Source organism: Mustela putorius, unplaced genomic scaffold (genome assembly GCF_011764305.1).
Source record: "Mustela putorius furo isolate JIRA1106 unplaced genomic scaffold, ASM1176430v1.1 tig00003898_pilon_pilon_pilon, whole genome shotgun sequence".
NCBI classification, from domain to species: domain Eukaryota; kingdom Metazoa; phylum Chordata; class Mammalia; order Carnivora; family Mustelidae; genus Mustela; species Mustela putorius.
The window spans coordinates 16964333-17098996 of NW_025422047.1; the positions used below are offsets into that span (position 1 = coordinate 16964333).

The 134664-nt window shown below is 42.4% G+C and overlaps 1 protein-coding gene and 2 long non-coding RNA genes across 5 annotated transcripts; 2 read left to right on the forward strand and 1 right to left on the reverse strand.

The window, feature by feature from the left end:
- Positions 1 to 10869: 10869 nt before the first annotated feature.
- LOC101687608 (aromatase) lies at positions 10870 to 114457 on the reverse strand. Of its 2 annotated transcripts, none has more exons than XM_004755439.3 (10): positions 114233 to 114457; positions 42917 to 43099; positions 37085 to 37235; positions 27864 to 28018; positions 23370 to 23546; positions 20852 to 20966; positions 16266 to 16380; positions 15692 to 15854; positions 12742 to 12983; positions 10870 to 11556 (listed from the first exon to the last, which is right to left on the reverse strand). In XM_004755439.3, exons 2-10 carry the CDS (start codon positions 43059 to 43061, stop codon positions 11308 to 11310), a joined length of 1512 nt encoding a protein of 503 aa, XP_004755496.1. In that variant the 5' UTR covers positions 43062 to 43099; positions 114233 to 114457; the 3' UTR covers positions 10870 to 11307. The 2 variants fall into 2 exon arrangements, with proteins under 2 accessions (XP_004755496.1, XP_004755498.1); XM_004755441.3 differs by lacking the exon at positions 114233 to 114457 and adding an exon at positions 56020 to 56730.
- Positions 32222 to 78590, forward strand: LOC123388317. Its single transcript, XR_006602876.1, has 3 exons — positions 32222 to 32324; positions 78040 to 78107; positions 78296 to 78590. It is a non-coding gene; the product is annotated as an uncharacterized LOC123388317 (long non-coding RNA).
- On the forward strand, positions 83226 to 114292 carry LOC106006089. 2 transcript variants are annotated; one of them, XR_001179966.2, is made up of 4 exons: positions 106857 to 107130; positions 107221 to 107318; positions 112329 to 112742; positions 113069 to 114292. It is a non-coding gene; the product is annotated as an uncharacterized LOC106006089 (long non-coding RNA). The 2 variants fall into 2 exon arrangements; XR_001179965.2 differs by lacking the exons at positions 106857 to 107130; positions 107221 to 107318 and adding an exon at positions 83226 to 84227.
- Positions 114458 to 134664: the final 20207 nt, after the last annotated feature.

Below are 134664 nucleotides of genomic sequence, written 5' to 3' on the forward strand. Positions count from 1 at the left end.
TCCATGGTGTACATGTTCCCACCGAGGCCAATCTCAAGCCACCAACTTGGTGTTTACTGGCTCACGAAATTCCTAAAAACTCAACATTGACCTTTCTGAAGTCAAATGAACCAGACTCGGCATACTCCTGCTCAAACCCAGCTTCCTACTGCGGCCCTGTGGTCCAGCTTGGTCTGCTGTCATAACAAAATACAAGACTGGATGTGTTAAAAAGCAGAAATCAATTTTCTCCATGTTCTGGAGGCTAGCAGTCCCAGATCAAGGTCTGGCCAAGTCAGTCCCTGGTGAAGACTTTCTTCCTGACTTATGGACAGCTGTCTTTTCACTGTGTCCTTATGTATTTACAAGGTACTCACTAAGCCCACCATGTTGGAGCCCTAACCTGATGGCTTCAATTAACCTAATTACTTCTGTAAAGGTTCTGTCTCCAAATACAGTTACACCAGGGTTAGGCCTTCAGTACACGAATTTGGGGCCGTAGCATAAGCCTACCTCGTCACCCTGTTTCATGCTCCCTCTGATTATGGCACTGCTGCTACACTGCCTGCAAGCCCTCAAGTACTCAACTTTCATCCCAAGTTGACCTTCTCATTAGCTATTCCTTCTATCTAGAACTTTCTATTCCAGATCTTGACTAGTTACTCTTTGGTCTTAATGTCAGTATCTCAGAGAAGCCTCACCTGACCATCTAACACTAAAATAGAACCCCCTCCTACATCATATCTCATCACTCAGTTTATTTCCTTCACTCTCCTTACATCATCTGAAATCATCTTGCTTATTATCTGTCAACTTACTTATTGTCTGTTTCAACATATAAGCTGCAAGGGAATAGGCACTTAGAACAGGGCCTGCTCATGGCATGTTTGTTGAAGAATGAAGTTAAGAATAGGGCAAGAGTTAATTGTTTTTATTGCAAGATGGAAATGATAAGCATTAGGGAAAAGCTTGACTCTGGAGGTTTATAACATTGGTTTCAGAATTCTTTTCCTTTTAAGTTGGCGTAGTTCTATTTTGATGTGGAGACAAATGTAGATAGACTTCTTAAGACAAAACAGGGACGAGTCTTTTCTTCAAAATGAACTATTTGAGGAGTACCTGGGTGTCTCAGTCGGTTAGGTCTCTAACTCTTGATTTTGGCTCAGGTCAGTGATGTGAGATCAAGCCCCACCACCAGCTCTATGATCAGGGGGGAGTCTGCTTGAAATTCTCTCTCCCTCTCCTTCATCCCTCCCCCCCGCAAGCTTGCTCTCTTTCTCTCTCTCTCTCTCTCTCTCTCTCAAATAATAAATAAATCTTAAAAAAATAAAATGAACTGTTTGAAAGACCACTGAGCCAGGAAGAAGGAGGAGGAAGAAAAAGACACAGTTGACCTGTTCTTTTTCTAAGGGTGTAACACAGGAGAATAAAAACCTTCTTGTGTGATTGATGCTTCTCAGACTTCAACGTGCAACCAAATCCCCAGTGTTGCAGCTTGAGGATCTAGCTAATGCAGATTTGGACTGAGCAGGTCTGAGTGGGGCCCGAGGGTCTCCATCTTAACAGGCTCCAGGTGCTGTCGTGGCTGCTCAGTAGACCATGCTCGGACATGCTTTGCCTAGCTGGGCACCATAGTTACCTGAGAGAAATGCAGAAATCTTAGGCTCTGCCCAGGTCAATGTAGTCAGGATCCACAGTGTAATAGAATCTCAGGTCACTGAGATGTAAATTCAAGTTTAGGAAACACTGCTCTAGAAAGTATGAACTGCCAGGCAGGTCCTGAGGGACTATATGGATTGAATGATGACCTCCCCACGCCCTACCCTAAAACATATGTCAACACCCAAATCCCTGGATCTTGTGAATATGACCATCTTTTGGGGGGGGGGAAGTGTGTGTGTGGGGTTTCTTTGCAGGTGCAATTAAGGATATCTTAAAATGAGATTATCCTGGATTACCTGGTGTGCAGGTAATCCATGTGCAATCACATGATGTGTCCTTACAAGAGAGGCAGGGGGAGACTTCAGACAGACTGAGGAGGATAAGGCAACATGACCACAGAGACAGAGATTAGAGTGATGAGGCCATAAGCCAAGGAGGCCAAGAAGAAACTGGAAAGGCAGTGGAGTCTCTCTTAGAACATCTGAGGAGCACCGCCCGGCCGACACCTTAATTTCAGCCTCTGGCCTTCAGAAGCATGAGAGAGTCTATTTCTGAGGTTTTTAAGCCTCCCAGCTATGGGTAGTTATGGCCTTCCAAGGAAACTGGCTCAGTGAGGAAGGGTGACCCCTCACTGAGGCAAGAGCTTGAGGTGTAAATGGGGAGTGGGCAACTCAGCTCCCCCAGTGCTGAATAAAATGGTCCATGAAGCCCCTGAACCTGTGGCTTGTGCCCAGAGCAATTTGGGAAGGTGACTGGGGATTATAAAAGGAAAGGAAAGAGGTAACAGAGGTTCCGAAAGCACAAAGAATTGTGGAAGGAGGATCTGTAGAAGAAGAAGAAAAAGAAGGATGAAAAGCAAATACAGACCAGATTCGCTGGAAGAGAACAGCAGTCCTGGGCCAGGAATCAGGGTGGGGGTTCCCTGAGCACAGTCCTCAGTGCACCTGAGACAGGAGGCAGGGCAGTGAAAGGACTATCAGGAGAACCCATGTGGCAGGCTCTGCCAAAGATCTATGAGAAGCCAGGATGCAGGCTACTGAATTAGAGAGGACTACCACTACTACTGAATTCTACGATGGAGAAGAGGGGATAATCACATTGAAATATGATGAAATGTGCTTTTTTGGAAATGACTTAGAGCTTTAAATATGCACAGTGTTACCTCTCCTGATAACCAGTGGGCATCACATGCAATCATTAAGCACAAAAATACCGTATATTCACTATCCTTATGAATTGGGACTGATTGTGGAGCTAAGGGAGGTTCTTCTGGAAGATGGCCTCTTTGAAGCTGTGTGTTCAGGGGACCAGCTTTTTGGCTCCAATTATAAAATGTTCAACTCCTGGAGTGCCTCGGTGGCTCAGTGGGTTAAAGCCTCTGCCTTCAGCTCAGGTCATGATCCCAGGGTCCTGGGATCGAGCCCTGCGTTGGGCCCTCTGCTCGGTGGGGAGCCTGTTTCCTCCTCTCTCTCTGCCTGCTTCTCTGCCTACTTGTGACCTCCGTCTGTCAAATAAATAAATAAAGTCTTTATAAAAAAAAGAAAAAGGAAAATGTTCAACTCCTTACCAACCCATAGACTTGTGGAACTTCAAGTTATAAGAGGGGTGTCAAGGTCTATCTTGTCCCAACTCCCTAATGAGCAGGAACTCTCTCCCTAGAAGCCCTGACTGGGACTCCTGGGTGGCTCAGTTGGTTAAGCAGCTGCCTTCGGCCTAGAAGCCCTGACCAAGAAGTGTACCAGCTCCCCTGGTTTGCCCATGGTTTTTTTTTTGTTGTTGTTGTTGTTGTTGTTGTTTATCTTTTAAAGTTTATTTTATTTAAGTGAGGGAGAGAGAGAGAGAGCACAAGCAGGGAGGAGGGGCAGAATGAGAGGGAGGAGCAGACCCCTTGCTGAGCAGGGAGACTGATGCAGGACTTGATCCCAGGACCTTGGCGTCATGACCTGAGCAGAAGGCAGAGGCTTAACCAACGGAACCACCTAGGTGCCCTCTTTTTCTTTTTTTATATGTATAGCCAGTTCATTCCCTGACTCAGCCTGGGTCAGTGGCTCATTTTAGAAGGTGTACATATGATACCAATTATTTTTGTGAATCTAGTCGAACTTGATTTTCTCAGTGACTCAAATATTCTTTCACCAATGTTCTATCCACCAAAAATGTATTGAGTTCATGCTATGTGCCAGACACTAAGATGACTAAAACATGAATGGCTAGAGAAAATATATTGATTAATTTACTTTGACTCCTTCATATAGCCAAATAGATATAACTGGTTTGATCTATCATTGCCTGGTGGTTGGAGAGATCAGACAGAGTCCCAAGACACTGTTTTTGGATTTATTTCTATAGTAATCTGGGTGGTGGAGCTCAGATAAGGGCAAAGATTCATCAGTATTCTAAGGACATTATTTTCTGCCACCCTTCTCCCCAATTTTAATAACTATGCCAATGAAAACTTACAGGCTTTACATTTAAATTTATATTTGATTTTACAAAGGACCAAATCCCACTTTTAGTCAGTGTAGCATACAGGGAAAAAAATCATAGATTTTGGGATAAATCAGAGGCTCAAATTTCTAGGTAAGAAAGTGTGGGCAAGTTACTCTTTGAGAATCAGTTTTATCACCTGCAAAATGGGGAATAATCTCTTGCATGATTATTGTGAGGTTTAAATGAGATAAGCTGGACATGCAAGTGCTTGAAGATGGAGAGCAATTGCTTGTGACAACTTAATGATTTTTTTCTTTTTTTTTTCAACTTAATGATTTATAACATTTCCTTCTTCTCCACACTTGCCTCAGAGACCACACACAAAGATGTGTCAGGCACTCCTGCATTATCACGAGCAAAGAGTTCATTTTTCTTTGTGTGTTTTTGATTGTTTCATGAGTTTCACGAACAGTAAAAGCACCAAGCTGCATTTGGGGAGGGTGGTAAGCATGCCAGAGAGAGCATTAATTTCAGGAGGGAAGGGAGGTACTTTGATCTTAGTGATCCATTAGTTTGAGTATAAAACCAAGGCTACTCAGAGAAAAGGATTTGCTTCAGTATATGTATTGGTTTGCCTACAAGTTCAAATAGGGCATAAAGTGATAATCTGTGAGTGAAAAGTGGTCCATGAACACATTTCATGCCCTTGCAGCAGTAAGTCAGGGCTACATACAGGCATATTAGTGTTTGGGACTTGTATTCTGCAGTTGATATTCAATGAGTGCCCAAATCGTCCCTTCAACAGCCAAATTGCATGTCTGACCTGCGAGTGAAATTGCCTTACCCACTCAGTTTATTAGAGCCTAGATATAAAGGGGGAAATGGTGTTATGTTTATGAAGCAAAATAACAAGTTTGAATGAAGGCATTGAAAATGACTGTAGAAGTCCTCTGGTGAAATCTGCATTTACAGATGGTCCACCGAGGTTCAGATTGGAGAGAGGACACTGCAGTCATGTTTGGAAGATGGCCAGCTAGGAAGAGAAGTTGGGCTGGTGAGGTCAGACTCAGACTCAGGGATCCCTGGGAGGAATTCTAGATGTGGTCCTTACTGTGTGACATTGGACAAACCACTTGACCTCCCCAGGCTTCAATTTCCTCATCAGTGAAATGGAGACTTCTCACCTTCCTCACAGGGTGGTTGGATGGGAAGGGGGCACCAAAAAAATGATGGATGTGAAAGGGATTGATGTTAGAGACTTAAGCCATGGGCCCAGTCCAGCCCAAGGATGACTAATCTGGCTGGCACTGTGTTTTGTGAACATTGAACTTGAATGCCTTTGGGTGAGAATGCTTCTTTTTTCATACAAGCTCTATTTACAGCTGGCCTGATCGTCTGATTTATGTTACCTGCCTGGCTCCTCTAGACATTCTGATTCAGGACCCTTAACAACTTAGAGACTACTGTGTAGGTAAAGCCAGCTTCCTGTGTGTGTGAAGTAGGTGCTATCATTTCAAGGGGTTCTCAAAGGCACTGCCTCCTTTTCCCTCCTCTCCTTCCACAAGCCCAGCTTGTTGTTGCCTATAATGCTTTGGGGAAATCCTCTGGACAAACAAAAACCTATGTTGGAAGGGAGGATAACATTTCAAGCCTTAGCTTTGCTTTATCATTTATAATTTAGGTAGATCTAAAAACCAGAGGAGAGGGGTGCCTCCTTGGCTCATGTGGTGGGAATACATGACTGTTGATCTCAGGGTTGTGAGTTTAAGTCCCACATTAAATGTAGTGATTATTTAAAAATAAAATCTTAAAGAAAACGATTGGTTAAAAGCAGACTTAAAAATTTTTTTGAGAACAGGTTTTGATAAGAGAACTTGAGACACTCACCATGTGTGTTGGGGATGTGCGGGTATGAGAGGGAAACTCTAGCAAGCAGGTAGCAAAGGGGTATACGTGGCTGGATAGGTGGGTGACTTTTTCTGGAAATGAGGATAATACTTGCGTCATAGTATTGCTGGGAGAATTAAGTGAGAATGTAAAGAACTTAGTAGAATAAGAAAGTAAATGCAGTCATTCTTGTTTTCTTGGTCTGAAAGAAGAAACACACTTTCACAATAACGTGGAGTGGGAAGGAGGCAAAGGGGTATTGTGCTCAGCTACTTATCCATCTGAGCTCAAATAGGCTAGCAGAGGAAGCTTGTATGCACTGTGTCTGGTTGGGTTTCCTCCATGCCAAACACATAACAGTTTGGAAGTAATGAAAGATTGAATAGTTCATTCATATCTGGAATCCTTGCCAAATGTAGAATTTCCTTAACAGCTGTCCACCATAGTCGGCTTCTTAGCCTTTTCCAATTTAACCAAAATAGAGATGATTTTGTGGCCATCATAAGGTCCAGTTTGCCTACTATGTGTTTATAGTAAATTACAATTTTTTTTTCTTCCGCTCTCTTTTTTTACACAGTATTGTAGCTGAAAGGAATTGAAATTGTGCAAAACTAGAAATGTTCCTAGTGGTTGGGGAATAGCCTGATGGAACCTGATAATTTCCTCTTGAGGGAGATGTTGACATCCACATGTTAGATCCCCTACCTTATACTAAGAGAAATTTTATAGCGCTTTCCCATGGACTATCTCTTTTTGAGAAAGATTCTCCAAACATACCTGTGTGTGGGGTGGGTAAGGCGGAATCATCCAGATTTTATGGATGAAGAAACTGATGTATTTCCTGTGTCAGATTCCTTGGGTAAGGAGGCAAGGAATGACAAGTCTCAAAAGGGGGTTGCCTAACATAATAAGATGGGAGAGCTGGGAAACTGACTGTTCTTCTCAGCCTTCCAGCAGTGAGTCCTGTGGCAAAGAAGCAGCTCAATGAAGGGGCCAGGGGCTTTGGAAGGAGTGGTGGAGTTGAGGGCAAGTCTCCCAAACTCCCTGGGTTTCTGTTCTCATGGATACAATGTGGGGCTTTCTGGAGCAATCATACTAATGTGAGAGTCGTCATGAAGCTTAAAATGGGAAATGGATGTAGAAGCATCTGGCACATCTTCTGCCCTCTCTACTGCATGTGAAAATGTTTGAGGGTGTCATGAGTCAACATAACTGCTGAGCATCATCATTATTGTGCCTATGCTTATTGAGAAGTTGTCCTGTACCAGACACTGTCCTAACAACTTCACATGAATCATCTCTTATAAGCCTTACAGCAACCTTCTGAAGTAATTATTATCCCCATTGGATTGATGAGAAGACTGAGGTATGGAGAGATTGAACAGCTTGCCCAACTATACATGTAAGAAAAGGCTGAGCCTAGATTTGAGGCTTTATTGCCTCCTTATTTAGGAGGTCATAGAGCTGAAAGGGATTTTAAAAACCACTTGGACCACAGGCTCAACCTCTAGGTCTTTTAATTTCAGATCTTCATCATAAGAAATATTTTACTAATATAGTAATCCATGCTATCCATGTGGGATGCCCAAGACCCACAGTGGATGCCTGAAACCAGATAGTACCAAACCCTATACATAGTTTTCTTCCTGTACAGACATCTCTATGATAAAGTTTAACTTTTAAATTAAGCACAGTAAAAGATTAACAACAATAGCTAGTAATAAAAGAGAACAATTTTAACAATAGATTGTTGTATGAGTTGTATGAAAGTGGTTTCACTCTTTCTCAAAAGATCTTACTATACTGTATGAACCCTTCTTCTTGTGATGGTGTGAGATGATAAAATGCCGGCATGGTGAGCAGAAGTGAGGTGAGTGATGCAGGCACTGTGACACAGTGTTAGGCTACTGTTGACCTTCTCATAGTACTTGCAAAGGATCATCTTCTCCCTCATTGCTGTTGACCATGGGTCTCTGAAATGGCACAGAGTGAAACCATGGATAAAGGGGGACTACTGTAAATTAAAATACTGAAGTTTGTGAAATGTTTGCATTTGGTTATAATAAGAGTGGATTCAAGGTTATTCTTATAGTAATTTTTATAATTATATTCTTACAATAATTCCCATTTGTTTTATGCTTTAAAATGCTTTCTTGATAAAAGAAGAAGGGCAGAGTATACCTAATGGGCTAGACTTGGACCAGGTTGATTTGTGTGAATGCATCCTGTTTGGTTGAGCTGGTGGAAAGAGGGTATGGCCATTGGCTCCCTAGACATAGGTCAACATCTGCAAAGAGCTGCAGAAAAGAAATGAGGGCGTTCACTCAGGTAAGCCCTATCTGATGAGCCCTGGAGAGTTCAGCCTTTGACTTTGCTTTTCGTGAGCTAAGTCCAACTAAAGTATCACAAATTCCATGTCATTCATTACTTTGACGGAATTTAATTGAGCATATCCTTCTGCAAGTATGAGTGAAAGATTCAGTCACAGAGTCCAGATGATACTGGAGGCTGAGGAGGATTCAGCTTGTATTCTTTCTAGTGGGCCAATGCCATATACTTATGAGAATATTAGCACCATGATTAGCCAAAGGTGCTATTTAGAAATAAAAGTGACAACTTCCAACTGAATTTCTCAATATGTGGGATGTTCCGTATGGCATTATTTTCTCCTTGGATGAGAAAAAAGTGGGGTGTCAATGAAGGCAGAGGGAGCAGTGTCCAGTATACCTGAAGATAGGAGAGCACAACTGTCTTTATGATTTCACCACAATAGAGTCTTTATATATGCATTTCACTGACAATTTCTTTGAAAACTGGTGAAAGTTGAATCCACAGCACATTCAAGATGATAATTAAGTACATAACAATGAGGCAAAATTCTGAAAACAGGATTTTCAAATATATGTTGATCAACCTAATGAAAAATCAATGATACTCCCAATTCCTTAAGCAAAGCCTGTACAAACATATGAGGGTTGTTAGTACAGACCAAGCAGAATGAAAAGTTGAATGACTACCAGGATAATTTGATTTTGGGAGTCTTCTTGGGTCATTCAAACCAATACTTTCCCTCTTACTATCATTCTCTTGTCCCCCACCCCCATACCTAGCTTTTCCCCAGCATACTTTTGTATCTACAATATCTCTATATAACTATATAAACCTTCCATTTGAGTTTGACTGTGTAGACATTGGCCTTAGCTACATGCCTACATACAAAATACAGTAGATGTTCCAAGGAAACTGGATGGGTAAAGTATACTGTCTGAAGTCTCTTTTCCTCTACCCTGCAGCTCCAGCTAGAGGCCAAGTAAAGTGTGTGTTTATAGTCATGAAGTGAATTAACTTGGGTACATTAACTATAGAATCCTGGCCTTTCTTACTGGAGCCTGAATTATTTGGATGCTTGTCCAGACCTGACTATGGACATATCCAGGTATACAGGTATATTTCTGTGTATGTTTAAGCCATATAAATGATCCATATTGTTCCAAGTTCAAATATTTCCTTCTTTACTAAGACCTATCCTTTAGGTGTAGGGTTAGGTTGTGTACCTGAGACCTTTCTTGTTTCTTGAGAAAGGCTTGTCCTTGAATTCTTAGAATACTTGCCTCCCCTTTACTTGTATTCTGAGGCCACTTAAATTATGTATAAGCAAGAGTGTGTGTTCAGTGATATCCTTCTTCCAGGGTAGATATACAGAATCAGAATGGGGGATTGGGATGGATTACAAAAGAAATAAAAGAGCTCCTACTCTCAGGGTTCTTATACTCTCATTTTATTCTTATCTGTTGTCCTATTACTAAACAGTAGGATGAAAAAAATATTCAAATGTTGAGATGGCACTTAACTCAATAGCAAACATTTACTTGTAAATGAGTTTACAATTTTTAAATGGCATTCAGTAGATACAATCATATTGGCTATTTAACACAAGTAAAGTATTTGGAAAATTAACTTGTCTACTTGATTCTCTTTATTTTTAAAAATTTTTATTATTTCCTTATTTATTTTAGAGTGAGAGCACACAAGAGTGGGGAGAGGGTAGAAGGAGAGGGAGAGAGGATATCTTAAGCAGGCTCCACACCCAGCATGGAGCCTGACACGTGGCTCGATCTCACAACCCTGAGATCATGACCTGAACCAAAACCGAGAGTCAGATGTTTAAATGACTGAGCCAGCCAAGGGGCCCCATACTTGATTCTCTTTAAAGAACTAATTTATAAGGTGTGCATTTTATCCGTGGCTATATATAATGATTCAATAAACTCAATAGCTGTTAAATCTCTAAAGTAACTATTAAATTCGAGGTAGCATAAAAGATGATTGCAAGACCTCTACCTTGACCATGTTCTCTACTGATTTGTTGCTGTTAACTTCGGAATCACGGAAAGAAAGAGAGGGGGAAACTGTTGAGGGAGAAAGAGGTTGGAATGGGCTTGAACCCACTAGGTTGTGGAATTAGATGTAGACGTAGAGGAGCTCTCCTCTCTCAAATCATTGGGGCCATTGTAAGAGTTCATAGATACCATTATTTAAAGTTATCTCTTGATTAGCACTAGTGGAGCTAATCAATGATGCAAACATGAAGAAAAGAATTTTTATTTGATTTGAAATGCATTGGGTGATTTTTCTTTTCCTATAGCAGATGTGTGGTCCTGATTATATTTTACTCAGGCTATTACTAAGTTACTTTATATTACCCAAATCTGTGTCTATTGTAGTGGAAGTGAGTGGCTGAGGATACATTGAGACCCTGGGAAAGGATAGTCCCCTATTTAACTTTTGCCACAGGCAAGTCACCTGTGGGTAATCAAGAGTAAATTGAATAATTCATAGGAAACATCAAATGTTGAATTTGTAAGCACTTCTCCAAAGAATATGAATGTCATGGAGCCTACCACTGAAAACTAAATCAAAATACTTTTATTCACATTAGCAGGTATGTTGGGTCCTAAGTACCTGGACATCAGCCTGGCCTTTCTAATGGACTTGAGTGTTTCTGCCCCAGACATTAAAGTGCTTTGGGGGCAGGCAGTAGAGATTTTGTGGGAAGGAGGATGTAAGTTTTGCTGATGACCTACTTTTTCCAAAGCATGTTTTGTGGGATTGACCATTTTCCCTATAAATTCTTGACCTTTATTTTCTCTGGAAGTCTTGTTCTCTGATTTGGAAAGAACAGGTGAGCAATGTCTCCTGACTTGCTGACAATCCATATGAGGTATGCCTATAAAATGGCACAGGCCACCAAATGTTCATTGTGAGGATGACACTACCTGGTGAAGACGGACGATTTTCATGTGAACTACTGATGAGAAATGCTCCAGAGTAGGTACTGATCAATTTTCTTTAGTGTTTGAGGCACTTTTCTGAATTTCTTGGGATAAAAACCATATCCAGCAAGTTGCTAGTTTCATCTGGGTGTAAGGACAAGCCATATGTTTTCCGTAAACTTTCAACACACTCTCCTTGCAATGTCTGCACGTGGAATCGTCTCAGAAGTGTAACCAGGACGACTTTCATCATCACCATGGCGATGTATTTTCCTGCACAGCTACGGGGCCCAAAACCAAAAGGCTGAAAATACCTGTAGGGAACCTATGAAAATGATCAGACAGTTAGCCAGAGTCATGTAGTCTCTCTTTGATTCACCCTGAAACCACCAATCGGTCAGAACGCTGTTATAGGGTCCAAACCATACTGTTCCTTCACTGAGATGCATGAGTGTAACTCAAATAAGTTCTTTTTTTATCCAGTGTGATCCACCCCATGATATATGCCCAACTTGGACAGTCCCTGCTTTTCACATTAATTTGCTGGGATAAAGCAATGCACATCATGTTATTATAACCAGTGTTAGCATACTCAACTAGGTCTGTGCGATAGCCACAGCTTTATTACTCTACTGCATTTCACCAAGGCAAAGATTGTTTTTTTGTGTGCAAAGGTGTTGACTCCTGGCCCATTAGTGTCAAGCATCCAAATATTTTTAGATATGCAAAAAATTAATGGGGACCAAATCTGTCTGTCTTGTTTACCATCTGTGTTTACATAGTACCTGGCACATAGTAAATGTTCAATAAATCTTTGTTGAACAGTTGTCAACATAGAATGGGTTGATCACATAGAAACAGAATGAATTAGAGAACTGGATTAATTGGGATCAGATTTATACATCATATGCAAATAGAAAAAGAGGAGGATGAGGGAAATATCTGGAAAATTTTGGTTAATAAACATCATTGCCTAAAATTTGACACAACTGAAGCAGAATCTATACTATATGAAGCTGAAGCTCTTCTAGGTACTGAATTCCATTTAGAATGGGAACTAGGGTTCATTGGGCCATTTGGCTAACCAAAGGCAGACTGTGAAAACTAAATCTTCGTCTCGTTTGATTTCCATCTGAAGCACAACTGGATTTTCCTTTGCTTAGGAAGTGCCAGAGTTGAATCTACATGGTTACAAAGGGACAAGTTGAAATGGGAAAGTAGGCTTGTTGGGTTAAACAACATTTGTCTCATGGCAGCCAAATTAAGGGCTGGACCTTTGACCCATTGTGTGGCCACCATGTGGATGCTTCTCAGAGCTGGAGACCCAGCATTGTTGGCTTGCGGACGGTAGTCTTGTCCTAAGCCAGAGGAAACATGTGCTTCTGGTGAGGCAATAGAGGGAAACAAGTAAATAGAATGAAATGTACATGGTGCAAACACAGAACCAGAGAGGATTTAACAGTTGACATTTTTAAGAGTGGCATGCTTGGGTTTAAGGAAGAGCTCTTACATTCTTTGCAAAGTTTTCAAGAGTAAATTCATTGGGCTTGGGGAAAAACTCGAGCCTATGCATTCTTCCAATATTCAGGATAATGTTAGTCCCCTTTTTCACTGGGTAGCCATCGATGACATCATCCTGTAAGGCTTTGCGCATGACTAAGTTCACAACAGGCTGGTACCGCATGCTCTCGTAGATAAAGTTCTCCACCACTTTTAATTTTTGCATATCATCAATCCTTACATCTCTTTCACCTGTGGGAACAGGTTAAACAGGACAAGGAGGTAACGGTAGTTACAATATGTGATGGGCATTAAAACTCCCATAGTTTCCACAGAAAAGTCAGCTCCTGGCTGAAAATATTTTTTTTCTAGATTCTAATGCAAACCAGCAACCTAGGTTGAGTATGTCATTTGGTTCACAGCATGTTTTATAAAAATTCAGACTTGAAGCTAATTACTATAAAACCTAGGAGATTTCATGGAAAAGTCTGGATTTCTAGAAAAATCAGAAAACCTGGGGATACTGGACCCACATCCCTGCATGGCAATGACGAGGTGACCTTGAGTGACCGATGAGCCCTTTAGAGGGGAATCCACCTGTGGTTTTATGCAGACCTACACAGTCTGCTTCAAACTTTTATCTGCCTGGCCTCTGTCTTCGAGTTTGGTATCCCCTTCTAAATTCTAGGGGACATTCACTCCTTCTCTAGTCAAAGTGAAATGGTGAATTAAATCCCTTTCAGTGAAATTTTCTCGTCTGGTCCCCTGTGCAGTCATCTGCCTGGAATGCATCACTGATAGTCCCTCCTTCCATCTCATCAAGTATGACCCATTGCAGTAGAGCGGCAAGAACCTCTCTCCCTATCAAAGCAAAACAGGAGCCTCAGCTAAACTCTAGATGTGCTAGGGTTGACAGATACTTTTACTGTTTCAGATTGGCCTGACACTGGTCAGAGAGGCTTGGATTACTCCCAGAACTGGCAAAGCCTCAGAGCATTCTTAAATGGGTCACCACTTTTGCAGAACCAAAATCAGCCCAGGGGCCTCAGTCAGCTTTGTCTTCTATACAACTATGCCATTCAGAAAAGTTCTCATTTGGTTAGAGAATTGTAACAGCCCTGCACTTTGCATACTACTTTTTTTTTTTTTTTTTTACACTCAAGGGTCTCATGGGGGTACATTTATCTGGGGTGGGGTGGATAGAAGTGAAGACGATAGAGAAGATAATGAGAGGCATTCCCTAGGAAGTAATTAGTATGTATGTGTATCTGGAGGGAGCATGAACACATGGACACATGGTTCAGCTGTTTTCCATCTTTGTAAAGGTTTGTTGAAGTGTCAGGGGGATATCACAGGGCGCAAACACTTTTCACCTCTCAAGGAAATTGTATTAAATGCTCATGGTTTCAAGAACAATTTTCACCTTGTTGCCTGAACTCCATCATTCTGTGGCTCTCTCTTCACTCCACTGGGCTTGCTTGTTAAGTTCTCTTTCTCCTGCCAGCCTGTGAGCCTTACAGGTATAGGAATAGCTCTGGCTTATTCACTGATTTCCCCCTGTGCCTGACCCAGAAACCATAATCTGACGGGGCACATGAGAAACCATTCTGGAATTTGGGGCTTGGATGTTATTCTGGCTTCCTGCTATCTGTCTTCCCAGGCACAGCAACACATCTGTAGATACCTTCTCTCACATATTTAACCCTTCTGTGAAATTTCCCCTTACTGTCAACTATTTTAAGTAACACTCGAATGGCTTTAAAAAGATGGTGCTGCTCTGCAACCAAGTAAGTCTTTTCACAGGGATTGTATAAGGTCAAGAGAGAAAGGTCTTTATCATTACTGATATCTCTTCATATGTCAGAAATGTGTTCCTAAAAAGATCATCTATATTGGGGAGCCTGGGTGGCTCAATCGGTTAAGCGTCTGACTCTTGATTTCGGCCCCTCATGATCCCAGGGCTGTGGGATCAAGTCCTGCATCAGAGCATCCTCAAATGGGTTACCACTCTTGCAGAATCAAAATCAGCCCAGGATCCTGAGGCAGCTCTTTCTCTCACTTCCTCTTCCCCTTCCCCCTTCCCACCAACCCCACCCACCCGTGTTCATGGTACCTGTGCTTGCTCTCTCTCATTTGCTCTCCCTCTTAAAAAAAAAAAAAAAGAAAAGAAAAAAAAAAGATTATCCACATGAAGGACATTCCAAATAAGGAATTCTGGTTTTGTTCCCCAGAAAGCAATTTCCTCTAAATATGACAGTGTTTGTATGGAAGGGAGTGGCAGCATGCAGAATGATGCTTAGGCAAAGGCAGAACAGAAAATGGTGTCAGGAAGAGCTGAGTAGGGACCTGCTCAGCTTGAGGGGGGAGAGGACTAGGGAAGAAGGGTCCAGCATTACTGGATTTGGGGGGAGAGGGAAACTGATCATTCTTTTGCCTTTGCTGTCATTCTCCCCTTGTCCTTCTGCCGCTGACTGGAAGTTTATTTGTAAACAGACTGCTTGAAACTCAGAAACACTGCTGTAGATGATAGCCAGTTCCCTGGAAGGACCCACAAAAGCATTTGGCCCTGGTAGGGTAGGCAGAACATTTAAGTGCATATTAAGGAAGGCCTTGAAGAATACACAGCAAAGTATTAACAGTAGTTCCCCCTGGGGAGTACAGATGAGGCTGGTGAAGAGAGTGGAAGGGGTCAGAGAATGTCACTTTCTGCTTTATACATCTCTGTGTTATTTAATTTTTTTGCAATGAGGATGCACTGTTTTTATAATGGAAAAAAAAAACACAGTAAGAATGGATTTGCGATCTATCTGGCATAACCAAGTGTGGCAAAATGACTACCTTTATTATTCTCTGGATGAATTAAAATAAAGATTTTTTGAAATCAGATTCTTAGGACATAAAAAGCCGAGGTTCAGAAGGAATTTTTTTCTAAGCTCTATTATTATTTGATCAGTTCTTACCAATAACAGTCTGGATTTCCTTCACTATTGCCTCTTCAACCTTAGGGTGCTTTGCAATGAGAAATAGCATGAAAAACACAGAGACAGACATGGTGTCTGGTGCTGCGACCAACATTTCCAGTATGCACTGGTTCACATTCTCTCTTGTCAGGTCACCACGTTTCTGAACAATTGGAAGAAGGGAGAAAAGTTAGAAAAGAAACTTAAAGCTTCCAAAAAGGAGGGGAAGGGACAGTTAGGATCAAAAACATCAGTAAAATGAGGTCATAAATATTACACCTCTGTAACTGACATTTTTCATAATAGTCTTCATGTGAAATCAGAAAAATTTAACCAATTATCTATATTTACTGTCTCTGGGCTCCCCCATTTTCATATTTTATACTGTGCAGACACAGTAGTTTTGATCTTAAAGGTCAGTCTGAGTGGGCTCTTTGAGTCATCATTATAGAAGTACTAGAGCAGATACTTAAAAGCAGAAGTATGCAACAATTACAAGAGGGGATCTTTACACAACCTGCACACAGTCGAGTACATATATTGTGTGGGAATTATGGTTAATCCAGGTCAATACCTCAGCAAAAATCAACTCAGTGGCAAAATCCATATAGTCTTCCAGTTTCTCCGCTGTGGAAATTCTATGTCTTTTTTCTTCTATCAGAATTTCCATGGCATCTTTCAAATCCTTGCTAAAAAAAAAAAAAAAAGAAAGAAAAAAAAAAGAAAATATAATCTATCTGCAGTCAGTTAAGACATCTAGAAAAACGAATTCATTTTTTTTAAAGATTTATTTTTTAATTTATTTGAGAAAGAGAGACCACGAGACATGGGAGGGTCAGAGGGAGAAGCAGACTTCCCACTGAGCAGGGAGCCTAATGAGGGACTCAGTCCCAGGACCCCAGGATCATGACCTGAGCTGAAGACAGTTGCTCAACAAGCTGAGCCACCCAGGCGCCCAAAAATAAATTCATTTGCCATTTGTTTAAATAAATTATCTGCTTTAATTGAAGCCTTTAGCATTCATGAATTACTGAATTTGAACTTAATTTTTCGCAAAGATCCTTAAATTACATTTTCATTACACTTCATCTGAAGGAACCAAATTTAGCTAAGATTTTAGGTACTGGTAGCAAAATGAAAGCTGTAACCTCTAGTTAAGGGTTAAAAGCTGGCACCAGAATGATAAATCCAATCAAGTTTTCTGATTTTTGATGGGTCCCGTACAGTGTCTAAGTTGAAGTGACCAAAGGCCAGTGCAGGTCTTTGGTGGGGGCATGCACTCACCAGTTTGCCCCAGGCACCTTCACTTCCTGTTGACTCATAACCACCCAGCCCATTTCTATTTGCCCAACTCTGGAAACAATTGAGTTTGAGATTTCCTGTTCTAGAAAGTGAACACAAGGGATCAAATATTATTCTTGATATTTACTCTTGTACCTTGCAGTTTCTGCCACATAGTAAACATGAAGTAGATATTTATTGATTGACTAGCTACAAGAGTATGTATATTATATGTGTTTTGATGGTGTGGTAAGGGGAAGAGCACCTTGGAAAGAGAGTCAGGTTCTAGTTCAGATTGTTCTCTTTCTATTGACCTACTTTACATCTCTCTCTCTTTTTTTAATTTTAGTTTTCTTCTTCTTCTTCTTTTTTTTAATTTATTTTTTATTTTCAGCATAACAGTATTCATTATTTTTGCACCACACCCAGTGTTCCGTGCAATCCGTGCCCTCTATAATATCTACCACCTGGTACCCCGACCTCCCACCTCCCGCCCCTTCAAAACCCTCAGATTGTTTTTCAGAGTCCATAGTCTCTCATGGTTCACCTCCCCTTCCAATTTCCCCAAACTCCCTTCTCCTCTCTAACTCCCCATGTCCTCCATACTATTTGTTATGCTCCATAAATAAGTGAAACCATATGATAATTGACTCTCTTTACTCCTACTTTACATCTCTTACATCTCTTTTAAAGTGAAGGGCTCAGCTCAATGAACAGTAAGTCCATCTTAAGATCTAGATTCTGCTACGCTTGCCTTTGTCTTAAACCGTATGTGTCCACCTGTAAGTGTAGTGTTTACCAATCTCAGGGCATGCTATTCTGCATTACCTTACATGTACAATAAATCTTTCTTTCAAAAATTTGCTGATATAGTCACCTGTACACCTTGTGGGTGGTGCTGACATAAATAACCTCTATGTTTACTCCAGCTCAGCAGGAACAGTAAGGGAACATTCTTTAAGATTCTTCCCACTTTTTGAAGTTTCTTTATGGGCATCTCAAGGAATTTTTTTTTTTAAGATTTTATTATTCATTTGTCAGAAAGAGAGCACAGGCACAAGCAGGGGGAGCGGCAGGCAGAGGGAGAAGCAGACTGCTCACTGAGCATGGAGCCCAAGATGAACTTGATCCCAGAACCCTGAGACCATGACCTGAGATGAAGGCAGACACTTAACCAACTGAGCCACCCAGGTGCCCCTTAAGAAAGGTATTTGAACATTTGAAGAGGTATTCTTCAGGCTAGTGTAGTAACTGTGTCATTCAAAATGAAGCTGCTATCTATTGTGTATCTCTGTAAGTATGCCTGTAGATACATACATACCTCCAGAAAGACACCAGGGATAAATTTACATTCATTCATTCATTCATTCATTCATTCATTCATCTACCAGTCCATTTACTCAGCGAATAGTGAAACTCTTACTTATAAGGGACAGATATTCACTCAGTTGGTGGGCTGTGAATGCTCATAGCATTCCTACCTGAGCCACGGCCCCTAAATTTAGGTTGAGGAGTTGTTGAAATGCTCTAAGACTATATAAATTCATGGAGAATTCCTTGATGGAACTTCAACCATTTCTGACCACCTACGTCCTCCCTGGGCCAGAATTGGGACCTATGAATGTCCATTGGCATTCTCCCTATTCAGGTTAGAAGCTGGTCTTACATAAATGTATGTGTCTGAATTTATATGCCCTTAAACACTGGGAGAATTGAGTTCATCGACAGTGTTCAGGAAACAGGAAATCTCCAACTTAACAAACACGTATTATAAGAATATATCTGTGAGTCTGTGGTTTGGAACTCTGAGCGTATTTTGCATCCAAACAGGTTGGTTAGGTTATCAGTCCAGGCCAGGAACACTTATTTAAGGTGTTCTGTGGCTAAAAAAACCCTTAAACTTGCCAGAATAAAAAGTAGAAAACAACACTGCTGCAATACTGGGAATTAAGACAGGCAGAAGTATAAAACTGAATAAATAGGGATGGCAGTAGTTGTCCCAGAATCCTTTCCATCAGTATATTCCTAAAAAGTATTGGCATGACAGAGAAAGACAACTAATATATGATCTCATTTATATGTGGACTCTTAAAACACAAAACCCTAGCTCAGAGATACAGAGAACAGATTGGTGGCTGCCAGAGGTGGAGGGGGATAAGGGTGGGCAAAATGGCTGAAGGGAGTCAAAAGGTAGAAACTTCTAGTTATAAAATAAGTCATGGAGACATGATGTACAGCATAGTGACTATAGTTAACAGTACTGTATTACAGATTTGAAAGTTGCTAAGAGTATAGATCTTAAAAGCTTTCATCACGAGAAGAAAGTTTAGTAGTGAGATATAATGGTGATCATTTCGCAATATTTAAAATTACTGACTCATGATGTTGTTTGTATACCTGAAAGTAATGTTTTATGTCAGTTATACTTTAATTTTTAAAAAATGGCTTTATTACAATGGGTATGGGTGGGAGAGAAGATTAAAAGATTTCTCTCTGTCTTTACTGCTCTAGGACATAGGATATATAGATTAGTGTACTAACAACCATTGACAAATATTATATACAGAGGGAATGTTGTGGAGCTAATTTCTATAGAAACCTAAGAGAAACCATTATATAGTTTCATGCAATAAGTTTCAACGGGCTTGCTGGCCAAAACCAAAGCCAAACTAATGACCAAGAAGCATAAAATGAGACTCTTCAAACCACTGACAAATTTGAACATATGGAAGTGATGAATCTTTTATCTCATTGATTCAAGTTACAATAAGCTCTGGTGAAAACTAAATGAAACATATAAAGACCCAAGTGTCCAAATCTCCTACTTAATATTCACCAACCACAGGAAAATATATAAAGCAACACCAAGTTGGCTTCCTTCCTGGAGACTAACATTATTAAATTTTCAAAATTACACAAACAGGATGAAGTTGGGTCTTCAAACAAGTTTGGGAACTTTTAGAGATGGAGAATTTAAAATCATCGGGGACATCTGGGAGAAGATATGAACAGAGGGAAGGAGAAAACCATCATCTTTAGTGCCTTCTATGTGCCATCCTCTGTGATAATTGCCCACATATAGGCTCTCATTGATCTATATCTCTATTCTGGAAGGTAGGTTATATTTTACTTTAAATAACTGCCCAAGGCCAATTTGTTACTAAGCAGTAGAGACAGGATATAAACCAGGTCTGTCTGCCTCTAAACCCCATAATCTCCTCACTGATGGTTAGAGGGGCAGTGTTTAGTGGCTCGCTCCTTACACTCTAGAAACCCATTCTTTAGCCTGAAGGCCCTTGGGCATTTGTCCAGTTTCTGTCTACACTTGTCTATAATCAAGGCAAAGCCATTTAATGACAGTTTCATATATATGACCAAAAAAAAAAAAAAAAAAGGAAATCACACATTTTGTTGAAGTCCATTATATTCATTATGAAAAAATTCTTTTGAGACTACTGTTAATTCCTAGAAGTTGAATTATGTTAAATTCATTCAGAAGCAACAGGGCTATAAAATGATTTTGTGTTTCCACTTTCCAGATATGAAAAGAGAATTTTTACAGATAGTGATGATAGGTTTAGCCAACCCATCTCTTCAACTGAAACTATACTGCCATGTCCTAATTCCAGACTTGGGGCTCTCAGACCACCCACTTGGCCCCCTTGTTAAAAAGCTGCCTGGGCCTCAGGCCTCCCTTACTCTGGTCTGGCCACTACGTGCAGCCAAATTGCTGTACAGTGTTTCATCAGCAACTTAATCCACAGCTCCCCTGTGGGTTCTGAAGAGCAGAAAGCTAGCCAAACAGGCCAACAATAGCAAAGACACAACCCAAAGTCAATCCAATCTCACTGATAAGTTTTCCAAACTTGTGTTACTTACACAGACTTTTCATACTTTTTGTATAGCCAAGAAATCTTAAAGAAGATGTCTGGTTTGAGAAGGAGAGCTTGCCATGCATCAAAATAACCCTGGATTTTAACCACGATGGCACTTTCTGGAAAAACAAAACAAAGAGCAGAGTAGTTGAGCAAAAATGTGAGCCCAAGAAAGTTACCTGAGAAGAGAAGTTCCCCTGTATAGTCTCTTGCCAGCCTCGGCTTTAGCTTTCAGCCATATGAGTGCCACTAGACAAACCAACATTAGCTTATTCTGCTTGACATCTAAATCAACCAAGCTAACCAGAGTTGGCAAGTTTTCAAGTTTGTGTTATAGACACAGCTAGAATCTCATGTCACCTCTTTGAGTCCAACACCTTCCTGGTTTTTTTTTTTGTTGTTGTTGTTGTTGTTGTTTGTTGTTGTTTTTGACTATGGGAAATAAGAGGGACACCAGTAATTACGGGTGTCATTGACCTCAATTCTGGCACCAGGGAGGGCAAAAAGCCACATCACTCTCCTGGTTACATCTTGGTCCAGAGTATAGAATTCATCTTAGTATCCTTTATCATGAGCCTCATGCATAGTCAACTCCTAATGAACATTCTTTAATTAAATTACATGTTTGGGGAAAGAAAACTCCTGCATTTTTCAAATTGTGCAAGAAGGAAGGGAACAGACGTTTCTTTTCAACTGCTAAATACCAGTCACCATGCAAAATGTTTTACAAAAGAGACCTCATTTAATCCTTACAATCTTGCTAGGGGAGTAATATAGTGTCATCACTTTTTCAGACCAATAAACTGGGAAGCTTGCCTAACACCATACAGCCAGTGTGGCAGGCGGCCCTTAGGCTAGAGCCCAGCCCTATCTGACCTCTGAGCAATGTTCTTTCCTCTTGCTACTCTGGCTCCCTCAGGCAAATTGAGAGTTTAACTAGGATAGGGTTCGGAGAAAGGAAATCAACAGAACTCTGCATGGGTTATGCAGATTCTTAACATCACAGCCTGCATGCCTAAGTTTACAGAGAGATTTACATCCTTCCTAAGAACCCAGGCCAGCCAGGAACCAGAAGAAGCAGGGACTAATAAAACACGAACTTGCCTGACCTTCGGAGAGCTGCATGTAGGACAGGTCAGCCGGGATTAGAGTTCCTGTCTGAAGGGGATGAAGCAATGGGTGTGACTAAAAATACTCAGAGTTGAATGGGGCGCCCATCCAAATGACAGTCAGGCGAGGTTTCTATGACTCTTGTGGGGAGTAAGTAAAGAGCAGGGGACATGAGGTAAGCAGAGCTGGAGAGGAGAAAAGGAGGCTTATAGCTTATCTGTTCTTCCAAATGTGGCCAGTGAGGCAGCAGGTGTTACAGCTCAGCTGCTTTGGGCCATTGTTAAAATGAGGCCCCATTCTCGTGCCGGAAGTGTTCTTCCCTCAGACTTGGATGTGGCTCCCGATCTCCCTTCACTGAGGCTGATGTCCAGGTGTCCTCCGTGTGCAATCCTTTCCTGACAACTCTCTCTGGGATAGCCACACCCACTCCCCCCACCCCATGCACCTCCTTCTTCACTTTCTATCCCCTTTCCCTGCTTCGTTTATTCTTCAGGGCACTTAGTTTTGCCTAATGTATTATGAGATATTTACTTGTCTCTGTTTATATTGCCACTGGGATGTGACCACCTTGAAGGCAAGGACTTTATCTGTCTTGTTCACTGTTCTGTCCCCAGAACCTAGAACAGTGCCTAGCATAAAACAGGCAATTAGCAAATATTTTTTGAATGAATGCATGAGTCAGCAAACATGCTAGAATTCAGGGGAAATTACATTAAGTTGGACAACAGCAGCATGGAATTAACCCAACTGATTAGTGTTTATTTTTTGGTGGTGATAGAGTTGCATGTATGTGTTTTAATATTTGTTTCTGTAGTATAGTGAAAGGAGTAGCTTTTTGAGTGGGACATTCTTACAAGAGTTGTTATAATGCTACATGATAAACTCCATATATAAAGCAACTTTTTTATAGTAGATACTAAACTAATAGTAGATCTTTTTATCATTTCCAACAGCATCAGCACTAGCACTATTATCGTACAGTCAAAATTTTCATTCTTAGTAGCTTTGAGGGAGGACTATATATGTATATTTATATATATATATGTATGTATATCTGTGCGTGTGTATGTGTGTGTGTGTGTGTGTGTGCATATGCCCACAAGAATGGTTGGAATTGGTTAAATATATCCATTTGATTGGTGGTAGGATATATTCATGGCCAAATGAACTGATCATATTTGTCAAGCTTTGACTGTGGGTAGAATCATATTTCCCAGAGCAATGAGGAGATGGTCCCTACTCACAGAAACTTATAAAGGAGCAAGGCAGACACTCTAGGGGGAAATAATCAGAAGAATACTTGGAGATGTTTGAATATGAGTGATGTAAAAAAGCAACATTATCTCTCCTTGAGTCTGTAATCCCCTCCATCCCCTTAGTCAATAAAGTGGAGCATGTCAGTTCTCACGTACCGTCCAAGGGGATCCCCAGGAAGAGAATGTTGGAGGTGTCCAGCATGATACGCCGCATGAGGGTCAGCACATCGATGTACCCCAATTCGTTGCTGACCTCCTCCAGCCTGTCCAGATGCGTGAGGATGGATCCAACACAAACGGTCACCATGCGCACAAGGCCCGGGCCGGACAAAGCTGAGGGAAACATGTCGGAGAGGGAGTCACATGAACTTAGGGACACACACAAATCAGCTTAGTATGGCCTTTTCTGTGTGGAGTTTCACCATACATGATTTTTTTAATTCAATAACTTAGCAGAAATTTTCATGTCTTTTTGAATACTTTTCTGCATTCTCCTAATTTTTTACAAACATGCATCACCTTTATGGGGAAAAGTGAATGAATGAATGAAAATCTTAAAATATTCAAAATTAAACTCTTCTTCATGTTATGGCAAATCACTTGTGAGACTACAAATGAAACATTTAGTACTTATCGTCATGAATCACACATAAGTGATTTTCCATATTTATTGTATATGTATTTCTCTAAAGAAGGTCTAGATTTGGCCAGGGAGATGTTTATATTTCAACAGGTGGCAGGGTATTGCTATCGAACTACTCAAACTGGCCCTTGACTATTTGATCTAAAGTGCTTCCTGTTTAATTGTGGTTTATGCAGCTCAAAACGCTAGTCTTAGAAATTACCAAAAGTGTTCTCTTATTTTTGGTTTCTCTTCAGACTACTTCTAGATTTGTTTTACTCAGCCAAGGTCATGACAACTAAGCAAATTTTTGTTTGTGTATCAGTCTTCCCAACTGGCTGGGAATTCTTGAAGTGCAGTGACAGCCTCCTATTAGCACTGTCCTTCAAGTCCACAGTACATGGTGGCCTTCAAATCCTATTTGTCAAATAGAGGAATGAACGAATAAAAGGATGGGTGAATAAATGAGTAAAGACAGAGTGAACTGGCTCTGCTCTAGGTCATCTGGGTAGCTAGTGGGTCATGGTGGTAGATGATCTGTCTAGAGAATTTAACTCTAATTAAAGCCCTCCTTTCTCCTATTTTTTTTTAAGTTTTCTTTAAGAGTCATCTCTCCTACTTATGTCTTTTATTATTCAGACTTACTGTTAAAGTCAGTTCTTGAAATGCAATGAAAAATCCTAGGAAAATTTATAGCCATAATTCTTTCTTAAAAAAAAAAAAATCAGTTGTACAATAGAACCCCCTGAAGGCAGACTTTGCAAATAAGAAAGGAAGCCTGGTGAGCAGTTCTAGAGTCCTAACATTTCTACTTATCTATAAAAAAGGAAGGTTGGGTTGGTAGCATACTTTCTGATTTTCATACTTTCTATCACATTCCCAGGTGGGATTCCTTTATGATTCTTTAATGATTCAGCCCTTTGTGCAGAAGGGTTGGCTTGGAATATAGGTGGTTTCCTCCTATACCAATGTATGACTTGCCTCTCTGTCCAAGAGCGGGAAGCCATGTTTCAACCATATAAGCAAAATGTAATATCATTGCTTATAGGCAGTGGCCTGATGTGGATATAATTTTAATTTTTAAAATGTGTGAAAAAGTACTGAATCTTATCCAGGTTAAAAAAAAAAAAAAAGTAGAGCAAGTAATCAACGTAATTCCTTCACTGTGGAGAACTCTTCCGGCAGTTTCAGGAAATACAGGCTATTTTTTGCCCCTCCACCTTCATCTCTCCAGGATGGGCCATTTGCCTAGGCTGCTCTTCATTCTCTGTCCATTGGTAAGCCCAGGGAATCAAAGCCTTCATTAATGTTACTACTTTAGATACCAAAATGTACCCCCAAATTTTTTTTCTTTTTTTTTTTATTACATTATGTTAGTCACCATACAGTACATTAGTGTTTGATGTAGTGTTCCATAAATCATTGTGTGCATATTATACCCAGTGCTCTATGCAGCCTGTGCCCTTCTTAATACCCACCACTGGGCTCACCCATCCCCACGTACTCCTGCCCTCTAAAACCCTCAGTTTGTTTCTCAGAGTACATAGTCTTTCATGGTTCAGCTCCCTCACCAATTTCCCCCACTTCTTTTTTCCCTTCCTTCTTCTAATGTCCTCCATACTATGCCTCATATTCCACAAATAAGTGAAACCAAATGATAATTAACTTTCTCTGCTTGACTTATTTCACTCAGTATAATCTCCTCCAGTCCCATACATGTTTATGTAAAAGTTGGGTATGCATCCTTTCTGATGGCTGAGTAATACTTCATTGTGTATATAGACCACATCTTCTTTATCCATTCGTCTGTTGAAGGGCATCTCGGCTCTTTCCACAGTTTGGCTATTGTGGCCATGGCTGCTATGAACATTGGGGAGCATATGGCCCTTTTTTTCACTACATCCGTATCTTTGGGGTAAATACCCAGTAGTGTAATTGCAGGGTCATAGGGTAACTCCAAATTTCTGCTATATCAGGAAAACTAATGAGAAACATAACTCTCAAGGGAGATTCAAGAAATGCCTGGGCGGCTTAGTCAGTTAAGCATATGGCTTCAACTCAGGTTATGATCTCAGGGTCCAGGAATGGAGCCCCACTTCAGGTTCCCTGCTCAGCGGGGAGTCAGCTTCTCCCTCTGCCTCTGCTTCTCACTCATGTTCTCATTCTCTCAAATAAATAAAATCTTTAAAAAAATGCTTGGGACTCTCATTGATTACTAAAAATGTCAGACACAGCAGGGAACTTTTAATAAGTAATTAGACTTCTACTTTTTTTTTTTAAAGACCTCTATTTTTGGCATTTAATATGGGTAGTTTTATAATGTTTTTATTAGAAAATCTGATCTTCTATATACAATGTTTATCTCAAAAAAGGTCACAAAGAGATGTTCATGTCATTCTGCTTAAAATCTTGAATGACTTACTGTAACTTTTGAGATGAACTCAGCTTGGTGCCTCCCCTAGGCCTCATGCCTACATGTGTCCATGACAGGCACAAGGGCCTACTTATGGACACACGGTGCTGTTCCACCCTTCTCTGTCTTGGAGTATCCTGTTCTTTCCTTCTGTGGAATGCATCCTTGTCAAACTTTCTTAATGTAGATAGCTTTTATCTTCTTTCAAAACTTATTGCAAGCATCTGCTCCTGAAAAAACCTCCCATGACCCTTCAGAATACTTTAGATGGCCCATTTTTTCTATGTCCTGTAGCACTCTGCACACACCTCTAGCATAATATATCACCTAGGATGATATTTGGTGATATGATATCTGCCCCTCCCCCTTTTATAAATTTCCTGAGGGCAAGGACCATGTCTTGACTATCATTGTATTCTGGGTACTCACTAAGTTTGTGGCAATTTGGTACAGCAGCACTAGGAGACTAATACAGTGGAGTCTATAGTAGAATTGTACTGAGCCTTGGTGATGGGCAACTCTGTAGAGAGAATCAATGCGCAGCTGTGTCAGGCATAGATTCTCCCAGTCCCAGTAGCCACATGGGAGGCATCCAGGTTCACTACAGAGGCTGGCTGGAGGGAAGAATGTTGCATGGTCAGGCCTAAGATCCATCTAGCCCCAGATTCTATCACTGACAGTGTTGACAGGGCATGATTATCTTCCTTGATATTGATTTCAAAGACTGGCTGTGTGTATTCCCCAGCTGCTTCATTTTCCAGTGAAATACAGTAAAGGATAGATAAGGAGCCTTGGGACCAAGTCCCTACTCATCTATTATTTGCTATGTTGCCTGAGTAAAAATCACAACCTCTCTAGAACTGTGTTTCCCCAACTATAAAATTCAGAACCTGGATGAGATGACATATATAGTCCTTCCTAGTTCTAAAATTCTCTAGTTTTATTCACAAATTGCTTTCTGTTAAAACATCTAGGACGTCAGTCAATGATTCAGTGAACACATTGTTTGGCTATATTTAAATCAAACATGTGACTGAAACATTAAATTCTTAATTGAAATGATCCTAAGTACAGAGCTGTAGCTCTTCTTCATGTCTGTGGAATTGCTTTATGTATCAACAGGAAGAATGGAGCTTGTGGTGGTTAAAAATGTAGGCACTGGGGACGCCTGGGTGGCTCAGTGGGTTAAAGCCTCTGCCTTTGGCTCAGGTCATGATCCCAGGGTCCTGGCATCGAGCCCCACATCAGGCTCTCTGCTCAGCAGGGAGCCTGCTTCCTCCTCTCTCTCTGCCTGCCTCTCTGCCTCCTTGTGATTTCTGTCTGTCAAATAAATAAATAAATCTTAAAAAAAAAATGTAGGCACTGGCATTGTCTTCTGGGCCACCATTTACTAATTTGGGGACCTTGGGTAAGTTATTTCAGCTTTCTTATGTGTAAAATGTAGGTGACAAGAGTATTTACCCCATGAGGTTGTTGTGGGATTAAAATATCAAGTACTTAGAATAGTGCCTACCATATCTTATTATTTCAACGTAAGTGATGCAGCAGAATTTAAGTTCCAGAAAAGGGGCTCATTTATAGATAAAAGAGCAGAAAGTCACCAGCATCTGATTACCTTTTGTAAAGAAAGGACGAATGGCTTTCCAGAGGGTTGGATTATTGTTAAATATGATGCCATTTTCATGCATTCCGATGCACTGCAATCCAAGTTTGCTGCCGAATCGAGAGCTATAGTGACTGTGCTTCATTACGTGGAACATACTTGAGGACCTACAGAGACAGCAAAACTTCGTGTTAATTTTGAAGGGTCCGGAGAGCTCATGATGATGATTTTGACTACCAGGTGGCTTTCTTAGTAAATGCATGTTGCTCTAAATGCAAAGCATTCGAGGGGTGCCAGTAGGTTAAGTGTCCAATGCTTGGTTTTGACTCAGGTCGTGATCTTGAGGTCCTGAGATTAAGCTCCAGGGTGGTTGGACTCTGTTCTCAGCACGAAGTCTGCTGGAAATTTTCTCCCTCTTTTTTTGCCTCCTCCCCTACTCACAGTCTCTCTCCCTTTCTCCAAAAATAAATAAATAAATCTTTTTTAAAAATGCAAGGCATACTAGTATTCATATTGAGTAGTGTTTGTGAGCATAAGAATATTCCTCTCCAGTTGAAATATTCCTAGTTACTAACTCCCTGTTTGAGTATCACCAAAGATAGAACACACACACACACACACACACACACACACACACACCATTCCTTATTCCTCCCCTTTTTTTCTAATTCCAAATCACAAAAATACTAGCCACGACTGGGGTAAGAGCTGCAAGGCCCTGAGTCCCAGAAGAGTCCAGCCCCATTCCAGACAGTTGCCACCCCCTGCAGGACTGAGTCTCAGAATCCAGAGTTCCTGGAATTGCTGAAGTTTTCTTCTGTTTGGAACAAGCAGTTCTTCCTCATACCACCTATCCTCAGAATCTCTCATCAGGCCTAGTCTCTCCGGTGGGTATCATTCTGGGCTTGAAGGAATCTCCTGGGCACTCATGAGTCTGGCTTTGCTGGCTAGGCTGGGCCTGGACGGCTCTCTGTGGTGGTGGCAGCAGTTATCTTGAGACTACATTCCATCCTGACTCATCAAGGTCTCCAGGGTCACAGAGTTCTGTCAGGATATAGGGCATGGTGAGGCATTGATAGCCCTTGAGGTAGCAACACTGGGACCTTGCCAACAGTCTTCCTTGAACTTCTCAGCTCCTCTCCACTGTTTTGCTTCCATCCCCTGCCATGCCCAGCTTTTAAGGCCTGGGAAGAACTAGGGGGCAGGAAGCAGCTCCTTCTGTTTCTCTCCTCCTCACCCTTTTCCTCCTCTATAGGAGCTACTTCCTGCCCCTCCACATCTCAGGGAGGCAATTTGGGCATGATGAGGCACTGAAAATTAGAAAATGTTATAAAATTCAAGCTGAAGAAGTTATAGGAGCCTGCACATGTGAGTAGAGTATTATATTCTTAGGACAGTGGTATAGAATTCTTCTGTAGGGGGAGACTGACTCGCTTTGCTGAGATGTTAAGACTGCTTAGGAGTTAGCCTATGGCATTAGAAGGATAAATGGGCAATTAAGTAATAATCAAAAGGATTGAAGACAAAATAATAATTATTCTCTTCAGGATAAATAATAGGTGGGTTTTTTGGAGGATGGGTGCAAGCAGCATGGAGAAGGAGAGGGTGGGGAGCTGAGATGAATGCTGTAGAGTGAAGATTTGTAGAGAGAGGACTCCTGGCTCAGTACTCAGCAAAAGAAGTCTGCTGTAATTTATGAAGTTGAGAATTATGGAGTAGATGGGATGAATTCATTTTTCACCTGCCAAGAGAAAAATTAAGAGATGTTACAGGTGACTGCATTTCCTGTGGCATGGGGCTTTGGCTGGAAAACAGGTTCATGCAGGGCCCAGAGGGAAGCAGGCTAACTGGACAAGGGCTGAATGATGGCTGAGGCCATGGATGTAATGGGTCAGGAAGCCAGAACTCCAAGATGGCATGTGTTAATAAGCTATGTGGCTAACCCTTCATAAGCTAAGCAAGATGGACACTACATGAAGGCAGGACAGTGTTTACTGGAGAATGGAGAAGATAACAGGACATGTGGTGCTTGTATGTCTATTGTTTTCATAAATGCCAATATCATATTGTAGGTGTAGACCCCACTTGGAAAAAAATCAAATGAGGTTATCTAAAGGGTATTGTAGAAAGTGGGCAGAGTGAGAACAAGAGGCAGACGAAACAGTGCAGAAGGGGTTGCAAACTGCCAGATCCCTAAATCCTCACCCACAGTGGTGCATGGTCATGCCTGAGTGAGTGAAGAAAGGGAGGTCACACGTCAGCCACTTCCTTTCAAGGCCCAGCCCTTCCATACAGAAGGCTGGAGCATGCCATCTCAGAGGCTTGGGGCCCTCCAACATCGCTGTGCTCCCGAGTGGACACTAGAAACACAGAGTACACAGAGGACTGCAGAGTTTGTGCTCAGAAAGTCTCATGTGTCGTCCTTGGCCTCCCTATGGTAACAAAGCCTGTCCCAAGCACATACATTACCCAGACTCCTCTGAGATGCATGGTGACAGGTTCTTTAGATCGTAAGGCCGATGTCCAAGTACTTATATGTGGACAAGATGGCCAAATGCAAATTACCCTTGGTAAACTGTAAGCATAAGCAGATTTACTTCCCTCCATATATATTTTCAGCCACTTCAACGAATTTCCACTCAAGTATATTCAAATGGATCACCATTTTTCTTGGAGATAGGGAGAAAATGGGAGGGAGAAGGGTTTGGGAATTAAAAAGAGGAGTCAGAATGGTGAGCAGAGGAGGAATAGAGGTTTTTGGCATGCAACCATGGGAGGTGTGAAGAAAGTGGAGGCAGGGAAAACTGTCAGGAGTCTGGCTTTTGGCCGTGTTAACAGTGCCAGAGCCCCTACCTGTGTATGCGCTGGTGGGGATTTCAGGCAAACCCCAAGTGACATAACTCTTAACCTTGGGGCTTAAGAACTAAACTACTCAGGTCTGCCAGCTAAATTCAAAGAGATCTCCCCAAGCTTTTTTTTCACCTGGGGATTATAAATTACTGCCTGTCTCTGAGACCAGAGTGGAGTTCAGAGAAAGAGATCACAAAATTAGAAAGGAACTAAACATTTGAGCAGAGGAATAGGAAGAAAACGGGCACATTATTGCAAGAAAGCAAAGTATATCTAAATGTCTCTCTGGTACTGCAAAGGAGGGAGAACCTGGGCAGTTTCTGGTGTGGGAGGGGTAGAAGGGGGAAAAAACCTAGCAGCATGGTGCTTAAATGTGCAAAGTCAAAATATATAAAATATCACCTGTGTTACATTTTAGACGCTGTTGCTATTTTTTTTTTCTATTTGGGTGACCTTAATATTTATACAAGTTTTCATGTGTTCATTGTGACTTCAGTTCTTCCTCTCCACTTTTCCACTGAAATTTTGTTTTTCAACTGCAAATTCTCCTACTATGGGACGTTTCTGAACACATAACCCTGAGAGATGGGAGTGGCCATTATAGTGTATGTACCTGGTTCCTACACTGGGCTGGAGTGGCCATATTACCACTTGCTCTTCCCTCTTAAAGTTGATACTTGGTTCCTAAAAGGATGACTTTGCCTTAATGAGGTTGTTCAGTTAGTGCTTGTGAAAACACATTCCTAAAGAAGGCATTCGGCCAAAGGAGCTGGGGGCTCTGGCTGAATCGATCAGTCTGTGGGCTAAGAATTAGCCAAATCCTCACATTTATGATGGTTCCGTAGTCCTATTTAAATTTTAAAAGAAAGACCCTGAAATAATGTCAATGTCAAAAAATGAAAACAATTATTTTATGAATAAATTATGTACTACATAATTTCTTTAAGGAAAGAAATTCTTATTTTCAAATCAAAACACTCTATTAAGTCAGATGTTCTCTCGATTCTGGATAATTTTCGTCAAATGATCCCTGTGTTTTGCACAAGTTTTTTCTCTCCCTAGTGACAAAACTAAAAACAAAAATCCAGATGCTTCTGTTTATATTCTAGGGAATTAATTTGACTGACAAATAGCTAAAACTTTGTCCTGTATATAAAAATCATGCTATGAGAGGGCTGAAAATCTTATGAATAGATTTCAGGACTTTAGGTTCTTTTACCTTTCCCTACCTTAGTCTATAATGACAACAGAAAGTAAGTGATTTGTACATTCTGTATTCACAAATTCATATCTAAAATTTTTAAGTGTTCAGAGGTAAAGCAGAACACTATTTTTTCTGGTCTGACCCCTAGAGCTTTTATATACTGCATTTAACCATTTTAGCCTGTCCATTTACTTTGAAAAATTACTAATCAGTTTTAAAAAAAAAAAAGAACAAGAGACTCCATCCAGACTTAAATCCTGCTAAAGGTGTAGTTACTAAAGAGCTAACTTCAGACATAAATGTGTTCTTTAGGGGGCGCCAACAACTCAGTTGATTTCTTCAAGTCGGAGGCTCAGACTTGGACTTGGCAAAGGACGAAGATAGAAGTGAGAGACCTTGAGGGAGAAGACTGGCTGCAGGTGAGCAATTTAAAACCAAGGTTTTGATCAAAGGTAGGCTGGCTTTATCTAACCAGAATAAATCAAGAAAGTGAAGAAAAGAAAGTTGGTAAAAGAACTAAGGACTCCAGCCCAGATCTCTCAGGACATTCTGGAAATAGTGGAGACCTCGCTCCAGCCTTGTGGGCTAGCCTGTAATACAAGTTAAGGGAGATGTTATACTGACTGGGAGAGTAAGGACTTCTTACCACTCAAGAGAGACCCCAGGCTCAGGAGGGGTAGTGGGTAGTGCAAACCGGATGGTAAATGAGGTCATTATCCTTCCTTCCTCTTTTCCCGCCCTCCTTCCCTCCCTCTCCCTCTCCCCCTCCCTCCATCCTTCCGTCCTTCTTTTCTTCCTCTTTCTCTCTTCTTCTTTTCTTTTCTCTCTTCCTTATTTGAATATAGTTGACACAGTGTTATGTTAGTTTCAGAAGTACAAGGTTGTCATTCAACCAGTTTATACATTATGCTGTGCTCACCACAAGCACAGCTGCTATCTGTCGCTATACAGTGCTATCACAAGACCTTTGACTGTATTCCTGTCCTGCACCTTTCATCCTTGTGACTTATTCATTCCATAAGTGGAAGCCTATATCCCCCTTCCCCCTTCATTATTCTTCTTTAAACATGACTAACGTCAAAAGACATTGTCAAAGATGGCAAACCTATTGTCTATTCAAAATGAAAAGTAGCCAGAGTAAGTTCTTAGGTATTGAGGAGGAAAAGCCACCTTCAGTTCTGAATTTAAAGGACTCACTTAGGGGCACCTGGCTGGCTCAGTTAGTGCAGCACAGGTCTCTTGATCTTTAGGTTGTGAGTTTGAGACCCGTGTTGGGTATAGAGGTTACTTAACAAGAAAATCTTCAAAAAAATTTTTAAAAATTTAAAAATACACTCTTTAAAAAAAAAAAAAAAAAGGACTCACGCTTCTGTGGCCAGGTTCAGAAATGATGAGTACTGAACATATGGAGGAGAAACTAATGGAATCATTGGTACCAAACAGTTAAAAACACTTGCCTGTGTAGACCTGTTTTGTGTTGAGACTCACAGTCTGTTGATCCCCTTGCCTTTCCCCTGTTCTTTGCCCCGCTAATATTCTCACTTATCCAGCTTAAATAGTGGAATCATGCAAGAGAAAAACAATTTTTAGAAAGGAGAGATCTGCCTGTAACTACCCTACCCAGTGATCACATTTAACATCCCTGATAGTGGGACAACCTTTTCTTGTCTCTTGATAGGATGCAGTATGAAGTGCCCAATATTGCCAAGGAGGTATCGTTACAGAAGTGTTTAACCTGAATGAAACTGAGCCTTAAGCCATAATTTCCAGTTTATAAAAAATACAGGGAATAGGGGAGTATGTTAAGTGACACCATAATGTAATGAGAGAAATTTGGAAATGCAGAACATCCCATAAGACAATTGACTTGGTCTCTTGAGAAGGTCAATGTCACGTGGGGCAGGGAATGAGAGAACTGCTCTTTCAGCTTTCCTATTCATTTGAACATTTTCTTAATAAAAAATTGGAAAAATATTTTATTGTCAATCATTAAAATCACTCTCTCTTCCCATGCATTCTCAACTCCCTTGACCCTCTCCTTACTTTGTCATAGTTGCCTGGTAAAAACTCACCCCTGGCTAAATCCAACTCTTAGCTTACTCTGGGTTTGCCCCTGACAGCTGAATATGCCTGGGGAAAAAACTGCACATGCACATGTACACACACACACACACACACACACAGGTCCCAGTTAAATTCAAGTGGACCCTTAGCACAGCTGGCAATTCTACATGTCCTCAAGTCCCTTCACTGTCACTATTCTAGATGACTATTACAGCCCGACTTCTCACTCCTCAAATACTCTACTTCCTCAGTCTCAGCTAAAGACTTTATTTCTTATTTTACTGAAGAAAAAGAAGAAACTAGAATCTCTGTAAGCTCCAACTATTAGGATCTGTGCTTGTATTTTCAAACTTCCCAAACTTACTGTGGGTGAACTTCCATGTCCCTATTCAAGACCAACTCTACTGTCACTTGGACCCCCTTGCCATCTCACCTAGCACACCCCTTTCTCTTCCATCAACAATTTTGCTTTGTAATCCATTGTTGCCATCTCAACACACACGTTGTAAATTCTCCTATCTTACAAAGGCTCCTTGGACCATACATCCTTTCTATTTCTTTGTCCCATTTCTCGGCTGCCTTTAAGACAAACTCCTTGGAACAGTTGTTTACACCTGCTGTCCTACTTCTGCCCCCAGCACTCTGGCCTGATCTTCCCGCCCCACCCGCCCAACCCCCTCCGTCCCCTGCCTGTGAAGTTCTGCAACCCCCACCGCTTTGGGACAATGCTGGTAGGGAAAGTTGGACCATAATCTCTACTCAGTTGTAATGACTGCAGATCTTAAACTTTTCAAAAGAAAAAACCTGGCAAAGTATTCAACTAAAAATAAAAAGCTTTCTGAGGTCCAGTGGGGTATTTTCAAGAGGCACGGGTAGTTCTGGAAGGGACCTGAAGAACAGGCAAGGGAAGGAGATGGGGACAAACATGTCCTATTCCCGCAGGAGCTCAGCCCTTAACAACAAAATTGAACGGTTCAGAGGCAATTAAGGAGAACACAAAGACTCCAACCAGTGAAGAGCCTGTGAGGACAGGATGAGGAGAGAACTGGGAGAGCTGGGGGAAGGGCAGGATGGGTTGTGTACTCATCTTGAGCATGAATCAGCATCTGAATTGGTCAGGGTCGCTAAGGTGATGTTCTTAATGAAGACAGGAGAGCAGTCTGATGCCACCCTGCACTGTCACTGAAGGATGCTACTTCAGGAATGGCTTTGGGCTTCCAGGATTGGGTCTTGTGATCCAAATGTGTAGTATGTGTTCTGGTTCTCTGGTTCTTTGTCACATTCTTGACTTCAGTTCTTATACTACCACCACTTGAGCTAGACTGAAGGGTAAGTTGATCAGGGGAAAGCACTCCAAGCCTGCTTAGCTGCTGCCCAACCCCAAGGCAAGCCCCCCCCCCCCCCCCCCCCCCCCCCCCCCCCCCCCCCCCCCCCCCCCCCCCCGTGCTGGCAGCTGCTTACCTATTCTCCTGCCTCAGGCTCTGCAGCACATTGGCATTACTTGGGGAGCTCTACAAATACCTGCTGCCCAGGTTCCACCCCCCACCCCACCCAGAGATTCTGAAAGCTGGGGTGTGCCCTGGGCACTGGGATGTTTAAAAGCTCCCTGGGCGACTTTAATGTGCAGCTTGGGTGAGAACCACCGCTTTGTGTCCTGAGCTATAGATTAAAAACCCTGCGGGTCACTTCACCTGTCTGCTGAGAAGGGCTGGAAGGCAACTAGCTATGCCGGTGGATGAAAGAACAAGGTCAAACATCCCAAGCCCTGAAGCCCTTGTGTCATCAGTCCCAGGACATTTTGAGACATTTTGAGGACATTTTGAGACATTTCGATACTGTGGGCCATTGCTAATGTAAAGTATTAATTTCTAAAACCTAAATCCTGGCTGACCAGAGTAGCCCAGAGAAGTAAACCCAAGGATAATTATTGGTCCCCACTTCCTTCTGTGTTATTTGGTTGAAAGAATTGACCTTTGAGATTACCATGGTATTTTATTAAATAATGCATGTAATCTTGGCTTGAAAGAAACCACTGTAGTTTCCAGAAATGCTTCACTTACTTCTGAGTAATAGTCTATATATCTGGACAAAAAAATTCTAATGGATCAGTAAAGCCCTAGTTTTACTGTCAGGGAATATAAAAACTTATCAATGACCCAGTGTTGGAGTATAACATTGTGAAATATCCAGTAAAGATAGCTGAAAGTCTAGTGAAATGTGCTCTCTATTTTCTATGATCAGTAAATAAGAAAACTAGTATTTCACAAAGCTAGATCTCTACAGTCAATTCCTATTAGATTAACCCTGGATGAAGTCAATCTGCTAAATTTATCCAGAAAATATAACAAATCATTTTTTAAAAATAGGAAATATTCCTGATTTATTTGAGGTCACTCAGCTGAGACACTGGCCCACAGTCACAAATAGAATAGGAGTATAAGAATGACATCTTTTTCTGGGCATCTGGTTGGCTCAGTGGGTTAAGGCCTCTGCCTTCGGCTCAGGTCATGATCCCAGGGTCCTGGGATCGAGCCCCACATCGGGCTCTCTGCTCAGCAGGGAGCCTGCTTCCTCCTCTCTCTCTCCCTGCCTCTCTGCCAACTTGCGATCTTTGTCAAAAAAAAAAAAAAAAAAAAAAAAGACATCTTTTTCTACTGTTTCCCCTTCTAGAGGTGCTCCAGAGCTTGCCATTAGAAGCACATTAGCAAATTGATGCAGATTCCTTTCTCTTGAGGGTTTGGTTTTCTTTTGTTTTAACTGCTCGCTTACAGCAATAAGACCAAAATCTTAGGAAAGCAGAAAAGATAATGCCTCTCCCTAAAGTATGTCTCATCAAACTCAAATTCTTTAGATTCTAAATTTCCATTCACTGCTCAGAGAAATTTCAAATAGTTTCCCAGCTTTCCAAGTTCTTTATCTATGTACCTTTGGGTTTAGGCAAAACTCAAGCATTCCATTTCTATATAGGATTAGATTTTTTTTTTTTTAACCTAGGAAGTAAAAACACAGCCTTAGCAACAAAAGCATCAAGATATCAAAATAAGTTTGTTTGTTACTTAATAGGAAAAACACAGCCTTGGTTTTAAAAATTTGTCTTTGATTATAAAAGACTCACTTGCTAATAATGAGTGTTTCCTCTCCACATATCCAGACTCTCATGAACTCTCCATACATCTTGTTGTAGTAGTTGCAGGCACTGCCGATGCCCATCCACAGAAACCTGCAGTGGGAGATGAGGGGCCCGATCCCCATACAATAGCCAGGACCTAGGAGAGTCATTAGAGCAGAGTCAGCATTATAGCAGACACCAAAAAAGAGCAACCGCTTTATGTTATTTCTGCTTGTGTTCTTTTATATCTGAAAGGTCTTTATATCTTCCAGTGTATATCTGTGAATTACTAAACAAACAAACAAACAAACAAGCTTAACATGAGAAAAAGAGTAGTTCAGTGTCCATACCACAGTAGTTCCATTTGGTCTCCATCATTTTGATCTGAATGAACCAGGGTAGGGGTCTGCTATTTTCTTGCCATGTTAAACAATGTCAGTGAGTTTTAAAATCAAGTCAGTCAGTCCATCTAGTTCCAAGCACGGAGACCAGGACTTGCAACAAGCTGACCGATCTGTTTGGCTGTCTAGTTTTGTGTGAAAACTTTCAATTTGAATGCCCACTAATGGAATGGGTGGGTTAAAATTAGATTGTAGTTTTGGTGTAAACTTTTTAACCATTCATTTTTTTAACCATTCTTTTTTTTTCCCCTTCAAAAAGGATTCCATTTGAGAGAAGAATCCTAAGCTAAATTTCATTATGCAAATAATACAGCTAAGCATTGAGGAATTAGTCAATGAGTCCAATTAGAGTCTGGACTAGAATTTGGTCCAGTGATGTGGTTTTACTCAAGAAAAGTGACTGTTCATGTCCTTGCTTACATTAAAAATGGAGAAATTTGCTATTACTTAAACCAGAGAACAAACTTGCTAGCTTGATTTTACTGGTGGCAGTAAAAAGTTAGACAGAAACTTCTTGGAATGGTTTTAGGAGTTTTCCTGGGAATAGTAGCTTTTCTACATCAAACCTTTCTCCTTTGATTCCATTCCAGTAGTAAAATAGGAAACCAACATGCACAATGGTTTGAGACAGTATTCTCATTCCAGGGGCAAGCGCTGTATAAATAAATCTGGATAATCTAAGCTTCTGCTTAAATTATCTAAATTAGATCTTAATTCCCAAATTTGGCAAATAAGATTTAGTCTTTTGCAATCGCTGGATTAATGGGAATATGACTGTCAGGTTTATTTCTTTAGAGTGAAGGTCTTTTGGAACGCCTGGGTGGCTCAGTTGTTAAGTGCCTGCCTTCAGCTCAGGTCATGATCCCAGGGTCCCGGGATTGAGTTCAGCATCAGGCTCCATGCTCAGCACGGAGTTTGTTTCTCCTTCTGCCTGCTGCTCCCCCTGCTTGTGCTCACTCTCTCTCTTTCTCTCTGACAAATAAATAAATAAAATCTTTGAAGTGAAGGTCTTTGGTAGTATCTATAGAATCAAAATATTTTCAAAGGGTTCTTCTTAATCTTCTGATTGTTCTGATAATACTGAATTATAAGTAGATGACTGACTTTATATTAAATAATTTCATTAAGTTATTTATAAGATTGAAAAAAGAAAATTTGAATATGTATTTCCTTAAAGGTCATCAGATATATAGATCTCTAATCAACTAAAGTGTATGTAACAATAAACTACTCTGCTGGGGTTTACAGCTTGAAACATTGTAGATGTGTAATAAGTGTTTCCTGGTGAATTTTTTTAAAATTAATTAGAAATGGGTGTATAATGTAAAGGATGAAGTTTTAAGTGTCATCCTCATTTAGAGTATTTTAGGTAGTATTTACATTTTGATAAAATGGAAAAATATTGTTGTGTCATGTACATTTAGTCCACAGGAGGTCAGACATCTGGCTATTTGGAAATAGAATCATTCAACAAACATTTACTGACTTAATTTGCTAGGCCCACGAGGCACAAAGACATACAAATGAAAAGCTGCACTCATCCTTTTTATAATCTAACAGTTGGGTGCCATGTAGATAGTTTTAATATTAGGGAACCACCATTCAAGAGAACCACCATCTCTTGATTGGGAACCACCAATCAAGAGATCTGACAGTGCAGATCTCTATCCACTGAAAAAGGGAGATGATAATGAGCTTTGCTCAGGTTGAAAACCTGAATGTTCTAACTAGAGGAGAATCCGAGTCTGGAGTCCCTAGTGATCGATCAGTTACTTGTCAGCTTAAGTCATCCAACAAACACTTACTGAGACTCTGCTAGGTAAAGACCCTAACTACAAGTCAGAGGCCAGAGATGAGCGATATGCATAACTAGATTCCCATCAGAGTCCCGGCCAGGAGAGGAGAGTATGTGAGGAGAAAGTACAATATTGAATTATTATAACACAGTGTGACCCTTTCATTTACATGTATATCTTAAACCCTCCATCTGAGAAAAGACTGTTCTGGGAGGGGAGAGACTTTGGTACGATATTTAGGAAATACTTTGTTGGCAATCACCTTAAGCTGCTCTCTGCCTGTCAGATTTGGGAAAGCTGATCTAGGCCTGCAGTGATTTTGGGAGGCTCTTCCATACCCTAAGAGGAGCAATGAATACTACACTGCCTGTTTGTGCAGAAACAGCCTCCCAGAAGCCAACAGCTGGGACCTTTCACCCAATGTCCTAATGCAGAAGATGTTGCATTCCAGGCTATGTGTATGCCCTAGAGAAACCTGTGCATGGGAAGGTTCATAGCCGCACTGCTCACAATAATCTCAAACTGGAGCCACCCAACAGTATCATCAGTATCATCAGTATCATCAGCACCAGCAGTATCATCAGTAACTAAACCATGAGATGTGTGTGCTACTGCATACCATGCGAGCTATAGTGGCATGTCACAATGTGGGTGAAGTTTCCAAACACAATACTGAGCAAAAGAAGAATATAGAATAACATAGGACTCAATTGCTAAAACAGTTAAAATTAACAGGCAAAATTAATCTGTATTATTTGGGATATGAGATTAGGTGGCAAAATTATAAAAAGCAAGGGAGTGATTATCACAAGACTGAAGAATGTTTATCTCTGGAAGTGAGAGAGGAGGCCCAAGAGAAGTTTCTGGGATGCTAACACCCTGTTTCTTGTCTTGTGTTGTGGTGACATATTTATTTGTACACTTTTCTGTGAAGTCTTTTCTTAGTGGGAGAAAGGGAAATGTGTGGCTATGTCCTTTTCCCAGTGCCATCCTCTGAGGACATGGTGCCCAGGGCAGAGAGAGGCTCTGGGGAAGTGGACCCAGATGCAGGTTCGGGGATGGCTCAGGAGACTTAGCTCTGAGTTCCAGTTTCATCACTTACTAGCTACGCACCATTGACCCTCTTTAATCTGTTTCTTCATCTGCAAAATAGGCATAAACACACCTATCTCACCAGAGTGCTATGAAGATCACAAGAGAAAAATGAATGTGAAACTGCTTTGTAAATTGTAACTAACTTAAGTGTTTTTAAATTATTACACCTTCTTAACTCCCCTTGACTTTCCCTGACCCTAAGCTTCCCCCAAACCTGTAAAACCAAGAACCCAGAGAACCAGTGATTTGAGGAAACTACCAAAAGGAGTTCAGGAAGAACCACCCGAACAAAGCCAATTTTCCCACTTTTCCTTCCCCCACTGGGCACCATGGGACCTTAGTGTGTGCCACAAGTGGATTCTGACCAGAGCTCACATTTCCGAAGGGAAAGCATAGGACTAGAAGACTCCCAGCTAGCAAAATGATCACTAACCTGAAATTTAGGAATTCCTGGTTACCCCCCTACCCCTCAACTCCCACTTCCTTTCAAGCTGAGATGCTGCAAGCCATTTCCTTTTTTGGGGCTTTAACCCCTCACTGAAGGGTTTGAACTCAGAGGTTTATTTCTCATAATGATTTGTTTGGGTAAGGCCATTCACTTCTCTGGGGCTCGGTTTCCCCTTCTGTCAAGTGAAGGGGTTGAGCTCATATCTATGGCTCTCAATTCTGACTGCTAATGAAAAATCACTTGGGAAGGTTTTTAAAAATTTTATTTTATTTTATTTTCAGCTGGGGGTCGTGATACAGAGGGAGAAGGAGAGAGAGACTCTTAAGCAGGCTCTAAGCCTAGCATGGTGCCCAGTGTGGGCCTGGCAGGCTCTATCTCATGACCTCAAAGTCATGAACTGAGCTAAAATCAAGAGTCAGACCCTCAAGCAGCTGAGCCACCCAGGCATCCCAGATTTTTTTTTTTTTTTTAAATAATATCAACATGCAGGCCCTGCCCCAGACATGGCTGAGAACCATAGTACAATTAGTGTATGACAACATGATGTCCCCAGCGCAGGAATGGTAGACACAGTGAGCTGTCACGTAGGCTCCTGATCCAAAGCTCCAGGGGTGCCAGTTCTTGTGCTTGCCCCCCATAGGCTGACCTCCTTTTTCAAAGATCCAGGGACTTCTTCTAACACTTGCAACATAAATGTCTGGGGGGACTTGCTAAAAAATACTCTCCACCTCACCCCACTGTACACACATCCTGACCTGGGAGCCCACTGTGGGAGAAGTCCAGTGAGGAAGGGGCTGTTGTGGGAAGGAGCTCAAGTTAAAAGCCATGAAAGAGTCTTCCCTCAGAACCCTCAGGGAGCAGAGAACAGCATTAACTGAGTGCTCTGTTTTTAAGTGGGCATGAAAACCCCCCACAACACCAGGCTAAATCAGATCAACAGGACACACAGTTCTCTGGAAAGGTTTGGAAGAACCAGACATGGGGCACTTGGCAACTTGGCATCAGCTTCACATTCCTACATTTAGTCGCTCTGCGATGAGGCCCACTGCACTTGGAAGTGCATAATGACTATGCTCTTGAAGTAAAGCCTTGTTGGTTATCTCATGAGACTGGGGATTAAGGCCTGCCCTGAATAATTTTCACTGAACACCAGAGAAACATTTGAATAGTTCTGATAATTCGGAATTAATCTGATAGTGTGGAGTGGTAGCAGTTTCTTTTGGAGTTATCTGCATAATTATATGACACCCTATGTTTGGTTATCCACAGATCTGGTTGATGATTCTTTCAGGGTATGATGTTCTAAGGGAACCATAGTGGTCCCTATTTTTCTTCCACTGCCCAGGACCCAGGCAACTCTTAGGTGGCACCACCATTACACCTACCCCCAAGACTAAGAGGAAATGTGGGATGAAGGAGAAAGAAAGAGTGGGATGAAGAGAGGAAGTAAGTTCAGGAGGAAGAGGAAGAGGGCAGAGCTCATGGATGAGGCAAAGCAGGAGGGAGGAGAGGGGTATAGAAGCATTCCAGGTACGCCTGGCTGGCTCAGAGGAGCCTGGCTGGTCAGAGGAGCGCATGACTCTTGATCTCTAGGTTGTGAGCTCAAGCCCTACACTGGATGTAGAGATTACTTAAAAATAAAATCTTTAAAAAAAAAAAAAAAAGAAGGCATTCCAGAGACATTTTCACCTCCAGAGCAACACTGGAATGAGTTTAAATTAAAAAAAAAAAATTCCTGGTTTACCTTGCTTCACCCCATCTCAAACTTACTGTTTTTTTTTTTCTTCCATCTTTTTTTTTTTTTTTTTCCCCCAAACTTACTTGAAAGGATACTTCTGCCAAGTCTACTTTACCAAAGCAAAGCACAGACTGGAAGGGATTATCTAAGATTTTTTTTTTTTTCAAATGCTTTCATTTGAAAAGTGCAGGTAATTGGTATAAAATTTTTCACCTGAGTTTTTATTTGCTAACATTGCCATGGGCTTCTGCCATTTCCCCATGTTTGCTTTTGTCCTTTTGTAAAATTTTCCTTACCCTCATGGACCGAGAGCCCCAAGGAAACAATCTCCTTAGTTACAGAACTAAATGACTGACTCACCTGGTATTGAGGATGTGTCTTCATAATTCCAAACCAAAAGAAGAAAGCCAGTGAGCAACAGCATCAGCATGGTGGCCACAGGCATGACTTCGGGCATCATGCTGGTGATGTTATAATGCATTGGGTTCAGCATTTCCAAAACCATCCTTTGTTGCTGGATCTCAGGAGAAAAAACTTAAAGTCCTGTGGAAATCAGAGGAGCGAAAAAAAAAAGAAATTAGAGAATCCTCGAAAGGTGACATCCAGGACTCCCGTTGCTTCTCCAGAGGATGCTGAAGTGCAGAAATCAGCGTTTGTTTTATAAAGTGATTGGACACCCAGACAAGATAAACTTATGGTTACAAGTCAAAACAAGCCAAAGAGAGATCTTTTGGCTTCAAGTGCAGCATTTCTGACCTTGGTAGAGTCTCAGGTTTGTTTAGACACTTGGTTTGATAGAACCTTATCACCTTGCCCTTGAGTGGGTAGAGTGACTGAATTCCCAATTGAGAATCAAATTTCTTACCAAAATATAAGAAAATGAAGCTCGTTCCAGAGGTAGAGCCATTCTGTGACTTCATCAACAAATACTGCTTAGGCAATCTTTTTCTCTTGACATCAAATCAGTTTTTTAAAAAGTAACCTCTAACCCCCTTGCTCAAAATTCCTTCCCCAATTCCTTCCCTAGCAAGAATTGTTGCTTGGGCATTGTCGAGGTATCCTCAGTGCCTCCTGTTGGGTTGTTTCATGAATTCAGTGTGACTCAGAACGATCTTTCTCTATTGGCTTTAATAAGGCTTAAAATCTCTTGCACCACAGGCTAGATAAAACAGTGTCCATGTGGGCCAGTGTCAGAGACAGCAGGGGAGAAGAATGAGAGAGGAAGAATCAAGGCAGAGGAGAAAGAGAAGGAATGGAGAGGAGGGAGAAAAGAAAGGACAGAAAGAGTAGAATGCTGCCAGCAATAGGCTCAGGTCCCACTTGTGCTTTGCCCACAGCAGCTAACCTCCTGCGCAAGGTAACTTTCAATTTGATTTGCTGGTTCTGTCATGTTTCTCAACAATGTAATGTTGAGTCTGTCTCTTCAGTAGGGTTTTCTAAGGCCAATACTCACAGAGGAGAGCTTCAGGAATGGTGGTTTGTTGAAGAACCTAGACTGAATAAACTTGCATAACAAGGCAAGAGCCACCATTCAGTGTGGTTCTGATGCCCCATGACTGCTCTGAGGATTACCCTCCCTTGGAAAGTGAGCTGAGTTTGCAAGACTTGTAATGGCTCTGAAACAGTTTTTGGCAGGATTTTATCTAGGAATAGTTCTAGATTCTTAACCACATCTTCTAATGGGATTATGGATGTTCTGTGAACTCCCTAAAATGCTACATGAAGTGTTGTATCTCCTCACCTGAACTTTTAGAAGGAGAGAACTTTCATCAGATTCTTAAAGAGTACACAATTACATTTCTCCCCTGATCTATATGAGATCTCATTTTATTTATTTTTTATAATTCATTTGACGGGGGTGGGGGTGTACACAAGCAGGGGGATTAGCAGGCAGAGAGAGAAGGAGAAGCAGACTCCCTGCTGAGCAGGGAGCCTGATGTGGGGCTCAATCCCAGGACTCTGGGATCATGACCTGGGCAGAGGCTCAAACCACTGACCTACCCAGGCACCCCTCAATCTATATGAGATCTTAAATATCCAGTTAAAAACCCATTTCTGGAAATTAGAGAAATTTCATAATATAGTTGAATTTATTCACTTGCTTGATTCATACTATTGATTCATTCTATTATTGCACCATTTAAATAATTATTTTTTAAAAAGATTTTATTTATTTATTTGACAGAGATCACAAGTAGGCAGGCGGGGGTTGGGGGTTGGGAAACAGGCTCCCTGCTGTGCAGAGAGCCCGATGCAGGGCTCATCCCAGGACCCTAAGATCATGACCTGAGCTGAAAGCAGAGGCTTAACCTGCTGAGCCACCCAGGCACCCCCATTTAAATAATTATTAACAGTTAAGTGCAAGGCATTAAAAGTGCCTGTGTGTATATTGGGCAATTTGGGTGGTTTGTTTGTTGGTTTGTTTGTTTGTTTAAAGATTTTATTTATTTGACAGACAAAGATCACAAGTAGGCAGAGAGGCAGGAAGAGAGAGAGAGGGGGAAGCAGGCTGCCCGCCGAGCAGAAAGCTCCATGCGGGTCTCCATCCTAGGACCCCAAGATCATGACCTGAGCTGAAGGTAGAGGCTCAACCCACTGAGCCACCCAGGTGCCCCCAATTTGGATGTTTTTAAATGTATATAAGATGAGGCTGAGAAGTTATAAGTATGTCTGTTATCATCTGGTTCCTTTGTTAACGAGAAGCTGCTTTGAAACAGGTTGAATTTTAGGTTTTGAATTTCCATTGTGGAATTTTACAACATTCTGAATAAGCTCCCTGTGACTTTATGACAGCCAGGCCCTTCAAGGTTTCTGTTGATATTAATGAAACCTGAACCCAGTGTTAAAAGTGTAAGTGAAGGGGCGCCTTGGTGGCTCTGTCGCTTAAGCTTCTGCCTTCGGCTCAGATCAAGATCCCAGAGTCCTGGGATCCAGTCCCATTGAGCTCCCTACTGACTGGGGAGTCTTCCTCTCCTCTCCTGCTCCTCCTCCTGCTTAAGCTCTATCTCTATTTCTTCCTTTCTCTCAAATAAATAAAATCTTTAAAAGAAATATTTAGTGTATTATGTATTGGGTCTTACTATTTTTTTTTACTTCCATACACACTTAAAATCTGTAGTGTGAAAGTTTTTAATGATTCAACAAAAATTTAAAAGGTCATAGAACACTTGTGTTCTTTTCTCTCAATTTGTAAAAAGATTTTATTTATTTATTTATTTATATTTTTAAATTAACATGTAATGTATTATTTGTTTCAGGGGTAGAGGTCTGTGATTCACCAGCCTTACACGATTCACAGTGCTCACCATAGTACACAGAGCCCTCACCCAACCACCCCATCAGTTCCACTCCCCTCCACTCCAGCAGCCCTCACCTGAGATTGAGTCTTTTAATGTTTGTCTCCCTCTCTGGTTTCATCTTGTTTCATTTTTCCCTCCCTTACCCTATGATCCTCTGTCTTGTTTCTCAAATTCCTCATATCAGTGAGATCATATGATAATTGTCTTTCTATGATTGACTTATTTCGCTTAGCGTAATACCTCCTAGTTCCTTCCACATCATTGCAAGTAGTAAAATTTCATTTTTTGAATGCTGCATTGTATTCCATTTTGTGTGTATGTATGTGTGTGTATGTGTGTGTGTGTGTGTGTGTGTGTGTGTATACACACTGGGACTGGATCCTAGGACTCTGTGACTCTGTATACACACACACACACACACAAACACACACACATTTCACATCTTTATCCATTCATTTACTGATGGACATCTGGGTTCTTTCCATAGTTTGGCTATTGTGGACATTGCTGCTATAAACATTGGGGTGCACATGCTACTTTGGATCACTACATTTGTATCTTTCGGGTAAATACCCAGTAGTACAGTTGCTAGGTCATAGGGTAGCTCTATTTTCAACTTCTTGAGGAATCCCCATACTGTTTTCCAGAGTGATTATACCAGCTTTCATTCCCACCAACAGTGTAGGAAGGTTCCCCTTTCTCCGCATCCTCTCCAACATCTGTCATTTCCTGACTTGTTAATTTTAGCCATTCTGACTGGCGTGAGGTGGTATCTCATTGTGGTTTTCATTTGTATTTCCCTGATACCGAGTGATGTTGAGCATTTTTTCATGTGTCTATTGGCCATTTGTATGTCTTCTTTGGAGAAATGTCTGCTCATGTCTTCTGCCCATTTCTTGTTTGGGATATTTGTTCCTTGGGTGTTGACTTTGATGTATTTTTTGGATACTAGCCCTTTATCTGATACGTTGTTTGCAAATATTTTCACCCATTCTGTCAGGTTTTTTTGTTTTGTTTTGTTGACTGTTTCCTTTGCTGCACAAAAGCTTTTAATCTTGATGATGTCCCAATAGTTGTTTTACCCTTACTTCTCTTGCTTTTGGTGATGTTTCTAGGAAGAAGTTGCTGTGGCTGAGGTCGGACAGGTTGTTGCCTGTGTTCTCCTCAAGGATTTTGATGGATTTGTATCTCACATTGAGGTCTTTCCTCCATTTTGAGTCTGTTTTTGTGTGTGGTAGAAAGAAATGGTCCAGTTTTATTCTTCTGCATGTGGCTGTCCAATTTTCCCAACACCATTTGTTGAAGAGACTCTTTTTCCATTGGACATTCTTTCCTGCTTTGTCAAAGATTAGTTGAGGGCCCATTTATGGGCTCTCTGTTCTGTTCCATTGGTCTGTGTGTCTTTTTGTGACAGTACCATATTGTCATGATGATTACAGCTTTGTAATAGAGCTTGAAGCCCATAACTGTGATGCCACCAGCTTTGGTTTTCTTTTTCAACAGTCCTCTGGCTATTTGGGGTCTTTTCTGGTTCCATACAAATTTTAGGATTATTTGTTCCATTTCTTTGAAAAAAGTTGATGGTATTTTGATAGAGATTTCATTAAAGGTGTAGATTGCTCTAGGTAGCATAGACATTTTCCCAATATTTGTTCTTCCAATCCATGAGAATGGAACATTTTTCCATTTCTTTGTGTCTTCCTCAGTTTCTTTCATGAGTACTTTAGAGTGTTCTGAGTATAGATTCTTTGCGCCTTTGGTTAGGTTTATTCCTAGGTATCTCACGTTTTGGGGTGCAGTTGTTAATGGGATCGACTCCTTAATTTCTCTTTCTTCTGCCTTGTTGTTGGTGTATAGAAATGCAACTAATTTCTGTGCATTGATTTTATATCCTGATACTTCACCGAATTCCTGTATGAGTTCTAGCACTTTTGGAGTGGAATCTTTTGGGTTTTCCACATAAAGTATCATCTCATCTGCAAAGAGTGAGAGTTTGTCTTCTTTGCTGATTCAGATGCCTTTTATTCCTTTTTGTTGTCTGACTGCTGAGACTAGGACTTCTAGTACCATGTTGAATAGCAGTGGCGATAGTGGACAGCCCTGCCGTGTTCCTGACCTGAGGGGGAAAGCTCTCAGTTTTTCCCCATTGAGAATGATATTTGGGTTTTTGATAATGGGTTTTTCCTAGATGGCTTTGATGATGTTGAGGTATGTACCCTCTATCCCTATACTGTGAAGAGTTTTGATCAAGAAAGGATGCTGTACTTTGTCAAATGTTTTTTCTGCAAAAGATTTTATTTTATTTGACAGAGAGAGAGCACAAGCAGGGAGCAGCAGCAGGAGAGGGAGAAGCAGACTCCCCGCTGAGCAGGGAACCTGATGTGGGACTCAATCCCAGGACCCTGGAATCACGACCTGAGCTGAAAGCAGATTTTTAACCAGCTGAGCCACCTAGGAGCCCTTTTCTCTTGATTTTTACAGTTTCACTTTTTATAGTCGTTGTTATGGTCTTGTACTACTGTGTAAAGCAAAGACTGCCTGTATGTCTAAATGCTTAATAGGACTTAGAAGCCTGGTTCCTCATCCGGTTGCTGGTTCCTCATCTTCCTCAAGATGAGTGTGAGAATTTTTTTTTTTAATGCTTACCGTCCATTTACTCTGTGTCAGACATTGTTCCAAGTGCTTTATAAATACGAAGTCATTCATCCTCACAGCCATCCTGAGCTAAGTAAGATGATCCCTATTTTACAGATGAAGAAATGGGAAGAGTGATAAGTAGGGCACCCAGCTTGTTTACTGCAGAGTTAGGATTAAAGTCCATGTAGTCTCTCCCTGGAGCCCATGTGCTTTTGGTTTTCAAGTTTTTATTTACATTCCAGTTAGGTTAACATACAATGTAACATTAGTTGCAGGTGTAGAATCTAGTGATTCATCACTTATATACAACACCCAGTGCAGAGCCCATGCTCTCAGACGTGCCATTTTAATACCTATTATGGGATTTATTGGGTCTCTTCATTCAGGGACTTTTCAATTCTAAACTATTTATGTTCATTTGTAAGCTATTCAGAATGACTTCCTTTAAAGGAGTAAGCTTTTCAGACCTTTGAATACCACACCTGGAAAGGTCCTTTCAAATTCTTTCCTTGCAGATTGATTTTCCTGTTCAGTAGAACATTCTAATGGGCCACACAGACAGGTTTGTTGAACAGACACCTTTGAGCAGTGGTATAGGAATGTAGAAAAGTCCTAGAATGTCATAGGGGATGCTTAGATGTCCTCTGTGCCGGGAATACCTCCCCCGCCCCCACTCCCAAACACGCATACACATACACATGGCCCTCAAGTGCCATGTTCCTTCAAAAGCCATCTCAAGTATTTGGGGCTCTGGGCATTTGTTTGCCAAGCAGTCTCTATTCTTCACTCACTGGGCATTCCAAACAGGACCTGTGGAAGTACCAAACTGTGCTCTGTGGAACCACAGGTATCCTAACACCTTCACTTACTGCCCCATAACCTCAGGATGAGGAAATGCCAGTCCCACCTCCAGAGTCCCAGTGCAGGGCAAAGGCTTCTGGGGACACTGCAGAGCCTGGGTGTCCTGGTGCCTTGAGTTCAGGACACACTCTGGGCCCTGCAGTACCAGGAGGGGTTCCCAGATGTCCTGGTACAGCCTTGACCCTCTGCAGGGTGGCGAAGCAGCCCCCAGGCTTGCAGGAGTACCACCTGGCCGGGCCAGATCCTACCAAATCCTGCCTTGCAGTATGGGGGCAACCTGTCTAGGGGACCCTTCCACTCTGGGTCTGTGGGCCAGGTGTCAAGCCTGCCCTTCCTTTCCTTCTTGTCACTAGACCTGGTGTGCTCCTCTTGTCCCCACTCACAGAGAAATGTGACCCAGCTACCTTGGTTCTCCCTATAAGTCCCTTCCAGAATAAAATGAGGCATTCATCCTTAAAAGTTCTCTCCCTCCTTTTGTTACTTCTTCTAGGAGGGGAGTTCTCCAAGGCAAAAGATTTGTGTCTTTCTCCTTCAAGACTATATCCCATTCCCAGAACAGTGTCCTGGACTTTACTTTGTAAATGCTCACTACAAGCCTGTTGTCTGAGTTTGCAGTCTCCACATTCATTCAGGTTGTACTCCTTGGTGCAATCTCCCTGAGACCCTTCTTCTCAGACCTTCTCTTTCAGTCTATCCTGTGCACTGTTGCCAGACTGCTTTTCAGTTCAGTTTTCATGACATCAGTTCCTTGCTAAGCCTCTCCTTGCTTCTAGTTGATTGCAAGGCTTCCAAATTCATCCTCATTCAGACTTATTTCTTGGCTTTCTGCACCAACATTCTGACTCCTCACTGATCCACAGACATCCTACCTTGGAGCTCTTCCTCATGCCTTCCCTATCTCCCCAACTTAGCTGGTTCTGCCCTACAGGCCTCACAGGAAAGATTTGCTTCCTCCTCTCCCATCTCTGAGCCATCTCTTACCTGGTATAAAAACCCCTCCCTCCTTTCTTTGACTTTAGTTCTGGGACACTCTTGCTTTTGACTGCCAAGTCACTCTATAGCTGAAGAGTCATTGTTTCATTAGACAAGCATTTATTAAAGATATTGTCGGAGCAAGATGCTATATTCAGAGATGAGAGGCATAAGACAATTTTCAAGAAGGTGGTGTTAATCCAGGGACTGGTGGGCGGATGGCAAGTCTCTAGGGGGACAGGCAGAGTTGCCCATGAACTGCTGCATCAAGGAAACACAGCTGGAAAGAAACTCTGAGATCTCCCAATAGTACAGTTTTCTCTCTTGAAAAATGTTCCAACCACCTGAGGTCCAGGGAAGTAAAGATCCACTCATCAGTGGTCCCTTACAAGTGGAAAAAGTTTACCCACATGCACATTCTACGGTATGATTTCCATGATGCCTTCCTACTGGGGGCATGACACTGCAGATTCTTGTCATTCTTTTCAGCAAGCTTCCAAGTGAGTCTCTGGGAATTTCTTGTTCTGGAGAAGGAGAGATAACAAGAACCAACCAGGGGACACCTGGAGGGATAAACATTGTGTGGTTGGCCTGGACTCCCCTTTAGGGACTACAGGCAAGACCTGAGCCACTGGCACTCCAAACACAAAAGGAAGACTTATTGACATTGTGTTAAAGGCAAGGGTCCCTCTTGAATAATTTCATAGCTGTCAAAACCCACATTTCACATGAGCATGCAGATCCAAAGCTCTTGGACATCAGGCGGGACTAGGGCTTTCTTCCTCATCTTTGAGGTTCCATGACTTCAGTGCATGTTTGTGGAAATACTCTTTTCTTAGCAAGAGCTTACTGGCCAACTACCAGTAGGCCTGGCTGCTCTGTTACCTTAGCTTTCCTCTTTGCCCATCTGAGGGTACCCTCTTGTCCCTCAGATACCTAATCCATTGTCTTCCCAATGGGCTATATCTGATATCTCCTCCCAAGGCAATGTTTTAAAACATAGCTAGCAGAGATCCCTGGCAAAACCTTCTATATCTTGACATTAAAAGCTTTTCAGGCCACTAGACAGGGTGTGGGTATTGTGGAACCAGAGACCCACCATGGGCCGTTCAGTTTTATGAGACCCAACATGTTGTCTGGTCTCTGAGGAAACAGGTAGCAGAGTTTTTCAACCTAATCTTGGCTTTTAACCTGAAGAGGGAAAAAGCAGAAGTGACACATATCACAGAAAGGTTTGAAGAGGGGGCCTGAGTTCAAGTCCCAGTGGCTGACCAGCTCCGTGAGCTTGTTTGCTTCCCAAGCCTCCCTGAGCCCTGGCTGAGGAAACCAATTCTCTCTACCTTAGGACATGGAGAAAAGGGTTAAAGCAAAACCTCCAGAGCCAGCACCAGTGGTGTTGGCTGGTGGTCCTCAGGCTCAGACTCTCTGTGGCACATGGGATTGTGGGACTCCAGGACTCTGGGAGCAACTATGCCATGTCCCCAAGTGGGATTGCCTAAGATAGCCCTGATGCCACCAGCTGGAGAGGCCCAGAGAGAGAACCTCTTTCTTGTGGCAAGATCCAGAGCCCTCCCTCAGCCTTGGTATCCAAGATTTACTACACTGAGGTCCCAAGTGGCCCTGCTTTAGCTTACCTACCTGGATGTGATAAGTTCTTCTAAGGGCAATAACGAAGCTAGCTCCTGTACAGAACGTCCAGCTGCCTCTGAGAGTGGGATGTCTTTTGTCATTACCACAGCGTAAGTTCCTCCAGGGCTAACAGTCACATCTCTGTCCTCTTTGTGGCTCCCATGGAGGCTACATGAGTGCCTTGTGCCTAGTAAGTGCTCAGTAAATGTCAGTGACATGAATGGTTAGCAGGTTAAACTTTGGGGTCTGGGTTATTAAAACATAATGAACTCACACACCCGCAAGGGAATGTTTTCCATATCCTATCTGTGCTTGGATATGTCAAGTTTCAGCAATGCAGTGGCCCACAGCCCACAGTCAGATAACAGCGGCTGGCCTTTCCTTGTGAGCTTATCTGTTGTTGAGCAAACTAGGCCACACAGATGGCCTAGAGCAGGGCCAGTCTCTGACAAGGGAGCCACTGGCTGACCCCAAGTGCTCACATTACTTAACCCCTCTGGTCCTCCTTTCCTTATCTCTTAAACAGGGATTCGGCCATATGACCTTTTCTATTTCTGTGTCTGATCCCCAGAATTCTTACCCTTTATCTTAGCTTCCCCTCCTGGTTCTCTCTTCATCTTCCTTGATTCTTTTTCCTTGTGTATCATTGCCTTAGGCCAGCCAGGGGTGCCCAAAGGCCCAGGTATCCAGAACAAAACTGGAATATCTGGGAAGCTGGGGTGCTGTAGCTCTTCTCATTCTCCTTAAATCCCCAGGCCCATTATGAGAACCAAATGAAAGAACTTACAGAACTTCAGTCTGGGAAACACACTCAGGAATCAATATGCAGTGTTTTTGAATACAGTTCTGAGTTCTGGACCCCCTGAGGCCCATTCACCGACTTCAAATTAACAACCTCTGGGGCCAGTTCCTTTTTCCACTTTCCACCTCAGTTTCCCAATATCCCAGAGACCCTTTCCACATCAAGACCACCTTCACTGACCAGTAGAGTGTGATTTTCAGATTGTAAGTGAGTGGAATTTCCTTTGGGAATTTTACATTTCTCCTGGACCCTAAATCTACAGGTGAAACCTTAATGATAAGGTGGTAGATGAAGCAGCCAGTGGAACTAGTGAGAAAAAATTAACAGGAGAATGTCTGATAACACTGAAATCCCAGCTGTGGCCTACCTCTCACTGACACTGTCTCTCATTGACACTGTCCAAGTAACCCTTGGTAGGCATCAAGGCTCAGAAGTTCTGTGGACTTCTGCCATGGAAGGTCCTATCTCATGGGAAAACACACATGCAGGCAAACTATTGTGCTCACTCCCCAAGTTTCATATCTACAACATCTTATGCACTAGGCTCTAGGAATATAGCAATGAACAAAATGAGGTCCGTGCCCTCAAGGAGTTAATTTGGACAATACAGAGCCACCTGTATTACCATTCTTGTAAGTCAAATTACAAGTTTAACCACAGGCATCCTTAGGAAGATAAGAGAAACAGATTATCGTGGGAAGGTTGGCTATGGCTTAGTGAGCAGGCTTTGAAGGAGGAGCATTATTTTCAAAATATCAAATTGAAGGAAAGGCATTGCAGCTTAAGAGAATGAGAAAAGAATTGATAGGGGAAACTCAAAGCTGTTCCTGCATCCCTCCCCATGCCATTAGTTTTCCTGTGTTCAAATGGATGCCCATCACTGATTATGTTCACTGCTACAGCTCTGCCTCAGTTTCTTCATCAGAAAAAAAGGAGAAATAGAGTTTCTTGATGTGGTAACTATAAAGAGAGAGACCTTATTAGTGTCTCTACCACGTGGGAAGAGTTCAATAAATGTTATTGTTATTAGTCTCCAGTGTCCAGCAAAAACATAGACTATACGGGACAGTCCTAGAAATAGCTAGAAGCAGCAGTCTCTGGACTGGAGTGGTGTCCTGGGGGTCACCAAAGATGTCTGTGCTTTGGGGCAAGTCACTACACCTCCCTGCACCGTAAGCCTCATTGGTAAGTGGTCTGGAGGTCAATAATTCTATGACCCTTTTGTCATGGAGCAATTGGGGATCATGTGAGAGAGGCTGAGGCACCCTGAACAGAATTGCAGAGTTGCAGAATAATTGATGTTTGCCTCCAGTGCCCTTCCTCACCCAGACTTCCTTTTCTGAGTCATTTGCCCACATTTTATATCCACCCACTTTCTTCTCCTCAGTCATAAGAAATCATCTCACCAAAATAATTGGTCTCCAGGGGCTAATCTTTCAACTTGTTCTCCCTCCTAGGGATATTTTCATTTTAACAGGTGCCTGGAGCAGTTTTTTGGAGGGCACAAAAGAAATGTTTGGCACTCTCTCAGCTCTCTGGGAGCCTGTGGTCTAGTAGGAGAAGAGAACTAATAAGCATGACATGGTTGACAAGTACAAAGAGATATTAACACAGAGAAGTGGCCAAAGAAGGCTTTGCATGAATTGTGAAACTTGTTCTGGGCCTTGAAATGTGGTTGGAGTTTTAATGGGAAGAAGACAGGGTTTAGTAAGAGCTTGGAGGCAGGAATGAGTAGGGTGGTTGGGGATAACGAGACTGAAGAAGCTGGATCCATATTGAGAAGCATTACTATCTACTGGCGGAGCTCTAAGCAGGGGTAGGGATGATGAAGGAGGGTACAGGAGAGGCAGGATTCTCTTAGCTGACCCCCTGGCTTCTAGCTTGTTCATGTACTCCTGTGCTAGGAAACTAGGGGAAGGTTTGAAGAAACAGAAAATTCAACTAGCTAAACTGCCTGTGTGGGTGCAGGCATCCTCAGAACCAATTTGTGAGCCTTGCAAAAATGTTTTAAATTCACATCTAATTTCACTTACGGCTCATTGTCAACAAGCACTGTATTTGATCATCCATTTGTTCCACCACGCATGGCTTCAAATGACCTTTTACGGCTTCCCAAATCAAGTCTCTCATTGGTGAAGGAAGAATTGGCCCCTTGATATATGTGTAGGAGAATTCAGGCAATCCCAACTCAGTTCTGGCAAATTCTTGGCTAATATTTCTTTGGTGGTTGTCTCTCCTCTGTTCTCAGTATTTTTGCTTCCTAGAATACCAGCTAGACAAATATTGAGCCTTATGGATCCATTCTTCAGGTTTCTTACCTGCTCTTTTTATATTTTCCATCTCTTTTACCTCTTTGTGCTGCATTCTGAGATCATTCCATGATTGGAACCCCCAGGTCTTCAACTGTTATTTGGCTTTCAGTCTATCCATTCAGATTTCCAGTTCAAAAATCAAACTATTAATGTCCATTTTATATTAATTTCTTTATGGATGGCAGTATCTGCTGATATCTCTGAGGTGGTTATTAATTCAGTGTATTATATAGGGCCCTGTTTTCATTGACCAGTAAGTCTTGTTTCCTCAGGTGCAAACTCTTCTGTTTACAGTTTGTGACTTCCTATGGTGTTGGCATTCATCAGATTTTGGGGAGTCTTAATTACATGCTCATTTTTGTGGCTGAAATTCCCCGTAAGGCATCTGGCTGCTTCTGTTTGTCCACCTTTTTGGGGAGGAAGAGCAGAGACAGGAGGTTCTGGTGCAGTTTGTATTCCAATCTGTTTACAGGAAGAGTGAGAAAGAGGTGAAACGTGCCACTAGTCAGAATATCTTAGAGTTAGGCTTCTGGGCTTGGGTGTACCCTGCACCTCCTGCTCCAGCCCTCTGTGCCAATAGCTCCTTTAGGAAGAGTCCCTACATCAGCTACTGCTTGATAAGGGGGAAAGACATATTCAGGAACTCCTGAAGCCCATTCCTCAACCTGCTTGTTGCCCCTAGTTTCCTCCTACTCTCATGAATCTACTTTCTCCACACAGGGAGTCCCATTCAGTTTTGTATTTCCTTTGTAGGGATACTCTTCAGTGTGTATGTTGATTTGTTTCCTCTACCAGGTCAATCCTGTCAGGTTTTATATTTTCAGAATTCCTGGCCCAAGGAGAGCTCCCTTCTTGTTTTAGAGTTCAGTTGTAGCTTTTAAAAATATCTTTTTCTATCAATTCTAGAGATTTGGGGTGACAAAGAAAGGCTGTAATGTGTACTTCACCTACCGTCTTGAACCAGGAGTTTACTCAGGAGATTACAAGTGTCACAGGCTTCTGAAAGCAATTCCAAAGAAGTGACTCTGGGGATGTGTTGGCTTCTATCATTGAAATGAGTGAGTAGGCTGCATAGGAGTGTCATCTGCTTGGTCCTATAATGTCTGATGTAATAATTACTCATCAGTCCTGTGGCTCTGAGGCCTGACCCTGTGGCAATAAGGCAGCGTTGTTGATTTCCGAGGTGCTCTAGACTTCATCCACAGAGGGTCCAGAGTTGGATATGGTAAACAGAGGAGGCAGCGGGGGATAAAGAACAAACAGTGATGTACTCAGGAGACCCAGGAGAGCAAATATAGGTCAGATATGGAGGTCTGTGACCCAGCTGGAGGGAGAACAAACAAGCAGAAATGCACACACATAAAAATGGCTTCTCCCAGAGTGGGTGGAATAGTGAACATGGGAGATTTTGGCCAGGCAGAAGAATTCTAATAAAACGATCAACATTTCTCTAATGCAGGGTAAACTTGGAAAAAGGGAGTGGGTGAATCCTTCATAAGTGTTAGAAACAGTCTGCACAAGGCCCTGAATGATCTGTGACCAGTTGGAACTTGAAAGTGAGACAATCAGCATTGTTACAGTTTTTATGACATTCTGTGTTGTCATAATGGGGAATAATTTACTTTACAGCCCCATACTGTGTGACTTGAGGCAAGTTACTAAACGCATCTGAGCCTTCAGTTTCCTTCCCAGTAAAATGGAGATAATAGAGTCTTCTTTGCCTTGAGATAACTTAGATGAAATATCTACATACACGGTGATAGAGTACAAATGGCAAGCAGGATTTTGCCTGATACTTCTTCTCTCTTGGGAGTTCAGAAGCAAAGCAAAAATGAATGAGAGAGAGAGTCCCTTGAAAGAGAGAAACCCTCAGGTAAGCATTCCAGGGATCCCTGCAAGGCTCTGAAATGCCACAACCAGCGAACCAGACATGTTCTCTCAAGGTGTCTACTCCTTCAGCAAGGGCCTTCTGTTCTAGGTACTACATCAGGTGATGGGCACCTGAGGAACATGGTTGACAGGCCCTGTCCCTAGAGCTCATGACCTAGTAGTGAAGGCAGGCCTTGAACTGGTAAGCATAACATTGAGACAAGGTTTATCAGAGAGAGCATGCATGGTCCTATAGGAGTATGTAACAGAAAACCCCTTCCAGATTCCCCAGATGAGGTCAGGTGCCTACTCAAATTCAATCTGAAAGATAGTATTTTCCAGGAGAAGGAATGGCAAAGGGGTGACTTATTCCAGAGAGAGGGAACAGTGTGTATAAAGGCTCTGGTGGTTAAGAAGAAAATGCTCTTACCAAAAGTAGGAAAACTTCTTTCCAAATTATGCAGACACTATTCCAGTAATTGGAGGCAGATCTTATTTGTGTGGAGGGTCTCTGGAACAGCTGGGCTGTAAGTTCTTACATGGTTTCCTGACTCATTGGGGGAGTGAAATGGGGGACGGCCCCATGTGCAGGTGCACTCGCCTGAATTGATTGCCACTGAATTGATTGCCACCATTTCTCATTAAAGTCACTATTGACCTGGGCACAATGAGGGATCCCTGTCTCCCATAAAAACCCAGTTAAAGTAACTCAGAGGAATCTTTACTCAACAGAATATTTTGAGAAGAAATTTCATTTTCAGTTTGTTTTGCTCACAAGTGAATGGGGAGGGAGGCTTTCCGGTGTTTCCACTCCTCAGGAAAAGTTTGGAAGCCTTTAACCCCATGTTTGGCTGAGACAAAAGTTGTGGCTTGCCTGCTATTGATCCCAAGTTCTACATGGGAGCTGCTAATAAGGGTCCTAAGAAATCAGCCAAGGGGTACAGAGGAAAACTCCCCTTTGCTTGGATATGACGTAGGCAGAGAGTACGTCTGGAAAGCATCCTGAAGGTGACAGGCTCTGTAATGATGGATGAGTAAGGTGTTTGCCAAAGAGCTCTTTCCACACTCCTGCCAGTGCTATAAGAAGCAGTCCTTTCCTCACATGATGGGAACCATCCTGAAAATTATTGCCCCAAAAAGAATGAAGTGGCCCAAATAGTTCAGCCAAATCCTGAGTATTATTCCCTCGATTTATGGGAGCCCTAATTTTGCTCATATAGAACCAGACATTCAGAGTTAATATCTTTCCACCAAGAGATACTTAATGGGTAAGGCAGTATACCTATATCACTGTGGCAGAATGCAAAGTAGGCATTCCTGAAAGAAATGTTTCTGTACAGCTTATCAAAAAAAAGCACTGAGCCTAGAGATAATGCCCCCACTCTAGGGATCTCAAAATGGAAAAAAAATAAAGATAAAATCTGCTGCCAGCTTAGCTGTACAATCTTTAGGTCTTACAAAAACTACACAGAACCTCTATTTATGAAGCTCCCATTTCTGTGAAAATCAAGACAGAAGCCACTGGTTATTTAGCCCAGTTCTTGGACCTGAGAATTTGGAAATTTGGCATTTATAGGAGAGGAAGATATTTACTTTGGATATTTACCCATAAGTCCAGCAGGTGAGGAGTGGGCATGACAGCCCTGCATATATCATTCTGGGCTCACCTCTAAAAATTCTGATCAAGTAAAGGCCTGGCTTTGACCTATGTGGTAAATCCCCAATATACCATTTAATAAACGGGTAACCTTGGTTGGGCAAGTTACTTAACCTCTCTGAGCCTCGGATTCCATAGCCTTGTAATGGAAGTAGCACCTACCTTCTAGAGTGGTTGGTGAGGATTTTAGAGCTCATTTACTTAAAGCACCTCGTACAATGGCTAATGCATATTCATTCCCCAATAAGTGATAGCCAGCCTTAATGGTAAAATAAATACCTGTCAAAAGACAATGATGTTAAGAAGAAGAAAAATATTCAACTAAGAGCTATGTTTTGAGAAAAGATGTATAGTCAGACAGCTTGGCATTGGAGGTGAGGGTAGAGTGAGGGGTATATATCAGTAGAGAGAGACTCTTGGACTGGTTTGCCCAAAACACTCCCAATGATGCCTATTGTCCCTGCACCATTAATAGTATTCCCTTTACTCTCAAAAATGTTCCAGTTTAGTAATAAATTTTATAATCACCTTAATTATATGTGATTCTTCAGTGTGCTTCCAGAAGCAGTCACCCCCTTCCTTCTGCCTGCAGCATCACACTACAGTGACTGTAGCTATCAGTAATTATAATGGTTACATTTTATTGAACACCAAGCTTTACCTTGCTACATCCAAGCCTCACAATAAGTCCCATAAAGATTTTACTCTCATATCCATTTACATATGTGGCTTAGAGAGATGAAGTAGCTTGCCTAAGAGTTTAGATTTCACAAAGCATAGAACTTGGGGCTGGATGGAATAGCAAGCTTCTGTGTGGCCTTCAGTCTAGAGAAGGGCAGAGCAGGTAGTGATTCTGTGAGGGTGAGGAGAGCCGCTCTGGAAATTTCCCTTGCCAGTAGAGCTGGTCTCCCATGACCTCCAGGGTCTGAACCACAAACACCTCTGGGAAGGGTGCAGAACTCAAAGGAATGTTGGCTCTTGGGTTGGTGACCAATAGGAGCTTTGCCTCCATGCCAGAGTGGAAGGAATTCCAAACAGGCCCTAGCTTCTTGGACACTGTGCTCCAGTGCCTGAGCCCAGGGCACTGAGGTCAGTCTCAAACAGCACCCTTCTCATTGCAATATTTTCTTCCAAATACTATCCCAAAGTGCTAAACCATACAAAAACAGCAGCAACATGAGGATCAAACCGTCTTTCCCTTTTGTGGTATCTTTTAGACTATAACTCTCAATCCTACTTGTGGATCACAACAGACATTTTGTGCCTATATATATATATATATATATATATATATATATATATCAGTAAACGTAAAAATAATAATAGCTAACACTTATTGAGCACTTACTGTGCACCAGGCACTGTGCAAAGCGCCTTGTAGGTAATATTCTCACTTAATCCTTATACCAACTCTAGGAGTTAGGCACTAATACTGAAGTCCAGAAACTAGCAACAGCTGTCCAAGGTCACCGAGCTACTGAGCGGTAGAACCAGACTCAGATCCTGGCAGTGTAGCTCAGAAGCATACTTTGATCCTCTCTACTGTTTCTTGCTTTCTTCTCTCTCCTCTGCTCTGTACTGGTAGCTAATGTTACATAAGCTACCTACTTCCAAAGGACCAGAAGCTCCTTGAGCAGGCACTAAGTAGGACTCTAGAGCCCTGCCAGAGGATGGAACTAAGTTTGTCCTTATAGCTAGGATTGTGTGCTTTCCAAATCACTGCTTCTTCTCCACAAAGCTTTCCTGATCTCCCCAGTCCCCTCTCCCACGTGTCTTCCTTTATTGCCCATGACCAGGGTCAGCACTTGTGAGCTTCTCTTCTCATCACTTCTTGTGACATTTCTAACATGCCTTTATGCCAGTGTAACCCAGGTGCTTTTAAGCATGTGGCTTGACTTCCAGGTTAGATCGTAAACTATCATGCCTCTCTCTCCAGTCACTTCCCAGCAATACCCCTGTCAGTCTCTACAGCACACTTGTATGATCTAGAAAAGTCCACATCTGGGAGGAAAACTTTGGAAAAGGCTCCCTTTCAGTGGACCTTGGACTGGATTCCAGTTCCTCCTGCCCCTGCACTTCTTTCCCACCGCCCTCTTTGTGTCTAGCAGAAGGGCTAAGAAAGAAGTGCTCAGTACCTATCTATGTATTGGCGGCCTGGAATTCTAAGGTAGGCTCTGTTGAAATTGTTGCAAATATTTACAAAAAACAAAGAGGACTATAAGAGTGGTTTTCTCTTTAAAATGTAAGTCTGATTTATCCAATTAGAAGAATTCAAATCGAAAAAACTAAGGCAGGGGGTCATCCATCTTAAGTAGATGACTGAATGTCCATGGAACCAAAGTGGGCCACAGCAAATGCTGCTGACGACAAATTTGACAAAAGCTTGAGAAAGTGGGAAAGTCTTAGGATGCTTTGAGTTTAACTAACTTCCACCTCCAGCCCCTACCATGATTTACAAGCTGTGGCAGTTTAGGAAAATCACAAAAGCTCTCTCCTAGCCCCAGATTGTACATCTGTAAAATGGAGCTAATGATTCCTGCCCTCTCACCATCCAGAGGATGATGTAATCACTAGAGGAGATTGTGAATCTCTAGTACAAGCACCCAGAGAATTATGCTAGGCAGAGTTAGGGCTTAGCATTGCTATCCCCTGTAACATCTGTCAAATTATCAAGTAGTCAAAGCAAGAGGAAGGAAGGAAGGAAGGAGGAAGGAAGCAATGAAGGAAGAAAGAAAGAAAAAAGAAAGAAAGAAAGAAAGAGAGAAAGAAAGAAAGAAAAAGAAAAAGAAAAGAAATTGCATGAAAAATAATGGTGAATGCATTGCACAGGATCAGATTCTGGCAAATGCTTAAGTTTAGGAATAACTGGAGATAGCTGGAAACATTTTGGCTATGTGCAAGAAAAGATGGTATAAGGAAATTGCCCAGAGAGAGACCGCATTGTGTTCTTCAGTTTCAAGGGAGATTTTTAGGGGTGAATTGGGCACTGCACCTAGCTTCTTTTGGTTCTAAGATGACCAGCTCTTTTGCCAAGGGAAACTTCATACGGCTTTCTTGTAGAGTTGCCATGGGTAAGGAGGCGGGGTGGGTGGCATTGTTCTTAGGGCTGGAGAAACCAGCAGTGGTAGAACAGTTCTCAAATGGAAGAATGCTAAACCCTGGAACTAGCCCTATTAATACGTTTAAAAATGAGTCAAAAGAGGGAGCAGATTGGAAAGCTCTCTAGAGGTAGAGGGAAATGCCAGACAGATGGGGAGAAACTATAGGAAGCCAGTAGGAGTGGGCTGAGAAGAGGCTGAGGATTTTCAATGTGGGCAAAGATAGGTGATGCATTTTGCAGAAAAAAAAAATGACCCGAATTATGCTTATGACTCATTGACTTTTCTAGAACTCTGAACTCCAACTAAGTGCAAGGCATGGTATTAAGCCAGGCAGGTAGGGAGGACTAAAAGGATACCGTCTGTGCTGTTAAGGAGGTTTTGATACAGCTAGAGAGAAAGGCATGAATACAAATAAAAATAACAAGGCTTTCTGTGATAAACTCCACAGGAAAGGAGTATGCAAATTATGACATTGGAATAGCAAAGGATTGACTCTGATCACAGAAGAGGATGGAAGTCAGGAACTATCTCACAAGGAAGAAGTCTTTCTGGTGTTGTGGGATCATTAGGACTCTGTGGAAACTAGATGTCAAAGTGCTCTTGGCAATGGTATAGGACACTAACTCGGGTATATTCTGAGCATTTTCATGGAAGGCATTGGTCCTAAAGGACTGCTGAAGCCTTTGGTGAATGTTCAGAAATTTTAGGAGAAGCATTAACTATGAGGAAATCTGTTTAAGTCAACCCAGAGCATATATGAGTTAAACCATGTGATAATATGCATCCAGTGTAACTAAAAACGTCTGGCCCCTTTGCTACATTGCCAAAGCACACACACACAAAGCTCACAAAGAGGTTGATCTGAACCAGCTGAGCTGGAGAGCAGTTACCAGGAGTTTTCAGGATACAAGCATCATTTAGAAGCTCAGAGATAGGGGCACCTGGGTGGCTCAGTGGGTTAAAGCCCTGCCTTCGGCTCAGGTCATGTTCCCAGGGTCCCGGGATGGGAGCCCTGAATCAGGCTTTCTACTCAGCAGGGAGCCTGCTTCGTCCTCTCTCTCTGCCTGGCTCTCTGCCTGCTGTCAAATAAATGAATTTAAAAAAAAAAAAAAGAAGAAGAAGAAGAAGCTCGGAGATGGCCTCTTAGGCTATTCTAGAGTTAAGAGCTTGTTGACTCTGAAACAAAAGTAAGAAGCAGGCAGCCAGGATCAGCCAAGACCTTTGTATAAATCTTGTCAAAGAAATGAGTAATTAGCATTATTAACATATCCCTTCAGAACTTTGATATAAGAAAAGAGATATCCTTGCTTCTCTTATTAATTTTTTTTGGGGGGGGGGGCAAGTGTTCCAGTTTGAACTAGCCAGTTCATCACAGATGGCACAAATGCCTTGATAGGGTCAACTGTAAGAGCACTTGTGTTATATATGTGGTAATGAGAAGGAGTCCTTCTCCCTGGGGTAACAAGGAGGGCTTCAGAGAGCTCACCAGGGAGCAATAGGATTCCAAAGAGGGAAGCGTGGGGCAGGTCTTTCCAGGGAGAGAGAACATCATGGCTGTGAAGGCTTGCTGAAGTGGGTGATGGGCAAAGTACTGAAGTCTTCTGATTCCGGGCAATCTCTTCCTGCCCACCATCCCACCCCCATATTCAATTGCCCTTTTATCTCTGCAAGTCTTGCCTCTCCCCTGCCTCTCTCTTCTCAATGCCGCCTGTGAGCTAAGGCTCTTGCCAGCCCTCCTTCGGAAGAGAGTCACACAAATGCCCCTGCCCCCTTCTCTCCTTCCACCAATTCTTTCTCCTTCTTGCTGACAGCTTTTCAAAATGCAGCACTCACCATGTCACTCCTTGGTTTAAAAGCTTGAAGACCTCCCCCACTCCTCAGTGCTAGGTTTACTTTTATTAATACAAGATTCCCCCACTCTTGGCAAAAGAACACATCTGGACTCCCTGTTCTTTAGTAAAGAAAAGATAGCTGTAGGCCGAATCTGGAAAACAGACTACGGTGACAAGTCCTAACTGTTCGACCATCCCAAGAAGGCAGAGGTATGCTTTCTCCTTTGGCAGGCAGAGCAGGGGCCCATTGAGTAGCCATTAGCAGGGAAGCTCGGTCCCTGAGCTGGCCCCAGTGGATCACAGAAGTGGTAAAAGCAAAAAAGGCATTGCCCACCCTCAGAGAGCTTACAGTTCTAGTAAGGGAGACCCACAAACAATATACAGATAATCACTCAACTCAGTACTTAGCTGCAGTTCTGGGATAGAAAAGGTGAGGATTCAGGAAAGATTAAACCAGGTTGGATATGGTATTTGAGGCCTTGGGAGAACCTGAAATTGCCTAGCGACACTGTGCTATGAATGAGAGAAGCTCCCAAAGAACTCAAAAATTCAGAATTTGGGGAGAGGAAGAATAGGCAAAAGATCCCAAGAAACGCCAGTCAGAAGGTATAAGGAAGAAATAGCATTTATCACCAAAGACAAGAAGAGAGAGTGTTTCAAGGAGCAGGATATGGTCAACTGTATCAAATGTTGCAGGGAGGTCAAGTCAGATGAAGACAAAGTTTATATTGATAAAGCAAGGAAGCTACAGTGACCTCAGCAAGAGCACTTTCTGCCAAGTGGTGAGGTAGGAAGCCAGACTGGAAAGGGGAAGAGGAGACAGAGTGGAGACAATGCCCGTGTATAACTGTTAAAAAAAAATTAAAAAGCTTGGGTCTAGATGGAGGGGAGAGAGATTAGGTGAGAATTTGAGGGATGTGTTCAGTTAAGGGAAGTTTTGTTTGCTTGGCTTTGTTTGTAATGGAGGATTCTAGCATATGTTTAAGTGAAATCCAGGTATGAGGCAGAGATTGAATATTTGGGTGGGAAAAGGGAGCGAATATCCTGATGGAGCAGGGCTTTCTTTAAGCAGGAGGAGATGAGATTTTGGCTGGAGGGGAGACCTGCGCTCTGTTGTCATATAGGTATGAGGAGAGGACAGGTACAAACACAACTGACCAGTGTTTTCTGCCAGGCCTCTTCTCTGGGAATAAACGGGTTTGGAAGCATGAAGCTCCAAGAAGAGGAAATGAAATTGTGATTGTGAATGTGGCTTGAGAGCTTCTAGAAAAGTGCAGTAGTACTGCTGGCCAGTGCCAAGGGCCCCGACAAGCCTGGAGAACTCAATGAAGTGAGATTTATGACAAAATGTCCAGGCAGGTCATTTTCTTCAGTAAGGCTCATCTGCTTAGCACAAGCATGGATTGTTCTGCAGGTCTTGGCCAGGCAAGGACTTTTGGAAAGAGCATGATGCACTCAGTAATCTGTTTAGGACACTCTGGGAAGAATTATTGCCTCTAAGGAAGATATAAAGGACGAAAAGACAGAAGGAGGGTCACGGACAGAGAAGGTGGAGGGACCACTGGCATGGAGATCTCACAGTGAAGGCACCTGAGAGAACGAGCTGGAAGAGGTGGCAAGAGAATGAGATTTCAGGGGAGATACACATTGGAATGATGCTAAGATCCTAGCTGTGCCCAAGGGGGTGGCTGAGAAGGAGGGAGATTGTCACAGAAGGAACGAGTGTCAGGTAACACAGCAACCAGGGTGTTCTTGCTTCCATCAGTCACAAGGACACTTAGCTGTTTTGGATGATGGGGTTGAGGGAAAGATGTGTGTAGAAGGAGACTAAAGGCTTCTGTGACTAGGGGAGACAGACAGATGCTGTGAAACCTCAAGCAGGCTTCATCTCTTTAGAAAGAAAAAGGGAATAATTGTCCAGAGGCAGCACTCAGGAAGGCACCAACATGGGACATTGGAAACCTAATGGTGCACACACATCCTTTACTTGAGCAGACAGATGGGAAAACAGGGTCCTCAGGGGTCAGCCCGAGTATGGTGCAGAGACAGAGCTGGAAAGATTGCTGGGGAAGAAGAGGAGTTGGTGGAGCCTGGGAAAACAGGGAATGGGAGCTGGAGCCTCTAGCTGGAGGCAGGCAGAAAACACAGCAGTTCCAGGAACAGCAAAGTTTAGTGACAGCTCTGGCACACCGCTCAGTCAAGTCTTGCGTTACCTAATACCCTCCGTGCAACCTGTAGCAGCTCTGGATACATAGTAGAGGTCAAGATCACCCACATTATAATGGGCATGGTTCCCCAGATCGTGGTTTTGGAAGCCCATTTATGTTACTTCAGAGTGCACAGATGATAAATTATACCCAATGGGATGAAGGATTAGTCACCAACTTTACAAAATAACTCTATAAAAATAACGTAAGTAATCACTCCTGAGCCAATGAACAACTTTCTCTACATTAAATCCCTATTTTCCTCTCCCTTTCCAGTGTCATGTGCCCTACACTCTACCCAGCTATACCAAACTAGTCCTAACTTCCCAAGCACACCACCCCCATTTGGGTCTCTTGAGATCGTGTATGTGATGTTCCTCCATCTGGTCTAGTCCCTGGGGTGGGGGGCAGGCTAGCTAGTGCTACCGGATCACTCTTTATGCCCTCTCCTTATTAAGTCAGTGGAGGATTTTTCATTGTTTCAGGGAAGCAGAACACAGAAGGAAAAACATTTTCCTGGTTTTTGAATTTCAAAATCCAGGCCCTGTAGGGGTAGGCAAGGACTGGCCACATTCACAGCTTTGGGGAAAAGCACAACTTAAAGGAGCAAGGCTTCTCACCTCTGCCTTCCAGAGAGAGATGACATCTCCTCCTGGGGGAGGTAGAAGTGATGGAAAAGGAGAAGCTGATGCAGGAGCCGGACAGCCTGGAGGAGGAGGCTCTCTGCAGGAATTAGGGCACAGGACCATCTTCTGTCACATTTCCCTGCCTTAACTGAAGTTCCCATCTGTAACCCGCTCACCCTGCTTACCTACTCATCTTGTCTTACGTTGTGCTTTAAATTTGCTTTTGCTGCCATAATTTAAAATTTTGAATATCTCAAACTTTGAAATTCAGGTTTCAGGCCTCTGTTAAGGAAAAACTCAGGAGATCTGACACACTGGACTCACATTCCTCTGTGGCCACAGCCTGTTGGTCCTTTCAATGGGGCAGGCACCCTCTTTTCCCCCCTAATTATTATACCCTCATCATTACCTGCCCGACCTTTGTAGCTCTCTGAGCTTCACGTACCCTGATGGCCACCAGGCCAAGGTCAGTGACTATGACCGGGCTTGATAAACCTAGTTATAGCCTCAGAGACAAAGCAAATCTTAGTTTCCCCCAACACTAAGAAAGAGTCGGTTTCCTTTGTGCCAAGGTGCACTAAGCCTCTGTTCACTCTGTAAATCTGGCCCAATGTGCAGCCCAGACTCAGCTGAGGAAGACTTAGCTTTCTTCCTGGACAAAAACCTGTCAGATCCAACTCTCTCCTGCCAGGCTCAGAAGGGCAGAGAGGACTCTGGATAATGTTCTCACATGTCACATTATGTGTGCAATGCTTTCCTCTCACTAAGGGGCGCTTGCATATTTGCCGACAGAGCGGCGAGTGTTGGCATATCCTAAGAGGTTAAACTATGTACCCAAGGTCTCCCAGCTAATCCGTGACCTCGGTAAAGACCCAGCCTGCCTCTCTTCCCCGCCAGTACCCTTGCAGATTATACTGCTTCCTCTGGGAAAGGCTGGGTTCGAGGCCCTTCCCTGACAGGCAGAAGGAAAAGCACCTCCCTCCTCACACAGGTGGAGGTGGATAAACTTCTGCCAGTTCCTTCTCTAACCCGTGGAGTCAAGGATTAGTCCAAAATTTCTAGCATGCCTTGACCCATTTAATGGAACCTTCCAAGTTTATTTTTACTTCTAAATCCATGAGTTTTAACAGGTTTTTAGGGCATATTTCCTAAAAAGAGCTCTTATCTGCTCTTGACCTTTAAAATAAGCATGACCTGGACCATGTGGAAAAAGCTGGAGGCAAACAACTGGCAAATCAAAGAGGTCCGGCCACTAATCTATGATGGGCTAGGCACGCGAAATTTCTCTAAGGTCTGGTCTTTTGTTGTGGCTGGGTCATTGTCTGACTAGGAGTATTCATTCTGGAAGGAAAGGCAAGGTATTGAAAGAGAGCCTGATGTATTTTACTACTCTCTCTGTGGACTTGGCTGTTGTCATGGTTACTTTCTTCAAAACAACAAATTGGGACTTTCACCCTTATTCCACACTAGAGAGGAAATCAAAGAACAGGGAGGACTGTAACCAGAAGAATCTAATGAGAGCAGGACTTGCCTTGCTTCTACCCTGATATACTTCCTACTCTGGAGAGCAAGTCTAACCTACATTCCAGACTCTCCATCATGGGCTTCAGTCTCTGTCACTCCTGGTCAGGGTGAATGGAGCCAAATCTTTCCCTTGACGGGCACTGGATGCTTTCTGGAGTGAAATCAGTCCAGCTCTTCTCCTTGTGGGAATCCATGGCTGGAGCCCCTGGGCAGGCAGGGTGGGGAAGGAGAGCACTGTTCCCACACAGGCTGCTCTGTAGCTGGGACTGACCACAGAATTTGCAAGGCCCAGTGCAAAATGAAAATGCAGAGCCCCTTTCTGGTTCAGAAAGCAGGCAAAAGGACTTTTTCTTTCTTTTACAGTCTTTCTTTCCACCTGTCATGGTGTCTTTCATAATGTTGTGCTACTTGGGGCACAGGGATACTCGATGGGCAAATACAGACCCTCCCAGTTGCCCGGAGGCCCCCCACCCTATGACTCAGTCCCCTGACTGTGCACCCAGTCCCCCCATTCTTCTCATGCACTGTCAGGCAGAGGGCAACAGTGTTGGCTGGGCAGGGAGGAGAAAGATCAGGCAGTGGAGAACTTATCCCCATTCCCAGGGAAGCCACAGAAGAGGTGACCCTGCATGAGTTAAGGGTCCACATTCCCCATACATCCCCTATCCCATTGGACTTCGCTTACAAATTCAAAGATAAAATGATTAAGAACTTCCGTCCTCTGACTGCAGAGCGTTAAACCTGCTCGTGGGTGCCCCTCCTGAATTCTGAGCCCTATGTGACTGTCTTGGCTGATGGGCTGCCCAAGCAGCTGGCCTTCCTGCTCCTCCTCCTCATGCTCAAGGGAGCTTGAATGCCAGGGCTGGTCCCAGTGTGCACCAGGCATTGTGCCTGGCTCCACTCCCCCCACCCAGCCTGAGGCGAAGGTCCATATTAAAACAGACAAAGAGGAAAGCAAAGTAGAAGACTCAGTGCTCCCTAGGTTTCTTCTAGAACACCGTTCAAACTGTTTTAGTGTACAGGGGGTCTTGCATCCATTACATCAGACCCTGTCTCCCTCCAACCCTTTAAAACCACTTTACTGAGGCATAATTGACATACAATAATCCTCAAATACTTAAAGTGTACAGTCTGATATGTTTTAACATACACGTACACAATTGCGAAATCATCCCCAGAACCAAGATAACATTTTCTTCCCCCTTTGGTAATCCATCCCTTCATGTGCCCTGTCCTCCAAACAGCTGTGGATCTGCTTCCTGTCACTATTGATTAGCTTGCATTTTCTAGATTTTTATGGCAGGGTAATCCTACAACCCGTGCTCTTTTCTTTCTGGCTTCTTTCACCCAGTACACTGATTTTGAGAGCCATTCACGCGGCTGTGCTCATCAGTGGTGTGTCCCCTAATGCTGCTGAGTTGGGTTCTATTGCATAGTCAAACGACGGTTTATCCCTTCATTTGTTAATGGATACCTGGGTTGTTTCCCAGTCTGCGCCATGTCCTATAAGGCTACAGGGAATGCTAGTATACAAGAGCATTGTATGGTAGATACAGGTTTAACTTTTTAAGAAACTTCCAAATGATCTACATACCCCCACTTTCCCACCAGTAGTATATGAGAGTTCCAGTTGCCCCACATTCTCACCAACTGCTTGGCGCGTGCCAGGCTTTTAATTGTAGCCATTCTAGAGGTATCTGTTTGGGGTCTTAATTTGCAGGTGCCTGATTTTCTGATGATTTTGAACATTTTTTTAGTAGTTTCCTAGCCATTCATGTATCTTCTTTTGTGAAGTGTCTGGTCAAGTACTTTCCCTGTTTTTTAAAAATCGGTTTGTCTTGGGGTGTCTGGGTGGCTCAGTTGGTTGAGTGTCCTGACTCTTTGATTTCAGCTCAGCTCAGGATCTCAGGCTTGTGGGATCAAGCCCCAAGTCGAGTCTGCTTAGGATTCTCTCTCTACCCCTCTTTCTAGCTCTTCCCACACCTCCCTCTCTAAAAAACAACAAACAAAAATTGGTGTGTCTTACTGAATTTTAAGAGATTTTTATAAACTGCATTCTGGATTCAAGTTCTTTGTCTGATTTGTGTTTCAGATATTTTCTCCTAGTTTGTGGTTTGCTTTATTTTCCTAATGTCTATATTATAGATCAAAAATTTTAAATTTTTGATGAAGTCCAATTGTCAAGCTTTTCTTTTACTAATGGTTCCTGCTTTTGTGTGTGTGTTCTAAGAAGACTTTGCTGCTCCATGGTCACAGAGATTTTTCTCTTGCTTTCTTACAGAAGTTTAATAGTTTTATATCTTTCTTTTAGGTCCCTGATCCATGCTGAGTTATTTTTTCTCTATGGTTGAGGTAAGGGTTGACGGGCTCTCCCCTCATAGATATCCAGTTGATCTAGTGCTATTTGTTGAAAAGACTTTCCTTTTCCTGTTGAACTGCCTTAGTATCTTTAGTTAAAAATGGGCAATATAGGGGCGCCTGGGTGGCTCAGTCAGTTAAGGGTCTGCTTTCGGCTCAGGACATGATCCCAGTGTGCTGGGATTGAGCCCCCACATCAGGGTCCCTGCTTGATCAGCAACCTGCTGTTGGGAGTGTGGTTCCCTACTAAGTTCACAGAAAGGCCCACTTCTCTGGGTAGCTCCTAACTGGTGAGTAGATATAGTGGGGGTGCTAGTGCTAGCCCTTCCCATGCAGGACAAGACTCTTCTAACAGGAAATCCTTGTTTCAGGACTTTCCATTTCTGGCCAAAACTCTTGCTCAGGACTACGGTGTGGTCTCAAGCCCTCTCCATTCAATTCTTCCTTCCCTCTCTCCTTTCACAGGTGTCAGACTAGCACTGGGTTCTGACTGTTTCCCGACCTGTTTCTGCTCCCTCCTCTTTTATCCTTCCCATTATTTTCCCCTATAAATCTCTTGCATATCATATCTAATCTAGTCCTGGTGAGAAGTCTGACCTTCTCAAAGGTCCTTAAATGACAAACTTTGGTTATTTTAGGTCTTTGCATTGCTATATAAATTTTAGAAATCAGTTAATGAGATTCTACAAAAAAAAAAAAAAAAAGGTAAAAAAGAAGAAAGACTTCCAGAATTTTAATTGGTAGTTCCGTTCCTGGACTCTGTAATCACTCTAAGAAGAATTGTTACCTTAACAGTATTGAGCTTTATGTCATATATATGTATATCGCCATTTACTAGGTATTCTTCAATTTCTCCCAACAATGTTTTGTACTTTTCAGTGTAGCGGTCTTAGCCATCTCTTGCTGGACTTCCTATTTTTATGTCTTTGGGGACTACTATATTGGAATTTTTTTTGAAAAATTCTTGTCCAATTGATTGCTATTAATGCCTAAGAATACAATTGAATTTTGTGTATTAGTCTTGCATCCTGAAACCTTGCTACTATACGAGTGCCAGTAGTTTTGTCTCTGCTCCCCTTTCCTTTTGAAATAAAATTTTCTTGGGACCCCAGTGCTGTAATAAGAGTGGTGTGTGGTGGGGTTATGGACACTGGGGAGGGTATGTGCTTTGGTGAGTGCTGTGAAGTGTGTAAACCTGGCGATTCACAGACCTGTACCCCTGGGGATAAAAATACATGTTTATAAAAAAAAAAAAATTAAAAAAAAAAAAAAGAGAGGAGTGTGGGTAGCTGATGTTCCTCCTTCTACCAGCTTCTGTCTCCCTCGCCAGAACCCACCCTGACCTTCAAAACTGATCTGGGGAATTTCTGAAGAGCCCCAAGACTCTAAGTAACCTAGCTAAACAATCCACTGTTCCAGAGAAGGGGGTATTGACTCAGCGTCTCCCCCAATATTTTATAGGTGTTTTATCCCAATTTAGTCTTTAAAAGAAAACAGAAATACCTTGTAAGATAAGTAGAAATGATTCCCTTCTAAAGGTGAAGAAATAAGAGATTAAATCTCCTTGAAATGGCCTCAGTTGGTTGCTGTCTACAGAAGGATTAAAATGCATCTGTCTGACTCCAGAGTTCATGCTCCTCCCTCCCCTCCTGCCCCAACCTGGCTATTTCCCAGGCTGACAGAGGCAGACAGCTGTGAAAGCCCCAGCTTTAGACTGGCTCAGCCTGGCATTCATTTAGCACATGAGCTTACAGGTCAGGAGACCCCCAGGGTGCCGACAGCCCAATCTTGTTTCCCAGCTTCCTCTTCCACCCACAGTGCTTTTGGAGGATATCCGTGACCTCTTGCTCACCCGTCTGACGGGACTGTTTGCAGGCCTAAGCATTTTTTACTTCTGTGCTGCCTTAGCACAGAACATCTTAGACCTGGGTGATCCAGTTTGCTTTGGGTTCTCTTCTAAAGTCTCTGGTCACCTTCCATCTGTCCTCTCTGATTTGTAGTTTGGGAGACATAGTTAACATTTCTCCTTAGAAATGTTAGAAATGTCCCCCCCGGGGGATGGGCATATTTAGAGTATCTATCCAAACCTCATTGAAAAACAAGCTCATGATATTTCTACCTAAATGGGTAGCTAATTCCTAATTTCTGCTATTTCTAGGCATTCCACCACCCTTTTGTTTCCTTGCCTCCTTGACTTCTCCCATTAAACCACCAACCCTAGCCCATTTGCTTCCAACCTGTTTTGGGTTGGGCTCTATTTCTGCAGCTGTTGCCCAGGCCAGGGCCACATCAGCTCACTTTTGATTAAGTCAAGGATATCAAAATCCTGACCTTCTAGTCTCTGGACTCCCTCAGCCAGGGTCAATAATACATTGACGAGAATCTTTCCTTTCCCTCTGGCACTTTTTGCCACAGGTATCCACAATCTAATGATATTCAACAGCCAGGAGCCTGCACCAGCAGATTTTGGATTGGTGCCCGAATTTCTGTTCACTAAATCTGAACCCCTTTTTTCAGATGTTTAAGGTTATCCATCTCTCAGCATCCCATATCACCACTTTCATTATTCATGCTATTGCTCTGTATGGAACTCTTTCAGCCAAGAGCTGAAACCCAGGCTCTGCTGGTCCTCTTAAATGGGGCCTGATTATTCTCTCTTGCTTGCTTTTGCCTGAATGCCAATATTCAAATCTCCCCCCTCATTATAAACCTGAAGCCTCTATTTTCTTATCCTAGGACTTCTCCTCTAACTCTTTCCAGGCTTCAAGATGGGAGTTCCAGGGTAAATCTTTTAGGATATGCTTGTAAATATCTTATTTGCTATTAAGCTAGCTCTGGTGAACAGAAGTTCCCACATTAACTGGAAATGAATATCATGAGGCTATGAGCTTCTTCAAGACAAGGACCATGTCTTATTTAACTTTATATCACCAGCACCCAGCACAGTGCCAGGCACATCATTTAAGTACAGTAAACATACGCTGGATAAATGAACACCACATTGTGGTGCTACCCCCACCCCCTTCAGCAAGTCCCTTAAATACAAAAGAGTTTCAACTGCCTTATCTGGAAAATTGTACTTAGAATCCTGACATCAGAAGTCATGAACATTAAATAAGAAAACCTATGTAAAGGTCCTAGCACTAAACTTGGCAGAGGGTGCCATGCATGTGAGTTCACACATTCCTACTAACTTTATAGAAATATTGTCAGAACCATGGACTTCTCCCAATTGCTTTTGCATGTCAGTGTATTTTTGCTGGGTCTTCTTTTGAGGCGGTATCAATTGCAAGCATGGGAGTTTTAATAGTCTTGGTCCAATAGGACTACTGTTAATTTCTGGTGTGGGACTTGGCTGCAACAATTCTGATATACAGATACATGCTGGTTTATCTTTTAAAGGGATTCCATAAATGCATACTCTGTTTGGATGCCAGGCTTCATTGACAGTGGAGACTATCTTCCCCTCCCTTTCTTTGAACACTCACTGTGTTCACTGTAACAGTGAACTTTGCATAGTTATAACTAGCAGGTGGAATGAGAATTATTAATCCTGAGGATCTGTTAATTGAGTTTCATGGATTTAGTAATTTTTATACTTCAAGTGGCCATTTGTCCCTAACATGAAATATGTCCTCAGTTTTTCTATCTGTAAACTAGAGGTAATAGTTTGTACTCTCACCCCCTTAGGATTAGCATTTATCATGATACAGAGGAAAGAGCACTGGACTGGGAGTCAAGAGAACAGAGCTCTATCCTTCATAATGACTAGCTGCATAGACCTTGGGCATATCATTAAACTTAGTCCCCTCACCTCCAAAATGATAAGTGTAAATTAAGCTATTTTTAAGTCAGTTCCCAAGCTTAAAATGATGGTTTTTTAAAGGAGGGAAACAAGTTAAGTAACCCCCTTCGTCTACCCAAGGACTTTCTATGCACTCTGCAGAGAGGGGGATTTAGCCTATACTGGCCATAGTAGATATGTGGCGTCTATATGCCAACCATAAGGCAGGAACTCAAAGAAAGTATATGCATGTCTTATTGAGGACAAGAACCCAGGGAAGTAGAGGCATGTGGATTACTTGGGATGCTTTTGCACAAAGCATATCATTATTTTTGTACAAAAATCGAACCTAGAACTATTCATTCTTTTCAGACTTCCTAAGCTGTGCACCAGCCCTCTGACTTATGGTTGGAGGGATTACCCCTCAGCATACCCCAGCAGAGAGGGATTGGAAAAAGAAGTGGGAGCTTGCCTCTTCCACCTATTGGTGTGTTAGTCCCCTCTCCAGGGATGGACTCCAGTGCAGCCGGCGAAGAGCTGCCCTTGGTGTTCACTTGATGATCATGCAAAGTTCAAGGCAGGTCATGCCACTGTCAGCTCCAAACCTTCCTGATCCATATAACATCTCAGACTCTACATGTGCCCATATATACCGTCATATTTTCCAGATGTAGGAGAGAGCCAAAGGGTTTCTAATTAAAAGACCCGAGTTTGAGTCCCACCTATACAAACTGCATGGCTTTGGGCAAGACAGTTTAGGTCTCTGAGCCAATTGATATAAGGATCAACAGAAATGGGAATGTGTAGGGTGCTTTGTTTCAGGGCTAGTCATGGCTGAACTCTTTTACAAATCTTTTACCCAAAAACTGTTTGAGGGAAGTTTTTAAAATTATCTAAGACTGATCCTTTTGTTAGGGAAACCTAAAGAGCGGGCAACAACACAAGCCAGAGGCTTTAGAACCAGAGGGGACAGGGCTCTACAGCCCTGCAACTTTGAAGCAAGGTCCTTGGGGCAAAGCTCTGCTTTCTATAGTGTCATTTCTCCCTCCCCCTGCTTTGGCCATACCCGGGTCCTCTTCCCCACCACTGTAACTTGGCCTTGACCCATTCAGGATCTTGGTTTGGCTTCCTCCCCACCTGTGCAGTCCCTAACTGTTGTGGGGTGGGGATGCCCCCCAGAGAGCCCCGACTCAGTCTCTGTCCTCACAGGAAAGTGTCCCTCATAGAGCCCTACACCCCGCTTCATTTGGGATGTGCATCATGGCAAGGAATGGCGACACGCCCGGGGCCCACCGTGGCCACAGCCCAGCCGAGTGCCCACCTCCAGTTCATAGCCTGTGGCAGACATTGAAAATGCAGGATTGGAGTCACCCCCAGCCAACAGAACCGGGGGTAAGAAGACTTGTCCGTGAAAAGTTACCTGAGTCTCCACTGCCAACCCAACTGCTCAGTTTTTGCTTCACTAAGACTGCAGAGACTATTTAAATGTCTGTTTAAAATAATTTCTGGTGCCATTGTGGCACAAGAAAGCACCTAGACAGTGGCAGGGGGGAAACAGGAGGGGGTTGGTGTCAGAGCAGACCCTGGGTTTCAAGCCCAGTGTGCTGATTGACTGTTTAGGGAACATATCGGCAAACTGCTGAACCTGGCTTACACAGGTGTAAAATGGAGATGCTGATGCCTTTGCACAGCTGTTGTGAGGATTAAACAGAACCGCACATTGCAAAGTGCCTAGGCCACAGTGGCTGTTCCAAGGGTTTTGTTTTTTGTTCTTTTTTTTTTGCTTCCCTCTCACTAGAGAAAAACCAGATTACCCCAAGTATGATTCCTTCAGGAGGGCTAAAATTTTTCTGTTAAAAGTAGTACTTGACCAAGTTCCTGCCTAATCATTTCAATTCAGGTATTACGGTGTCCAAACTAAACCGATTTGTTTGCAGCACAGATCTCCCATGCCGCAGGAATGTTTGGCAGTGGGCATGTCCCCTGTTATACCTCCTCCCCCCAACACACCCTTACCCCCACCCCCAGTCCTAGCCAAGACGTGAAAGAAAAGAGCCCTCGAGTTTTGTTTAGGATGTTTTAGACACCAAATAATGATTATGATGAAAATTCTCATTCATGAAATTAAAACTGCCCTTTTCCCTAGGAAGCCTTCGCTAATAGCCTTGTTTTGATCTCCCGCTTTAGGATTTATACTGAGACCATTCATGTGTACATGTGTGTATCTCAAGTAACTAATCCCAACACAGCAGAATGCATTGGCTTGGTTTATAATGGCCAGTCTAGTCGGAGTATTTCATTGCAGATTTCAAATCTTGCCATTGTTTGTCCATCAGACGGCTCATTAAGACAGCCAAAATGACAAGCTCTACAGTGCCCCTGGCCCTCTTTGTTTCCTTATACATAGACAACACACAGATGACTGGAACCTCAAAGGACAGAGTTTGAAAAATCTTCAAGAACCACTGCAACAACTTAGCTGTCACTTGTAATATGTTACTGTTATCTTTATTTTTTCCCCTTCATATTTAGGAGACCATGGTATACCTAAAACTGGAAATGTATCCAGACACAGCCAACAAAAGCAGTGTCTTACTGTTATTTACCCAAGTTCCTTAACTTAAAGCTACAGACAGGTTTCTACAATAATGCTCACACTACAATATAAGTACATAAAACCATTAGCTCTAAGTGACAAAGCTATACATTTCTCTGTACTTTCATATTACATTGCTTTAAAAAGAGTGGCCACAATTCAACTTAAAATACCCAGTTGCTAACTTCCGAGCAAAAACAATCACAAGAAGAAATCCTCTCTGCCTCAAGTTGTTAGCGGTAACAGAAATACAAGTCATAAGCAGCCTTTAAATCAAGTGTAATCATATCGTGCTGATCATAAGGAGCCTTTTCTCAGCAGAACATTAATAAGTCCCGGATTTTTCTAGGATTGTCCCAATTCTGGATGCCCTGACCCATTGCCAAGCTCTGTATCTGAGACAAAGTATCCCATTTTCTGATTCTCAGAAGATGACAGCAGACTCTGTCCCCTCTGGTTCTAAAGATTTATTTCAGCTAGCCTCTCAATTTAAAGATAAGTGGCACATGCAATTCTCATAAAAAAACAAATTATCACCATCCTAACTTGGTTTATCAAAGCTGCAATTTTCTAAAGTCTGTTTGCTTAGATCTGTGATGTCTCTGTGTAATGTAGTTAAGCTCAATCAGGAAGATTTTTATTTCACTTTCACAAAACATCCCCTTTTTATGCCCCATGCATACCCCCAAGTGGGTTACCCCTTAATCAAAGGGGTACAGATGGAAAAAACAATTGTTCCTCATCTCCAGCTCCAATTTTCTAGAAAGACATATATTTAAGTCTTTAATTCCTGGGTACCTGAAAAAGCAAACAAGGTACAGATGGCTGGAATTTCTCCTATTTTTAGTTTTAGAATGAAACTTTTTCCAATAGCAACGAAAACAAATAGAAAAATGCTAGCTTTTGTGCTATGAGAGAGAGAAAAAACAGTCCTTGTTATTTGCAACAAAAGAACATCATTTGCTACTGGAATTGACAACTGTATTAAATGGCTTAAATTTGGAGGTAAAATAATTTTGCTATTCTTTAAATATTTTAACAGTCTAAAAATACCCTGGGGGGAATATACGTAACCCCCTAGCAGTGCATACCACTCAGGGTGACATTCTGCACGTTATTTTTGCCACAGTGTGGATTTTTTCCCCCTTCAAATGAAAACCTACAGAAATAAACTCTGAAAAGGATAGATTGTTCCCCCCTTCCATCCTCATGTCAATGAAATATTGAGTGAACTGTTTTCTGATCACAAAATTTATTCCAAGTTGTCTAAAACAAAATCAAGAAGCAGTTATTTAATAGAACATCCTATTAAAAGTTAGCCAAAACCAACTAGTAAGATCTCAAAAGAAATGCACATATTTCAAAGAATTTTATTCTCTTCAATAGTTGCATGAGTTTTTTTTTTTTTCTTTTTCAGGAAAATGTGCAAATATCAAGGTTACCTGGGTCTGCTGGTCACTTCTAGTTTTTGGACTCTTGAAGATGGTGAGTTTTGCTAATGATGCGCGGCTGTTTAAGAACCGGGTGGCTTTTCTGGCAATCACTCTTTGTGTGCCATCTTTTATAAAGGTGCTTCTTGTTGCTAAGAGATCAGTTGCTTAGAGACCAAATCATTAAAAAAAATATATATGTCAGGGGCCAACATAAATTATAACCAAATTTTGTCATTTCAGCTGGCCCTCTGAATGTTTGGCTTTTGTAATAGATCGTAACGTACCAAGAGAAGCCAATTACTAATCACAAATAGAAAACCAACCATGAGGAGGAGAAAAGATCTGTGCGTGCGCTCGCATGGGCAGAGAGTAATGCTACGGATTCCCTGTGAAGGAGATGCATCGTCGTGAAGCTCTTGGAAACTTTGACTCCTAGTGGGCGTCCTGGATGCATCCTGGGAATATAGATTCACACAGTCACACACACACACACACACACACACATGCATGCACGTGTGTGCACACACACACACACACACACCTGTCCCAGGCAAACTTGAGCGCAGTTTGGAGTCTGAAAACGTGGGAATTGTGAAACCACTTGAGCCGTTTCCAAAGGGAAATTAGGAAAATGTAGGGTAGAAATCTGAGGTGATGTTAGCCTTCAGCCAGATGTCTTCATGTTTGAACAACTGTCAGTGCTTCAGGTGTGTGTGCTGTGGGGAGGGGGCTCCAAAACAAATCTGTCTTTTCTCTCCTACCCTGTAGTCAGTCAGATGCAGCACTAACCAGGAGATGGAAGTGTGTACAACTGGTTAAGCCTGTAAGGTTTGGCTTTGGAATTCTTCCTCTTCCCCTTTGGGGTTGCTTTGTCCGCAAAGCCCCTGTCCCCTGTCCCCTCAAACTGTCACCCAAGTGTTACCCCTCCTAAGGACATTGGCATTTTAGGAACCTACTTTTAAATCAAAGACCCTTAAATTCCTTTAAATTCCATTCTAAAGGAATGGTGGGACATTCCAAGCTTAGTAGGTAGGATGGCAGATATTTGGGAGCCAGATAAAGTTGGACATAACCCTTTACTGTAGGACTCCATAACATAACTCCTGTGTCCACTTCCCTCCTCTCCCCCTCCCATCCTTCACGGCTCTCTGCAGTCTCATCTTAGGTGAGAAGCAAGCAAGCAAATTAAAAAAAAAAAAAAAAAAAAAAAAGAAAGAAAAGAAAAAACAAGAGAAGAGGTAAAAAGAATACCTGGGATCCTAGAGATTATTTTCCCCCTTTACTAGCCACCAAAACGCTTGTCATTGGGCTTGACTGTGATAATGAATACTGTACAGGTGGAGGAGGAGTGAGGGCTGCGGGCTGGAGCAGATGCAGGGGCAGGGGGTGGAGAGGTCCAGCACGGTCACTCTCTAGCTCTGCTAGAAGAGCATCATCTCATCACTCATTTACAGGGTAGATGTAAAGACCCACAACAAGCTTCAATTTACTTAGCAATAAATGGCAGTTAAAAAAAATTACAGTCTGTGCAAATGGAAAGGGGCTAACGCTTGTAGAAGTTCATTACAGGAGGAAAGGAAGTGATGAGGGAGCAGGAGGCTGGCTGAGAACAAAGCAAAAGCTGGCGCCTTGCACCCCCCCTTCCATCCGCTCCCCCCCATATGTGTAGCATTCCTCAGGCAGCCCTGACTGCCATAAAACGATAAATAGTTAACTTGCTGGAGATCACAATCCTGCAAGACAGGAGTCTCCCTTGGTTTGCAAATGTCCTTGAGATTTACAACAAAGAAGTTACCTTATCAATAGCCCAATTTCCAAAGACACAGAACTCAGTTCCTCAAGCCTAATGTCACCCTCCCCTCCATAAAAAAACCGAAGGAGGTAGAAGTAGAAGGAAAAGTAAATAAAGTTAAATTTCTTCTAAACCTAAATCTCATTAACAAGGATGCTTGATAGCAGGAATGTAACATTCCACCAGGAGACTCCTAATTGTCTTTACTTGATAGTAACCAGGCCTTCTATATCCTGATAGTATTCTTTGCCCCAATAGCCCTTCTGAACACGCCTTTGTCCTCACCTACCCAACTCCTGTGTATATAACCAGCCACTCCTCACAACCCGGGGCAGCAGCTCTTCCTGCCCACGGGTCCTGTCCCCGTGCTTTAATAAACCACCATTTTGCACCAAAGATGTCTTAAGAATTCTTTCTTTAGTCGTCAGCTCCGAACCTCACCCCACCGAACCTGACTTAGGTTCTGGGACTTCCTCAGAAGTGCTGAATTTCCCCAACCCAAGCTGCAAGCAACATGGACACAGAGCACTCGAGCATCACAGAATGAACTCAGGTATGCTAACTAGGCATACATTTTCCCTTAGACTCTTTCCTCTTCTTTCTACTCCCCCAGATTTCTCTTGATTGCCTCATTTTTATTTATTTATTTGAGAGAGAGAGAGAAATGGAAGCAGAAAAGGAAGGGATCTGAGAGAGAGGAATTATGGATGGAGAAAAGAAAGAGAAATAAAAATGTCCAAACTCATGGTCGGTCCTCAGGAAATGCTAGCTGAAAGAATAAGGAAGAGGAGGCAGTGGCTGAGGGGAGAAGAGGCAGTGCACTTGACTATACGTTCCCTGAGGCAAAACCCATCTTTGCTTTCCTTCCCCCCCCCCCATTCCAAGTACTTTATACAGAGCTTTTGCACTTAGAACACAATCAAATGTTTTTGTTAAATTCTAAGTCAAAGGACAAAAAGAGCAGAAGGGAGGGGCCTGAGGGATTGAACTATTTACTTGGCCCTCTATTCTGTGTGCCTGGTTCCCTCCAAAGGAGCATGTTCTGTAGACATTTGTTTTTTACACCTCAATCCAAAAATACAAGCCTGCCCTTCTTCTTACCCATCCATTTTAGTCTTTCTACTTTGCCTCTGATTGGCTCTCCCTGGCCTTGTGGCCATTTGCTTTGGATTCTTAGCTTCTACCTCGGAGATACGAGGCCCCCCACCTCCCCTTCTTATTAGGAGGCACCATTCTGGATCCCAGTACTTGCAGGCTCCAGGCTTTCATCTACCTGGGTGGAGGTGGGGAATTGCTGTGGTCTGTGAAGGATCCACCCAGTTGTCAACACGGTGTGGCTGAAGTATTGAAATTGACTTGGATCCATAAGGGCTTTGTCTGCAAATGTATCAACTTTGAAGATTTGAAAGGATTTTTTTTTTTTTTTTTTTTTGCATGCATGTAACTGTTTGTAAAGAATGTGATCTGGTGTCATTTTGGATCCTTCTGTATGGGGGACTACTTACTCACAGGTACATAGAAACAGAGAGTCCCCACCTCTGCTGGGAAGCTGCCCAGCCCATGCAAGCTCCATCTCCCATCCTCGGGAATTAGGGGGAGCAGGTGGGAACTCAGAACAGTGGGCTCCTGCCTTGACATCAGGAAATGATACACTGAGAGACATTAAGCCCTAAGGCATTCTCTGCAGAAGTGGCTGCCCCTGCTGGTGCATTTTGCTGGGGAACCCAGTGTCCCAAACCCACTCCTGAGAACACAAAAATCCTGATGCCATCAACTGCCTACTGCCCAGTGGTCAGTGGTTCCTTTAGGACTTTCCTCTCCTACAGGAAAAGCCAAGACCCCATTTCTAGAAAGGCTTACACAGGACCTTCTTTAGGTAGGAGGTAGAAAGAATCCACTTGTATCCTGGGACGTTCCAGTGCAGTGCTCCATAACTCTGTTCATATTTCTCCAGGAAATTCCCAGAAGAGGCTTAAAGAGGACCATGACATGCTAGATAGGAATAGACACTGCTTCAAGTGCTTGCTGTCCTCTCAAGGAGGACCTCTGCATGCAACCTAGTAGAAGCCTGACCAGCACTAAACAAGGTTGTTTTTCCCAAACAACATTACCTTGCCAAATGCCCTGTGTTAGCGTGTTAGGCAGAAAGCTACTCTTAGAAGCCAGGGCACAGGGGGCAGCAGATAAAGGCCTGCCCTGGGAAAAGTCACCTCTAGCCACCCAGCCCAACTGTAACTATTAAAAAGTAGTGTTTAGGCAGTGAGAGCAGCAAAACACAACTGCCTCAATCTGAACTCTAGAGTACCTTTGGGAGGCATGAGGTGAAGGGGCAGAAGGTCTGGTGTGTCCCAGGAGGCAGCTGCTCAGCCTGACCAGAGGTATGGCAACCAAGCTTGCCCCTGTGCAATCATGAGTGCTTCTCTAGACTCAAAAATCTTCATAGTAGTCCACAGGGACTCTGGCATGCTATGACCTTGAGACACAGAGGCCTGGGTCAATAGCGAAAAGACCTCAAGACACATGGTTATAGTTGCCTCTTCTGGTCATACCTCCTGTACCCCCTACTCCCTACCCCCCTTACGGTCTTGCCTCCTCTTTGCAGTGGCCTTAAGACATCACATTTCATCCTTCCATTTTGGCACATCATCACAGCTCTGCTCAGCAAAAATTTCTCTAAACATCTTGCCCCCCCCATCCATATTTTATGCCAGCTTTGTGGGGTATACACCTGTGCACATGCACATCCACTAGTTCTCCAATAATTGCCTAAAGAGCAAAGCCAGACACGGTGTATCACTTGGGTGCTCGAAAAAGGCTTGTTCTTGCCCCTGTCACCAGCAGTAGACCTGATCAACTATCCAGAAAAATTTACCTGTAACAGCTCTGTCCCTTCCCTGGTGCTGGAACACCCCATTTTCTCTCTGCCCTCTCCTCCTCCACCCCTGCCACCGAAAATATGGTTTCTGCCCACACCAGATTCCCAGTGCTGTGGTCATACCAACACTCTGGCAGCTGGCTTGCCATTTAGGGAGCTAGAGCAACCCTCTACCAGGAAGGCCTTTGAGAAGACTTGCTCTGACATGTTGAAGACCACAACTAAGAAGTCCACCAACCACTGCTCACTCCAGAGTGAGCATATGTGTCCAACTCATTTTGTTACCAGACATTCATTCAAGGCAGGGAGCTCTTGGACTGCAATTTGTGTGATAACGTTAACAAAAGAGTGCAGCCTAATAAGCACCACCATTCATCCCAGTTTTACTGCTTTGCTTGAACAAAGAACCATGATGTTCTTCTCATACATTGCCTGACCCTGGTTGACCCTAAATTGATAATTCACCTCTAGTCACTGCCTTTGATAGCTTACAGGTATTAATTATACCCATCTGTTAGGTAGTTTACTGAGGGAGAAAAGACCGGGGAGAGGGATGGGAAACAAGAGAAGAATATTATGTGGTGGGGGAAAAGTGGAAGCAAAGAGAAGTCTGGGGCCTCTTGAACTTCACAAAGTGATGTACATACATGAATAGCCACACTGAACAAATTCTACAGTAACTACTGACTCTGAAATCTTCTAACCCTTTAGAGAAAAAATTGCAAATTACTACTAATTGAAATACAATTATAAATCACCACAAATGAAACACAATTATAAGCCAGTTTGTTTCACTAAAGTGCAGCTAACCTGAGCAAAATTCTCATAAACTAGTTTCCATCCTCCTGTCTCTTATCTGACCCACCTTGGAGTCCATCTCTCCCTATCTCCTTCCTCTCTCTACCTGTACGTCCCACCAGCCATCTCTCATCTTCGGGGAAGCACCCTCCCTCCCACACCTCTGGATGCCATCGATCAAGCCAAGGACAGACACGTATCTTTAAGTGAAGTGGGCTAACATAAAGGCAAAGAAACACTAAACTGCTCTGCCTTGAGGCACTTGTTTTATTGGATTTTTTTTTTTTTCCTTCAAAGTTTGATTCCTGTCTGAACCACAGCCTTCACAACCAGCAGGGTACAAAGTGCTTTTTATTTCATTCAACACATCACATTTTGAGGCCAAGGGTGTCCTGATTATAGTGGGTGTGTCCAAAGCCCACTGTGTAAGGGCCCGCAGTCCTCTGACAGCTTAAGGGAATCCTCCCAAGAAGAGCAAATGTTTTCATGCTGTGTGTGCTCCAAACATCATTGTCTCCTCCCCCTTTGGGGTTTCCCAACATTCTGCAGGGGATTTGTTGATTTGTAAGCATGGACCAGGCAACCAGTGAAAGGTTGATGAAAATCACCCAGAAGAAAATAAAAGGCAAGGATCCACGCACGAGAGATACACTGGCTGAAACACGAGCAAGAAGTTGACACCTCACACCCATGGCGTCTTGAGAGAGGTAAGCTGTGGCACATTCAGAACACACCTCTAGGAGGCCTCTAGAGGGGACAGGAGGTGCTGTTCCAGTCTTGCTGAGGATGATTCCAGCAGGAGAAGCTTTCAATTCGTCCTATCATTTCCATCCATGGGGTGCCATTGATAGAGGGCAAGATGGACAAGAGTGGGGCTTGCCACCATGTATTCCTCCCACCCATAACTCATTCAAGTGACTCCCACTCCAAACAAAACTTAGACTTTTGGGGATGAGCTAGGAAGTTTGTCAGTCTTTCTTTTCTTACCCATCCTGTCCTTCCCAGTCCCCTAGACTAGTCCCAATCAAAGTAATCAAAAATATGTGCTTCCAAAATTAAAGAAAAAAACAACCAAGACTTTAGCCAAGAGAGAAGGCAGCATGCAACTAATTAGTATGGCTGTTTCCAAGAGGCACTTTAAAGCATGGTGAACCCTGATGTGCCATGTTCTTTGGCAAAAAACATTTGATTTGTTTTGAGTCAACCAGAAAAAACTGAGCACACTTGAACTGGAGGCTTCTTTCAGTGCCAGTTCCTTGAGGATATTGTGGGCCTCCTCTCAGGTTCTCAGGCAGCTGTAGCTCAGACATTGGTATCATGGTCTGCAGAAGGAGTCTGTTCCCACACAGAACCCTCCACTCCCGGCCTCTCCTCCTCTCCTGGGCCCAAATATCTTTGCCTGGAGTCTCTGCTGGCCAGGTCTCCACTGTACTCTCAGATGGCCCCCTAACTCCAGGCGTTCAGTTAAAACTACCAAAGTAATAGTAAACAGACTCCTGATTCTCTTCAGTGATTGAGGGTTGAAGCTCTAATAAAGCAGACAGAAGCACCATTGTCTTAATGGCCAGCCCAAAGCAGGTCTAGGTAGCCCGCTGATTTTATGGGCAACTAATAGGAAATTCCAACTTACGTGCATCTTGGGAGGTGGGGTATGAATTGAAAGTGGAATGTTTAAAAAGTTCGGTGCCTTATTGAAATAATCTGTGGCTGACTAGATTTGAGAGACGTAAGCTAGAGTCTTAGTGGAGTAAAATGTAAGTGATAGCTACTTTCAGGTAATAATAACTAAAAGCACCATGAATTTGACAAATCATCTTCAGGCACTGGAATCTAGTTTTCCCAGCCTATCTCCCCTGAAGATTCATGAACCTCTCAAGAGTAAGGACCATGTCTTACTCATCTTCCTATCCCTGGGCAGCTGCTGCCTATAGCACTCCATAACTGGGCAGTGAGTTTGGAAAGAACGGAACTGTTTATGCTTTGCCTCACAACCCTGCCCCTGCCTTCCCTGGTCTTCCTCAGATCCTGGCAGCTGAGGTATCTGAGCTGGCACTCCTGCCCCATTCCCAGACCAATCATGTCTCAGACAAGGATTCTCATTCTGGTGGCTCTCAGCTCTGCCTGCTGTCCAGTGTGGTACCAACTCACTGGCCACGACCCAGGAATTCAATTTGGTTCTTGGTGCTCTGGAGCCAACCCATCATGTTCCACAGCTGCTACTCAAGTCGGTAGATTCTCCACCAACCCAGGGCCCCTGGGATTCTCCTGCTGACACTGAGATTTCTTGCCTCACTCAGTGGCTTCACCGCTGAGTACCAAGGGGCATGCACTGGACCTCTTTTGCTTGTTCTGGGCCAGCTGTCCAGTGAGCACTCCAGCTCTGGCTCGTCACCCCACTGCATGCTCCTGCAGCCCACTATGGAGACAGCTGAAGGTCCCTTCTCCCCTGAGCCCGCTCCCCTGCTTTTATTCCCCACCCTCTGCCCCCACCTTCTGTCCTGCTCCCTGGAACCAGAAGCCCTGCTTGTGAACCCCTGGCCCAACAGCTCACTTCCTATTAAATTCAGATTGCTTTCAGTGGTGACAGCTACTTCTCTGCCCTAGGCCCGGTCTTTACTTTGCCCTCCGATGGGACACCCCCACCTCCATTTTGTGAGCCCCCAGTACTGACCATTTGTTTAAATCAAGATAGGAGATTACTGTGTCCTTTACCCTTCCAGCTGGCTCTCCAGTTAGCACCATCTGCCCACCATTGATGAGAGAGGGTCCTGGGGTCTCCCAGCCTTTCTTGCCAACCTTCAACACAACAAAGGGATCTGGTATGGTGGTAATTACCGCACCCCCAACACACACGCACGCACGCACGCACACACACACACACACCTGCTTTCCAACTTCCTTCTTGCACTGCCAAGAGATATGGAAGGTCAACTAACCCACTGGGGTTATTCTGAAAGCACATAGAATGAGTTTTTTGGTTATTTACATTTTTCATGGAAGCAGAGGACCTGGGGTACAGATAGATCTCTGAGAACCACACAGGCTGAAATTATCTTGGACAGCCCCACTTTCCTAATGTTTTATTCTTTTCAATGAAGGGTATTTTTTATTAATACACATATTTTATTAATGTGTATTTTTATTAATACACATGTTTATATGTGTATTTATATGTTTATATTTCAAATGCATTGTTAGACTTCATATATATATATATATATTCATATATATTTCCAAAAACATTTGAAAAGAATCCCTTCTCAAATCATGAATTTGGGAAAAGAGGGCCCCTGGATAAGGAGGTGACCAGATCACTGCTTGTACAGCTCTCGGGATGTTTCTGGACATGGAACAGCTCTCCTAGGGTGCCCCTGTCCTGGAGCCCTGCCCCAGGCTTCATGCTCCGAGAGTCATGCTCTCAACAACAGGGGTGTGAACTTGGTTTTGCTCATCATCTCTCTTGGCTTCTTCCTACATAAGGCTGCAAACCACCATCCTGTAAGTACCTGGGTGGGTACTTTGGGACCTTATGTTATGCTTTGAGGGCAGATTTGTCTGCAGAACTCTCAGTGGCCCACTGTGACCCCCCTTCTCTCCCCACTTTCCTCAGACAGCCAGGATAGGATCCCTGGACATCCTCCCCAGTCCTTGACAGAAAACTTTGCTGAGTCATCCATTTTGTTTTATAAATGGAAGGTACCCCTTTCACCTTAAAGTTATTTGTATTTTAGGCTTTTTTTTTTTTTTCAGTGAATCAAAGAATGAAAACTAGTCCCATTAAAGGAATTTTATTGTTGATCCTCAGGAGAGTGGAGCAGCTGGGGGAGGCTCCCTTCCAGTGCTCAAATATCCTACACACACTCCTGCTGCTAGGCCCAGCAGAAGCCAGTGAGGGTCAAACATGAACAGCCCTCACATGCCTCCAACTATGCCCCTTCCCCACCACTGAACTTCAGGACTCCTAGTGGGGGAGTGAAATGCAGACAGCAGGTGTGAGGTTGAGGTTGAGTTGCAAAACCATCTTTTAAAGGCCGCCTTCCTTGGCTGGTCCCAGCCTACATGGGCCCGCATTCCCCTAACTCCTCAAGAGTTTCACATTCTTACTTGGCTTCCCAGGAGTCACCTGGGGATGAGGCAATGTGTTTCCCTTAGCACAGTGCCTGGCACATAGTAAGCACTCAGTAAATGTTAGCTATTAACAATAAAAAGAATAAATCCAGAGTGGGATCCATGGGATGCTTGCATAGGAGCTGCTAGGAGTAGTCAAGGGGCTGAGACAGGGTAGGCACCTTCATTCTCAGCACATTATAGCGTGTTCATTTCGTGTACCTGAATTGAAGGGAGTTTCACTTCTTTAAAGTGGAAGAGGAAATGCCTGTTGGCCAAATGACAATGATAAGAGCTCCTTACTCCTAAATCTCCAAGAGTTAAAAAAAAAAAAAAAAAGTTTTCATGCAATAGCTAAACATACCGCTCAATGCCCAAGATGGAAATTTATGACCAAAACACTACCCATCTGCCTTCTGTTTTGGCCATAAGAATTCTAATTGGCCAGGTGATGTAGACAACTTTCAAAGGACCTGGCACCTTCTACAGAAGGAGGTGAGGCTAGTGAGGTGTGTTAAAGCAATTAAGCAAGCAATATTTGTAAGATTCTCACCTAAAGCCAGGGAACAGAAAGAGAAACAGCTGAGATTCTGCCCTCAGAGTCCAGAATTAATATTGCTGACTTAAAGCGTGGGATCACAGCATTGCTGTTTTCCCTCCTCACCCTGTCATGTTGCTTTGCACAGAGTGGTTGGAATTTTGCCTCCATTTCCTGAGACTCTGGACTTCCAACTGGTCCTTTAGCAGTGCCTTGACTTCTAAACTGGTTAGCTGGGGCAGAGGCATGGATCCTCTGCCTAAGACCTGTCAGACTTCTTGCCTGAGGACTAGAGCCCAGAACCTAGGTGTAGGTGAAGCACCCATTTCAGTTTGAATATCCGCAGGGCCCCACAGTACTGTCCCCAAGCTCTAGATTGAATGTCATTAGGTAGGATACTAGTTACATTTCTCTTCCCTCCCTCGACCCTCAGATTATGTATCATTTTGGTCACAGCATGCCTAAATATGGCAGAAAACTGGATTGGAGACAGATTATAAAAACCTTGAAAGTGAAGGTATGGAATGAGGGATGGGGACACTGAAGGCTTTTAGGCAGGCAATTCATATGATCAGAGCTGTGCTTCAGGCCGTGGTTAAGGTAAAGGTGGATTGGAATGGGCAGAGCCTAAAGGCAGAGAGGTTGGCTCACAATCCAGGTTAACTTGCCCTCAAGGTGGACAGGAGGGGACCCATCTGTGAGATGGTTCAGAAGAACTGACATGGATTTGGGGAAGGGTAGGGGAAAGGAAAGCTATTACATTAACTGGACAATTGCAAAACCATCTTTGTATGCTGTCTTCCTTGGCTGGTCCCAGCCCCTGTGAGCCCACACTCCCTAACTCCTCAGAGTTTCTATCTAACTGGAGGTCCCTGCTCAGTTTTCCTGGAATCACCTGGGAATGAAGAAAGCGTACCTTACAGGGAAATAAATGTTCATGCTAATAAAAAATGGGCAGAAGGACCAACCTCTAATAAGTGCTTATTACAGAAAAAGCATTGGTAGCATTCACGGAACAGGCAAAAACAAAAACAAAACAAAACCCAAAAAATTGCTTCAGGAAGTGTAGAACCAGGATTCTAACCTAGGGGTGTGACCCAAAGTCCTTGCCCTTTGCACTGCAGAGTGTTTCTCTAGAGAAGCCAAAAGGAGAAGCAAAATAGAGTGTGGAAAGTGGCTTTGAATATGTTGAGGGGCTGGCAGGCCAGGCAGAGCACACCATCAGCGGTTCGAAATGTGAGCACAGAAATCTGGAAATAGATGAGGACCAGAAGATACAAATCTGGGAGTCAGTTGCATGACCGTTACAATGGAAACTCTGGGGCACATCAAATCTCTAACACAGAAGGTAGAGATCAGGGAAGAAAGCTCAGGCTGGAGACCTGAGGGATACCCTCGGCTTAGAAACCAATAAAGAAACATAAAAGGAGCCATCAGAGTAGAGGGAAACCAGGAGAGGATCATTTAACCAGAGTCCAAGGAGGACCACATAAAAATAAAAAAGAGAAACCAGTGACTTAGAACACTTGACACTGACAAAAAATTAAAAAACAAGCAAGCAAACAACAAACAAACAAGAAAAGGCTAGCAGCTTCAGCAAGGAACACAGTGGTGCTCTCTATCAATCAGATCCAGTCAGGTGGTGGGCAGGGGAGCTGCTGAGAGAGCGAGGGTGGACTCTTCTTTCAAGAATTTGGCATTAAGAGAAGAGAGGTATTGGAAAAGGTGGGCAGGGATGGGGGACCTCTTTGGACCAGTCTAACGAATGAATTGCACACCTTCCTTCAACAGTTTTGTAATGCCACCTTTCAACCCCTGCTCCTCCTTGGTAGTAATTCTGCCACCATCATCGGCCTCTCAAGATAGTTACTCTTCAATACAATGCTGACATCTGGGAGATCATCTCGTCCAGTCCTCCATGCAGCAGTGGGAATGGCTCAAGTTGGCCAGGGGTCTTCTAGATCCAAAAATCCCATAGAAAGCTTTGCGCATTTTCATAACCTGGCAAATCATATCTAACTTTCACAGATTTAGCCTGTTCCTTGGCCTCTTCCCTTTTCTTCTGCCTTTGAATTGGAGAGGGGCCCGTCTAAGAGAAAATGACATGAAAAACCAAGGGGGAAGCTCCCTTTACTTGGGGCCACGGAAGCAGGAGCCAAGTAGGAGTGACATCCAGCCCCTGCTTCCTTGCCAGGCTTTGGATGCCTCTGGAGGGGACACCTTTTTCTAAATTGCACAAAAGAGGGTAGACTAGTGGGGCTCTGCCTAAACAGTTATGCTAGGAGAAGGACTGGGTAGAGAGCAGCTCTCTCCTCAAAAGAAGCTATTTTCTCTGACGGGGGTCCTTCTGTGGCCACAGGCCCCAACCCCAGAGCCCAGGCACTCCCATTTCTCTGCTTAACATTGAGGGGCATGTGGGGAGAGCTGGGAGTCAGTGTTCCACAGGACATGATGGTCTTGAGTAGAAAGGTCTGCCTCCCTCCAGGAGGAACACTGGCTCACATAGGGAAAGGGGCCCAGATGATGTGCTGAGTTGTGGGAACAAGCCTAATGCCAAAGAGTGTCAACTGCAGAATTTGCCCAAATTCTTTTAAATAGAAAATTAGCAAGTCTGAGCTACTCGCTCCTCTTGAAGGAGGCTGATGAGACCAGACTCTAAGAGGTTAAATTGTGTGGAAAACCCTTACTTTTAAATGGAACTACATTTAGTCAAGAACCACTTGTGTAGGATATGTCTTCAAATATTATTGCCATTTGCCAGAGAAAATGTGCTTTAATTCCTTGATGCTGAGGAATGTCTGATACGTTGTATAATGAAACTAGAATAATTGAACCACTTGTTCATTACAAAGCTCTCTAGCCAAATACTCTAAATTCTTCAGCGTCCGAGTGGGCTTGCAGTGAATTAACAACGTTCTCTTCTTAAAAAAAAAAAAAATAATAATAATAATTATTTTGAGGTAGGACACAATATTTACAAAAGAATTTTTGTGAAGCCTTACTAAGTGCTTTTTATTCCCAGAAGGATCATGCATTATTCTTTGTTGCTAATGCCAGGGTGATTCAGAAGGACAAGTGAACCGTTAGCCAAGGCATTAAGCAAGAATCCAGACCAGCTTTACTCTGGCCATTTTTCTCTCAGTTCCCACCAGGGATCATCCCCTAACCTACTGCCCCTTTCATGGCGTTCCCACAAAATGGCCTTGCCTCCAGGTAACCAAAACATCAATTCTGCTACCTCCACCTCTCCAACTCCCTTAAGCTGGGAAGTCCTATAAAGGCAGAGGCCATGTGGTATTAACATTCTGGTCATCAAAAGCGCACAACGGAGTACTTCACACCTAGGAGGCCCTCAGAAAGGCATTGATGTTGGGTATAGAGAGCTAGAGTTAAGTGAGATACTAGAATAAAAATGGAAAAAAGTCCAAACTCAGACAGATGCTTCCTCCACCCCCCTGGACTTGACGGAGGTAGTCAACTTCTTTGCATTTCCTGGGAAGATTAAATGAGGTGCCAGAGAATCAAGACTGTTTGGGGAAAGAAAGTTGGCCTTGTCATGGATCACAAAACTCTGGCAGCAAGGGAGTTGAGGGAGTGGAGAGAAGAGTGAAAAAAGAGAGAAATGACTCAGTAAAACATGGCCCGGCCAACCAAGGCAGGCATAAGGATGTTTCAAGGTGTGTGGGAACATTTTAAAGATCACAGACAGGTTGATTTTAAGGCCAACCAAGGAAAGGCCCCTGGGTTTCAGGAAGTGGCTTCTAGATTTCCACTGTTTCCAGAAAGGTGAGGCTAGAAGCCAGATGGCAGAGAGGTAGAAAGGGCTTGGGAGGATGGGAGGCAGCAGGGCAAAGACCACATTTCCAGAGCAGTAGGAGATAAGAGGTAGGAGGAAAGAGTCTATGTCTGACTGGGGCAGGGAGAGGGAGCAGTTGCTGGAGTTCATTTTACAGCAAACCTCCGGGTAGGACTTATGGTAGAAAGGGCCTTGAGAGAAAGAATCTGAGGAGCAGAAATTAAGTACATTCTTCCTCTGAGATTAGAGGATTTGAAAAAGAAAAGAATGGATGTAGATTTGACACGCTTTCACAAGTACCCCTCTTCCAAGTCAAGATGGTGCACACTATCGTCTCTAAACTGGTGATCCTTGGAGCCAATTCATGGACCAGTGTCCTTCCACAGTAAACTTCTCACTGAAATGAGGTTCTTTTTATATAGAGCTCAACACAATGTGAAGGACTGTCCTTTATGCTGAGACTAAATCCTCTACTTTTTTGGTATTAATATGTTCTTTGCTGAACATGAAATGATGATAGTAGATCAGAGTTTGATTTTTCCCTCCATGTCTTCACTTAGCAAAAGAAAACAATGCTATTCCTTGTGAGTCCTTCTGCCACCACCACCATTCATTTTTCATGTTCCTGTTTGTGAAATAAATTATTGAGAGTAATTGTTCTGAAATGAAGGTTTATATGCCTCTAAAATAGAGTTTTAGAAAATGGTTATTTTAAATGAACTATTTTGGGGAGCCCAAGAAAAGGCATTTCTGGTTTCATCTCCCTGGTTAGGACTTACAACCTCATGCCAGTGTTTCAGTTGAAATGAGAATTATTTCCTTTGAGGATCACCTTAAAGATGAGTGGGAAACCAAGTCTTTTTGACCCAGTGGTTTCCAAAAGGACCAGGTGACGACTTTTGTGTACACCTCCTTCCAGAGACACCAATGAACAGGTTTGTGGTAGTGGTAGACATCCAGGTTATGCAGTCCTAAGATCCCAGACCTTTAAGCCTGGAAGGAACTTTAGAATTCCTTTTTGTCATCTCTTCTGGATTAGTCTGTCTGAGGCCCTGTGCCCAAAGCCACACAACCAACCAGCAGCAGTGCCAAGATGAGAGATGCCCAGGCTTCAAATCCCCAAGTGTCCCTCTCCCATCTCTACTTGCTCCTGGCTCAGGATCATTCCTCATAGGCAAGCCTCAAGCCAAACAGTAACAGCCTTGGCCCACCAAGCTTGGCCTATGGGCTGGTACATAGAGAGCCATTTCCTCCTTTATAATAATGGCTGTTGCCTCAAATGTTTAATGCCTTCCTAATTGTTATCACTCAGAACTCCTGCTGCAACTCTTTAGTCCCCTCCCAGAAGGGCTTCTCTCTAATGACTCAGAGATCACTTCCAAGGCCCAGGCTTTCATAGTCCACCTCAACCTCCACGATTTCAACAAGGCTTTCCTGCAAATGGCTCCCCTTGACAGCTCCCTTCTCTTATCTCCCTGTTCATTGTCTACCCCAGGAGTGGCATCTTATTTCTGGTGAAACAGACCCTGTGGGAATCCCAGTTTTACCAATTAGCACTAAACATTTTCATAGTAGCCTTTGAAGCTGAAAGACCAGGAATTACAAACAAGAATACACCTAGGGCTGGTGGAGACCTATCAGAGTCACCTTATGCTATGACTATAAGGGACATTGTGTAAGGGTGGCAGGAGAGCATGAGAACAGGGGATGATTTGGGTCACTCTGGGAAATGGGGGTGGGGGAACCCAGGAAAGCTTCACAGAGAAGACATTTGAGCTGGCCTTGAAGAACGATTTCAAGGCAGAGGAAGAATCTTCTAAGCTCCTTGCCTCTAGTCATAGAACTGACCTCAGAGAGCAAAACAGGAGGTGGAGAGAACTGCCTAAGAAACAAGGAGGACCCACCAAGCTGGGATGCAGCTACTGTTTGGGATAGCACAGAATCAAATGGTCCTTCCTTACTGATTTGGGTTATGTCCCAGCTGATGGTATAATATAAGGTTATCTGTCCACTGACTATAAGCTGAGATTTAATGTCATAATGACATTAAAGTTACTTTGCATTTTTGGCTTATTTATCGTTTTTAGAACCTATAGAGTAATTCAAACTCTAATGGAGCCTATACCATGAAAAATTAAGTGTAACTGTTTCAATTGACATTTCATTACCATTTGTGACCTTGGGTGATGATTAAAAGTAGTGATGTCACTACTTCATGGTGCATATTATGATAAGGTGTTTAGTTGGAGATGTGTCATGAGCCATGTGTTTTTAAAAGTTGGTACTTATCATAAAAATTAACATAAAAGAATCCAGAAACATTGTCTTTGTGGAAAGATCAGGTGGGAATCAGGAAGACGTAGTTTCTCCCTCTGGCTCATCTCCTGACACAGTGTCTCATCCCTGACTACCATCCACTTTACTTTCTCATTAGTAAAAAGGAAGTAGATGCCTAGCTAGAGACAGGAAAAACGGAATAGATGGTTTCTAAGGACTCTTCCAGCTCTGCCATTTCTATGATGAAATTCAAGGGATTCCTTTCTTGAGCAGTAGTCCAGAACATTTCCTTCCATGCCCATCTTATGCATCATTTGCTTCTAAAACCTTGAACCCTTGCTTTCTCAGTAACTCTTAGCATGGTTAGTATGTTGACTCAGAAATTGCTCAAGTACTAACGATCATTATCTCACTTTAGCTGTTGCTGAGAAAGTGAGAAAAAGGAACTGGTTTGGGGGCAAAGAATCATCCCTAGGATAATGGATTACTATTTTTCTTAAATTAGAAAACAAGTCCTGAGCTGACTGCAAATGTAAGCTTGTTCACATGGTTAATGGGAAGCTAGGAAAGAAGGTGGCTGGCCCCCATTGGCCAGCTCCATCGCTTTAGGGTTTCTTGAAACCAACAAAAGCACTTTCTGATCCCTCAGTCTTCTGCCTCAGAAGGTTTCTTAGAGAGGCAAGGGGCCTCTGCCAGAACAGAGGACCCTTGCTACTGAGTTTCCCATGTATTCTTTTCCATTGTTGGTGGCATCTGCTGTCTGATGGCAACTGGGCTTCTTGCCATCACCAGGGCTTCCTTTTGATCCCTGGTTTACATGGCTTTCTGTTGAGCAAATAAACACACACTCATCCCCGCCCCAACAAAACAAAGGCAATTCATTCACAGTAGCCGCTGCCCAGCTGACAGATGTTCTGGCCTCTTGACCCTGCAGCCCAGCATGCTGCTGACCTTAAAGGTGAAAGGCTCGGTCACCCATTCTCATCCCGCTGTTGGCCAGTTGCTGCTACACAGGATCATCCAAGAATTCTGACATTTGTCTTTCCTCCTCCACTCCTGCCCCCATGACTCTTAGTGGCTCTTAGGGCAGAGCTATTTCCAAAGTAGCCTTTGATCATGTCAGCTGGAGAATGAAAAAGATGGGTCATGTGGTCAGGGTTTCCTTGCCACAGCTGCTCAGATCCTTCTTCTGCAGACCTGACTGTGCCTTTGCAAAGACAAGGCCATGAGGAACTCTTTTAGGTACTTCTCCACAGAGAGAGAGAGCAAGGAGAAGGCCCTTTATAGGAACTTAATGGCTGAAAGATAAGTCCCAACTTTCCCAGCTTTATCATGATGTTGTTGGGGCTCAATAATCTTCCTTTCTTTGATAGTTTACAGCCTAGGGGAGGGAGAAAAGACCTTTGCTAACATACTGTCCAGGTTTTAGGGTCTAGGGGACTGCCCAAATGTTTGTTGAGCCCAGAGAAGAAAATGTTGACTACCAAAGGGAAACTCTTGAAAGGTTCTGCAGAGGAGGTGATGTTTGAGCTGGGCCAGAGGAGAGGTAAAATTTCATCAGCAGAAGTAGAGATGGGAGGGCCTACGGTTATGCAGCTGCTTCTGTGTGAAGGCAATAGACTGCAGAGCCAATCCGAGCAGCAGGGAGGGTGGAAGAGCAGCTGATGAGGCAAGAGGGACCTCCCCACCACAAAGATGCTCTTTGAGTGTGTCAGTTAGCCCTCTGAAGAGTGCTGAGCCCAGTTTGAGCAACTCTTTAAACCCATTTCTTTGTGGAAATTCAGAGGGTTTTGAGAGGGAATTAACCCCTAGGTAGTCTTTAAAAGGAAACTCTATGATCTGAACTCAGCTGACTTCCTCCCTTTCTATGCTTCTTTGGAGTCTTCCAACATTTTTCTACATAAGTTACTGAGTGTTCTATGCTTGTACCCCAAACCACAACTAACCAGAAGGGCCACAAACAACCTGTTAGCTTATCTTTGAGAGCTAAGACTCTCTAGAAATCACTATGGTGCTTTTCAGCTCTTTTCATGGGAAAACATCTCTGAAGCAAATGATCAGGTGCACTAGAAAGAGGTTTGAGTCACATGTGACAGCATTAAGGAGCCAATTTCACTCCACCAATAGTCAGAGACTTTCAAGAATAAAACCCTAAAAAGCCTGTCTCCACCAAAGCTGTGAGGCTTGAAGCTCTGGCCCTCCTGTGCCACTTGCAGAGTCTGAGCAGTACCACCACCCAGCTCCTCCTCTAGCCCTACACTGGAAACCAGCTCCTGCTGCTTTTCCCTCCTTCAATGAAGAGTATTTCCACCACATTACATTCCTCTTCAGTGCCTTTTTAGTGTATCAAATGATTGAAGTTCCCTGTTAGTGAAATTATTGTGTTTTGTTTGTTTAAAAGCATATTTCCCTTAAGAAAGAACATTTCCTTAAAAGAACATTTCCCTTAAGAAAATCATCAACCCCAGAAAGAGAAAACAATTGTAGGGGACAAATTGGACACCAATAAGACTGAAGGCCAGCAAAGTGTGATCAGAGAAACGGCAGGAAGGAGAAAGAGGTGAAGAGAAGTGAGCAGAAAGCTAAGAAAGGAAATCACCTCCCTAGGAGAGATAATTCAATTGGACCAGGGGGAAACTGTCAGAAGAGAAATCAGATCCAAAGGGACCTGCCACAGTAAGGGTTAATTTGCTTGGGTTGGGAATAGAATGGGTATAGAAAAGCTGGCCTTTTAAGGCAACTGACAGAAGGCAAAGGCTAGAAAGACTGAGTTTAGAGGCTGAAAAAATTCATGTGGGCATATCCCCAAAGGCAATTTCTCATACTTGGCAAATTGCCAATCTGACTCCAAGTAGTCGAGTTGGCCATGTTGCCCCTTGTCATTTGCCTCCCAGTGTCTGATGATACTGAGATAATCTGCACTATTGTATGACAGTTCTTGCCCAACAATGGTAGACATTAAGCATAAAACTTAGAGGGCACAAAGCTTCCTTTCCAAATTAGGTCAATTTAGCCTTTTAGATCCTGGGTTGACCAGAAGAAGGGTTCACCTCATGCAGGATGGTAGGGCTACATCTCTTAAGGTCAAGGATCCTCCCCACCCCCCCAGCCATGTGTATAAAAGATCAAGCAGAGAATGAATGTCTCCTCCTCCCACCAGAGGATTCTTAGGATCAGGAACCATAGATCTGCATGCTGACCCTTCTCTGACTAACCCACTATGCCTTCCTTTTTTTGTTTTTTTTAATGCCGCCATCCAAGGTATGCTACTACTCTCTCAGGTCTGAGTCTTGTGCTCTTCATTCTTTGGTTGACTAGACCTAATTTATCTGCCAACTTCTCTTCTATCACGTATCATTGGGTTGCTTTTTCTTCCAAGGCTATGGTTACTGCTGACTAAATTCAGCTCACTGGGAATGACTAGAATCCTGGGGAGATGCTGGTTATATCTGGGCTTGAAAACAAAAGTCCAAAGGGTATTATGCCATGAAAGATTAAAAATTGTTCTTGGAGGTTGTACAAACATTTTTAAAGGAGTAATGTTTTGGGTAATGATTTCCCTGCCAAAGAAAAATTTTTGCAAGATCCCTCTGTAGTCTCTACAAAATGGTAGAGCTAAAATTCTAAAACAGCAAGCAACAAAGTGGGGGGGGAGAACTGAATTAAATATTTAAGTGTGGACTTCTTAAGTAAGTTTCCCCTTTTATCTTATCATTCAGTTGCCCCTTCTCTACCTTTTTTTTTTTTTTTTTTTGGTTCTCATCAAGTAATTTATTATCAACTCCTCTCTACCCATGTCAACTCCAGTCCTCCTCTTTCTCATTTCTGCCTACACTCTTCAAAACATGTACCCATACTCTTTCTATTGGCAGACATGAACTAAACATCAACCTGATACTCTGGCAAATTCAAGTGAACTGTTCTGATCATATTCACTCTTTGGGGTCCCATCTCCCATTCTACTGTGAAGTATCATTGCTTGCTTGAGGGCATTCACTAAGAGACCTTGCCTAGGCCCAGAGGTGTATCACTGGCTCTCCCTCCAAACACAGACTCATAGAATAATGGGACTGGGGGGTCAAACTAACCACTCTCAGAGAGCACTTGTCATTCCAGCCGAGTTCTCAACTTTCAGCCATTACTCCCTATAAATAAATAATACCTATTTTCATCTGGACAACATTGGGCAAAATGTGAAAGCAGGTAAAGTGTCATTCCTGGTGTCCTTACTGGTGAAAACACCCAGAGTCTCCTTGGCTTTTTCCTACCTTTCTCCAACTACCTACCCTCCCCCCCGCTTCAGACCACAGTCTTGGACTGAAGGTGTCCATCACCATAACTAGCACCACCTCCAATCTCTGCCTGTGGAAAGTTCCCTGTCACCTTCCTAAGTCCAGCTCAAATGCAACCTCTTCTAGCAGGCCTTCCTTGATGACCAGCCTGCATCTTTCTCTCTTGTGAAGCCCTATGGCCCTTGGAATTGGCTTTGCTATGGTACTTGGCACTTTTCTACCACTAGACAGTGAGCTCCTCGAGGGCAGGATCCATGTCTGATTCATCTCTGGGTCCCCTGTGGGGCTGAGCCCAGTGATCACTCTTGGAGGTATGCAGGAATGGCTGAGGAAGGAGTGAGGCTCTAAACATGGCACAACACACTCTTTCAGTAGGTTGGGAGGAACATGGGCCTGGGGTCTACCTCTTCATAAAGCTGGCTATTTCCTTTCCTCTTCCATTCTCACTCCCAATCCATTCCTGAAGGACCTCTCCCATTCACTATCTTCAGCTAACTGTCACTGTGAGGAGAATTCTCTGTGAAGGCTTTCGCTGTTAACAGCTTAGAATGTTACTGCTCCCAGAAGTCTTTGCACTCAACAGTAGGGGTGGGATGGGATGGGGTTGGGGGAGTGCTGAAGGAGGGGAGGGTGAAAACATTTAGTTCCCAATGACATGCCCTCTTATTAGAGGATTTAGGTATGACAGGTTGGGCAAGGAAAGAATTTGGGGGATTGGGAGAGCTACATCTTGATACCTGTCGAGTCATAGCCGTTTAGTATTCTGAGCTACTTTTCTTCTCTTTCTGCCTATGTTCCTTTTAAAAAGATCTCCTAGCACAAAGTAGCCCTTAAATAAGTTATAATGATTAATGTCAGTACTAATAAGTCAAGAACATAAACAACATAGACACATAGCCCAGTATAAGCACATAAATGCTTGGAGGTACCAGGTATAGATGTAGATAAATTTTGTTAGAATTTCTGAAGTGTCAATGAAGATTTTGAAATCTCTGCTTCCCTGGTGGTGGAAACAGTCTGAACAAAGATAAGGAGGTAAAAACCAGCAAGTTATGTATGCACAGGGAATGGCCAGTGACTGAAGAGAGGGTCCTCCTAAAAGACTGACAAATGGAGTTGGTTAGATGGGAGGAGACGAGAGGGGAGAGAGGGTCTGTGTTGAAGAGAGACCTGATGAAAAATTCAACTTTGAGTTGTTGATAGGTCAGTAAAAGGAAATGTCCCCTAGGAGCCTAAAGATCCCAGGCAGTGAGTAGATACGTAGGGCTCAGGGTCATAGGCAATGCATGAATCCTGCAAAGCAACAAATGCAAAGTAAAGAGCAGGGTTCAGCATTCATGTTCAAATGAAATAGCTGGGGATGAAGAGGGTGATAGTGGTGATAGATAGTGCTTTTAGTGTCTCAGTGCTCTGTAACAGAAAAGTCCAGAAATGTGAGGTCAGGTAGAAAAAATATAGGATGGGAGATGGAGAACTTATTAGAAACCCTAAGTGTGTTCTAAAGACAGCTTGGCTTAAATTAAATATTGACATTGTATTTAATGATTTAACAAATAACGCTTTTGCTGTTTTTCTGGGTTGGAAGACATATGCAAGTGTCCATAAAATTGAGTTGAAGGTCCCACTTGGTGCTCTCCTTGGTGCTGGATTTGCACAGTGCATTCCTTGTCTTAGGGGTTTATGGAAACCAATGCTTTCTCCTTGTTCTTCTCCCTTTCGGTGCTAGCCAGGAAGTAAATCTTGCCAAATAAAATCACCTTTACATGACTTGTGTTTCTCCTCCACACAGCGTCACTAAGGTTAATGTTTGCTGCGAAGTATTGAATAGAGACAGCAGTCCTTTCCAGGAGTAAAACTCTCCATTTTTTTCCCAAACCAAATCATGTTAATAGTTTTCAGGGGGTGGTCAGATTATGAAGACTGTTTATTTCCTTTACATTTTCCAAATGTTACTTCCATAGTTAAATTTGTATTTCTTTTAGAGAGAAAAGTAGATTGGAGATGGAGTAAACACTCTTAGAAAGTCTTGTAAGATAACCATAAGCTGTGAAATTCTCAATGACATGGCATTTCTTCTGTGTCTCCTTTAAGAGAAAATTCTTTGCAAAATATTCAGGTTTTTAGAATTTATTTGTAAAGATTTATTTATTTTAGAGAGAGTGCACACAAGTGGGGGGAGAGGCAGTGGGGAGAGTCATCAAGCCGACTTCCTCCTGAGCATGGAGCCCCAGGTGGGTTTCTATCTCACAACCTGTGAGATTGTGACCTGAGCCAATGTAAGAATTGGATGCTTAACCAACTGAGCCACCCAGGAGCCCCTAAAGTTTATTTTTAAGAAGATAAATGCAAAGAACTCTGTAACTTGAACTTTAGGATTTTAATTCAAAATAGTTTATGGGGCACCTGGGTGGCTCATTGGGTTAAGTGCCTGCCTTCTGCTCAAGTCATGATTCCAGGATCCTGGGATTGAGCCCTGCATTGGGCTGCTCAGCGGGGAGCCTGTTTCTCTCTCTCCCTCTGCTGCTCCCACTGCTTGTGCTCTCTCTCTCTGTCAAATAAATACATTTTTTTTTTTTTTAAATAGTGTACTATTTCAAGTGCCCGCTTTTCTTCCTTTCAATGTAGAACATCACCTGTGAGTACCAACTCTTCAGTGCATTACAGGAGAATTTTGGGTTTTGGAAGATTGCTGAGAAAACCGTAAGGTCATGGCCTATGTTATATGTCCAGGAAAAATTCAGCTAGCAGGGATGAATGGAGAACATAGTCATATGCTTCAGAATGTCTCAAAACCAAAGTCAGACACTATGAACTTGACACATGAAGCACTGGGTGCTGCTCACTGCCCTCCACTGTTGTCTTCACGCACCCATGCTCTGAGCCAGCTGACAATGTCCCCTGAATCCCCACATACTTTATGCTGGACTGTTGTTAGGCTTTCCTTCCATTCTTTCTCTAACCTTTACAAAGCACCTAGTATGTGCCTCTTACTGCACTTTTGCTGTGATATGATAAAAATGGACATGATAGATCCCTAAAGACACTTAAGAACCAAAAGGAGAGGCAGCTATGCCAAGGTGACAGTAAAGCAGATGACTGTTAGCCCAGAGGTCAATACAGGGTATTAGGGAGCACAGAAAGATCCTAATTTTGCTTGGTGAAAGATGGTGGGAAATAAATAAGGGAAGAGGGTCACAAAGGAGGGGACACTTACATTCATTCTTCAGGTATATTGGGGAGGGATCAATGGGAGAGGATCTGGGGGTGCAGACCCAGAGAGAAGAACCAGGAAGCTACTTCAAGAGAAGGGCTCAGGAATGATGAAGGGACTTACCTGGGACCTATTCTGCTGAATTGTTAATTGGAAGACTGAGTCCCATGGGCTGAGAACATGCGGGGGCGGGGTGGTAGATATAGTTGGTGGAATTATAATTATACTGTAATTCTATAGTAGGTGGAATTCAGCTCCCCAAGATTCCAAACCCCTGTAGAATCCTCTCTCCAGGACAGTAAGTAGGACTTGTGAAGATGTAATTTCACGCCTGTGATTATGTTACCTTATACAATAAAGAGGGTTTATGGATGTAATCAAAGTCCCTAATCAATTGACTTTAAATAAATTAAAAGGACAATTATCCTGGGCCTGAACTTAGCAAGTGATATAAAAGTGTATAGGCCTTACCAGAAGTCAGTGATTCCAAGCAGAATATAGGCTCTCCTGTTGACTTTGAGGAAAAATCTGCCATGTTGTGGGGAGAAAATCACGTGGCTAGGAAGAGCATGTGGCCTCTAGGAGTTGGAAATGAATTGAACAAGCAGTGAGCTCGGAAGAAAACCCTAAGCCTCAAGTGAGATGGCAACCTTGGCCAACACCTTGATTCCAGCCTGAGGAGACCCTGAGCAGCTATCCCGTACCTGTGCCCATGTGGGATAATAAATTTATGCTGTCTTCTTTTTTTTAAGATTTTATTTGACAGAGAGATCACAAGAAGGTAGAGAGGCAGGCAGAGAGAGAGAGGGGAGCAGGCTTCCCACTGAGCAGAGAGCCTGATGCAGTGCTCAGTTCCAGGACCCTGAGATCACAACCTGAGCTGAAGGCAGAAGCTTAACCCACTGAGCCACCCAGGCACCCCTAAATTTATGCATCTTCAGCCTCTTAAGTTGGTGGTAATATGTTATGTAGCAACAGAAAACTAGTTCAGTGGGTAAAGAAAGAATAAATGGTGAAGACAGGAGAGGAGGTAAGATCTAGAGCCCTAGTTTCCGTAGAGAAACTGGGGAACAAAAAACATTCTGGTCAGCTGGTCAGTCAGTGAGAGGCGCTGAAGTATAAAGTCAGGCAAAAAAGCCCTGCCTACTTCAAGGATACCCGTGATAGGAACAAAACCCGTGAGACTTTCCTTCTCAAGAGGAATGCTCAGGTGAGTGGTGCTGGCTTCGGCTCTATGACTTTTCTTGCCCAAGAAGAGACCAGTGAAAAGGAGATGATGTTTATATCCTGGGGAGATGTCAAAAGTGTGTTTCATTCAAAGGCAAATACATAATTTTTGTACTATGAAACTTGGCAAGTTTCTTTCCTGAAATTTAGTTGTTTCCTAGCACTTTGTTTCATGTTGTTACTTCCTACCAAAGATGCAAAAGCGTACTCTTGCATTTTATGGTGCATTTCAATTCTTTCAAAATATTGAAATAAGGTGTAGCCAGTTTATTTTTCCCTTCAAAGGAGCCAATATTTGATTTTCTTCTTTGTCACACTGGTGAATCATTTCAAAGTTTGAATCATTTTAGAAAGTCCCGAGGGACTATTTCTTTAACACTGGAAATAATCAGTGGTTATATAATATACATAAGAAGGACAAATAAGGGGCGCCTGGGTGGCTCAGTGGGTTAAGCCGCTGCCTTCGGCTCAGGTCATGATCTCAGGGTCCTGGGATCGAGTCCCGCATCGGGCTTTCTGCTTGGCAGGGAGCCTGCTTCCCTCTCTCTCTCTCTCTCTCTCTGCCAGTCTCTCTACCTACCTGTGATCTCTCTCTGTCAAATAAATAAATAAAATCTTTTAAAAAAAAAAAAGGACAAATAATTTTTACAAAGAAATCCCTTCATCTCTTTTTCTTCTGCCATCTCAAGAATCCTAAGTCTTCACTGAAAATAGTAAACTATTTTTAATGACAAAGTTATCTTCCTATGAAATTTTAAATCTCTAGTAAATTTTGCAATAGAATATCAAGTACCTATTCTATGAGAAAAATATGGCATTGTACTGTCACATCCACAGGTGGAAGGAAATTATAGACATCTAAAGACAATTAACAATACAGGATGATTAAACGTGGCACAAGGAGCCCAGATAATCAAAGGTATAATTGCAGGGGAAGGAAGAATTGCCTAGAGTCTAGGTGACCAGCCCATCTTTGAAGGAGGAGTGATCTCCCATCAGTGGTGAGGACTGAAAAGAGGGGGGGGGTGGCATAAGGCAGGGAAAAGTTGGGAAGGTTGGAAGAGTCTAGGCATATTTGTGTAGCAATAAGTAAATCAGTTAGCTTGAAGGTAGGATTCGTGTAAAAGGAAGTAGGGGAGATGTTTGGAAAATATTACTGAGTCTAGGCTTTTCCTATGTACAGTAGAAAGCCACTGAAGTCTTCTGGACCTAACAAAAGCAAATGTTTTTTGAAGATCCATGGCAAATTGTGTTTGTTTAGATTGGTGGCAGAGAGCCTATTGGGAGTTTATGGCAAAAGTGATAAGGACCCAACCATGGCAGGGGGAAAGCAGACAGAAATGACATTCAAAATATAATATATGGGAAAATGCAAAAGATGTGTTACTTCTCTAGGGAATTTTTTGATGTCACAAACCTTCTAAGATTTTGGTCAACATCCAGCTTGTTTGGTGGGGACCAGTGGTCTCAGGCAACATTCCTTTCTCTTTGCAGAGAAATATAATTGTATGTGAGCTTACAGTGACATTTTTAGAGAATCAGCTCATGACTCTGAGAACTTCAGTGGGAACTAGGGATGATTCCCACCGTCCTGCTGCTGCTACTCCTCACTAAGCAATCCCTCCTCCTCTATCCCCAAATCACTTTCCTGGTCAGAAGAAGAGGTCCTGGAAAATGATGCCACCCTTACCTCACCTTTACTTCCTTTGTCTCATGGTCAGTTTCTGACCTTTTTTATTTTTGAGAGAGGGAAATATGCACTTGCCTGAATTATACTCCAAGGAGATACAGGTCTGGGGAACTTGCAGTCTGTCTTCCCAGTGGACTTCTTTCTCTCTTGTGAGCCTCAGATCCCACTATTGGTATCTCTTCTCCATACTCCCCAGAATAACCCATATGTCACACAGAAAACCTCTGTGGCTCTTGTGGTGTGAGAAGGGAAACTTTCAGACCCCAAAGTCTAAAGGCTGGTGCAGTGGAGAAAATAGAACCTGTACTCGGGATACCTAGGTTCCAGTCTACATTTTCCCAACAAGGGATACATTTTCCTTGTTAGGAAAATGTAGACTGAGAAAATCACATCGCCCTTTAGTTTGTCTCCCTATGGACCATGTAGGCATCACAAAGCTTATCACAAAGGCATGCTGGATTGTCATGACAATGGTAAGATAACTAATACACAGAACACTCTTGTTGATGTGGTGCATGGCACCTATTTGTGCTAGCTAAACAGCTGACCCCTGTTCTTTCTCCTGCTTTTTATCCTCTTTCCCAGATTGAACACACTGGCATTACTTTGTTGTAGAAAGAGAAGGTAAGTGCTTTCAAAGGGAAAAGATAGCAGAGATGGCAAGGAGGAGTAGTTAACCTTCCTTATGAAGAATTTCATCCTTGGCAAATGGCCTCAGCTTCTCCCACTCTTTTTTTTTTTTTTTTTTAATATAAGATTTCATCCTTTTTCCACTTCAAATGCTACTCTGGACACCCTCTCATGTCTTCATTTCCCTTTTGAGTTCTGGAGCCCCAAACTTGATTGTATTCTCTAAGACTACATTTATTAGGCAAGAAAACTATTACACGGAGTAATCTTGGCATTTTGTAGGATTCATAAAACTTAAAGTAGTACCTTATACACTGTTTTGTGAAAGTGATTTGCTATTGGTTTTCATCAGAAGAGAGAGAGAATCCTTCTATAGTTGTTTTCTAGAAAGTGAAAGCCCCAGAATCAGGCTGGGAAATGCTCTCTAACAATATGTTGCATTCTGAGGGACATGAGAGACCTTAATAAAGATTTCAGACTTGGATCCCAAATTTCTAGTCCGAATTTCTGCTATTTCACTGAATTGTGAGCTCATTAAGGTCAGGGATGATGTTTAAGCCATTTTTGTATTTCCAAGCACATAGGGACATTCAATACATCTTTTTGAATGAACATCTATATCAAGTATCAACCCAAATAAGGCAGAGACTCCTGGGACTTGGCACCACCAGACCAGGGGTTAAGGGATTCCTAAATACAACTGTTTCTATCAGTGGGCCTCTGCAAGTAAGTCCTAGGGCAGCACCAACTAAAAGTAAAAGAGATGGATTCCGGGCGCCTGGGTGGCTCAGTGGGTTAAGCCGCTGCCTTCGGCTCAGGTCATGATCTCAGGGTCCTGGGATCGAGTCCCGCATCGGGCTCTCTGCTCGGCAGGGAGCCTGCTTCCCTCCCTCTCTCTCTCTGCCTGCCTCTCCATCTACTTGTGATTTCTCTCTGTCAAATAAATAAATAAATAAATAAATCTTTAAAAAAAAAAAAAGAGAGATGGATTCCAAGTATGTGGCTAGACTTCCAGGTCCAACCAAATGGAGGAGAGACATTGTACTCTCTCACACTGATCGACAACTAAACACTGAACAAAATACATAAAAACACACAAAGCAATTAATTAAGGACTCTGAAAAGTAAGTAAAAGCAAATGGACTGGGGAAAGAAAGAAAAACTCAATATATGTCCAATATGGTGACAGTGAGTTTCTTAGAATTTTTCTCCTGACTTTGACCTGAGGGTGAGCTGACTCATGAAACTACATAGCAGTCATAGACAGCAACAACTATAAAAAGTAGTCTATCTTTCTGGACAAATGACCTGGAAAGGGGGTCCTTCCAAGCCAGAGTATGTGGGGAAATTTCTTGTTCTCATATATTTTCTCAACTCAGTCTCAAAGCCAGATGCAGCTTCCAAACTACACTGCCACTGCCATAGCAGCAGCCTGGGCACCTAAAATCCCTGAGAGAAAAACCTGTACCTCTGGACAGAAGGATGTAGAAAAAGGACCTCTGCTATGTGAAGAGTATAAGAGGAATCCTCATTTTTTTCTCTTTTCTCTTGCCATTTTATCCAGAGGGCAGGCCTAGTAGAATGAAACTCTATGATGTCATTATTGGCTCTAACTGAGAAAAAGCCCCATCTTGCTGGTCAGGAGACCAGCAAAAGGTGATTCTAGGAGCTGAAGAATGTGAGGGAAATCCTGGAGAGGAAAGAAGGGGAGAAAGGGATTCCATGTATGAACAAGCATAAGTCCTAGACTTTACCTCCAAATTCTGCATGTGTGGAATACACCCAAAAGCACAGCATAGTCTTTGGAACCTGAACTGAGAGTGGAACCTCTGCACGCAGAAGGTGAGAGAACTACAGTCTGCACTTAACTGGTTTGCTTAAATGCTAAAATGAAACAAAACAAAAAAATCAACATGCTCTGATTTTTCACAGGAGTTACATAACACTCCATATAAAATACCTAAGATATAATCCAAAATTACCTGATGTGCTAAGAACCAGGAAAATCTGACCAATTCTCAAAGGAAAAGGTAAGACAATGTTGAAATTATAAGAAAAAAGATTTTAAACCAATTGTTGGAATCATTCTTCATGATGTTAAAGTAAACACTCTTGAAATGTATAGAAAGACATTGTCAATAGATTTGAAATAGAAACTTTTTTGAAATGGAAATTGTAAAACTAAGAAATACAACATCTAAAATTTTAAAAATTCACTAGATGGGCTCGATAACAGAATGCAAATGACAAAGGGAAGAGTCAGTAGACTGGAAGACAGATCAATAAAAATGATCCAATCTGCAGAACATAGAGAAAAATGTTTGAAAAATAGTAAATAGAGCCAAAGGGACCTGTGGAACAATATCAAATTGTCTGACATCTGTGTCATTGTAGTTCTTAAGGGAGTGGAGAAAGAATGGGAGATTAGAAAATAGTTGAAAAAAATTAATGGCTGAAGATTTCCCAAATTTGGCCGGAGATATAAGCTTATAGATTTAAGTAGCTCAGCAAACCCCAAACAGAATAAACTTAAAGAAAACTGAACATCCCACCATTCCCTATCATTTTACCCACCAGTGCCCTTCTTAGACCCTGAAGACATTTGAGTTTTTGACCCCAGAGTCAGGGAAGGAGCACGTGAATAGGACTCAGACTCCTAAGGACAGGCTCAAGTGTGAGACCCAGGGAAAACCAGTTCCCCTGCGGGGGCCTCAGGTCCTCATCTAGAAAATCTTAGGGTTGAACTACATGATTTTCTAATTTCTTTCCAGCTCTTAAATATTAGCCATTATTAGCTATTCTGTGAACTTTTTCTGTTCAAAATGATAACATTATCAAAACTTAATGCTCTGAAACAAGAAACCACTTTCCTGCCAAGTGTTTCCACCCTTTGTAATGGTGCAACTGACTGAAATGGAGATACTCACAGAACACAACCAAAAATGAAGTTTTGTAGCAACCAGAATGGAGGTTGGTTTTCCCCAGCAGCTTCCTATAGAGCTCTTTGAACACCATGGAAAAGCCTGGAATTCATTGCAAAGGAAAGGAAGCTCATCAGAAAACTTTACACTCTCCGAAAATGTATTTCCAATCTCATCAAGTTTCTCAGAGGCTAAGGAATGGAATGGAATGCCCCCATGGCCTCAGATACCTAGTTTGATGTCAAGTCTTGTCAGAATAGGTTAAATCTAACTACCACTTGTATAGTATCTTAAAGCAAACAGAGCAGTTCTTTTTCATGCATAATTTCATTTCATCCTCCCAACCACCAACCTCTGCGGTAGGTTGTAACAGTCTCCCCTGTTTCCTCAGAGGAAACAGTCTGAGAGAGGTTGAGAGTTTTACCCAGGCCATCTAGTATTAAACTTATGAAAGTGCCAAATCTCTGGCTTCCAGTTCTGTCCTTTTTTCCCACCACCAGGAACCAGAGGCCCTAAGCAATACCCAGAGCCAAGCTGTGACGTGAAGCTACTAGGCAAGAGGCCAGTTACCCCACATTTTAAGGACAAGCTGTGGTATATTTGATCCACTAGATCATTCCTCCCAAGAGAAACATGGTGTTAAAGGTTGGCTCCAGTACTCTCTGTCCCTCTCCCAGTCCCTCCTGCCACTAGCCAGGCTACTTGACATGGAGAGTCTCTCTGATATTAGATACAAGCTCTTTTGAAAATGTCTTTCCTCCCCTACTTCTAACTGCTTGAGAATGTGCTCGACTTTGGGTCAAGTATGTTTAGGAAGTGGTGGTTGCTTGTTCAGGTTTTGCCACTGAGGGGCCTTGAAGGGCTTTGCTGCTTGGCCCCCCACACAGGCTTCCTCCCTGCTCTCCTCTCCCCCAAGGAATTGCTGTTCCCTCCCATTCTTGTACATTCATTCAGCCTCCACTCTGCATTGATGTTCCTGGAGGTCATCCTTCCCTCCTTGCATGAGCCAATTTCATCTCATTTATTCACACATTGTCCCTTCATTTTCAGGAAAAATACAAAGTAGTCTCTTTGAGTATGATAATTCTGAGTCATTGCATACCATCATTTCAGAACAAAAAGATTTCAAAAGGTGGGCGGGTTCATTTCATCTAGCAAGAGAGTAGGCTTCTCTTCTTTGTTTTACCCTTAATGACTCATTCAACCTGAATCAAAGCTGAGTAGTATTGGCCTTTGAACAGGAGGCTGGGGCCTGAAGGGGGAGGAGCAGGGTGTAGGTACCAACCAAGCTGGGGCCATGTCCACATGGCATGGAGTGGGCAGAAGGGACTGAGAAAATAGAATGGTAGCAGGTGCCATATGAAGCCCTTGTTCAACTCTGGACCTCTTGTTTTCCCATCTATAAAAACCTCAAAAGAATCACACAAGAGTGGGTCAACACTGGGGTGTATGACTTCACTATAACTATTTTTCTGAATCACTGTGTTTTTCTACTTGGCATTGGAACCTTGATTCAGAAAAGGAGGTTCAACCCTCACCTGTCTTAGATACCTGAGGAGGTGGAGAAAGGAGGCTTTGCTGGCTGAGTTAGCTTGGATCCTACCTCTACTACTTCCTGGCTCTGTGACCTTGGGATAAAATTTTCAGCTCTCTGTGTCTCATTTATAGTTTTCTCATTTATAAAAAGAGAATAGTACTTATTTTGATAAGGTGATTGTGAGGACAAAATGTAATATCTGCCATAGTTATCTCAGGGACTTTCTTGACTCACATGCAGGATATATAGGACAGAGGACAGTTAGGCTGAGTGGGCTTAGACAGTCGTTTAATATCCCTCAGTGTATTCTTTGGTAAAACTGAAATAATAATGTGTGCTTTGCAAGAGGTTTCTGAGTGTTAAAGTTGATAGAGTAAAGAGTCCAGCACAGCATTAGGACTTTAAGTGGTGCTGCTCGTCAGTTAGAGGTTATCAGTATTTACCTTACCCGGGGCCAATGCTGGGTCAAAGCAGGAGACAGCAGTGGGTTTTGAGCTAGAGAAGGTGCGACCAAGATGCCATCAGCATACAGGCTAGGGCCAGTACCTAGAGGTATTGTACAGGATGCTCAGACAGGGGATGGCGTCCTGCAAGAGTTTACACCCCAGAACCAGAGAGGCTGCCCCACGCACATACTCATATAGCTGTATTTTCCACAGTGTTGGGTTCAGGGAGTCTCCCTGATGAGGCCTGACAGGCCTCACAATATAAGCTGCCAGACAGGCCTCTGCAGAGGCCTAGAAATAGGATAGCAACACTCCAGGGCAATAGCTCTCAGCATGAGGATCCAGGTCACTGCAGAAGATTCACAAACATAAAAACATTCCCTTTGGGGAAGGAAGACTTTTGGGTTTTTCCTTCCTGATGGAAACTGGGATCTATGGGGTTTTGGTCATGCTGGGCTATCTAGTGGTTCATAGACCTCTTGAGGTTCCCGCAAAGGACTCTGAACCATTCTGGGAAGGGAATGGGATTCATTTCCCCAGTCCCTTCCTTCACCAAGTTTTAGTTGCATACCATGGAGAACCAGGTCTCAGCATCTCTCCCCCAAAAAACCATGACCAAACCATCTGCTAAACAAATCATAAACTGTTCCGTCTCAATAATCTTACTTGCATCATTGTGCAGCCTGGAATGTCCTCTCCAGTCACTCAAATCCTACCCATATAAAAGGCCCAGCACCCATCCTAACTTTTCTGGGAAGCCTTCCAAGATCTTTCTAGCCCACAGAAATTATCCCTTCCTCAGAATACATGGTCATGCCACCATTTTCTTTCTGGATAGCTCTTATTCTATGGTTTTGTTAGCATCTGTCTTTGGTATTTTTATTTTTTTTCTTCATGAATATTGGTTTCTTCCATCTTTCTCATTTCTTCCTTCCAGCTCATCACCAAAACCTGTTGTTTGTGTCTCTCAAAATTATCTTAAATCCATTAGCTTCTCTTTACCTATCAGGGTCAATCAATCTCTGGTTCAAGCCACCATAACTATAGCAGCCTCCTGAGAAGTCTCCTCCATCAGGACCAACCCTTCTAATTCATTCTTCACCCTGATCCCAGAGGACTGTTTCTAAAATACAAATCTTCCTTGGGATGCCTTGGTGGCTCAGTCAGTTAAGCATCTGCCTTCGGCTCAGGTCATGATCCCAGGGTCCTGGGATTGAGTTCCATTGTCAGACTCCCCACTCAGTGAGAAGCCCACTTCTCCCACTGCCTGCCACTCCCCCTGCTTGTACACACTCTCTCTCTGACAAATAAAATCTTAAAAAAAAAAAAAAAAAAACAAATCTGCCCCAAGCCCTTTATCCCACTAGCCTCAAGATAAAATATATACTTTCCAACAGTCTTAAAAGGCCTTCATTTACAGGTCTCTACCCACCTCTGCAGTCATATTTCTTAATATTTCTCTCCCCCAACCCCTTGCACCATTATCACTGAGGCCTGCCACCTTCTGGTCATGATAAACCCTTCTTTGCTCCTCACACACACACACGCTGTTAGACATTCCATCTGGAATTCTCTTCCTTCCACCCCCACCATGACTCTCCCACAGCACTTGCTGCACCTACATGTATTTAGCTCAAGTCTCTAGTTCCATGTTCTCTCTTCTGCTGAGCCTTCACTTGATCTTAGCCAAAAGGCCAAGAAGCGATTCTTCCACTGAGCCTTGATGCCTACCAGCCCCCAACACACACCCCAGTCTTGGTGACCTACCCAGACAGACCTACCCTGTCCCCTCCCCATCACCATACTTTTAATTCCACTTTATAGTTGCCTGTTTGACTGGTCTTTGTCCCCCAGTAGACTATAAGCAATTTCAGAGCAGAAACTGTATCTGCACAGTTTACTGTTGCATACCCAATGCTGGGTGCAGTGTCTACCTTTCATAGATGCTAAAGAAATAATTTTTTAAAAAATGAATATCCAAATCTTCAAGGGCAATAAACATTTTATATGCTTCTCTGTATCTCCCTTCAGCGCCTGATTCAGGGACCTGTGTTTTCTAGGTACAGAGGGAAAGAGGTATTGCCCTCATTATTTAAATAGAATGTTCCTCTATTTCTTGTTATTTCCCTTTTCCAGACTGAAAGCCTTTTGAACTACATGCTGACAGGAGCGCAGCTGACAACACAGTGACCTAGATCTGCTGCCAGGGGTGCCAGATGAGCAAGAAAACCCACAAAATTCAAGGCCTCAGAATCTGAATGGGCCACTCATCAAGGAGGAGCTGGAAAAAGCCTTGAGGGAGTCCAGAAATTGAAGCTCTCATCCTGGCTCTTTCATTCAGTAGCTCTATGACCACAGGCAAATCACTTAGCCACTGAAGTTCAGTTTCATCAATGGTAAAATGTAAGAAAAATGACTGACAGTTTATCTTCACTTAGAGCTTGGAGTTATCATTCATTAATAAATATATCACCACATTCCCACCAGAGGTGAGGAAGAATTGGGCTGTTTACAACCTAAAGATCGGGATACCATATCATTACAAACAAGGTAAGCGTTTTTGTAACCATAATCTTATATATTATATGAGGCTTTAAACTAGGTAGTAAGTTTTCATATTTTTAATTATTAAAGTAACTGCAGCTATATAAGTATATCAATAACCATTATCCCCCTCTTGCCTATCAATTTATTAGAAATGGCAATATGTCTAGTTAAAAACTATATTCTCCAGCCTCCCTTATAGCTAAGATAATCATGTGACTAGGTTCTAACAGGTAAGATTTGAGCAGAAGCATGATGTATAGCATCCATGTAAAGCCTCTCTAAATGGGAAGAATGCACTCTTTACCTTCTTTGTCCTCTCCTTTCTGAAGGCTGAATGTGAAAAAGATGTCTGAACTTGGCATCCATAGTGGACCATGAGGTGATGTGCTAAGAATAGTGGAGCAGCAAGATAGAAGGAGTTGGGTCCCTGACTCCTGGAACCACCATCCCAACCCTGGGTTATTTTCTGTTGGACCTCTTTGTCATAAGAGAGAAATGATTTCTATCTTTTTTAGACTACTGTTATTTTAGTTTTCTTGTCACATGTAAACTTAGCCCTAACTGATAAAATAATCATCTATTCAAGACCCTAGTGCTAAATGCTGCACCTGCTGTAAAGATATAAAGGTTTTTAGATACCCAAAGAATTGACCAGGAAGGCTCTGTCTGGTGTGAAGGAAATGCTAAGAAAGGTTTGGCCTGGTAGGGCTATGTGGATATGAAGAGGATTTTATAAGATGAAGCCAGGGAATATTATGGAAGGAGCTTAAATGCCAGGCTAATGACATTGGACTTGACCCAGTGATGGACAAACAGAGCAAGTAAGCTTGCCTCCAATTTGTGAATGAAGAAAACCAGGCCTTATCAGATTATAGGACTTGTTCAAGGATACCCAGCTGGTAAGCTGCAGAGCCAGAGCCAGTCTCAATTCTGACACTTGCACCAGTGCCATCCCATAGTTCTGATGTCTTTGACGGAATCTGGGGAAAAAGAGTAGGAATGGAGATTTTGCACTTTGGCATAGCCAGGGAACTAGACTGTGCCCCTCTTCATACCCCCACACCGTTAAGAGGAAGCTTTGGAGGGTTGCTAGAAGTTTAGGATCCAGACCTACCTTGAAGTCAGAGGACCTTCTCGGCTTCTGGCTTAAGCACCCCCATGAGGCTACAGTGGCCAAGGTGCTGCTTTGCTATGTGGTAAGTTCTCATGTGGCAGGCACAGTGCTGGGCACTCTGTACACATTATGTAATTTAGTGCCTTCAGTAGTTTGACAAGAAAGTTATAATACCACTCCTATCTTACAACAAAGATGTAGAAACTGAGGCTCTAAGAAATGAAACCACCAACCAAAGTTGATGGCAGAGTTGAACTTCAAAGCCACATTTGTTCAACTCCAAAGCTGAGTTCTTAGCCCCACATTCTAATGTCTTCCCAATCCCTGTCACCAAAGCATGGAATAGTATCCTATTACTACTCAGACACCAAGGACTTACCGGGTTTAGTAGGCTGACGAGTATCAGATTCCCTCTGTGCGCATTCCACCTATAGTTGGGAGTCAACCTCCAATCCAATAATCCTATCAACCATGCCTTACACGTGACCCTCACATGGGTGAGGGATCTCCTGGAGAGGTAGACCCACAGATGCTCAGATCTTTGTGGCCTCAAGCCTCCCAGGGTTCTTTGTCTTGGCTGGTCATGTGGCTAGGATGTCAGAGTCCTCCCATTCTAGGTTCTAGAATTCACAAATTCCAATGAGCTGTTTCATGGAATCAGGGACACTGCATTCTTTGTGTCCTTCCTGTGGCTGCCATGGTTAGAATGCATTTGTTATGATTTGCACTGGCATTCAGTCAATAAACAACTGGTCATTGGAATTGAATCTCCTATCATTGCCAACATTTGGAAAATTGCATTTTATTTTGCTGGTTATCCAGTGCGCATCTTTCCAGTAATGTGGTATGTCCAGTGTTCCAACACAAACCACATATTCCCCTAAGCTGACCACACTGGTTTTCTTCTGGAACTTCCATAGGAAACACCCTGAGATGTAGCCTGTAGAGCTGAAGGCGACTGATGGACCCCTATCTCCTCTGCATTCTCTGCCCAACAGAGACAAACTACTTTGTCAGGTTTTGCCCTGGGTCATCACCCACCACCCAATTCTTGTGCAACCTCCCTTCCTATTGGAAAAACTTCTTCCTTTCCATGCTCAGCCTGCGATTCTCACCCCACACCCTCTTGCTAATCAGGCTGAAGATGGAATGTTTCCCTTATTTTAACTAGACATGTTAGGTTTAGCCTAAGTCTAGCAGATTTTAAGTTATCGATAGAATTTTCGTCCATTTCCTTGTAAACACTATAATCAACATTCCTATTTTCAGATGCACTACTTACAGCATCTGAAGTCAGACATGAAAAAGTAATTTAAATTTGTTCACAACAAAGTTTTCTGAAGATATAAGCAGATTCTGTCAGATGCAGAAGCACAATTCTTACAAACACTTTCAGGCATTGTAGTGTAGTCAAACTGTCTCACCAGAGCTTACCAATACACTTGGTAGACATTCTTATCAATGGTTCTTATACAATCCTCATAATCTGCCATTGTCACCCCAAAGTGATGGCCAGTTAAGCAGTTGGATCCACATGATTACCAGAGGCTCACTTCTTCCTTGACTGCAACATTTTCTTTAAAATTATGCCCTAGTTATTTCATATAGGTAACATTTGACATTTACATGTTCCCTCAGGAAGCATCAGCAACTGGTGGACCTGAAAGGACTTTGAAACCCTGTATGACACTGTACGATGTGTCAGCTGTCCTTTTACATGGTAACAGATGGTGGCTGAAGTCCGGTTAAACTCCACCTCTTAACTGTAGTATGATCTCTAGTAGGGCATTCACACTCTCTCACCTCCCAAGTTTTTCATCTGTGAAATGGAAATGATAATGCTCGCCCTACCATGAAGTTCAAATGAGATCATAGTTGGGAAATGCCTTCAACAGTCAAATGTTAACAATTTTATCAAATGCATTTACTTTTAATCTTCACAATAGTAAGACATAGAGGTCATTATCCCCTTTTATGGATGTGAAGACTCAAGCGAATAAGTACTGGAGGGCCTCACGTCCACACCCAGGTCTCCCTGTCCAATGCTCTTTCCTCTCTGGGAGGAGGTACACTCCACCGCACCGTCTCTGTCCTCTGCACATTTCGAACAGCACATCATGAAGCTGTTGGCCTAAAGTCTGGCAGCAAATCAATCCTCAAGAGCCACACAATGGAAAGAAGGGGACCAAGGGGAAGGCAGTCAAGCCCCCGAGGCCTCTACTGTCCATGAATTCTACTCCCAGCCCAGCTGCCTGATTTTCCCCAACACAGGTATGTTGGCCACATACCTGTGGAACACCTGCTTCCACCACAGCCCTGGGGAAGGTAGATGGGATTCAGTGGCAGTGCCCTGAAAAGAAGTGTCACCTGAGGCAAGAACTCAAGAGCCACAGCAGCAATTAACATGAAAGAGTTTATGTTCAGGTGCCTAGTGAGTAGGAAGGATCCAGATGCTTCACTTGGGGAACACTGGAAATCCTGGAAGTTCTCTCTGGCCCCCAAAAGACCAAGAAATACCTCAGTTTGGGGAGAAACAGAATCGGCATTGTCTCTCCTCTTTCCTCAACCCCACTTCCTTACCAAAGAGCCGTTTCACTCACTGGTCTACAAGGTTCTGTGTGGTCAGAGAGCAGATGTTTCCATTGTCATAAGCTCTAGACCTACCCCAGAGTCCACCCTCAGTGAACGTCTACTGAATTGAACAGATGTAAGTAGAGTACTTGGAAAACAACAGGGAATCACCCTCTGGCCTCAGAGACCTATGAAGCGTATGCAGGCAGGCTGGACTCTGTCCTGGGAAGGAGGAGGCCTAGGCCCTCATGTAGGAGCCAAAGGAAGGAAAACCATCAACATCCTATGAACTAAATGGAGAAAATGCTGTTTAGGGAAAAAAAAAAAAAATCCTATAAATGAAATTCCCAAGAGCAGCAACTATCAGGGGAAAATCCCTCCCTTGTGTGAGAGGCAGGGAAGTGGTGTTCTGGCCACCACCAGCCAGAGCTGGGCTGCGAAGGTGAAGGGGCTGCTTCCTGCACTTGAAGTCGACTGATGGGAACCCTGTGGGCACCTTCCTGCCTCACTGTGGGAACTCATGGGTGAGTTTTGAGGGCCCTGACCTCTTCAGAGGAAGGACGCCTAATTGCCAGGTCCAGTATTCTTCCCTGATCTTGTACTGAGTGAGTGGAGAACAAGCGGGGGCTTTCTCTGAACCACGTGGCCCCTTACCTGATCTGGAAGCACAAAGGGAAATTAATACAGAGCTACTTTATGCAAACCCCCCCCTCTTTTTTTTGTATACTATATTTAGAGAAAGAAACTGCTTTGGCATTCAGAGATAAGTTTTACATAAGAGTTTGTTGCTGCTGCTGTTAACCAAACAGTAAAAGCCAAGTGGAAGCAGTCAAATGTCAGTAATACGACCAAAATGCTTAAAACTATCCACAAGGCCCCCTTCAGTCACCACATTTTTAAAACTTCTGGAGTATAGAAAACCTTCTTGGAAGAACTTATCATAATCTAATGCTTGACAAAATGTTTTCCACCTTTCCTCCCAACTTCTCCATTAAGGTTTTTCAGGTGTACTTGATTGCAATGACTTTGGGCCAAGCTAAGTCACTGTGTAGCCTTGGGCAAGTCCCTATCCCTGTTGGTCTCAGTTGCTGATTGTAGGACTTCTAAGTTTCCCCCCTGCTGAAAGGGGCCCCTTTCAGCACTCTGAGTCCAGAACCAGTGATCCCATTAGGAAACAATGCAGCTCCTAGAATTATGGGTCCACAGGGAGCATATCGCACCTCTGGCCGAACCATTCCCAGACTGCTGCTAACACAGAGGTTCCAAGCTTTCAAGCCTCAGTAATGGCTCCAAGGAATTCAGTGTTTTGTACCAAATGAATTCTGGCACCACAAGGGGACTGGAGCGGTCTTACTTAGCTGGCCCAGTAAAAAGAAGGAAAGTGACCTTCTGCCCTCTTCCTGCGTTCTCCTCCACTGGTCTCCTGGGCCGCCTTCTCTGGACCTCTCTCCACACCCCTACTACCAAAGCCATCAGCACTGCGAGAGTTTGGGCTCTTGCGTGGTCTGTGAGTACCTACCATGCCTGGCTCCCTCCAGCCCTCTCCTTCCCAGCCTGCTGAAAAACTCCTTCTGTAGGAAGCTGCTCTCAGGTGGGAAGGAGCCAACTGACTAATTCACACGGAGGCATACTGCTTACTAAAGAATTGAAATGCAGATGTCCTATAGGAAGAAGAAAAAATTCATTAAGTTCCCAAGGAAATTGAAGAGTAGAACTTGAGGCATCAAAGATGAACCAAGAGAAGATGTTTTATGGCATGAGAGTTTTCCAACACCAGATTTTTGGATTTGGGTGTGGCTCTGCCCTTTCTTTTACAAATATGTACTCTAGGGAAATTTGTTTAACCACTCTGAAATCCAAGTTCTAGGACTATAAAATGGCTCTGACCTACCCCCATGAGATAACAGAAAAGTGCTTGCAAAATGCAGAATTCAGCACAGCCCCCCCGTGCTCACGCCCCCCCTTAACCTACCCCCAGTCATCTCTTTCTTAGTTCCACTACTCACTCCCACTACCCTGAGAAAACAAGAGAGAGAAAGATGCTGGCATGTTCCCTTCCAGCCTTCCCCACGCTTCATCCCCTCCCTACCTCCTAATCATCACAGGGATTTGGAGGGTTGTTTTTGCATCTGGATTTTCCCTTGCCCTAGGGGAAGCACTCCAAGTCTCTGGAACCACAAGGTTTGACACGTTCTGTAATAGGACAATAGAAGACGGGGTGTGCAGGGTGGGAAAGAGGGGGATCTGCATGGTGGACAAAATCAGGAGAAATGAGGGTCGTGCTTTTTTTTTTTTTTTTTTTTTTTAAGACCTATATAAAAATGTGTCCCTTCTGACTCTTTTGCCAACATCTCTCAGTCCTCTTGAAGACTGGGCAGCATGATGACAAGCTTGGTGCTATTTTATAATCAGGCTATTTCCACATATTCCTCTCAGTAGGGGACAGTTCTCCACCTCCAACAGAGTAGATACAGTGGGGGACAGTTCTCCACCTCCAACAGAGTAGATATTCCCCTTATTTAAATGTAGACATTTCTCAGGGCGCCTGGGTGGCTCAGTGGGGTAAGACTCTGACTTTGACTCAGGTCGTGATCCCAGGGTCCTGGAATCGAGCCCCACATCAGGTTCTCTGCTCAGCAGGGAGCCTGCTTCTCCCCCTCTCTCTGCCTGCCTCTCTGCCTACTTCTGCCTATTTGTGATTTCTCTCTCTGTCAAATAAATAAATAATCTTTTTAAATAAATAAATAAATGTGAACATTTCTCATTACTGACAAAGATTAATATTTATAAAGTCCTAACTTGATGGGAATTATTCTAGCTGTTCCTGATTACCATTAGGCTTATATGTTAACAGTGTATTACCAAGTAAGTTTGGGAATTGGTCTAAAAAATATGAACATAGAAATAAGAGTGAATAAAAACAAAGCCAATTCATAGGACACTAGAACATTGCAAAGAGAGGAACCATCATGTTTATTAAGCCCCTGTATGATGAAATTAGGTAATGCATGCTGGGAGCAAGGTCACACACTGATCAGAGCTGAATTAGAACACAGTTCTTCTAATCCACTTTGTGGATGGCTGAGAACATAACAGCAGTAAAATAGAATAAACTAAAAGATAATTACGAGCCAAAAAAATAAATAAATAAAAAGACAAATTCAAAGATAGTTCAAAACTAAACACCAATCTAAATTCAACTAACAAACAAATAGATGGAAATGAAATTCAAATGGGAAAAAGCATAAGTGGAGGGGTGCCTGGGTGGCTCAGTGGGTTAAGCTGCTGCCTTCGGCTCAGGTCATGATCTCAGGGTCCTGGGATCGAGTCCCACATTGGGCTCTCTGCTCAGCAGGGAGCCTGCTTCCTCCTCTCTCTCTGCCTGCCTCTCTGCCTACTTGTGATCTCTGTCTGTCAAATAAATAAATAAAATCTTAAAAAAAAATAGCATAAGTGGAAATGCAAATTTCAGACAGGGAGAATGAATGCGAACTGGAACTCCACTTAAGCCATCCACTGATCTGGAGCTTTTACTGTCCGCTGTGGAGCTCCCACTGGGTCATAATACCAAGGAAGAAGTGATTCTATTTGGGAAAACAAGGTTAAAGACAAAAACAACAACAAAATGCTGGGGCTTGTGTTTGACACAAATTGAAAGCAAACCGTAACCTCATTTTTGGTGACAATCACCAGGAAGAATAAACAAAAGAGTTCTTAGGGCCCACTCCACGAAAAGGAATAAAATGCCAGTAACAAGGAAAACAAAGTAATTAAGAGAATTCCTCAGCCCACATCAACTCTGCTTATTGGGGTGAGTGCCCAAAGCAGGTTGCTCCTAGGCAAGGCCCTTAAAGTTGTTCTGGAAAGCCCCTGAGAAGTAGAGGCCCTGTGGGTGCTTGTTGCTGGCAGGGCAAGAGGTTGTGAAGACTGAGGAGACAGAGAAGAAAGCTTCCATTTTAAGGACTTTGACCCTGAAGATTTTCATCTCCTCCTCCATCTGCCCTCTCTGCTCTGTGCTCTTGGGCTAACAGTGGGACACTTAACCTTGGGGCTTGCACCTCACACTCACCCGGCAAATAATGAAGAGACTTCCCATGCACCCCCTATTTTTCCCAGTTCGATTAGCATAGGTGTCTGAATCAGGCTGCCACACAGTAAACACCTGTTTTACTGAACTCCGTCAGCTCAATTCATAGTTCCCCCATACTTCCCAGCCATGGCTTCCAAGAGGCCAGGGTTAAAGCTTGTCCAGGAAAGTGGAGAAAGGAAAGTGCCTCTGCAATAATTTAAGTCAAATGTTGGGTCTCCCAGACAACAAGAAATGAGACTTGAGCAAAATTAATAGGAACACAACATGGACCTTACAGTCAAGGAATTTTGCTGGTAGAAAAGTACAATAAAATATAGAACGAGGCTCGAGTTTAAATATATTTTTTAAAGATTTTATTTATTTATTTGACAGAGATCACAAGTATGCTGAGAGGCAGCCAGAGAGAGTGGGGGAAAGCAGGGCTCAGTCCCAGAACCCTAAGATCATGACCCAAGCAGAAGGCAGAGGCTTAACCCACTGAGCCACCCACGTGCCCCTCGAGTTTAAATATTTTAATAGTAAATCCCACAGATCCAGACTTTCACTCAGTGGTTTTATTTTCTTAATAGGAATTGTCCAATATCATGCCTAGTACCTAAAGAAAGTAACAATGTACCTTTGACACAGCACTGTCCTTGACACTCAGAAATAACAGGTTCTAAAACTGGAGAAGAAAATGCCCTTCCTCAAGCCCGTTGGCCAAAAAATACAGAATTTTGAACCTGAAAGAAATCTTAATTGGAGACCCAGGTTTAGGGTAATAATATCATCTTGACAAAATAAGGCACAGGGCCTTAGGAATAGGTGATTGTGAAATGAGGGGCCTTAAAGTGTGAGCATCTTTAGTTTCATGGTATATGTACCTCTGCCAATGACTCACGGTGTAATTCACTTAAATAGTCATTTACTGTATTTTGTTGATTTGTAGAATTTTCAACCTGAAAATATCAACTGGCTTGTTCATTGCCATGCATTTAGTTGTTGGAAAGCGTCAGGGATCAAGCCCTGTATTTTGAACTCCTATCCAGAACTGTATTACCTCTACTGGCTACGTCTGTAACTATTTTGTATATACCCCTAAACATCCAAAAGCATCACATACTTTTGGTTTCAGGTAGTCAATAAAAGGTCTTAATTAACATAAGGAAAGAGAATAAACCTATCTACTATTTAAAAGTAAAGTAACTTAGGACTTAGGCCAGCCCTAAATGAAAGCCAGTGCGTGATACATGGCACCATATGTCAGGTTTGTTAACAGCTTAGCTCTCTCCTGCTTGTACTTATCTTTGTTCTTCTTTTCTTCCAGAATCAGGTGCCAGGCCTAATTAAATTCCTGATTATAGCCCAAGACATCGCTGGGAGTTCAGCTGGCCAGCTGGCTAGGTATAAAGGACAAAACAATCTCCCCTATTAGATTTCCAAAGATACTGGTATTGTATTGGTAGAGCCATCTGTTGGACTCTCCCAAATCATGCACTCATTTATTCATTCATCCATTCATTCACTAATTTGTTCATTCATTCATTCAACATTCATAATGAGTGCCTCAGGACATGGGACACATCAGTCTCTCTTCTTAAGGAATTTACAGTCCATTTGAGGAGATCAGAAATGAACTCATGAAAAGAATTTTAGTTGGAGCACATGTAGGCAGAACAGAGAGGGGAGAGAGCTTCCTCAAGGTGGACCTGATCCAGGACCTGTAAGTCCCTGGAAGATAGGCACAAAGCCCTCTTGATCTTTCCAGCCCTTGACTGAACAAAGAAATATCTCATTGACACTCAGTGACATTAGCCAGTTGCTTAGGGACTTGCTAATTTCTTTCTTTTTTTTTTTTAAGATTTTATTCATTCATTTAATACAGAGAGAGAGAGAATGCAAGCTGGCACAGAGGCAAGCAGAGAGATGGGGGGAAGGGGGAAGCAGGCTCCCCGCTGAGCAGAGAGCCCAATGCGGGGTTTGATCCCAGGACCTTGAGATCATGACCCGAGCCAAAGGCAGAGGCTCAACCCACTGAGCCACCCAGACGCCCCTCTTTCTTTTTTTTTTTTTTTTTAAGATTTGTTTTTTAAGTAATCTATCTCTACACCCAGTGTGGGCCTCGAGCCCACAACCCTGAGATTAAGAGTCACATGTTCCACTGATAGAGCCAGCCAGGTGCCCCGGGACTCATTAATTTCTGATGATGGAAGATAAGATTATTGGGGACCTAGCCTCCTCACCGCACACAGACCCCTTGGAGCCAGGCTTGGGCCTGACAGGTAGATGAGCATCTCTTCAGAGGCACTGGTTCATTTAGAATAGTGGCTTTCAGCCATACTAAACTTAATGCCTCTTTTTATAACAAATAATTTGTAACTCTCCCTTTGTTATGCTCAAATGAAAACCATAAATAACACAATCTGCCTACACAAAGAATTTTCCCTCCAAAATCCATAATTTTAAAAATTATTAACAACGCACTCACTGTTACAATGAAAGACCAAAGAAATGTAATTTTATAGTAAAACATTAAGTATTTCGGTACCTGAAAAAAAATGTACATAGTTACATTGGACACCTAATGAGTAGTTAGATGTCTGCACCTCTGGGCAGAATCACCATGAATGCAATATGTAAATGAACAGATTCACAAGTATTTTAAGGGCCACTCAAATGCTGATTGGCTTTGCTATTCATTATATGGTTTTCCAGAATCATGGGAATCCTAGGGAACAACACTCCATAAAGTCCTAAACAAAATATGCCACCTTCACTCAATTTTGCATTCCTAGAAAAATTCAGTCCCTGTCAAAATTGAAAAAAAAAAAATCCTTCATGTTTATATGTAAAATGGAGTTGACATTTTACATATAAATACAAACAGGGTTTGTATTTATAATTACAAACAGGGTTTTCATGGACAAACATCTGGTGGGACATTTGAAAGTATGTTGACAGTACCTTGTGGTATAGACTGTCCTGATCATGGCAGAACATCTGACACCCCATCCAGTGACAGCACCCCCCCCCAATCATTGGAACAAACTGTGATTATGACAAATGCTTCCATAAAATCCCAAAATTCCTCTTAAGGAGTGAAATTATCCTTTCTGGGAAGCCTAGATTAGAGGGCAAGGGGGTGTGTGTGTGTGTGTGTGTGTGTGTGTGTGTGTGTGAGAGAGAGATAAGGTATGTGTCTTCTCTAACAGCTGGAGGTAAGGATCACCTGCTCACCCTGTTGCCTCCTGAAGTGGTTAATTTAATGTGATGGGGCACCAGCTGGCTCAATCATTTGGGGTCTGACTTCTGCTCAGGTCATGATCTTGGTATCCTGAGATTAGAGCCTTGCATCAGGCTCCCCTACTCAGTGGGGAGTCTGCTTGTCCCTCTTCTCCCTCTGTCCCTCCCCCCACTAGTGCTCTCTCTGTCTCTCTCTAATACATAAAATCTTTAAAGAAATTTTACGTGTCAACCTATCAGCTATAGGGTGCCCAGATATTTGGTCAAACATTATTCTCGAGTATTTCTGTGAGTGTGTTTTTGGATGGGATTAACATTTAAATTTATAGACTGAGTAAAGGAGATTGCACCCTCTAATGTGGGTGGTCCTCACCCAATTAGTTGAAGATCTGAATAGAACAAAAAGGCTGACCCTCTTAGAGTAAGAGAGTAAGAGAATTCCTTAGACTGCCTTAAACTGGGACATCAGCTTTCTCCTGCCTTCCGACTCAGACTGAAACATGGGCTCTTTCTGAGTCTCAAGGCTGCTAGCATTCAGACTGGTACCACAACGTCAGATCTCCTAGGTCTCCACATTGCCAATTCATTCTGTCAACCTCCATAATCACCTTAAGCCAAGGTAGAAGAAAGGATATAAGGTACAGGTGTGGAGTGAGGAGAACTAGGCTAGAGAGAGCAGGCAGGAGTTGGATTGTGGGATGCCCTGTGTGGGTCATGATAGGCTGCTTGGTTTTCACTCAAAAGGCAATAAGAAGCCACTGAAATATTTTAAGCAGGAGAGTGGCCGATCAGATTTGTATAATAAATGTATCACTCAGACTGAAGAAAAGAGTCTGGTTGCATAAACTAGCAGACCAAGAGCAGGAGCAACACTCAGGAAAGTGTTGCAGTAATTTGGTGGAGGTGTGATGGGGACCAAAATTAAGGCACAAGTCAGGGAGGAAGGAAGGGGTATGCAGAATATCAAGTAGAGAAAGGATTTGCATATACACACACATAACTGATCAGTAAAACATGAAAAAATCTTGCTATAACTAATAAAGCAATTAAAAAAGTGATAAGGTACTTTCTTCTGTTGACTTCATAAGGGTTTTTGTTTTGTTTTATTCTTTGGGAATACAGGACATGTTGAGTTTGAGGTCCCTGTGGGTCTCCAAATGGATTCCCTCCATTAGTAGTTGGCCCTGTGGGTCCATAATTCAGGAGATAGTCCTGGGCTGCAGATAGAGTTTGGGAGTCACCCATGGTAAGTGATGGTCAGCAGCTTTGGAAGTGAGCTAAATCACCAAGGGAGAGTCTGTATAGAGAGAAAACAGGGCGAAATCCTGGGAAACCCTAGCAATCAAGGTGAAGAGGGGTTAAAGAACAGCTAAAGGAGGCTAAGAAGGAATTGTCAGAAAAGTAGAAGGAAACCTAAGAGAAAATAAGGTGGAAGCCAGGCCAGGAAGGAACACCAAGAAGGAGGGAGTGAGGAAAACCACCAAAGGTTGCAGAGAGGTAAAGTGAGGTTGACCTTCATACTGAATATTATGCACTGCATTCAGCAAACAAGTCATCGGTGACTTGTTTCTTCTATTTTATTTATTATTTCCCCCCCCCCCCCATTTCCTTGTACGAATTAGTTGTTACTCAACTTTTTTATTTTCCTTGTTAATCTGGGATCTCTACTTTTTCCATAATATCAGCTTTCTTCTCCTTTTTGTGACTTATAGTCAGACCCATGTTTTTATTCCATTGCATGAAGACTCCAACTATTTCCCCTAAACTCTCTTCTCCTGCTGTCCTTCCTCCCCTGAAGGATGAATCCTTTAGAGTGCTTTCACTTCCCACTCTCACACCAACATGAGACGTGTGGGAAAGTTTTCCTTCCCCTCTTTCTCCTTTAGTACTTTCAGTTCCAGGCTATTATTAACATTTCCCTTGAAATATGTCTCTTCTATTTTGAGTACTTCTATTACACATCCTTAAACAGTCTATTATTATCCATACAAATGTAACTAGTTATATATTGTAAAGGTTCTTTCTCATCACTATTTTTTTTTCTTTTTATCCTCCATCCATCTTGACGCCTTTATACAGATTCAATTATTGTTTGGTTAGGTCTTTTATTAATATCTTTTTTGTCTGATGGAAGATGTGGGTGACACATCCTTTGAATCTTTGCATATCCTCAAATATATTTCTTTCACTCTGACAGGGGAACAATGTCTTGCTACAGGATTCTTGGTATGCACTATTTTTTTCTCAGTGATCTTCACATGATTCACCACAATACTGTTTCAAGCATTGAAGAGAAAGTTGATTTCCCCATGATCCTTTTTCCTTTGTCAGTAACTTGTACTTTCTTTCTGGATGATTGTAACATTTCTTTTTATCCTTATACTTCAGGAATTTACCAAGCTGACTCACTTGTCTTTGTCCAGAACTTGCCAAAACCTTCTAATCAGCAGTCTTGGGCCTTTTTTTAGCTTAGGGAATTTATTTTCTACTACTGAAATATTCTCTCTCTCTCTTTTCCATCTACTTAACTTGTGTGCAGATCTTATCTTTTGGCTTCAGAAAGTTTTTTGTACTCTACAAAAATCTTTACATCCTAATGTTCTTACTATTTTAAAAGGTTATTATTGTCCTTTATGCAAGCTTCTTTCCTAAGAGTATTGCTGGGCTCCTTAGGTATTATAGTAGTTTCTTTTGTCTGTTCTCAGGGCTCAGTGCCCGTCACTGAGGTGCTTTAAGATGGAGCAGACCCACAAGTGATGGGCAGTACTCACCCAGTCAAGATGCCAGGAGGATGGCTCTCATCCTCCAGTTTTCTCACATTGCCCAGTCTTGACAGTCGAGGTAGAACATAGTACACCTATATAATTTCCCTTCTTCTCAATCAGCTGAGTCTCTTTGCCAGAATAGCTACTGGTACCCAGATGCTGGGGCCTTCTTCTGATCACAGAAGAAGGGGCAGTTTGGAGAGTAGGTGCTTACATGCACAGCTTTAAGAAAGCAACACAGGTCCCATTCAAGAAGTTATCTCAAATTGACATGAGCAAGATAGCACAGTAGGAAGACCTTCATTCTCCATAAATACATTGATTTAGCAGCAATTCATAGACAAATTCCTTTTGTGAGAAATTCAGAAATTAATTGAAAGGCTTTTGTGCCTCAGGCAAACATGAAACCAGGTTCATTGAAGCCAGGAGGGAAATTCAGGACACAATTTTGCCAGAATTCCTACACTTAGCGCAGTACCATATGATCAGGAAGAGACTTGCCAGGTCCCGGTCCCAGGATTTCACAGGGGAGGAAAGAGTTGATTCATGCATCTAGTGGCCCCCCTTTTCCAAAAAGGCTCCCCAAGAACTGGCTTCTGTCTTGCCAAGCTTGGCACTTTTATGGGTCCAACACAGTCTAGCCACCCAGGGGAGAACAGAGACAGTGACTTGGACTCCATGACGCCTCCCCTTTGCACAGCACAGAGCAAGCAGGCAAAAGCACAGCTGCCTGCTTCTCCCTGGTGAGGTAAAGAATTGGTCCAGGCTTCCAACATCACTTTTCTGGGAGTTTCCCAAAGGACTAGTTCTGACTTGCCTGTCTTGGAGTGCCAATGTGACCTGACATAGTCTATCTGCCTGAGGGCTAGTGAGCACAGAATCAAGATTTGGGTTGGAAGTCATCATACTACCCTTTCCTGGTTCAGCACAGAGCAAGCAGAGATAGATAGATATAGATGAATGGATGGAGAGATAGATAGATAGATAGATAGAGGTTTCCCGCTTGTGCCTAGGAAAGGAAAAGTTGGACAGAGTACCCAGTGATCCAACTTTTCTGGGTCCCATCTAGGGAACTGGCTTCAATCTCACTTGTCCCAGATAGAATCCAGGATACTCCAGACATCTAGTAGCTGTATAGAAAGTGGGTTGGTTTAACACAAAATATTGAAAAGCTCCTAGAATTTCTGGCCAGCCCAATTGATGGGGGGTCTTCTCCTGTACACAGCCAGTCAGTGAAAACTATGAGAGGTGGCTGTTTTGTCTAATATGCAGACACCAACACAGAGTCCAGGAAAATGAAGAATCAGATAAAGATATCATAAAGGTACACAATAAATCTTAATAAAACAACCGTAATGAAATAGATGTATATGATATACCTAACAGAGAATTCAAAATAACTGACATAAAGGTGCACTTGAGGTTAAGAGAACATGAAGGAAGTAATAATCTCAATAAAGAAATAGAAAATATTTTAAAAGTCCCAAATAGGAATCTGAATCTGAAGAACACAATAGCTAAAATTAAAAATTCACTAGAGGTGGTTCAATAACAGACTAGAGCAACAGAAGAAAGAATCAGTGAATTAAAGGATAAGTCATTGAAAATAATTCATTCAGAGGCACAAAAAAGGAAAAAAAAAATGAAGGAGTGTAGAAAGCATAAGGGACTTATGAAATAAGTTGGCCAAACAGGCCAACATATACACTGTAGGAATTCCAGAAGGAGAAAAGAGAAAGAAAGGACCAAAAAGCTTATTCAAAGAAATAATGGCTGAATATTTCTCCTCAACTCCGTGTAAGGAAATAGACATCCAAATCCAAGAAGACCAAAACCTACCCAAAAATGTGAAACAAGAAAATTTCACACTGAAATACATTATACTCAAACTGTCAATTCAAAGACAAAAAGAGAATTTTAAAAACAGCAAGAGAGAAGCAAATTGCCTTATACAAGGGAACCATCATAAGACTATCAGCAATTTCTCAGCAGAAATCGTGCAGGCCAGAAGGGAATGGTAGGATAAATCCCAAATGCTCAAAGGAGAAAACTGCCAACCAAGTGTACTGTACCTGGCAAAACTGCCTTTCAAAAATGAAGGAGAGATAAAAACTTTCTAGACAAACAAAAGGTAAAGGGAGTTCATCACCGTTAGACCTCCTTACAAGAAATACTAAAGATAGCATAAGAAAGTATAAAATGTATTGGTAAAGATGAATATATACACAGATACAGAATACTGTGTTACTATAATGGTAGTAGTTAAAATAGTTTTAATTCTAGTATTAAAAAAACAAAAATACTAAAAATAACTATCTAAAATATGTTAAAAGAGAAACAATATGAATAGATATTATGTTGTCATACAACAACAAAATATGTGAGAAGTTATAGTGTAGTTTTTATATGTGATTAAACAGCTTAAAATAGACTACTTTAATGAGCTTAAAATAGGCTTTTAACTATGAGATATTTTATGTAAGCCCCGAAGTAACCATTAACACCAAGAATATCTATACAAGTTACACACAAAAAAGGAAAAAATTTAAAAAATATCAGTACCAAAAAATCAACAAAACACAAAATAAGATAGCAAGAGGAAGACAGACAACAAAATTAGAAGATCAACAAAAAATAACAAACGGCAATAATAACTTAAATGTACAAATAATTTAGATGTAAATGGACTTGGGGCACCTGTGTGGCTCAGTGAAGCATCTGCCTTCAGCTCAGGTCATGATTCCAGGAACCTGGGATTGAGCCCCACACCCGGGCTCTCTGCTCAGTGGGGAGCATACTTCCCCCTCTCTCTCTGCCTGCCTCTCTGCCTACTTGTGATCTCTGTCTGTCAAATAAATAAAATCTTAAAAACAAACAAATAAATAAATAAATATAAATGGATTAAATTCCCCAATCAAAAGAGATAGAGTGATGGAGTGGCAGGATAGATAAGAAAACAAGACCCAACAATATGCTATCTACAAGTAACTCAATTTAGATTTAAGGACACACACGGGCTAAAAGTGAAGATGGAAAAAGATAGTCCATATATATGGTAACCTAGAGAGAGCAGAGGTGGCTATAGATATACCACACAAAATAAACATATAAAAATGAAGTAGGAAACTATCACAGAGACAAAAAAGAGACAAATAAAGATAAAAGGGTCAATTTACTAGGAAGGTATAACAATTATAAATATATATGCACCCAATATCAGAGCACCACAATATATAAAGCAAACATTGACAGAACCAGAGGAAGAAATAATATAGCAATACAATAATAGTAGGAGACTTCCATACTTCACTTTTAATAATGGATAGAACATTCAGACAGAATACAAATAAGGAGACACGGGATTTGAACAACACTGTAGATCAAATGGACCTAAGAGGCATATAGAAAACATTCTTTTTTTTTTTTTTTTTAAGATTTTTTATTTATTTCACACACAGAGATCACAAGTAGGCAAAGAGGCAGGCAGAGAGAGAGGGCGAAACAGGCTCGCTGAGCAGAGAGCCCGATGCGGGGCTCAATCCCAGGACCCTGGGATCATGACTGAGCCGAAGGCAGAGGTTTAACCCACTGAGTCACCCAGGTACCCCTCATACTCAAAATATTCTAACCAAGAGCAGAGAAACACACATTCTTCTCAAATACACATGGACTTTTCTCTAGGATAGATCACATGTTAGGTGACAAAACAAGTCATAACAAATTTAAGAAGACTGAAATCATACCACATACCTTTTCGGAAATGAATCTAGAAATCAATACTGAGAAACTCACAGATATGTGGAAATTAAACAACATACTCCTGAACAAAAATTAGTTAAAAGAAGAAATCAAAAGGAAATTAGAAAATACCTCAGGTCAAACAAACAACAACAAAACCATGACATATCAAGATTTATGGGATATAGCAAAAGCAGTTCTAAAAGGGAAATTTATTGAGATTAAAAAGAAGGAATAAAAAATAATAAAGATCTCAAACAATCTAACTTTACACCTCAAGGAGCTAGAAAAAGAACAAACTAAGCCAAAAATTTGGAAAAAGGAGGAAATAACAAAGATTGGGGGGAAATCAATGAAAGAGAGGATAGGAAATTAATAATTAAAAAATGAAAATAAGGGGCGCCTGGGTGGCTCAGCGGGTTAAAGCCTCTGCCTTCGGCTCAGGTCATGATCCCAGGTTCCTGGGATCGAGCCTCGCATCAGGCTCTCTGCTCAGCAGGGAGCCTCCTTCCTCCTCTCTCTCTCTGCCTGCCTCTCTGCCTACTTGTGATCTCTGTCTGTCAAATAAATAAGTAAAATCTTTTAAAATAAAAATAAATAAATAAATAAATAAGAGTCTTTCTTTTTTTAAAAAAGATAAACAAAATTGATTAACCCTTAGACTAAGGAGAAAAGAGATAAATTTATTATAAATTATATAATATATAAGTATATGATATAAATATAATTTATTTATCTCTTTATATTTTGATATTATAAATGTCTTTTAAATAATTTATTATTAATTATAATTAATTTTTATATTTTAAAATATATTATATTTTATATAGTATATATTTAAATTATACTTATTTCTAAAATATATTTATATACTTATATATATTTATTATAAATTTATTATTTTAATAAATAAAATCAGTAATGAAAAAGGAAACATTACCACTGATGCCACAGAAATATAAAGGATCATAACAGCCTACTATAAACAATCATACCACAACAAATTGGGTAACCTAGAAGAAATGGATACATTCCTAGAAACATACAAGCTACCAAGACAGAACAAGAAAGATACAAGAAATCTAAACAGACCTATAACTAGCATGCAGGTTGAATCAGTAATTAAACACCCCTTAATAAACAAAAGCTGAGGATCAGATGGCTTTACTGGTGAATTCTACCAAATATTTAAAGAATTAATGCCAATCCTCATCTGTTACAAAAGATTGGAAAGAAAGGAATACTTCCACACTCGTTTTATGAGGCCATCATAACCCTCATACCAAAAGCAAAGACACTGCGTACAGAAAAAGGAAACAGCATCCCTGATGAATATAGATGCAAAAACCTTCAGTGAAATACTAGCAAATTTAATCTAATAGCATATTTAAAAGATCATACACCAAAACCAAGTAGAATTTAATCTCTGGGATACAAGGATGCAAATATGAAATTTCATATTTCAGCATATGAAAATAAATTAATGGGATACATCATATTAACAGAATAAAAGGTAAAAATCACATGATTGTATCCAGATGCAAAAACGGTTTTGACAAAATTCAACACCATTTCATGATAAAAACTATCACCAAATTAGGAATAGAAGGAAATTACTCAATATAATAAAGGCCATATATGAAAAGCCCACAGCTAATATCAGACTCAATGGTGAAGAACTAAAAGCTTTTCCTTTATGATCAAGAGCAAGGCAAGGATGCTCACTTTCACTACTTCTATTCAATATGGTATTGGAAGTACTAGCTAGAGCAAATAGGTAAGAAAAATAAATATAAGTCATCTACATCAGAAAGGAGGAAGTATTACCATGCTTGTTTGTAGACAACATGAGTTTATTTATATAAAAAATACTAAAGACTACATGAAAACCCGTTAGAATAATAAAATAACTCATTAAAGTTGCAAGATACAAAATCAACATGTGAAAATCAGTTGCATTTCTGTATACTAACAGCAAACTTTCTGAAAAAGAAATAATAAAACAATCCCATTTATGATAGTGCCAAAAAGAATAAAGTACTTAGGAATAAACTGAACTATTCTATACTGGAATCTACAAAACACTGATAAAAGAAATAGAAGAAAATACAAACACAGAAAGACATTTCAAGGTCATGGATTTGAAGACAATATTGTTGAAAATGTCCATACTATACAAAGTTACCTACAGCTTCCAAACAATCTCAAAATCCCAATGATAGTTTTTACAGAAAGGCAAAAAAAATTCTAAAATGCATATGGAACAACAAATGACCATGAATAACCAAATCAACCTTAAGAAAGAAGAACAAAGCAAGAGTCATCATATTTCCTGATTTCAACATACATTACAAAGCTAGAACAATCAAAACAGCATGGTGCTGGCATAAAGAAAGTCATATAGGCAAATGGAACAAAAGAGAGCACCCAGAAATAAAACCATGCATATATGATCAACTGATGTTTTGACAAGTTTATCAAGAATACAAAATGGGAAAATGATGATCTCTTCAACATACAGTGCTGAGAAAACTGGATGTAAATATGCAGAACAATGAAGCTGGATTCCTATCTTATGCCAGACACAATAATCAACTCAAAATGCCTTACAGACTTAAATGTAAGATATGAAACTGCAAAACTCCTGGAAGAAACAGTGAAAAACTTCATGGTAATAATTTCATGGATCTGACACAAAAGCACAGGCAGCAAAAGCAAAAACAGAGAAGTGGGGAAAAAATAGACAAGTGAGACTACATCAAACTACAAAGCTTCTTCACAGCAAAAGAAACAGTCAACAGGGGCACCTGGTTGGCTCAGTGGGTTAAAGCCTCTGTCTTCGGCTCAGGTCATGATCCCAGGGTCTTGGGATCGAACCCCGCATCGGGCTCTCTGCTTGGCGGGGAGCCTGCTTCCTCCTCTCTCTCTCTGCCAACTTGTAATCTCTGCCTGTCAAATAAATAAATAAAATCTAAAAAAAAAAAAAAAAAAAGAAAGAAAGAAAGAAAGAAAGAGTCAACAGAGTGAAAAGGCAACATATGAAATGGGGAAAGTATTTTCAAACCATGTATCTGAAAAGGGGCTAATCTCCAAAATATATAAGGAACCCCTTACAACTCAGTACCAACAACAAACAAACCCCCTAATGACCCAATTAAAAAATCAGCTAAGAACTTGAGTAGGTATTTTCTGAAAGAAGACATACAAATGGCCCAATAGATATATGAAAAAAACCTCAACATCACTAATCATCAGGGAAATGCAAGTCAAAACCACTGAGATATTACCCTCACACTTGTCAAGATGGCCATTGTCAAGAAAAAAAAAAAAAAAAGACAAGTGTTTTTGAAGATGCAGAGAAACTGGACACTGTTGATGGAACTGTAAATTGGTGCAGCTGCTATGGAAAACAGTATGAAAATTCCTCAAAAAATTAAAATAGAACTATCATATGATCCAGCAATCCCACTCTGGGTATTTATCCAAAAGAATTGAAATCAGGATCCTGAAGAGATATCTGCATTCTGGTGTTAGCGTCACTCTTCACAATAGCCAAAATGTGGAAACAACTTAAATATCCATTGATGGCTGGAGAAAGACAATGTGGCACATGCATACCATAGGATATTATTCAACCTTAAAAAAGAAATTCTTCAATATGCGACAATATGGATGAGCTTTGAGGGCATTATGCTAAGGGAAGTAGGAAAGTCACAGAAAGATAAATACTACATGATTTCACTAATATGAGGTATCTAAAATAGTCAAATTTGTAGACGGAAAGACCAGAATTAGTGACTGTCAGGGAATAGGGTTAAGGGGGAAATGGGGAGTTACTAATCAAAGGACATGCTTTAGTTAAGCAAGATGAGTTAAGTTTTAGAAATCTATAGTACAATATTAGACCTATAGTCAACAATACTGTATCATATAACAAAACTTTTCTAAAGATTTTTATTTACTTAACAGAGTGAGAGAGCACAAGCAGGGGGAGCAGAAAAGGGGGAGGGAAAAGCCCACTGAGCAGGGAGCCTGCTGTGGGGCTCCATCCCAGGACCCTGGGAGCATGACCTGGCTGAAGGCAGACACTTAACAGACTGAGCCACCCAGGCACCCTAAAAATTTGTTAAGAGGGTAGGTCTCATGTAAGTATTCTTACCATAATAAAACTTTTTTTTTTTTTTTTAAAGAGACCAAGTAAAATGACATACAAGAGTAATTCATTCCTAATAACTTTGGGACACTGTAAACCAAAAGAAGGAAGGCAGGAGAGAAAGGAAAGGAAGGAAAGGTAGGAGAGATCTAGCCTATTATCACAGTTATGCACATCTCTTAAAAAGAAGAAGAACGTCATCTGGGTTCAGGGTCTGTAGTCTGACCTGCATTCCCCCTGGCTGAGGATAGTCCTCCAGTCCCCTGGTTCTG

Coding starts and splice junctions, on each gene's coding strand:
- LOC101687608 (XM_004755439.3), bottom strand. CDS start 43,061: ATGGTTTTGGAAATGCTGAACCCAATGCATTATAACATCACCAGCATG. Junction 37,236..42,916: donor AGACACATCCTCAATACCAG/GTGAGTCAGTCA, acceptor TGACTCTCCTAG/GTCCTGGCTATTGTATGGGG. Junction 15,855..16,265: donor CTGAGTTGATTTTTGCTGAG/GTATTGACCTGG, acceptor CCAATTGTTCAG/AAACGTGGTGACCTGACAAG.